The sequence below is a fragment of the Sarcophilus harrisii genome, chromosome X (assembly GCF_902635505.1).
Source record: "Sarcophilus harrisii chromosome X, mSarHar1.11, whole genome shotgun sequence".
NCBI lineage: Eukaryota > Metazoa > Chordata > Mammalia > Dasyuromorphia > Dasyuridae > Sarcophilus > Sarcophilus harrisii.
The window spans coordinates 45251762-45395940 of NC_045432.1; positions in this window are offsets into that span (position 1 = coordinate 45251762).

A 144179-nucleotide genomic window follows, 5' to 3' on the forward strand; every position below is an offset into this window, starting at 1 on the left:
CATTTTTCATGTTTTAATGAAATTCTATTTACTTTGTAAAACATTTCCTAATTACATTTTAATCTGGTTCAGGCTATACAATAGGCCACGTGCTTAACATCTCTGGAATAGATGACCTTGAAGGTATTTTTCAACTCTCAGTCTGTGTTCATCTCATTAAGCAACCAGCCCTTTAGTGCAGAAGAAGAGAAAGGTCTTAGATTAAGTCAGAAAGGACTGTAAAAACCAAGTTGATTTGAAGGAAAGAGAGAGAGAACAAGACAAAGACAACAAGTTATTTAGAGACAACAGAAGGTTTTATATGAGGAAATTCCAACTAGAGGAAAATTCCACTGGGGGAATTTTAGGTCCAAAACAAATTGTCAAACCCTGAATTTTTTGGCAGAACTTTCCAGTTCTCTTAATTTCGGTAAATTTTATCTCGCGCTTGGCACGATGTCTGCTGCTACCCAGTTAGTCGACTGTTATCGTTGTTGTGGGTGATGTCAGCCCATCGCCACCATAGCAGCTGTTCAGCTGCCTGGGTATGCTGTAGTTTTATTGGAAACAGATCCCATAATACAAGGCAAGGAATCAAACATAAATTTTGTTCTATCCAGCTGCTGTTGGTAAAAGACTAACATTCCCCAGAGTGCTGGTAACAGCCAACACAGACAGCAGTAGTGTGCATCCCAACTGAAAATACAAGGACCAAATTGGAGAAGGCAAACGATGATCCAAACAACTTGATATGCTCATATTCGTTATGAAAATGGCATGATGTTTCAGCAGGTGTGGGCATTGTCATTTTCTCAGGAGGGGGTTTCTGAACCCCAGCTGGTAATTGGAAACACCAAAAACATGGAAGGCCAATCCTGCTGGAATGCTTTGGATTTTTTGAAGCCCAGGCTGACTGCAACAGAAGATTTGCATGAAAAAATAATCAGAGATAAGGTTGAAGAAGTAGGTTGGGGTCATAGTGTAGATGACCTTAAGGGACAGGCTTGAACTTTATCCTGTAGGGACTGAGAAGTCATTAAAGGTTTCACATACATGCAAAATAGTATTTTAGGAGTTTCATTTATTCATTCAACACATGTTTCTTGAATGTTTCAGGGCACTGTGGTAGACTAGGACTCTATTCTCATTGGAGCTTGTAGCCATCAGCATCACCAACAAAAAAATTTTTTTGAGTAGCTATTCTGTGTTGGGAACCTGGGCAGAAATGTATGACATGCTCTCTACCTGAAGGAGCTCACTGTCTGGTTGGAGACACAGGATATTTAAATGAAATGATACAAAGCAGCTCATGTTGAGTGTCAGATGAGTGGTGGACACAGTCAAGTGGTCCAAGAGATCAGAGGGGAGCAAAATCCTTGAGGGGTGGGCAGTGGCATGGGGGAAGGCTCATTCCACTTTTGGAAAATTGTAATTGTATAGATTGTTAGCAAACCTTTCCTTATATTGAGCCTAAATTTGCTTCTTCCCAAATTCTACCAATACTCCTCATCCCCGTCAAGTATAACAAATATTTATTAATACATCTTTTGTACAGGGTATCATGCTAGCCATTGGGACTACAAAACCAATCTCTGCCCTTAAAGAATTTATATTGTTCTGAGAGTGGGGGTCTGTGTTGAAGGGGAGAGACTATAACATGTTTTTAGATAAATATATACATGATCATTTGAATCAGGGAGAAGAGAAAATAATTGGGAGGTCAAAAACAATTTCCAGTAGTAACCGGCACCTGTCCTGGACTTTAAAGGAATCTAGGAATTCAAGGAGGCAGAAGTAAGCAGGGAGTGCATTTTAAATCTGGGGGAAACCCGACTATGGGCAGTAATGAGCAGGTCAGTTTTGATGGAAAAGAGCAGATGAAGAAGAATAATGTCAAGTAAGTCTAGAAAGGTAGACTGGAATAGAGGACTTTAATGTTAAGCTGAGGAGTTTGTATTTTCCCCTAGAGGCACCAGGGAGCTTCTGATAGTTTTTGAGCAGGGGTGTGACATAGTCAGACTTCAGCTTTATGACTGATTCTTTTGGTGAGGTAGATGGATTAGACAAAGGCAAAACTTGTAGTTTGATCCTCTGGTGCCAAGCAGAATGAATCTAATCCTTCCTCCATTTGAAAATTTTCAACACAGCCAAGAATTATATAGCAGAATAGTTTAAGATAAATTCGAAGAAATGGGTTGGGGTCCCAAAGTGGAGGGTCAGAGAAAAGTCTGTCTATTCTCCTATAACCCGAGAGGAGTCCCTGAAGATTTCTGAGCAAGTTGCTGATGTGAGCAAAGTGGTGCTTTAGAAATATTAATCTGGCAACACTGTCAGATAGATTGGAGAGGGGAGAGACTGAAGGAATATAAATTCTTACTTTATATTGGTTTTGTTCACAGGGATTCTTTGAGAATTTCATAAGCTGTTTACCTAAACAGTGCAAGTGGAATTATAACCATTTATAGATAACGTTTATTTGATATATAAATAATGTGGGGTGTTTAGGATGAATTCATCTGACTCTAAAAACTGTCATTTTTCCCCTTTTTTTCCTGGATAAATCATTTGGTACCAGCTAATTAGGTTTCAGGAAATGAGTAGAAGCAAGAAATGATGAAGGAGAAAATACTTGGTGTCAAAGAAGCTTCCTCAGGCAAACCACCCTGAAGTTTCTTAGAGTGCACAATGACAAACCAATCCATTCGAAAGTGACTAATTAAGTCACCTTGCATGAAGGAATTGATTTTTGGATTCGATTTGGACAGAATCGACTGAACAATTCAGCCAGAGGGTCAAATGGGCCGTGGGTGGAGATGCAGGCTAAGCTTCCTGGCTTGCAGGTCTCACACGTGCTCATTGATAAGTCTGGCTCAGCCTTTTCCCAGGTGGCCATCCTGAGTGGGTTTAGGGTCATCTTACAGATCTTTCTCAAATAGTTTAAGCAGGCAGGAGGCTGATGTCTAACCCTTGAAAATGTTCAACAGTTATGTGTAGGGGCCTTAAGGAGGAGGAGGAAGAGGAGGAGGATTGTGGAAAACTAGTCTTTGAACATTCTGTGTACAGTTCAAGGTACGGTGTTTCATGTTTACATTCTTTGATTTTCGGAGAGAATATTTATTGTATAAATAGCCCATCTTTTCTCACCCGGTATATCTCTTGGAGCACAGTCTTTATCTTATTTCATTTCTGTGTACTCTCGTTTACTTTTGCTGTTGCCTGTGTATAGTATCTGGATTATTTTCACTGAATCATAAGATCACAGAGCTAAAATGGACCTCAGAGCTTATCTGCTTCAACTCCTATCCTAGGCATAAGTGTTGTTTACCAGCATCTAACCTCTGACTGAAGACCTTTCCAGACAGGGAGCTCACTACTCTTTTCTCCACCCTGTCAAAACAGTCAATGCAATTTTTGGATAGCTCTATTTGCTAGGAAGTTTTTATTTATATTGAGTTGAAATCTGACTCTTGGTAACTTTTATCCACTGCTTCTCTGAAGCCAAACAAAACAAATCTAATCCCTTTTCCATATGACAACCTTTAACATTCTTGAAGACAGTTTTCTGGTTCCCATTAAATCTTCTCTTCTTTGTGATAAACATTTTTTGTTTTTTCAGCACTACTTTGTATTTTAAGCCCTCTCACCAATCTGGTTTTCTTCCTCTGGTTCTGCTAGGGCTTGTCACTATCTCTTCTAATATGTGGTATCTAGAACCAAACCCAAAGCAGCAGAGATTCTCTGTCCAATGTAGAATACAGTGGAACTTTTCTCTCCATTTTTATGCATGTTCTACTTCTGCCAAGGGAATAGATTATGTGTAATGTGACCAAGTGGATAGAATGCCAGCTTTGTGAGCCAGTCAGTAGGCCTCAGTCTCTGACATGTCCTGGTTCCATGACTTGAGCATGTCATGGGCTCTTGATATGCCATACTGTTCTGGGGAGCTGCCCATGTTAATGAAATCGTGTGATCTACATGAAAAAGGAAGGAAGAAAGGAGGGAGAGAAAGAAAAGATAAAAAAGGAAGGAAGAAAGAGGAATGAGAGGAAGAAAGAAAAAGAGGGAAGAAGGAAGGAAGAAAAAAGAAAGGAAGAAGGAAGGGACAGATTAAGAAAGAAAAAAGGAAAAAGAAAGAAGGAAAAGAGAGAGAGAGAAAAATTAATTGGGGGGGAAGAGTTATTTGACTGTCATTTCATACTGATGATTGCAATTAATCTTATAATCAACCAAAAACCTTGATTCTCTTTTACATGCATAACTGCCTAGCCACATATTTCTTATTGTTTTTAAGCAATTAAGTTTCTTTTTTGAAGAAAATAAAATTTTGAGGGCAACTAGATGGCACAGTGGATAGAGCACCAGCCCTGAAGTCAGAAGGACTGGAGTTCAAATCTGGCCTCAGACACTTAATACTTACTAGCTGTGTAACCCTGGGCAAGTCACCTTACCCCAATTGCCTCAGCAAAATACAATACAATAAAATAAAATTTTGAATTCAGCTGGAAGACTTTATATTTATCCCTATTATCATTAAGCATTTATTAAGCATCTACTATGTGCCAGGCACTTTACAAGCACTGAGAGGACAAAGAAAAGGCAAAAGACATTCCCTGCTCTTAAGGAGTTCACAGTCCAATGGACAAGGCAACATGTAAACAGCTATGTGTAAACAAGATGGAAACTGGATTCAACTGAATAAAATCAACAAAAGTGAGACACTGAGTATATCAGAAAGGCATCTTGTGAAAGGTGAGTTTTTAGTTAAGGCTTGAAGGAAGCCAGAAAAAAGAGGGAGAACACACCAGCATGGGGGATATCCAGTAAAGATTCCTGGAGATGGGAGATTGAGTATCTTGTTCAAGGAAGAGCGAGAAGACCAGTGTCATTGAACATGAACATTGACCAAGGAGAGTAAAATGTAAGAACCCTGGAAAGGTAGGCAGGGAACGAGGTTATGAATGGCTTTGAATATGAAACAGAGGATTTTATATTTGATTATGGAGGTTAGAGGGAGCCAATGCAGTTTATTGAGTAAGGGTGGGATTGTGACATGGTCAGACCTGTGTTTTAGGAAGATCAACTTTATAGCTGAGTGGAGGATGGACTGGCGCAAGGAGATGAGACTTTTGTAATCTGACTCTAATATATCCCAACTTCATGTCATTCACAAATTTGATAAGCATGACATCTATATACACTGCCTGGCACATAATAAACTAGGTAGTGTAGTAAAAAAAAAAAAAAAACTGGAGAAAGAATGATGTGACTTCTGGCCTTAGGCAGTAATAGCTTTGTGACCTGTGCAGATCACTTCATCTTTCTTGGACTTATTTTACTCATCTGTAATAATGGCACATACTTTACAAGGTCACAGTAAGGATCAAATGAGAAAATAAATTTAAATTGCTTTGCAAACCTTAAAGTGCTGTATAATTCTTAGCTATTAATAAATGATTTTAACCCATTCTTTCATTTTTACCTTATTTCTAGTCATTGTTAAAATATCAAACAGAATGAGGTCAAAGCCAAAGACTTGGAGATGACCTTACAAGTTGATATTAATCAGTTAATCAACAACTTTTAGATCAGGGTCATCATTCAACTATGAGGCATTGTGAAGTGATTTTAATGCTAATTTTGGAGCCAGGAACCCACACATTCAAATCCTACTTATGGTATTTATCGTCTGGGTTATCATGAGCTAGCCATGTAACTTTTTTTAGGTTTCAATTTTTTTTATGTGCAAAAGGGAGAATAGTAAACCTATAGTGCCTACTTCCTACATCACAGATTGGATATGAGGCACAATTGAAGTAATGTGCATAAAATGCTTTGTATTTTCAATTTAAGTTTAAATTTGAAAGAACTATACAGATGTTAGCTGTTATCACGGGACATCAGAAGGCACATTTGTCAAATGCTTTTCTGAAATTCAAATACCCTATATCCATTACCCTGGCACAACTTATTCTTAAACCCATGCTACTTTCTATTGATTATTTCATCCTAAGTGCTCACAAACCATCCCTTTAATAAGCAGTTCTAATTTTTTTATACGTAACCAATTTGGAACTTACTAGTATATAGTTGAAAGTATTGACCTTTTCCCATTTGCCCTAATTCCTCAAAGGCCACTAGTAAAGACCACAAATCATGTTCTTTGAGTACTTTTAAATACAGTTCATCCAAATCAGTGATGTGTACTCTTTTGACATCACCTCCCTATACATTGCTTTCAATTTTTCTTAATCAATTTTATTAAATCCATCCCTATCTGATGATCAATTAATCTGAGAGAGAAACAAGTAAAAGAAGATTTGGGTATTTCTTCCTTCTCTTCACCATCTGGTATCATTTTATTATTATTAAAATATAATTGTAGAACATTAATGCTACAGTGAACTTTTGAAATCATATTGTCAGTTACTGACAATAAAACAGAAGCTTGGAGAAGGAAATCACTTGCTCAGAGTCACAAAATTAATAGTTAACATCAGAGCTGGCACTATAATCCAGGCTTTCTCATTCCATGTAGTGGATCTTTATTCCTACTACACTTAGCTAACTCATGTAATGGAGTAAAGTACACATCTCTTTCAGTATCTCCATGGAACATGGTGCTTAGCATATAGTAGACACTTACGGAACACTTATTGAATGAATGAATGAATGAATGGACCCTCTTTTAATCAACTTCAAGGAGAATGAGTGGAATCTGAGTGTATAGTGACAAGTTTCATCAATGGTAACAAGACATCCCATAATGAACCATGTTGGTAAGTGAATAGCAACTGATTATGCCCATAGAATAGAGATAATGAAATATTTTAATTAATTGGACACATTCACAATGAAAAACGTATCAAGGAAAGAACCTATTTTAAGTTAGACAAACTGAGAAAATGACCAAAATATGGGTATGAAGAGGAAGCAGGAGGAAAATCAAAAGTCCTGAATGATTTACACAGAATGATAATCGATTCCTAAATAATGTTAAACTAATTTACATAGGATGTATGTTTTAAGGTGAAAAGTTCCTTATGACAAAGTACATAGGAATAGAAGTCATCTATCCCCCAAGAGATACTAACTTGGCTGAGACAATGGACCTCCCACAAAAGGCCAAGGAGTGAGGCCTTTTTCTTAGGGGATCTGTGGCTCTCCTCCTTACTGCATGAACTCTCAGATACCCTGAGCAGGAAAAGCCTTTGAACCTTCCTACATGCAAATAAGATGGCCAGAGCTGACTTAGGTCTTTCTGAGGATGCTAGCAGTTTTGGTAATATAGCTAATTGAAAAAAAAAATCAGACTCCTTCCACCCATATATTTGGGTAGCCAAAATCAGTTATAGAAGGTCCATAGGTGTTGCACAATCTTTTCAGAGCACCTCTCTTGAACATTATCATGATTCTTCTGGAGTCAGGCTTCCTTGTCTTCTCCACTTGGAGTGCATCTGCCAATGAAGCTCATGGGGTCTGCTCATGGTCAGATCTTCATTATATTGTTATCTCCCTTTCCTTTGGAAGTGACACTATAAACCTAATTCACTTCAATTAAAATGCAAAAACATTTATTAATCGTTCACTAAGTGACAGGCCATGGAATACAAAGACAAAACTTAAGCCATTTTTACTTTCCAAGAGTTTATGTTCTTACTGAGAAAGCAATAATTCTATGTCTTATCTAAATTTTAGTCTCTTACAGAATCTAACACAATGCTCTGGCTACAGTAGGTGCTTTATAAAAGTGTGTTGAATTGAATCCAGATATTATTAAGTAATCCAAAACATTTTTCTTTCTTAGGACTGTTTTGGCCATTTGAAGATAAGAGATTCTAAATGGATAGGTTCGTATTATAATTGCCTAAAAATCAATGTGTATCATCCAAACTCAGTGTTAATCAGAATGAGGGAAGAACTATAATAGTAAAGAAAAGAGTTTTCGTGCATGTTTTCTCTACTTTGCTGATTCATTGGATTTTAAATCTGTAACCTAATTGATTTGAATGTTCTCTTCTCTGGGCAGATTGCAGCCCCTCTTTGCCTTCACATCCTGTATTATTATTCTCTATGATCTCCTATAAATTCTCTAAATAGGGTAGATCTAACACACCAAAGTTGTTCTTCTAGGATTTTTATGTGTTGTATAAATATAAATACACATATCTATTTCATTCTAGCTCTCCACTATCTCTATTTCTGTTTTTTCTCTATTTCTCACTCTCTCCTGCATCTGTCTTCACTTCTCTCTATATACATAAAAAATTTTAGTTGAAAATGAAGGCTTTAAGTTCATGTTGTACAATGAAAATAATAATGTCCCATAGCTTTCGGGAAACTCTGGAAGCTTTAGATAAGTCACTTCTCTGCCTCTCTGTGGTATCACAAGTTATATTTATACTCCTAATCTGGTGCCTACCTTTCCCAAGGTCATGAAAAACACTTGGAAAACACTAAAACACAATATGAATATTAGTTATTATTATTTGCTTTTCTGACTCCTCATCCTCTATGATCTGACTAAACCTTTTAGTTTCTTCTGCATTTTTACTTTTGCTTTTCCCTGTGCCTCATATTCATATGGTATTGCATACAGGGTTAGACTCCATACCTCTGTGGATCTGGTAAACTTCAAACCAATAGCAATAGCAGTTACCTCATTTTCTACTCATCTCCCTTTCCTAACTGAGTAACTCCTTGCTTCCTTGACCACTGCCTCCTGACTTCTGCTGAATTTATGATGACTTCCCCACTGTAGGACATCTAACTTTGCTCCTTTCCTTAGATTATTTGGCAAGAGTCATTTACTTGTTCACATTGGCAGCAAATCATCTTGGCATCCAGCTATTCTTTTTCTTGCTTTATTTGTTTTCTTAACCAAACCCATCCATTTAATCTCTCTTGAATCAAGGAATAAACGGCATTTCTGCATTTCTACCCTACACTCTTGTTATAACAGAGCTAAGAATGTAAAGATCTGAGGAAAGGCACTGATGTTTTGTTTTTGTCGACAAGGAAATTAAATTGTGAGTTAGTTCCCAAGCAATGGAAATTGTCCAAAGGATGCTTATAAATGAAGTACTTTATGTTAAGAATAAATAATAATAATAATAATGCCATATGCAATGATTTATGAGTATTGTGTGCTTTCCCATTCATCATCTTATTTCATTCTCACTATAAACTTCTGTCAGGCAATGAAGGTATAAGTATCTACATTTTGCATATGATGAAGCTGGGGCTCAGAGAGGACTTATATACAAAACATGTGGCTGGTAAATAGTACTGTCACAACTGTTTATAAAATGGACATGCTATAAAGTATCAGATATTGAGCTGCTTTTCCCAATTTGTCTGAAGTTCAATTTAATTCAGTTCAAAGTTGGAAGGGATGTCAAAGGTTATATATTCCACCCCATATTCTATGACCTTTGCCATGTAAATGTCGATTGGTCTGGTTCGTTGCTGTAGAAGCCAGACTTCCCAGTAGGGAAAACAAGATCCCCCTTCTCATACTTATAGGCTTATTATCCACAATGCGGTTATTCCAGGGACAATTCTACCTTTGGCTCTAGTCTAGAATTTTCTCCAAAATGGAAAAGTAATTTTAAAAATTACCTAATGTATAAAAATGAATTAGGTATAGAACAGGTAGTTTATTTCTGCACAGAAAAGGGAATGCTAAACAAAAAAGAATCATAAATTTTTTTTTTCCAGAACGATTAGAATAGAATTCAGTAATTTAACTTATAGCTTCTGATAGCTGGTTAGGAGTTTGAGAGACTTCATCTTCTGAAAATAAAGCAATTTTTGTCACAAGATTACTACTTAGGCAATTTCACATTGAACCTCTACACTGAGCACTGTCCATTCAAACAGTAAAGCTTAAACTTCTTCCCAGAAGCTTCCCTTTTTGATATCACCCTGTTTCTGCTTCGGTGGTAACCAAAGTGGAAGCTTAAAAAGGCCAGCTACTAAAAGTAAGGGGGCCCTCTGGTGATGGTTTGTATGGCTAAATCCCAGTTGCATTAATCGACAAAGGGAATTGCCTTGACTTTCCCCACACTTTACTGCAGTCACATCCTTTTGTTTCTAGAACAAAGACAAGAAGGGGGTGCCAAGTTGGAAGCCCTCCATTTTTACTAGGCTTGGAACTTTGTGTTATCAGTTCTTTTGGTTCAACTCCAATTGAAAGATTCTCAGAGATAAGTCAGACATGGTCAGAAGTTGATAACCTAGAATGATCAAGGAATAGCTGCACATACTCTGTGGGAGAAGGGGAGAAGGGAGTCATCACATGTATATTTACTCATTTGATCCTTACAACAACACATAGAGTAGGTGCCATTATTATCTCGATTTTAGAAATGAGGAGAAATGAAACTAAGAAAAGTCAAGTGACCGACCCAGAATCACACAGATGGTAAATATCTGACTTACAAACTCCAGCTACTCTCTATGTTAGACCACATTTTTCTCCCTTGTTAGGTTTGTAGATCTGGGAAATTTTACAGATAGAACTTACCTAGATTTTAACATGGCATATTATAATATATTTTATGCTATCCTTATAGAAAAAATGTGGAGATGTGGACTGAATGATCGATAATACATTTAGGTAGATTCAGGTCTTGTTGAATAACTTGAGGGCAAAGTTGAGGCTCTGGAGGAAAATCACAGAGAGATAGATTTATGCTGGTATGAAAAATATTGCTAGCAACGAAAGAAATCAAAATTTCAAATTGGCTGCCTGAGGAAGTAGTAGGCTCCCCCTACTGGGAAGATTTCAAAAAAATACTTCATTGCCAGTTGTCAGGTGTGTGGATCTTTATTCAGGTACAGATTAGAATAAATGACCTCTGAGGTCCTTTCATAATTTGAGATTCTACAATCACCAATAAATAATCATTCATCCTTCCCATAAAACTGATGCAGTTTTCACCCCTCAAGGATGTCATACTAGGAGATTTCCAAGGTCTCTATTAACTTGAATATTGGCTAATTCCATGTATAACACCCTCCTCATTCTCACTGGGCCAAATCATATTGTTACTGGAAAGTTGGGTCCCCAGAAAGATGTTGGCCACCATTTTCATGGTTTAAGGGGTAAACCTATTGCTGGCTATGTTCTGCAACACTAACTCATAAGCCCCTATCAGTGTGATTCCCTTCAACAATTAACCTATAAACTGAGCTATTTAGCAAAGCCTTTTCCTCAAAATAGTATAGCAAGAGAATTTGTCACAAAGCATTTCCTCCTATATGAGGATAATACCTTCCCACAAACACACCAAGAGTTCAGGAGGAGAAAAAAGTGAGAACAAACTTAAAGTAAAACGGTGGTAGGGAACATATGTAGGTCACACTAACAATTCTGGAACTAGAGAATCTCAATGTTCTTATGAAGTTTGTGGAATGTGATATCAATTATTAATGAGCTGCTGTGAAGTTTTGTTTGAATAGCTCTTCAAATAACATGGTGTCTCCATGCAACTGGTGACTCTACTGGGCTTGTTTCTGCTAGGCTTGATAAGCCAGTCTTCTGCTGCTCTATGTTGAACAGTTCACTTGGTGGTTATGCTAACTCACCAGGTCTGGCTGGAATGGGCCAAGCAGGTCATTTTTCTATTGGGCAGTTGCTGTCAGGATGGGCTGGGCAGGTTTCTTACTCACTGGGCTCTTCTCTGAGCATATACTGGGTTCTCTTTAATGAATGTCACCATATTTTTTGAACCTCATTTCTTTAGAGCCCTTTTAACTAGAATAAAGACCCTTACCCTAACATTAACAGAAAATTCTTCCCGAACTCTCTCAGAGCCACAGCTCTGTCCAAAAGATAGGAGAAATCTTATCTCTACTTTGATAATATTTCACTTTAAGTTGTCTTAGGGTGATTTATTTTCCCCCAATCATTGTAACCCCCCATATTATTTTGGGAAATTTTTGTAGATGAGAGGGTAAAGACAAAGATACTAATGCAATCTTTGTCCTGGAAGCAAATTCACAGAATTCCTGGAATCTTCTCATAAAATTGAGCTATTCACACCTACTTTTTTCTAGAATGGGAAATGTCTATTTTGCATATGAAGGCTTTACATGTCAGAGCCTCCATTTTTGGGCCTCTTCCCTTTCTCTGTAGACTTTTAGCTTGTGCTGAAGTCTCATGGTGCTGTTCTCCTCCCATTTATAAGAGATCACCAAGGAGATTCCTCTATTCCGCTTCCTCTTTTGCCTCCATTGCATGGGTTTTCTCCTCCATATATCTCATTGTTCTGCTACATCCATGCAATAGGTCCTTGGTTGTATATTGCTTCTCCTATTTATAGTAGGTATTGCCCCAGTTAGTATTATTTCCAACTCTGTTCTCCCCATGTGCCTAAGCTTTTAGAATTGTCATAGATCCTTTATCACTTTATTCATCCCTTTTGAAACAAGCATTTATTAAGTAACTACAACATGCCAGGCACTGTGCTAAGTGTTTTATACAAATCTCATTTTTATTCCTCATAACAATCCTGGAAAGTAAGTGTTATTTTTATCACCATTTTGCTGATGAAGCAACTGAGGTAGGCAAAGGTTAAATAATTTGTCCAAAGTTACACAAAATAAATGTTTGACACTGAATTTGGACTCAGATCTTTCTGACTCTAGATGCAGTGCTCTATCTACTATATCACCTAGCTGCCTCTAGTCATTTTCATTCATAGCAGTTATGACCCTTTGGCATTCCTCTTTCATCTCATTTCTAAATTAAATATTTTGGCTTCTCAAAAGTAACGCATTTCTTAGCATCTTAGCCAATAAGAAAAGTCAGCCTAATAATTGGCATTGGCCTTGAATGAATGAGAGGATCAAAGATTTATTACCTGAAAATACCCTTTCACATCATCAGGTTCAACCTTCTGCCTTTAAACTTCAGAAATCTGAAGTGACAGAGAGAGGATTCTGATGTATGTTTTCTCACACTAAATTAAATGCTTTTTGTATTACATCATATTGAGACTACATCATTTATACTTTTCTGAATTCCCCTCCCCAAAAAAGAAGTTTTCTGTTTTCTTTTTTCTTTGATTTTCCTCTCTTCCTCTTTCTCCTTTTCTCTTCCCTCCTTGCTTCCCTCCTTCCTTCTTTCCTTCCTTTCCTCCCTCCCTTCTTCCTTCCTTCCTCCTCACTCCCTCTTTCTTCCCCATTCTTTCCCTGTATTCCATTATTACCTTAGTAATTTTTCTCCCTTTTCATTATTTATGCCCTAAATCACATCTAGTTTTATGCTACCATTTTAAAGAGAAAATGATCTTTGAGCCTGATTTCCTGCCCTTATCTTCCACTGATCATTATTCACATAAATTCCATACTGATGTTATAGTCATAGGATGCTAAAGCAGAATAATTCATTAGGTTATCCAGTTCTCTAGCAAGGACCCCAAGTTCACAAAAAACTGATTTCCCATTTCTTGCCAGGACGATTTTATAATGTTTTTCCCCTCTCCTGTGTTTCCAGGGCAACAGACTCAGTGTTGTTACAGAGGTGACTTTGCAAAAAAGATGTCCTTGGCTCCTTACTCTTCATATTTTAAAGAGTATGTTTTGTGCATTAGAAATCAGTCTTTAACATTGAAATACATGCACAGTAGCTGTTGGCTTTAGCATAGGGCTAGACTCAGCATGCAGAAGCAGGAGAAATGAAGGTGGGAGTATGTGAAGGTTACTTCATAGATTTAGCTTACCATAAGTTTATCGCTATGTATTCTATCATACTACCCAACTCATTGTTTTAAACATTTCCTAATTTTAGCCATGAGTATCAAGGTCCTATGACCTCAGATACAGGCTCACATGAGAGACTCTAGATGGTTGCTCACAAACTAGAGCATAAGCCAGGAGAACAGTGACCTCACATCTCTTTAGATCAATCCAAGAATCAAAAATTTACAGGCTCCACAAACTAGCTCTGAAAACAGCAATTCCAAAAACCTGAAGCATGGAACAGTGCCCCTTCTATCCCAGGAATAAAGTCCAATTTTAACATAAAGGTAAAAGTCAAGAAACAGGCTGAAAAATGAGCAAACAACAAAAAGAACCTGACCATAGAAAGTTATTCTGACAGGGAAGATCAAGACACAAACTTTGAAGAAGACAGTGAAGTCAAAATAGTGTGTACATGCAGAGTTTTAAATAAGAATTTCTGTTGGTCAAAGGTCCCCAAATAATTCCTGAAAAAAGCTCCAGAGGGATTTTAAAAATCAAAAAGGTAGAGGAAAAATTGGAAAAAAATGAGAGTGATGTAAGAAAATTATTAAAAGAAAATCAACAGCTTGATAAAGAGGAGCACAAAAAATACCAAAGAAAATAATACTTTAAAAAAGAGAATTAGCCAAATGGCAAAGAAAGAAAGAAAGAAAGAAAGAATAAGCACAAAATTCACTGAAAAGAAAACCTTAAATTGGTCCAATCGTAAAAAAAGATACAAAAAAATCAGTGAAGAAGAATACTCCTTAAAAAAGTAGGATTGGCCAAATAATAAAAGTGGTACAAAAGTTCATTGAAGAAAATCATTCCTTAAAAATTATAATTGGGCAAATTGAAGCTAATGACTCAGTGACATTAAAAAATAATCAAAGAAAATCCAATGAATGTAAAGTAGAAGAAAAGGTGAAATATCGAATAGGAAAAACAACTGACTTGGAAAATAGATTAAGTAGGGATAATTTAAGACTTACTGGATTACCTGAAAGCCATGATTTTATTTTTTTTTTAATTTTTTTTAGCCCAATTACTCTTGCATTTATTTATTTATTTTTTAAATTATAGCTTTTTATTTACAAGTTATATGCATAGGTAATTTTTCAGCATTGGCAATTGCCAAACCTTTTGTTCCAATTTTTCCCCTCCTTTCTCCCATCCCCTTTCCCAGATGGCAGATTGACCAATATGTGTTAAATATGTTAAAGTATAAATTAAATACAATATAAGTATACATGTCCAAACCGTTATTTTGCTGTACAAAAAGAATTGGACTTTGAAATAGTGTACAATTAGCCTGTGAAGGAAATAAAAAATGCTGGTGGACAAAAATATAGGGATTGGGAATTCATCTCCCAGAGTTCTTTCGCTAGGTGTAGCTGGTTCAATTCATTACTACTCGACTGGAACTGATTTGGTTCATCTCATTGCTGGAGATGGCTATGTCCATCAGAATTGACCATCATATTGTATTGTTGTTGAAGTATATGATGATCTCCTGATCCTGCTCATTTCACTCAGCATCAGTTCATGTAAGTCTCTCCAGGCCTTTCTGATCCTGCTGGTCATTTCTTACAGAAAAATAATATTCCATAACATTCATATACCACAATTTATTCAGCCATTCTCCAATTGATGGGAATCCACTCAGTTTCCAATTTCTAGCTACTACAAACAGGGCTGCCACAAACATTTTGGCACATATAGGTCCCTTTCCCTTCTTTAGTATCTCTTTGGGGTATAAGCCCAGTAGAAACACTGCTGGATCAAAGGGTATGCACGGTTTGATAACTTTTTGAGCATAGTTCCAGATTGCTCTCCAAAATGGCTGAATGTATTCACAATTCCAACAACAATGTATCAGTGTCCCAGTTTTCCCACATCCCCTCCAACATTCATTATTATCTTTCCCTGTCATTCTAGCCAATCTGACAAGTGTGTAGTGGTATCTCAGAGTTGTCTTAATTTGCATTTCTCTGATTAATAATGACTCAGAACATCTTTTTATATAGCTGGAAATCGTTTCAATTTCTTTGTCTGAGAATTGTCTGTTCATATCCTTTGACCATTTATCAATAGGAGAATGGAAAGCCATGACTTTAAAAAGAGCCTAGAAAGAGCCTTCTTTCAAGAAATTATTAAGATAACTATCCTGATATCATAGAATCTGAGGGTAAAATAGAATATTTTCAGCCTATTTCTTGACTTTTAACTATGTTAAAGTTGGGTTTTGCTCCTGGATTAAAAGGGGCACACTGTTCCATGCTTCAGGTTTTTGGAATTGCTATTTTCAGAGCTAGTTTGTGGGGCCTATAGTAGAAATAGAAATAGAAAGAAATCCCAAAATGAAAACTCCCAGGAATATTATAGCCAAATTCCAGAACTCCTAGGTCAAGGAGAAAATATTACAAGCAGCCAGAAAGAAGCAATTACAAATATCATGGAACCACAGTCAGAATTACATTAGACTAAGTATCTTTTTCTACATTAAAGGACTGAGTGTTTAGAATGTGATATTCCAGAAGGCAAAGGGGCTAGGATTGCAATTAAGAATCACCTACCCAGCAAAAATTAGTATGATCCTTCAGGGGAAAAATGAATTTTTAATGAGATAGAGGATTTTCAAGCATTCCTGATGAAAACACCAAAGCTGAATAGAAAATTTGATTTTTAAATGTAAGACTTTAAAAGTATATAAAAATAAACAGGAAAGAAAAATCATGATGAGTTCAATAAGGTTAAATTGTTTCCATTCCTATACGGGAAGATGATACTTGCAACTCCTAAGAACTTTTATCATTATTATGGCACTTAGAAAGAGTGTACAAAGAGTGCATGAATATAAGTTGACTATGATGGGATGGTATCTTAAAAAATAAAATTAAGCAGTGAGAAAGAAAAATACTCTGGGAGAAGAGGAAAGGGAGTAGTAAAATGGGATAAATTATCTCACATAAAAGAAGCATGGAAGGAAGAACTTTTATAGTGGCAGTAAATGTGGAGATTTACCAAGTAATGCTGAGAAGGAAGGTAGTCCAGCAATACCAGATTTCAAATTGCATCACAAAGTATTAATCATCAAAATAATCTACTGATTAAGAAATAGAATGGTAGATCAATGGAATAGATTAGGTACACATTATATAGTAGTAAATGACCATAGGAATGTAGTATTTGATAAAACCCCCTAAATCTAAATTTTGGGGACAAGAAACTTACTATTTGACAAAAATTGCTGGTAAAACTGCAAACCAGTTTAAGAGAAACTTGATGTAGACCAACAAACATTTAACACCAAAATAAGGTCAAAATGGATACATTTGAATTTAGACAAAGAAAGTGATATCAGAAGCAAATTAAGAAAACATGGAACATTTTTGGATTTCTGGATAAGTGAAGAATTTATTACCAAATAAGAGACAGAAAACATTATGTGATATAAAAAAAATCATTTTGATTACATTTTCATGTAAACGATTTTGCACAAACACATCCCTTGCAGCCAAAATCAGAAGAAAAGCAGAAAATTATGGGAAAGGGTAGAATTTCTGATAAGGGCCTTGTTTCTCAAATATATAGATAACTGAGTCAAAATTATAAAAAATAATAGAATTATTCATTATTTGATAAATGGTCAAAGGATATGAACAGGGAATTTTCAGGAGGAAAAAAATCAAAACTATCTATAATTATATGAAAAATGCTTTTAATCCCTATTGATTAGAGAAATGCCAATTGAAATAAAGAAAAGCAACGCTGAGGTACCACCACACATCTATCACATTGGCTAATATGACAGAAAAGGAAAATGACAAAAGTTGGAGGGGATATGGAAATATTGGAAACTAATACATTGTTGATGGAGTTATGAATTCACCCAACCATTCTGGAGAACAATTTGGAACTATGCCCCAAGAGTTTTAAACTGTGCATGGTCTTTGACCCACTACTAGGTATGTATTCCCCAAAAAGGAAAAAAAAATTATGGCTCTTATTATGGTGTCAAAGAATTGAAAATCGAGGGGATACCCATTAATTAGGAAATGCCTGAATAAGTTGCAATACATGATTGTAATAGAATATTATTGTGCTATAAGATATGGAAAGGGAGGGATGGTTTCAGAAAAAGCTAAAAGACTTATAAAAATTAATGCTAAGTGAAATGAGCAGAACGCAGAGAACATTGTACACAATAACAGCAATATTTTACAATGATCACCTGTGAATGACTTAGATATGCTTAGCAATACAATGATCCTAGACAGTGCCATATGATGCCAATGCTCTCTACTTCTGGAGAAAGAATTAATGGAGTCTGAATGCAGATCAAAGTATACTTTTTTGCTTGTCCTTTTTTGTGGAGCTGTCTTTTTTTTTCAGCATGGCTATTATGGAAATGTTTTGCCTGACTGCACCTATATAATCTACAGCAATTTGCTTTCCTTCTTAAGAAGGGAATGGGGGGGGAGGGGTTGCAATTCATTTTTTTAATGTTAAAAATTATTTTTTCATGTAACTGGGAAAATTTAGTTTAAACAAGAAAGCCATGAACATGGAACTCAGACCTGATCAGATCTTCCCAGTCCAGAAATGCTTTGTTTCTTGACCCAGGTATTGAGTCCATATCTGTAACCAGGAAAGCTAAGCTTGGAAAAGATTAACAAACAAGTTGACTGATGGGTGATGGATTTTGCAGCTATAGCAGCTCTCCAAAACATTGGTGAAGGGAATACCTCCATGGCCCAAATCTCCAACCTTTGATATGTTGAAGTAAACAAACCTTTATGCTAGCCCACACTGAGTAGGGAACATAGGGTCTTGGACTGAACTGCAAGATCATGTAGTCTGTGTCTCTTATTTTTATAGAGACTACTTAGACCCAGAAAAATAAATAACTTTCCAAACGTCACTCAAGCATAAAGTCACAGACTCAGTATATGAATCCATGCCTTTCAGTTCCAAATTTAGAGCTGTTTCCATAATGTCATAGAAGTTCCTATTTTCATACATATTCTTTAAAAATGAGATGTAACTTAAATGTTAGAAAAGGGATTTCTATGTTATTACACTAACTTTCAGAGTATTGTTGCTCTGGTTTTATTTTGGAACTGCTACAATAAGAGCTGGAGGCAGCTTGTCCATCTTCATAAATGTGGGTCATTGGGAGCTACAGGGGGGATATCCAAGAGCAGCAGGTCTGTGTATTTTACAAGCTCCCCAGAGGCTGGTGGGAGAGAGATTGCTCTTGCCTTTAGTTTTATGAAGCAAAAGAAATGTGATGTACCTTACAGAAAAGTATCTAAAATGTTATATAAGAAAATGGCAAATAAGATATTGTGTCTCATCTTTTCCAAATACCCGACTATGTACCTATTACGGACTGCTTATTTGCTGTATAAGACGAAAACTGGGGAAGCAATTCAGGATGATCAAATGTTCTCTTGTCTATAAAGTGGCATCCTCCAAATGATTTGTGGGGGGGTTTGCACGTAATATAAGTTTATTTTTCTATTTAACAAATCAGTGTACTGCTCAGCATTGTGTCTAGTTTGTAATTCAGTGAAGGTTGCTTGAAAGATTTCTCTATTTGAATAATTTTGTGTCTGGGGATTTTTTTATTTGAAATAGGGAAGGATGAATATTTTGAAAAAAATGGAGATTCCCCAAATACAAATATAATTTTTGTACTATATTGCTTATATGCTTGAGTGGTGATTTTAAAAGCTACGCATTGAAAGTTCTTTCTTGGAGAAACCTATTTGGGGTTCTCCATGAAAAGTCAGGATTTCAAATTTGTAAGTCAGAGAAACCTTCACTCCAATTCCTAGAATTCCAGTAGAATAATGCTAAAAGCTTAAAATTATATATCTGTATATGGCTACAAATTAATTTTATATGCATCAGATTTGAATTTCATGATAGCCATATAAGGCATTGTATACAAACATTATTCTCCATCTCCATTTTATGGAGGAGGAAAGTGAAGTTCATAAACGTTCAGTGACTCGTATAAGATCACGGACCTTGTGATGGGAGAATGAGGTAACTGAAAATTGAGGGGGGCGCAGCGACTTGCTCCAGATCACGTCTAATAAGTGTTAGAGGCAGTTTGACAAAATTAAATCAATGTAAAAAAAATTCAGGTGATAGCCACACATTCTCCCAGTATTATCCCCTCCAAACCACACTAAACCAAAGGCATGAATTGAATAGTCCTTTTTTGAAGAGAAGAGATGAAAGAGGCGAAAGCACTTTAGTTTGACTAAATAATTACTAAGAAGGGGCAATGTAAACTTTCTCTAGGTTTTTGGAAGTTCTAATAAGAAAAGGAAATTACAGAGGCTGATTTGAAAGGTATAATTAAAAATAATAGAATTAAATTGAGAAGAGGAAATCGTACCTAGAATAGAAAGTACCCTCCCTCCCAGTTTTCTGTGGATGAAATTTATTAGACTGTGATGTGATCTTCTAAGAGAAAGGTGGAATTCCCCACCACTTGGAACCCGTATTGTCATTGCTTGTCCCTCATTCTCGAAGAGGACCATGTCATCAGGGAGGCGATGCCATGGCATGCAAGTGAGTTGGATTGGAATGAGGGAGGGTGGGGCAGGGTCCAGTGACCATATATAGATCAGGATAACTAGAGATGACTCTGGATGCAGAGAGACCTTGACCTTTTTAAGCTAAGGTCTTTAAGGCTAGATAGTGATTGAGGCAAAGAATCTCCTCTTTCACCTAGTCCAAAAAGTCTAAATAAATAAGTAAATGAGTGAATGAATGTGGGAGGGGAAGACCCTCAGGGTTTCTGGCCAAAGCAGAAATGACTGCTATTGACATTCAATAAGAATCATTTAGGACCCAAAAAATGATCAAATGGAGCTTGTCCTGGAACCTACTGGTAGCAAATGAGAATCAGATCAGTCTTGGTTTAAGACCTGATCCTTAAGAAACAAATCTATCCAGTAAACCACAAGATGTCATGATACAGACAGAAGGCACCAGTAACTATATTCAAGGAAAAATCTTGCCACAATTCCCCAAGGATGTAGAGAAAGAATCAGTAGTGTTTTCTTTTCTGATTTTTAGGATTCTATCATTTTTGCAGTCACATATGTGCACAGTAGAGACTAATGACTTTTTTCTTGTTTCTCATATCTCACCCTGTGACACAAGTGTGGTCCATTCTCTGTTTACAAACAGCAGATAAGATTCAGAGAAAACAGAAGTGGGAATTAAGTCACAGAAGTCAAATGGTTTTGTTCCCCACAAAATCTTTTCAGTTTTTGGATCTAATTTTGCTTATTTTATGAGCTATGGGATTGATTTCCAAAAAGATTAAATTACACTTTATCAAAGAGCATCTTAGATGGAACTTTGTATTTTGTTTTGGCTCTAGTCCTCCATCCTCTTCCTCCCCCCACAAGTGTCATCTAAGGAAAGAATTGATGTCTTGACAACTGTTTTAAAAATTCTCCACCAGTATTCACATCATCTCTTATCCAGTTGTATATTTTATACATTGTGTAGTAAAAAGAACCTTGGATTTGTAGTCAGAGACTGGCATTCCAGTAGCTAAATGACTTATAAATTTATTTGTTGACTTGAATGTACTTTATGTATATGGATATGTTTATTCATTCTATAATATAGTGGCCAGCATATAGCAACTGCTTGCCACAGAAATATAGAATACATTATGAATCTGATTATATAAAAAATATTTATAAAGTAAATCTGATTATAAAGTAAATGTTTTTTCATAATTATAAAGTTTTGTTGACAGAACCCATGCCTGGATAATTTTTTACAACATTATCCCTTGCACTCACTTCTGTTCCGACTTTTCCCTTCCCTCCCTCCACCCCCTCCCCCAGATAGCAAGCAGTCCTATACATGCTAAATATGTCACAATATATCCTAGGCACAATATATGTGTGCAGAACTGAACAGTTTTCTTGTTGCAAAAGGAGAATTGGATTCAGAAGATAAAAATAACCTGGGAAGAAAAACAAAACTGCAAACAGTTTATATGCATTTCCCCATGTTCTTTTTTTGGGTGCAGCTGCTTCTGTCCATCATTGATCAATTGAAATGGAGTTAGATCTCTTTGTTGAAGAAATCCACTTCTATCAGAATACATCCTCATACAGTATTGCTGTTGAAGTATATAATGATCTCCTGGTTCCACTCATTTCCCTCAGCATCAGTTCATGTAAGTCTCTCCAAACTTCTGTATTCATCCTCTTTTTCTTACAGAACAATAATATTCCATAAAACACTAACAATTTACCCAACCATTTCAAGGATGAGCATCTATTCATTTTTCAGTTTCTAGCCACTACAAAAGGGCTGCCAAAAACATTTTAAAAAGATCCCTTCCTTCTTTAGTATTTTTTGGGATATAAGCCCGTAGTAGCAAGCTGGATCAAAGGGAGACAGTTTGATAACTTTTGAGCATGTTAAATTCTCCAGAATGGCTGATGAACAATTCCACCAAAATGTATCAGTGCCCTTTTTCCCCACCCTCCAACATTCAAATTATCTTTCCCGTCATTCTATCAAATCACGGTGTTAGTGGTATCTCAGAGTTGTCTCAATGTGCATTTCTCTGATTAATAATGACTTGGAGCACTTTTCATATGGCTAGAAATAGAATTTTCGTCTGAGTTGCCGTTCTATCCTTGGACCATCTATCAAAGGAGAATGGCTTGATTTCTTATAAATTAGAGTCAATTTTCATATATTTTAGAAATGAAGCTTTTATCAGAACCAAATGTAAAAATGTTTTCCCAGTTTATTGCTTCCCTTCTAATCTTGTCTGCATTAGTTTTGTTTGCACAAAAACTTTTCAATTTGATACAATCAAAATTTTCTATTTTGTAATCAATCTATTTTTGTAATCAAACTCTAGTTCTTCTTTGGTCATAAATACCTTCCTCTTCCACAGATCAAGGTAAACATCCATTTTCCCAATTTATTTATAATCTCATTCTTTATGCCTAGGTTATGAACCCATTTTGACCTTATCTTGGTATACAGTGTTAAGTGTGGGTCAATGCCTTTCTGAAATCATCCTGTTGGTCATTTCTTACAGAACAATACAATTCCATAATATTCATATACCACAATTTATTCAACCATTCTCCAACTGATGGGCATCCATTCAGTTTTCAGTTTCTAGCCACTACAAAGAGGGCTGCCACAAAATTCTTTCACATGGTCCTTTCCCTTCTTTATGATCTCTTTGGGAATTAATCCCAATATAAACTTTGGATCAAAGGATACACAGTTTGATAACTTTTTTGACATATTTCCAAACAGTTTCAGAATGGTTGGATTGTTCAAATCCACCAACAATGCATCAATTCCCAGTTTTCCGCATCCTCCAACAATCATCATGAGTTTTTTCATTTAGCCAATCTGACAGGTGTGTAGTGTTCTTAGAGGCAAATTTTTTTTGATTAATAAAACTTGGAGCATTTTTCTTGACTAAAATAGTTTCAATTTTTCTTCATCTGAGAAGTCTTTTATATCCTTTCCATTTTTCAATTGGAGAATGGCTTTTTTTAAATTAGGTTAATTTTCTATATATTTGGAAATGAGGCTTTTAGAACCTTTGACTTAAAAAATATTTTCCCAGTTTATTGCTTCCTTCTAATCTTGATTATTAGTTTTTTTTGTCAAAATTTTCAGTTTGGTACAGCAAATTTTCTATTTTCTGATCAGTAAATCTAGTTCTTTTTGTCATAAACCCTCCCTTTCCAAGGTCTAGAGGTAAATTTCCTGTTTCCTCTAATTTATTAATAATTTTATTTTTATGCCCTGGGTAGAACCCATTTTTTATTTGGGTTGTTGGGGTGGATCAATGCCTTTTTGCCCAATGTTTCCAATTATCAGCAATTTTTGTCAAAATAGTTTTATCCAAAAGTGGGGTTTTGGGTTTGTCAAGATAGGGCTGAGTTGTTGATTTTTTGTCCCTTAAAAACCTTTTCACTGATCAACTAATTTTCCTTAGCCAATATCAAATGGTTTTTGGTAATGCTTTTAATAAATTTTAGATCTGGTCATTTTCTACCCCATTTGATTTTTTTTAATTCCCTTTGAAATTTTGACCTTTTTTTTTTATATGAATTTTTGTTATTTTCCTAGGTCATTAAAATAGTTTTTGGGGAGCCCTGAGGAAAAAATAGATTAGTTTAGGTGATATTTATTTTATTATATTTGTGCCCTATCCAAGAGCATTTAATATTTTTCAATTGGTTAATCAGACAAATTTGTGTAAAAGTTCGTAATTTGCTCATAAAGTTTCTATTTTTCCCTTGCATATAATTCTATATTTTTTATATTATCAGTATTTTTTTTTTTTTTTTATTTAATTTAAAATATACATGGGTAATTTACAGATTAACAATTCCAAACCTCTTGTTCCAATTTTCCCCTTCCCCCCACCCCTAAATGGGGATGACCAGTAGATGTTAAATATATTAAAATAATTAGATACACAAAAGTATACGCACAACATTATTTTGTTGTACAAAAGAATCAGACTTGAATTATTGGACAATTAGTTTGGAAGGAAATCAAAGATGGGTGCATAAATATAGGGACTGGGAATTCAATGTAATTTTTATATCTCCCAGAGTTCTTTTTCTGGGTTAGCTAGTTCGTTCATTCTCCATTAGAAATGATTTGGTTGATCTTGTTGCTGAGGATGGCCTGATCCATCAGGACTGGTTCATCTAGTATTGTTGTTGAAGTATAATGATCTCCTGGTCCGCTCATTTACCAGCACGTTCGGTAAGTCTCTCCAGGCCTTTCTGAAATCATCCCCTTGGCTTTCTTAAGAACAGTAATATTCCATAATTTTCATATACCCAATTTATTCAGCATTCTCCAACTGATGGACATCCATTCAGTTTGTTTCAACTACAAAAAGGGCTGCCAAACATTCGTGCAAAACAGGTCCTTTCCTTCTTTATAATTCTTTGGGATATAATCCCAGAGTAACACTGCTGGATCAAAGGGATGCAATTTGATAACTTTTTGGTAGATCCAAACACTTCTCCAAAATGGTTGGATTCGTTCACAACCCACCAACAATGAAAATTGTCCCAGTTTTCCCTCCCTCCAACAATCATATTTTTTTCCTGTCATTTTAAATCTGACGGGTGTGTGGTATCTTAGAGTTTCTTAATTTGCATTTTTCTGATTAATAATGACTTGGAGCATCTTTTCATATGACTAGAAATGTTTCAATTTCTTCATCGAGAATTGTCGTTCATATCCTTGACCATTTTTCAATTGGGAATGGCTTGATTTTTATAAATTAGAGTTAATTTCAATATTTTGGAAATGAGGCCTTTATCAGAACCTTTGACTTAAAAATTTTCCCAGTTTATTGCTTCCTTCTAATCTTGTCTGATTAGTTTTGTTTGTACAAAAAACTTTCAGTTTGGTATAATGAAATTTTCTATTTTGTGAGAATGATTCTAGTTCTGCTTTGGTCATAAAAACCTTCCCTTCCCGGTTGAGAGGTAAACATCCTTATGTTCCCTAATTTATTAATAATTTATTTTTATGCCTAGGTCATGAACCCATTTTGACCTTATCTTGGTGAGGGTTGTATGGATCAATGCCTAGTTTCTGCCATTTGTTTCCAATTTTCCCCAAAATTTTTATAAAAGTAAGTTCTTATCCCAAAAGCTGGGATCTTTGGGTTTTCAAAAAGGTTGCTATATTTGTTATGTTTTATCCCTTAACCCTAATTATTCCACTGATCAATAATCATTCCTGAAACAAATAGTTTTGAATGCTGCTCTATAATTAAATTTTGATCTGGTACAGCTAAGCCACCTATTTGATTTTTTTCATTAATTCCCTTGAAATTTTGACCTTTTGTTTTCCAATGAACTTTGTTGTTATTTTTCTAGGTCATTAAAATAGTTTTTGGGACTCATGGTATAGTTAAATAAATAGATTGTTTAGGTATTGCTTTTATTTATTTGTCGCCCTATCCAAGAGCATTTAATATTTTTCAATTGTTGTGACTTAATTTGATGAAAAGGGTCGTAATTTTTAAAAGTTTGATTTTCCCTTGGCAGATAGATTTAAATATTTTATATTATCAGTAGTTATTAAATGGAATTTTCTTGTAACTCTGATGTTGGATTTTTGTGATATATAAGAATCTGATGACTTATTGGGTTTATTTTTATAACCACAATTTTGCTAAAGTTTTGGATTATTTTTAATTTTTAGCAGAATTGGGGTTTCTAAGTATACCATATGTATGGAAAGTATAATTGTTTTCCTTTGTTTCTTATTCCTTTAATTCTTTTCGTTTTCCAAGTAGTTTGTTCCTATTAAATAGTAATGGGAGTGGGCAACCTTGTTTCCCAGATCTTATTGGGAATGGTTGCAGTTTGTCCCCATTACATATGATGCTTACTGATGGTTTTAAATAGATGCTGCTGATTATTTTAAGGAAAAGTCCATTTATGTGGAAAGTGTTTTGTAGTTTTGCTCATAAAGTTTCTGATTTTCCCGTGGCAGATAGATTCTTAAATATTTTATACAATCAGTAGTTAGTTTAAAAGGAATTTTTCTTTGTAACTCTAGCTGTTGGATTTTGTTAGTGATATATAAGAATGCTGATGACTTATGTGGGTTTATTTTGTATCCTGCAACTTTGCTAAAGGTATGGATTATTTCTAATAACTCTTTAGTAGAATTCTGTTTCTAAATACATCATATCATCAGCAAAGAGTGATAATTTGGTTTCCTCATTGCCTACTCTAATTCCTTTAATCTCTTTCTCAACTCTTACTGCCAGAGCTAGCATTTCTAATACAATATTGTATAGTAACAGTGATAGTGGGCTACCTTGTTTCACTCCTGATCTTATTGGGAATGGTTGCAGTTTGTCCCCATTACATATGATGCTAAGTAAACACATTATGAGTCTGATGCATGTAATATAATGTAATAAAAAGTAATTTAATTACCAGGAAGTTATCAAAATATTTTAAAAACCTGATTGTCTTAAATCCTACAAGCAGACGTTCTTAACTTGAAGTTTATAAAAATGTTAAAGCTTTTTAATTTTCAAAATATATTCATAGATAGTTTTCAACATTCACCCTTTCAAAATCTTGTGTTCCAAATTTTTCTTTCCTCCCTTTCCCCTATCCTTTCCTTAGACAGCAAGTAATCCAGTATATGTTAAATGTGTGCAATTCTTCTATGCATATTTCTATAATTATCATGATGCACAAAAAAATTCAGATCAAAAAGAAAAAAAAATGAGAAAGAAAACAAAAAGCAATCTGGGCACTCAGTTCCAGGACTGTCTGTAATGAGGACAGAAGGTTAGACTCCATCTAATCCAGACTGATGTTTCCTGGATACTGGAGGCTCATGGTATTGTTTGTCTTCTGCTTGTATTGGTATGGGTTCTCCAAGTACCACAACTGAGCTAGACATTTTGGTCAGTACTGTATAACCAAGCTATCTGTCACAATGAGGAGGAGTGATCTGGGCTTGACAAAGCCTGGTTTTATGCTTACACCAGCCAATCAGCTTATGAGATATATAACAATAGCCAATCAATACTGAGGATGTTTGTGTCAGTGTGCAAATTTGCCGACATTAACACTATGGACTTTTCCATTTACATCCTCTAATCATAATCTACATACAATGAAAATCCAAATAACATTTGTGTTCTGTAATTGACTGACAGAACCCTGTTTATATTTATATATATATATATATATATATATATATATATGTATATATATATATATACATATATATATATATTTAAAATAAACAACTTATAGCAACCATATCTGGGTTATACATCTGTCTTGGAAACAATATACACATCAGGCTTCTCTGACCAATATGTGGTATTTACAAATTTAAAAAAAAAATTGTTTGTTCTCTTTAAAGTACTTAAGTGTCCCTGTCTACTTTGGATTCAAAATGGAGGCATTTATGACAAGGGGCCTCCTATGACAGAGCAAGTCAATTCCATTCTCTAGCCTGTATTTTCCCTATCTGTAAAATGACAGTGTTGTACTAAATGACTGGAGGGATACTTTCCAACTCTAAATCTTATGATCCTACATCTGTAACATGGCTATTGATCTGGTATCATCCCTGGCTTAGATAATTGCAGTGGACTCCTAACTTGTCTCCCTGGCTCTTATCTCACTCTATTCCTTTCTTTGAAGAACTGTCTGATATTCTGTATTATCACAGGTCTAACCATGTCACTCTCTTGCTGTAGAAATTCTAGTGGCTCCATATTGCCCCTAGGATAAAATAGAAACTCTTCTGTTTGGCATTTAAAGTCCTTCATAGTCTATTTTCAGCCTATCTTTCTTTTTTATCACTTTTTTTAAAAATCACTTCTCATCTATACAATTACTATTGTTTTCTGACTACTCTCCCTTTCTGAAGTCTCTGCTCACTCCAATCCATCCTGTATACAGCTGCCAAAAGAAAGATTTTCCTAAAGTGTAAGTCTGACCATGTTAGTCCCCTGCTCGACAAACTCTCATATTACCTTGTCACATTTAGGATCAAATATATCCTTTATCATTTAAAGTCCTTCACAACTTTAACCTACTTTTCTAGACTTATCATTCATTACTCTTTGGTTCCATGAAACTGTTCTTCTTAATGTTCCTGCATTTTTCATTTTCATGACTTTCTACTGGTTATTTCCCATGCCTGGAATGTTCTCACTCCTCCCTTTTGCCTCTTGGAATCCAAAATTTCATTCAAAGCTCAGCTAAAGTGCTAAAGTGTTCCTCCCTCCATGAAGGTTTTCCTCATTTTCCCCAAAAGCTAGTGCCTCCATCTCCAAAATTATCTTTTATTTTTCATATATTCGATCCGTAGTCTGGAAAAAGGGGTGAGGATGGGGCAAACATGGGTTGCAGGCAGCATGCAGTCTACAATATTGCCCAGTGTAACCTCAATCTGATTAACATGTAACTGGGAAATATTTAGTAAAATAAATAAAAAACAGTAAATATTATATATATATATATATATATATATATATATATATATATATAATATCACATTTTAAAACTAAATCAATATGTAGCCTACAGGGATACTTACGTAGATTTTAATGACCCATGCTCCTCTTTGAGTTTGTTATCATTGGTGTGGATTATACAGAACCAGTTTCAAAGTGGGAAAGAGCTGGATTCAAGTTCTGCCTTTGACATCCAGATCTGTGTGTCTATGGCAAATCACTTACCTTCTCAAAACTCTCTATAAGCTTTCTTCATCTACAAGTTTCAGAGATAGTACCTATTGAGTAAGTTTCACAAAACAAGAATGAAATCACAGATCTCCTCCCTCTCTGCCTTAGGTATATGTTCTCTCAGAGAGAGACAACAGCCAAATCAGTTCCTTGAGGGAATTTTTGTCTGCATCCTTATCACCTTAGTGCAGTGCTCTGCACATAGATGGGCCTTAGTAAATATGGATTGTTTGATTGATGGTCTTTTACTCCATAGAATATTATTTTGAAAACAATTTTAGAATGATTTGTATAACCCTTCAGTGAGTAAATCAAGTGCTACTTTTTGGAAAAACTCATTAGTTTTCTTAGGCCTGCTGTACAAAATTCAGGCTAGCCACCAAATCTCTCCTTCAATTAAATAGTTGACCATGTTAAAAACTAGCTCAAATACATGATTGCCAGGGATGTTTTCCTTGACATTTAGTTCACTAGCAACAAACATCATTGAGAAAGAAATCAATTGGAAATCAAAGAGAAGAGCAGTTTAAATGGTTGGTTTAATTTGTTAATTGGGAAACTAAGACCTCTGTCCTGCAATGTCACACAAGAAAAAAAAAAAGACAAGTTATTTTAAAAATAGAAATTTAAGGGGAACTCCCCTGAGTCTTAGAAGAATTTGAAGAAGAAATTTGATTTCTCGTCCCCTTTGAGAAATACAGGTTTCACTTAGAGATTGAAACATGATAAGGTTATTTTTCTATATTCCAAGTGATAAAATACAGTCAAAGTTAAAGGATATGTGTCTGTGAGCATATGTGTAGGACACTTTCAGTATTTTCTTTTTGATACAATAGTTAGGACAGCTGATTAAATTCAGCAAATATTAATTAGGTATCTGTGGCATGTAGAATACTGGAAGATATTTATTCTGAACGTCAGTTTTTTCATCTATAAAGTGTGGCTACTTATAGTCTCTACTACACATGGTTCCTATGAGGATCACATGATATAGTCTGACATATAACCCAAAGTAGGTCAAAGATAGAAAATCAGGTTTCATATTCAATTAAGTACCCATGGCAGCATTATTGATTGTGTAATGGTTAAACAAATTGTTGTGCATGAATATGATGGAATACAATTGTACCATAGAAATGAAAAAAAAATTGAAATCCAAAAAATCTGCTAAGAGTTGTATGATCCGATGTAGAGTGAAGCAAACACAAGAAGGTAATATATACAGTGACCACTATGATGCTAAAATGACCAAAAGGGAGCTGAATGGTATAATCATAGTGTCAGATCTAGGCCATGGGTAAAAAATGAAATAATGTATCCCAACCTCTTTTTTTGGAGAGGCTAACCAATAAAGAGGTAGAATGTTGAATATGCTGTTAGATGTGGTCACTGTGTATGTCAGTTTTGCTTAACCAATTGTATTCATAACAAGGAAAGGCTCACAGGTAAGTGAGGAGAGAGCAGTGGAGTTTATTTAGAAATGACTGTGACGTAAAAACAAAAGATATGAATGAAATGTCATTTTAACAACCTTTAAAGTGCTATATAAATGTCACTGGTGATGACGGTAATGATGAAGAGCCTGGGTTAAAGATAGTTCCTTTCTCAAACTCAGTGGTTTCAGTAATGATGTTTTAATAATGAAATTAAACATCCATCTCTCACAGATTGTCTACAAAGATAAAAATATTACTTCTGAGTGCATATGTATTAAATATGTGTGCATGTGTGGAAGGTAAGGATGGATATTTGACAATGTCATCGTCCTCTTTCACTTAATCTCACTGACAAAGAATGATGCAGAGCCACCTTAAAATACATGGAAGAGTTAAAAATATGATTCATCTCAAAGACTAACATTTAAGAAAAACTCTGACTTATAGCAAATACAATGCCCCTGTGCCATCAAAGAAGGGGCATAAAAGTGTAAAGACTGGACACATTGACCTTTCTTGCAAGAAACTTTAATTGCCTGTATTTTTCTTGCACTGGAGTCATGTGATGACTTTAAAGCCTTCACATGTCAGCATACCTACAGGAAGAGGATATTGTTTTTAGTCATCTTATTTCTCATAAATGTGCAGCAATTACCAGGAAAGTGAATCAATTCATCACACTGCTACACTGAATTAATTAAAGGCTATAGAAAGAGTACAGATCCATTACATTATTGAAATAAAATCTAATTTTATCAGTGAGATCCCAATTGCATTCCTTTTGGGGGATGCCTAAGTAATATCTAGTGAATAGAGCAATTATCATTGATGGTAACTGCAAAAACTCTTCCAGTCTCCACTAAGGAGTATGAATGAATCCGTATATACAGCCTGGAGCATATTTCCTACTAAGGATGATTATAACTCTATTAATCACTCATTGTGGAAGTAAGGCCTGTGAGAGTAGACTGAATGGAATTAGGCTTATTTATTGTCTTGGAGAAAGGAGGCTCTTGAATGGAGAATGCTAGAGCCAAATAAGAGCTCCCACATCTATGAAAGGATAATTCTACAAGGACTTTAAAAGTCCTTCTTACAGTGGCTCTAATTTTTCTTTCTAGGTCTGTTATTCTCCGAGCCTGTTTTCTTACTGATTCCCATCTATGATATTGTATTTCCTATCCCTGTACTTTTACATTAGCTATCCTGCATTTCTAGATATTTTCATTAGAATCTTTGGCTCCCTCTGAAATTCAACTCAAGTGCCATTTTCTAAATAATCTATCCTGATCCAGCTACTTATGCCATCTCCCACCAGAAATTGTTTTGCATATATTTTATATTTAATGTTTTTGGTACTTGTTTCCAAACCAATAGAGTAGTAGCTCCATTTCATTTTTGTCTTTGTACCTCCAGCATCTAGCACAGTTGTCGGCACCTAGTGGATGCTTAGTTAATAATGGTTGGATGAATGAACAAGCATTTGTTGTAGGAACCTTTTGTTTAAGGCACTGTTCTGTGATGTGATAAAATACAAAAACATGATCATCTCAGCCTTTGAGAGCTTATATGCTATTGGAATATACATCATAGTGATGTATGCATGCCTTATTTGAATCTTACAACACTTCTGTGAGGTAGGTAATATTGCTATTATAATGATGAGCATCATCACTCCTATTTTACATATTAGGGAACTGAGGTTCAAAGAAGGTAAATTATTTGTTCACAGTTATGCAGCTAGTTAATATCAGAAGTGACTTTTGAAACCAGATATTTCATGATTCAAGTCTGATTCCCTATTTAGTATGGCATGCTGTCTTGATAAAGTGTACTTCAATTCAATTGTATTTCCCAAATACCCATATAACCCTAGGAGTTGCTATGTTAGTTTGATGAGGTATATTTAAAAGGTCTAGCTCTTAGTAATGCTGCCTCTAAAAGTATGCATCTGAAATACATGAATGGCTCAAGATTATACTCTAAATGGGTGAAAACTCGCTAGCAGTCGTAGAGATGGGGATCCTACCCTTATGCTAAAAATGTCTACTCATTCCTCTGGGGTTCTTAGAATTGTTCCATGGTCCCATGCTGAGAATAAAGGGACAAAAGGATATGCAAAGGACAGAGGCAATTACAGATGCTTATGAGAAATAATGCTTATGAGATAAATCAAGTGTTTGTTGTTCATCCTTCATTCTTGAAGAGGTCCATTGACATCAGGGTGATGTCTTGACTTACAAGTGAATTACATTTAAGTGAGGCAGGATTATGTGAAGTCATGAGCCTCATTGTCTCTTCCAGAGTCATCAGATTCCAATGGCAAGACATACATCAGGACAACTGGGGATGGCCCCAGATGCAGTGGGAGACCTTGGCCTTTTTAAGCTAAGCTCTTTCCTAGGTCTCAATTTGTCTGAGGCAACACCTATTCAGTGGTTAAAGGTTAGATAAGAACTGAGGTAAAAGATTGCCTAGTCTATTTTCACAAAAAATCATTTTGGGAGGCGAAGACCTTCAGAATTTCGGGCCATAACAGAAACAATTGCTATTTCATTCACTCTGAGCCATTAAAATACCAAAATTAAGCAAATGACGCTTTTTTTGGTTTAATGTAGTTTTCATTTGTGATTTCTTGAAATAAAGCTGTAAATAAGATGTAGTCTTTATTTGAAAGAAACAGTTATTCAACTTTAGTTGAATAAAAAACCCCAACTTGATCAGAAATGGATGTCACTCATATCCATTTGAAATGAATCAGGGAGAGTGAATAAGGACCACCAATTTGTCTTCTGGGTCTGTTCTTCCTTCCTCCTTTTTAGGGCTCCGGCCACTCCCACAGTAAATACAAATACATATTCTCTGTTTCTCTCTGTCTCTCTCTGTCTTTCTCTCTCTCTGTGTCTTTCTCTCTCTCTCTGTCTCTCTCTCTCTCTCTCACACACACACACATACACACACACACACACAGAAAGAACATGATACTTTGTCCCTTTAGCTTTCACTTTCTCACTTTCACTTTTTGGAAGAGGCTGGGTTTGAGGAGGGGAACTCTACTGATCTGATCTCTCAACTGCTTTTCCTACTTTGTAGTCATGGTCCTACTCCTTGTGTGCATGTGGTGAAACCTGGCTATTCCAGTTTCCTCATATATTCATTCTGTTCTTCCATACATAGAGGATATGGAGCACACTGATTCTGAATGTAGGAACTGGGTCCAAAGTCTGCCTTGATTGTCTAGTACCTGTGATCTTGGGCAGGTCACTTAACATATTTGGGCCTTAGTTTATTAAATTATAAAATAAGTGGTATTGGTTAGTCTCTAAGGCTCTGTCAGCTCTAGATCTATGAGTCTAATATGAAAGAGTAGATGACTTAGTGATGCTTTTGAGAGTTCCAGAAAGAAAGCTTTTAGAGAGTCAGATTAGGTGGAATTTGAACTGGGCCCTGAAGGCAGGCTAAGTTTGAATAACAGAAGAAAAGGAGAAAGAGAGAATTCCAAGCCAAGAGAAAAAATTATTTGACCTAAATTATGAATGTACATGAAGAATGGAGAGTTTATGTTGAATTGTAATGGGATTTAAGGTTGGGAGACATGGTGAGGCTCAATTCCAAAGGACCTCAAAGTTCAGAGAAATGAGTTTAGAACTTTAAAATGAGAAATTCCTTTCAATGAATTTAAGATAATTGCAAATCCAGAGCATTAATGATAAAGCATATTACTCACATCCTTAGAGGGGGAAGTATTAGGCTCAAGATGAAGCATGACACATACATTTTTGGTTATGTCTATTGTGGGAATTTGGTTTGACTATGTGTGTAATTTTATTTTATTTTTTTTATCAAGGTTTTTGCTTTGTTTCTGTCTGGTAAATGGAGGAAGTAAAGTAGGGACAGAGTTTCCAAAAAAAGTAAAGAAGGAAGAAAGAATGAAAGAAAGGAAGAATCATAGACAAGCAGAACAGCTTTGAAAGTTACATGCTGGGATGATTTCAGAGAGACCTGGAAAAACTTACACGAACTGATGCTAAGTGAACTGAGCAGAACCAGGAGATTATTATAGATGGCAACAACAAAATTATATGATGATCAATTCTGATGGATGTGGCTCTCGTTAACAATGAAATGATTCAAGCCATTCCAATGTTCTTGTGATGAAGAGAGCCATTGACACCCAAAGAGAGGACTGTGGGAACTGAGTGTGGATCACAAAATAATAATTTCATTCTTTTTGTTTTTGTTTCCTTGCATTTTGTTTTCTTTCTCATTTTTTTCCTTTTTGATCTGATTTTTCTTGTGCAGCATATTTTTGAAAGTTAAACAGGTTTAATGTATATTGGATTACTTGCTATCTAGGGGAGGGATGAGGGGAAGGGAGGGAAAATTTAGAATACAAGATTATGTAAGGGCGAATGATGAAAATTATCCATGTATATATTTTGAAAAACAAAAGCTTTATTTAAAAGAAAGAAAGTTACATGCTAAATTTATTATATATTTAAATAATATAAACACCTGTACATAAAAGAAACTTATGGCTTCATGTACATTCTTTATTTTTTCTATTCTACTGTGTTTATGAAAATGATTGTTTCAATTGGTATGTGTAATTTCAGAATTAAAAAGTGAAAACAAAATAAAATAAGTGGATTAGACTACAAAAGCAAACAAACTCCAAACAACAAATATAAGATTGAAAAGATCTGAAAAAGCTGAGGAAAAAAATGATGAAATATCTTTTCTTAGAAATTATAAAAAATAGAATAGAGGACCAATTATTTCAGGTATTTTAAATTGTTAAGACAAAATGGTAGCAGAAATCACCTGAACTTAAATGTCTTTAATTTAGTGTATCATTTTCCACTGAACTTGTCACCCCCTCTAAGTATGCTTATTATCAACGGTAAGATCACTATTTTATTGGTCCCTCTCCATTTGTTCAACCTGGGGGACAGCTTGGATTTTGCTCTCTTTTCTCTCATATGTGGTATAATGGAAAAAACTCTGAATTTGAGGTCTAAGGACCTGGCTTCAATTACTAACTATACAACATAGGATAAGTCATTTTGCTTCTCTGGTATTCAATTTCTTCCTCTCCAGAGAGAGTTGGACTAGGTGGCCTTTATACCCCTTCCAATTCCAGAGCTATGATCCTATCAGATGCAAGTGATCCTTTTATCACACCCTTTTCATTCCCAACCCATAGCCACTAACCCTATTACAGATCTAGCTACCTCTGGCTAAAATCATTGTAAGTGACAACAAACTGTTCTCTTAGCTTCTAGTATCTCCATCCTCCTGGCTATTTTATAGACAGCAGCAAGAATTAACTTCCCTAAATAGCATTCAATCATGTTGCTCTAAAGTTCAGCTTCCAATTTCCTTCCATAGCAAATCTAAATTTCAAATCATTTTCTTTCAAGCTTTCTTCCCACTCCCCACTTACTCTTCCTCTGCTAATTGCCCTTAGTTCCTGTTACTCCTCCAAGAAGTCTTGAAAACAAAGTTCTTTCATTATATCTCAACAAACAGCTCAATGGGGATTCTTCTTCATTTTTAATTGGCCCCTTCCCTCCCTGTATGGTCCCCATCATTGTGGAGGTTTATTCTGGCATTAGAAGCAGTGTTATGATCAGTTCTCAGCTTTCTCCCCTTTCCCCACTCTCTTCTTTTCTGCTACTAAAACCTGTGGAGTGGAACCTTTTGACAAGAAATCCTAAAAGCAGATTAATCTCATGCTGTGTACTTTGACATCATCTCAGATCCCTAGTGATTCATAACAGAAGCCAATCAAGCTCAACTGTATTTCTCTTAGCCTCATTTTAAAGCATAGGAACGGTGAAGTCTATGTGAAAATATTTTACCTGGCTTTCCTTGCTATCAGATAAATTTAATTTCAAACTGCACCCATAAAATGATTATGGGTTTCATTCATTCATTATTTAACATTTTCTACAAACATTTACCTTGTGTTCTGTGGAAGACGCTGTGCTTGATGATGGGGAATAGAGAGATTTTTTTAAAAAAATGATACTGTCTTTGTTCTCATCACATATACAGTTCCGAATGGGAAAATAGTTATTCTCACATAGCAACAACTAAAGTATAACTTAGCATATAAGCTCTTCTAATAAGACAAATATAAATCAGAACAAGTTTGAGATTGTATCTTGCATTCAGCTAATTGGCAACAATGACAAAAAAGAAACAGTCAATTTTGAAGAGACTCTGCATTGTTGATGGACCTATGAATAGGTAAAATCATTCTGAAAAAAATTAAATTGGAATTATGCAAAGAAAATGACTAGAAATAACTACTGTGTTTGATCCAGAGATCATATTTCTAGTCATATACTCCAAGGAGGTAAGTGACAAAATGAGAGACTCCACATGTATTTAAATATATAGGGCATTTCTTTTTTTGTGGTAGTAAAGAACTAGAAACAAAGTGAGTGCCCATAAATTAGAGAATGATTATGGCACAAGAATGTCATGTAATTATTATGCTGTAATTGTAAAGATGTTGAATAAAGAAAAGCATGGAAATACCTAACATGAACTGATGCAGAGCAAAGTAAGCAGAACCAGGTAAACAATAAACATAATGATTAAAATATGTAAATGGAAAGAACAGTCACAAAAGAATCACAGTTGCATTCTGTGAAATGATAATGACTAAATTTGACTGTAATGAATAGATATAAAGAAACGCTTTTTGCTTTTTTGTGAAGGTGAAGGATTATGGGTATGGAATATTACATATAATGTTAAAATTTAAAATTACATATATATTTTTTATTCTTTTATGTTTATGGAACTTTTTTCTTTTTCTTATTCTTTACTATAAGGGATATCTCTCTGGTAGGGCAAGGAAGAGGGATACGATAGACAATTAAGTGCTATTATAGCAAACTATATCAGTGAAATTTATTTTTACAAAAGAATATCATTAAGTGCATCAGATGGGTCAAAGATTATTTAAGATTATTAAGGGTAGCATGACTGATTCAAAGACGGAGTAATTATTCCTAAGTGGGAATAGTCAGGGAAGCTCCAAGAAGAGTTAGAAATGGAGCTGAGACTTAAAGGAATAAAACTGTTCCACCTGTTGGATATGTGGGAGTTGTCCTTTCCTTAGCTTTTGCAATACACAGAGGCAAAAGGGTCTGGCATGAGATTGGGGACCAGAGGACTTGAATTTGGCTTGAGCATGGATGGATATGAAGAGTGGTACTATAAAATAAAATGTGAAAAATAGATTAACACTAGACTGTGGAAAGCAAGGTTAAAGTTTTTATTTTATTTTGTAGGCAATGAGGTGCAATTGGAAGACTTGAGGAAAGAAAGAACCTAATCAACCCTGTGTTTTAATATTATTTTGGCAACTGTGTGAAGGAGAGCCTGGAACAAGGAGATTGGAAGCAGGGAGAGCACTTGGAGACTACTGTATTCTAGGTAAGAGTTGCGAAGGGCCTGCACGAGGGTAGTAGCAGTATGGGTGGAAAGGAGGAGGTACATGGAAAGAATATTATAGAAGCAGACACTATAAATTACAGGGAATAAGGGAGAGGGAAAAGTCAAAGGTCATGCCAAACTTTCAAGTCTAGCTGACTGGAAGGACAATGATATCAGAGTGAACATGATACATACAGACCTGAGGAAATTGTAATAGCTACTGGTTTGAAGATGGCTTGGAAAGGGAAGGAGAAGTCTCAGAATATGCATTTATATGGATCTTACTATGTGCCAGAAAATGTGCTAAATATTTTTTAAAGCAATATTATCAATTTGATGCTAACAATAACCCTAGGAGGTAAGTGTTGTTATAAATCCTATTTTACAGTTGAGAAAACTGAGGCAGGCAGGGTTAAGTGAATTGCCCAGGGTCTCATGGCTTGGAAATATCTGAGACTGGGTTTGAACTGAGGTCTCCTTGACTCCAGACCCAGTATCCTATGCACTGTTGACCTTAGCTGCCTTGGGGATTTGAGGCTTCAACTGGGAAGACCTAGTTGGACTAGGTTAGAATTAAATATATATTTGAGAGAGAGCTCTGACTTCATAGCTGTTTTTGTGTAAATAACTATACCATCTGGCCCTAAGAGAAATATTTAAGCCTCTGCTTTAGCAGATTGTCACAGCCAATCTCGGAGTTTTTTTCCCCCCTCACTGCCGCCAGCACAAAGTGCATGTGTCAGGATAACTTACCTCACATCAGCCCCAGTTTTCAAACACAACCTTAGCAGAGAAGTCCCAAGACATATATCAAACACTACTAGGAATGAAAAGCATCTTCTGGTAGCACATAAAGCAAAAGACATTGCTTCCTAACATTTAAGCAGTGGCTAATTTAGCTAGAATGTTCAGAATTAAGTGATGTACACCCACAACAGAATTAAGTGATGTACTTTGCCAGTGGATATTGGGAGAGGTGACATGACCTTTCTCCTTCTGCTGGTAGAACATGTATAATGGCTGAGTCCATTTGGGTAAATACTTTATTGATGGAGAGAAGAGGAATATGTGAGCTGTGGCTAATCCTCAAGTTTGAAGTGTGCAGTTGAACCTAGTTGGCATCAGTCTCACAAATGTAGGCAGTTAAAGGGACCTCGAAATACTTTAATGCTTGGTAATGAATAACAGAGATGAAGAGGGGTACCATCTTTGATACAGAAGGGACTGAGTTGAGAAGTGGGCTGGAAGAACCACAAGCTGGGCTTCTCCAAGGCAAAACGGTAGGTGGCCTCATTCTTAGGCTAGGTTGAAATCTTAGAAATGGATTAATTAGTTCAGGAAACCATATTCGCTTTAATGTTGGGGTTTGGGATCACTAAGGATAGCCTTTTCATATTCTGTAATTCAAGAGTTTTAAATTTTAGAGCTGCTTATATTTTAGTTTTCCTTTCCTCCTTTAGTTGCTATAAAAAATCTCATTAAAAATAGCCCCTGAGTTAAGAGGAGGAACCACAGTTCTACTGATTCTTCGACTTGGAAGGGGCTAGAACCAGAGCTTTGAAGTCAACTAATTAAACTCTATCATTTTATCCATGGGGAAAATGAGGCTCAGGGAGATTAACTGAATTACCAAAGGTTAAATGGAAATTCCACAGCTGGGACTCAGATATGTTCCCTTATCTCCTCTACAAGACAGCAGGAACTTGTGGGTCACTAGAAAGATCTATATTCAGGGCCTGGCTTTGATTTCTACTGAGCAAATCACCTAATCTTTGTTAGGGCCCCAGGTAGCACTCTTAGACTGAAAGTCAGACCAGGTACTAATCTGCGTCGGTATAGAGATTTTCTCATAGAAGTAAGAAGTCACAGATGAAATTATAGGCTAGACTAAAGTAGATAGATTTAGAGATAGATGGGTAGATAGATAGGTAGAAAGAAAGATAAATAGATGGTTGGATAGACAGACAGATGGATGGATGGATGGATGGATGGATGGATGTATAGATGGATGGAGTCTGTATACAAACACATTTGCTGGAAATTAGCTTCTTGTAGTTTTTGCTCATAGCCCTTCTGGAGAAATGCAGTGATATACTTCTGCAGGCCTTAAACTCTAGATTTGCTATTCTCACTTTGTCAGCACATCATTAGCACCCTGGCAACCATGCCCAACTTCCTTTCCCTTCTTATACTAATTTCTTCATCTGTTCTATCATTGTGTTTTACTTATCTTGCTTTTACCAGCTATCTTCTCCTCATTCTGTTCATTTTAACTTTCTTCTCTTACCCGTCTTCAATTGATTTCATTAGTTCCCATGGATTCAATGATAATTTCAATGTTTTGTGATTTCCAAATCTCTATATCAACTCTCTTTCTTTGTCTCATAGTTATCTCAGACTTTATAGCATTGAAATCACAAGCCCCATCTCTCTCTCCCAAACCTTTACACTTGTTCTTTAGGAAATAGCTTCTGTTTTCTTGAATCAAGTTTGATATTTTCTCTGTGGTTTTCAAACTCTTCCTCAGATCCTCTTTCCTGAGTCCAACTCCTTTGCTTTGATTTTGATCATAGACACCTTACTATATATCTTGGAGTTTACAGGCTACATTTATTTTTTAAGGACCATCCCTTAAACCCACATAATTCTGTCTCCCCTAGATCGGTTAACAATAGGTCCCACGCTAAGCCCAAGATGTCCTTGTTTGGGTCCTGATTGCTCAAAGTACATATAAATAGCAAATGTTTCTGTTTTGTCCAGAAACCCTTGGACATTACTTCAGTCAAATTGAGACCTTGGGAAAGACCTTGGCTTAAAAAGTCCAAGATCTCTCAGTATATCCAGGGTCATCTCCAGTCATCCTGATCTATATCTCGTTACTGGTCCTAGATGCCACTGGAGACAAAAGTGAGGCAGGCAACCTTGCCCAGCCTCCCTCACTTCAATCCAGTTCATTTGCAAGTCACAACATCACCCCCCTGATATCATGATTCTCTTCTAGAATGAAGGACAAACAACAATCCTTTGCTTTGAATACACTTGTCCTTTAGGTCTGAGTCTCTTACTTCAGCTCTACTCCTTCAAGCCAACAATCTAACAAGCTTTTATTAGGTGCATACTTTCAACAAAGCACTGTCCTAGATTCTGAGAATACAAATATAAATCCAAAAACAATCCATCCCTTCAAAGAGCCTGCATCTTACTGGGGGTGGGGAGAGTTATAACATCAACACAGATAAAAGAAACCAACACAATTTGAGTGGTGAAAGAGATGGCATGTCCAGAAATAGAGTTGGGAGAGCATATGAAAGACAAGTTCCTCAGTGGAATTTACAATTACCCAGAAGAAAGGGAACATCCCATGAGGTTGGGGCATGTGACTTTAGCTGGCAGGCTAAACCCTGAAAGGGACTTAGCATCCTAAAAGAATGTTATTTCTAAGGAGGAGAAGTGGGATTGGGAAGCAAAGTGGAGTTAGGGGAGATACCATGTGGCATGGGGGAGGGATCAGGAGAAAGACTTTATGGTATATTAAGGAGAAAGACAGAGTGCCATGACTGGCTGATCCAAAGGAAGGTAGCAGTAAAGCCATGGGCCATTTTTTTTTTTACTGAGGCAATTGGGATTAAGTGACTTGCCTGACTTGGGGGCTGGTGTTCTATCCACTGTGCCACCTGGTTGCCACATAAATTGTTTTATAGGGAAATTTTAGCCTCAGGGTCTTGATATAACTTGGAATTCTGACTGGATTACCTTTAGAGGGTGGGATCAAGGAACTAAAGTGATCTCCATCATCAAAGCCTTCTTCCTGCTTGCCTAAGGGATTAATTTTTATAAATTCCTCTGCTAATCACACCTAACTTTAAAGATCTCCTCACTGTCTCTGAATTCTCCCCACACATCTCTGAGTACCTTTCACCTTAAGCCTAGAATATATATATATATATATGGGGGGGGGTATATATATACACACATTTACATATATATCACACAAATGTGTACATATATGTGTGTGTATATTATATAAGTATATATGTAATATATGGAATTATGGGTAGTTATTTTTGTTTTTGTTTAACATTTGTAAATCACTACCTTACTGATAGATCATCAGCCTTTTTTCAAACTGGAAACCAAAGATTGACCCCCTGAAGACCACTTAGCTGATTGGTTTAGGAGGTGTTCTTCCTGGCTATACAAATAAACTGTATATGAGACTGACCATCTGGTGCCAATTTGTGCATCAAAGCTGTAAAACAAAACTACATTCAAAGATAAGATTTTTCAAATCAGAACAGTAATTAGACTATTGGTGTACTTTACTCAGGTTTTCTTATTTATTTGAATTTTATTTTACTAATTTCTTTGTGATTTTATTTTTTTTCTTTATTGAATCAAATATAATCACCATCAACATTTAACAGGGTTTTACATATTTACATACATAATCATCTTACCATTGATGTGCATCTAGGATTCAAGGTCTATTTCTGTCCGTTACTACCTGTGGGTTCTTGTGCAAATTTGTCCCTTGCATTTGTGAGTCTCAATTGCTTTGTCTGTAAAAGGAAACATTTCAATTAAATAGTGTCTATTATTATTTATTTTTTTTTACTGAGGCAAGTGGGCTTAAGTGACTTGCCCAGGATCACACAACTAGGAAGTGTTAAGTGTCTGAGACCAGATTTGAAATCAGGTCCTCCTGACTTCAGGGCTAATTCTGTATCCACTGCACCACCTAGCTGCCCTGTCTATTATTCTTTTTTTTTAAATAACTTTTTATTGACAGAACATGTGCCTGTGTAATTTTTTATAACATTATCCCTTGCACTCACTTATGTTCCGACTTTTCCCTTCCCTCCCTCCATCCCCTCCCCTAGACAGCAGTCAGTCTTATACATGTTAATATGTTATAGTATATCCTAGATACAATATATGTGTGCAGAACCAAACAGTTCTCTTGTTGCATAGGGAGAATTGGATTCAGAAGGTAAAAAATAACCTGGGAAGAAAAACAAAAATGCAAACAGTTTATACACATTTCCCAGTGTTCTTTCTGTGGGTGTAGCTGCTTCTGTCCATCATTGAGCAATTGGAACTGAGTTAGATCTTCTCTTTGTTGAAGAAATCCACTTCCATAAGAATACATCCTTATACAGTATTGCTGTTGAAGTATATAATGATCTCCTAGTTCTGCTCATTTCACTCAGCATCAGTTCATGTAAGTCTCTCCAAGCCTCTCTGTATTCATCCTGCTGGTCATTTCTTATAGAACAATAATATTCCATAACATTCATATACCACAATTTACCCAACCATTCTCCAATTGATGGGAATTCATTCATTTTCCAGTTTCTAGCCACTACAAAAAGGGCTGCCACAAACATTTTGGCACATACAGGCTCCTTTCCCTTCTTTAGTATTTCTTTGGGATATAAGCCCAGTAGTAGCACAGCTGGATCAAAGGGTATGCACGGTTTGATAACTTTTTGAGCATAGTTCCAAATTGCTCTCCAGAATGGTTGATGTATTCACAATTCCACCAACAGTGTTTCAGTGTCCCTGTTTTCCCACATCCCCTCCAACATTCACCATTATCTTTCCCTGTCTATATCAGAGTTGTCTCAATTTGCATTTCTCTGATTAATAATGACTTGGAGCATCTTTTCATGTGGCTAGAAATAGTTTCAATTTCTTCGTCTTAGAATTGTCCGTTCATACCCTTTGACCATTTATCAATTGGAGAATAGCTTGATTTCTTATAAATTAGAGTCAATTCTCTATATATTTTAGAAATGAGGCCTTTATCAGAACCTTCAACTGTGAAAATGTTTTCCCAGTTTCTTGCTTCCCTTCTAATCTTGTTTGCATTAGTTTTGTTTCTACAAAGGCTTTTTAATTTGATGTAATCACAGTTTTCTATTTTGTGCTCAATAATGGTCTTAGTTCTTCTTTGGTCACAAATTCCTTCCTCCTCCACAAGTCTGAGAGGTAAACTATCCTATGGTCCTCTTATTTATAATCTCATTCTTTATGCCTAAATCATAGACCCATTTTGATCTTATCTTGGTATATGGTGTTAAGTGTGGGTCCATGCCTAATTTCTGCCATACTAATTTCCAGTTTTCCCAGCAGTTTTTGTCAAATAATGAATTCTTATCCCAAAAGTTAGGATCTTTGGGTTTGTCAAACACTAGATAGCTATAGTTGACTATTCTGTCTTGTGAACCTAAACTGTTCCACTGATTAAGTAATCTATTTCTTAGCCAATACCGAATGGTTTTGGTGACTGCTGCTTTATAATATAGTTTTAGATCAGATACAGCTAGGCCACGTTCATTTGATTTTTTTTCATTAGTTTCCTTGAAATTCTCGACCTTTTGTTCTTCTTTGTTTTTCCAAATGAATTTTGTTGTTATTTTTTCTAGGTCATTAAAATAGTTTCTTGGGAGTCTGATTGGTATGGCACTAAATAAAAAAGATTAGTTTAGGGAGTATTGTCATCTTTATTATATTTGCTTGGTCTATTCAAGAGGACTTACTATTTTTCCACTTATTTAAATTTGACTTTATTTGTGTGGAAAGTGTTTTGTAATTTTGCTCATATAATTCCTGACTTTCCTTTGGTAGATAGATTCCAAAATATTTTATGCTGTGAACAGTTATTTTGAATGGAATTTCTCTGTGGTATCTCTTGCTGTTGGATTTTGTTGGTGATGTATAAAAATGCTGAGGATTTATGGGGATTTATTTTGTATCCTGAAAATTTGCTAAAGTTATGAATTATTTCTAATAGCTTTTTAGTAGAATCTCTGGGTTTCTCTAAGTATACCTTCATCTCATCTGCAAAGAGCGATAGTTTTGTTTCTTTGTTGCCTACTCTAATTCCCTTAATCTCTTTCTCAACTCTTATTGTCAAAGCTAACATTTCTAATACAATATTGAATAGTAACGGTGATAGTGGGCAACCTTGTTTCACTCCTGATTTTATTGGGAATGGTTCCAGTTTTTCCCCATTACATATGATGCTTACTGATGGTTTTAAATATATGCTCCTGAATATTTTAAGGAAAAATCTATTTATTCCTACTCTCAAGTGTTTTTATTAGGAATGGATGTTGGATTTTATCAAATGCTTTTTCTGCATCTATTGAGATGATCCTATGGTTTTTATTACTTTGGTTATTGATATAGTCAATTATACTAATAGTTTTCCTAATACTGAACCAGCCCTGCATTCCTGGTATAAATCCTTCTTGGTCATGGTGTATTATCCTGGGGATGATTTTCTGTAATCTTTTTGCTAATATTTTATTTAAAATTTTAGTATCAATATTTATTAGGGAGATTGGTCTATAATTTTCTTTCTGTTTTCAACCTACTTGGTTTAGGTATCAGTACCATATCTGTGTCATAAAAGGAATTTGGTAGGACTCCTTCAATCCTTATTTTTTCAAATAGTTTATATAGCATTGGAGTTAATTGTTCTTTAAATGTTTGGTAGAATTCACATGTAAATCCATCTGGTCCTGGGGATTTTTTCTTAGGGAATTGGTTAATAGCTTGTTCTATTTCTTTTTCTAAAATGGAACTGTTTAAGGTGTTTAAACTCTTCCTCTGTTAATCTGGGCAAGCTATATTTTTGAAGGTATTCTTCAATTTCATTTAAGTTATCGAATTTATTGGCATAAAGTTGGGCAAAGCAACTCCTAATTATTGCTCTAATTTCCTCTTCATTAGTGGTGAGCTCTCCCTTTTCATTTTTAAGACTAACAATTTGATTTTCTTCTTTCCTTTTTTTAATCAGATTTACTAAGGGTTTGTTTATTATGTTCGTTTTTTTCATAGAATCAACTCTTAGTTTTATTAATTAATTCAATATTTTTTTACTTTCAGTTTTATTGATCTCTCCTTTTATTTTTAGAATTTCAAGTTTAGTGTTTGCTGGGGGTTTTTAATTTGTTCCTTTTCCAGCATTTTTAGTTGCAAGCCCAATTCATTAACCTTCTTTTTCTCTATTTTATGCAAGTAGGCCTCTAGAGGTATGAAATTTCCCCTTATTACCACTTTAGCTGCATCCCACACATTTTAGTATGATATCTTATTATTGTCATTTTCTTGGGTGAAGTTATTATGTCTATGATTTGCTGTTTCACCCAATCATTCTTTAGTATGCCATTATTTAGTTTCCAATTATTTTTTGGTGTATTTTCCCCTTGCTTTTTATTGAATGTAATTTTCATTGCATTGTGATCTGAAAGGAATGCATTTACTATTTCTGCCTTACTGCATTTGAGTTTGAGGTTTTTCTGTCCTAATATATGGTCAATTTTTGTACAGGTTCCATGAACTGCTGAGAAGAAAGTGTACTCCTTTCTGTCTCCATTTAGTTTTCTCCAAAGATCTATCATATCTAACTTTTCTAGTATTCCATTTACCTCTTTGACTTCTTTCTTATTTATTTTGTGGTTTGATTTATCTAATTCTGAGAGAGCAAGGTTGAGATCTCCCAATATTATATTTTGCTGTCTATTTCTTCTTGCAGCTCTCTTAAATTCTCTTTTAAGAATTTAAATGCTACACCACTTGATGCATATGTGTTTAATATTAATATTGCTTCATCGTCTATGCTACCCTTTACCAAGATATAATGACCTTCCTTATCTCTTTTAATTAGATCAATTTTTGCTTTTGCTTGATCTGAGATGAGGATGGCTATTCCTGTATTTTTTTTAACTTCACCTGAAGCTTAATAGATTCTGCTCCAACCTTTTACCTTTATTCTGCATGTATCTCCCTGCTTCAGGTATGTTTCCTGTAAACAACATATTGTAGGATTCTGGCTTTTAATCCAGTCTGCTAACTGCTTCCTCTTTATGGGGGAGTTTACCCCATTCACATTTATGGTTAAAATGACCAATTCTGTATTACTTGCCATTTTGTTAACCCCTAACTTATACTCTTCTCCTTTCCTTCTGCCTTATCCCCCTCCCCAGTATTAAACTTGTGAACACCACTTGCTTCTCACAGCCCTCCCCTTTTAGTATCCCTTCCTCCACTTTAGAGTTCCTCCCCCTATCTTACCCCTTTTCCTCACAATTTCTGTATTGCCTTTTGCTTAGCTTATGCCTTCCCTTTTCACTTTTCCCCTCCCACTTTTCAATGAGGTGGGAGAAGTTTCACCATAAATTGAGTATGTCTATCATTTTTTTCTTTAAGCCAGTTCTGATGGCAGTAAGATACACATTATGTTCATCCCCCTCCATTCTTTCTCTCAGATATAATAGATTTCCTTTGCCTCTTCATGAGATGTAGTATCTCCTACTTTACCCTTTTCCTAGTTGGCTGGGTAAGTTATTTTTGGTTGCATACCAAGTTCCTTAGACTTTTGGAATATCATATTCCAGGCCCTTTGATCCTTTAATGTGGACGCTGCTAGATCCTGGGTAATCCTTATTGTGGTTCCTCTATATTTGAATTGATTTTTTTCTAGCAGCTTGCAGTATTTTTTCCTTAGTCTGATAGTTCTGGAATTTGGCCACTATATTTCTTGATGTTTGATTTTAGGGTCCCTTTCAGTAGGTGAACAATGAATTCTTTCCATTTTTATTTTACCCTCTGTTTCTATAATTTCTGGGCTGTTCTCTTTGATAATTTCCTAGAAAATGGTGTCCAGGCTCTTTTTTTCATCATATTTTTCAGGGAGTCCAATAATTCTCAGATTGTTTCTCCTCGATCTATTTTCCAGGTCTGTTGTTTTCCCAAGAATGTATTTGACATTTATTTCCATTGTTTCATTTTTTTTGGTTTTGCTTGACTGATTCTTGGTGTCTCTTCAAATCATTCGATTCCATTTGTTCGATTCTGATTTTCAATGAAGTATTTTCTTCACTCACTTTTAAAATATCTTTTTCTAATTGTCCAATTGAGTTTTTAAGTGAGTTGTTTTGTTCTATGGTATTTTTTTCCATTTCGCCAATTTTATTTTTTAGATAACTATTTTCTATTTCCAACTCTAATTCTGTTTTTCAAGGATTTGATTTCTTTATCCACTCTCTCTTTAAATGAGTGGGATGACTTATCTAGGCTCTCTTGTCACGCTTCCCTTTCCTTTTCCCATTTTTCTTCTAGCTTTCTTGTGAGAGCCTTTTTAATTTCTTCTATGAGAGTCTTATGTGTTGAGGACCAGATCATATCCCCTTTTGGGGATTCATCTGGAGACAATCTGTTTTTAGTCTCCTCAGGGTTTAAAGTTTGCTCTCTATCCATATAGAAGCTATCAATAGTTAGAGTGCGCTTTAATTTTTTTGCTTGTTTTGTCAAAGAAGAGTTAAAGAAAACAAACTAACAAGAAAAACAAATGGCCTGCTTTTGCGGGGCAGGGGTGGTGGTGGATGGTATTACCGAGCTTCCTCTACAGATTGCAGGGGGCAACAGCAAGGCACTAACAATGGCTGTGCTGTGTCTGTGCTCTAAGACTCTGAGAGTGTGCTGAGAAACTGTGGGTGGGTGTGGCCAGGTCCCAACAGACCCTAGCTTTTTGGGGTAATAGTCTTCACCCCCTGTGTTTTTAGCTTTCCTGCTTGTCTACTGACTTGCTGCCAGGGCAAAGTAGCCAACACCGTGTTAAAGCTCTCTCCACAGAAATGGTTGAAATCACATCCTACCCTGCCTCCGGTCTGCTCAGCTGTGAGCTGCCTGCCTAATTCTGTCTGCTGTGCTGCTGCTGCCTGCCTTCAGTCTGCACCCAATCTAGCTGTCCCCACCCCCCAGAAAAAGCAGACCTTTTCTGGCTAATTTCGAGAATATCTTCTCTTGGTAATTATTTGTGGTTTTTTTCAGTCAAGCACTAATTCCAAGGCTTGCCATGAAATAAATTATTCTGAGAGAAAACACGGAGCTTAAGTAGATGTGTGCGTCCTCTCTGCCATCTTGGCCAGAAGTCCCTGTGTATTACTCTTTATAGTCCTTTTCATCTCCAATATTTTTTAATTCTATCTTTCTTTTTCTTTTTCTATTATTTCAACTCCTGAATGGTCTCATTGTCATTAAGGTACAGAAAAACAGAGTAGGGGTGCTTCTCTATCTGGTTTCCTTGACTCTTTGAGGGGCTTCTTGTAAGACAGAAGGCATCCAAGGGGGAAATGAAATGTTGTATGTCCAAAGTGATGGGTCAGAGGAAGGTGAAATTTTTCTCACAAAATTTTGTATATAACCAGTAGACTTGAAACCATAAAAGTATTCAAACTCTTTTGGAGAAGACTATCTTCTGTCATTCACACATTCATGTTTTACCATTCAATGAAAAAGCTTCATTTAAAATAATTTTGTGAGCTGGGTGTTTGGGCAAAGTGTGTTGTGACAGTGAACATGGACTTCTGCCATTTTTCTAGTGTCGATGTCAGATGTGGAGAAAAGTTGTTTTTCCCTCCTGTTATCAAGAGAAAATTATTTTAAAAAGGATAATGGTAGGAAATCCTTCAGAGCTACTGCTGTGTCTCAAGTTTCTGATGCTGAGAGACTTGAATTAATACAGTTAGACTCAGAATATGAACAGCTTTATTGAGTGTATCCCATTGAGCTAAACATCTAGGTTGGACTAATAAAACTGCCCAAATCTTGACTCAGGAAATATGATAATATGTGTGTGTGTGTGTGTGTGTGTGTGTGTGTGTGTGTGTGTGTTGGGGTGGGGGTGGGAACCATGTGCAAAATCTGGCAGATTCCTAGCCTTCATTTAGTTAAATGTGACAACTCCGAATATTTAGCATACCCACAGATTAGCTTTTTCTGTATGAAAAGCAAGGGGAAAAGGTTCTCTGAGCAGAGACAGTTGCAAAAAAAGAGGGTTATATTCACAGACTCATAGAATAGAGCTGAATAGGATCTTAGAGATCATCTTATTTAACCTCTACACTTTTACAGAAAATGACACTGAGACCTCAAGAAAAAAAAGTAACTAGTGTAAGGTCATAAAGGTACTACATAACAAAATTAACTGCTAGGATTCGAACTAGGATACTGATTCCTGAACCAGGGTTTTCTTTTTATTTATTTAGCATTTGATTTTCCCCAGTTACTTATAAATACAATTTTTAACATCATTTTTATAACTTTGAGTTTCAGATTCTTTCCTTTCCTCCTTCCCACCCCAACCCCCATTGTGAATACAAGCAATTCAATATAGGTGGATACATGTATAGTCAGGCAAAACATTTCCATAATAGTCATGTTATATAGACCAAAAATAAAAATGAACCCTCGGTAAAAATAAAGTAAAAAACAAAATAGACTCCAATCTACAACCAGACACGATGAGTTCTTTCTCTGGGGATGGATAGCATTTTTTCATAAGTCTTTCAGAGTTGTCTTGGATCGGTGTTGAAAAGTTATTCACAGTTGATCATTTTCCAAAACTGTTGTTACTTTGTATATAGTACATTTCACTTTGTATCAACTCATGGAAATCTTTCCAGGTTTTTCTGAGGGCATCCTGCTTATGATTTCTTATAGTACAATAATATTTCATTATAATCACATACTACAGTTTATTCAATCTATTTTCAATTGAAAAGAGCTGACATCAATATTTTTGTGTATATCAGGTCCTTTTTTTTAAATCTCTTTAGGGATATAGACCTTCCAGTGGTATTGCTAGGTAAAGGGTATGCATGGTTTTATAGCCCTTTGGGCATAGTTCCAAACTGCATTGTGGAATGCATAAATCAATTAACTCCACCAACAGTGCATTAATGTCTGATGTTTTTCCATATCCCTCATACCATTTGTCATTTTCCATTTCTGTCCTATTAGTCAATCTAATAGGTATGTAGTAATACTTCAGAATTGTTTTAATTTGCATTTATGCAATCAATAGTGAGTTAAACCATTTTTCATATAGATATAAATATCTTTGATTACTTTAGCTGAAAAACTGTTCATGTATTTTGATAATTTATCAATTATGGAATGGCTCTTTTTTTGGTAAATTTGACTCAGTCCTCTAAATATTTAAGAAGTGATGCCTTTATCAGAGAACTAGCTTCAAATTTTTTTCCCCAATTATTCTTGCTAACCGTATTTCCCCCATTTATTCTATTCTCTCTCTCCTTTTGCCCTGTCCCTCCTTAAAAGTGTTTTGCTTCTGACCACCCCCTCTCCCAATTTGCCCTCCCTACTATCACCATCTTATCCCTTGTCCTTTATCCCTTTCCCTTTCTTCTATTCTGTAGGGTAAGATAGATTTCTTTTTTTTATTATAGCTTTTTATTGACAGAACGTATGCATGGGTAATTTTTCTTTTTTTTTTATTTTTTATTTAATAGCCTTTATTTACAGGATATATGCATGGATAACTTTACAGCATTAACAATTGCCAAACCTCTTGTTCCAATTTTTCACCTCATACCCCCCCACCCCCTCCCCAGATGGCAGGATGACCAGTAGATGTTAAATATATTAAAATATAAATTAGATACACAATAAGTATACATGACCAAAACGTTATTTTGCTGTACAAAAAGAATCAGACTCTGAAATATTGTACAATTAGCTTGTGAAGGAAATCAAAAATGCAGGTGTGCATAAATATAGGGATTGGGAATTCAATGTAATGGTTTTTAGTCATCTCCCAGAGTTCTTTTTCTGGGTATAGCTAGTTCAGTTCATTACTGCTCCATTAGAAATGATTTGGTTGATCTCGTTGCTGAGGATGGCCTGGTCCATCAGAACTGGTCATCATATAGTATTGTTGTTGAAGTATATAATGATCTCCTGGTCCTGCTCATTTCACTCAGCATCAGTTCGTGTAAGTCTCTCCAGGCCTTTCTGAAATCATCCTGTTGGTCATTTCTTACAGAACAGTAATATTCCATAATTTTCATATACCACAATTTATTCAGCCATTCTCCAACTGATGGACATCCATTCAGTTTCCAGTTTCTAGCCACTACAAAAAGGGCTGCCACAAACATTCGTGCACATACAGGTCCCTTTCCCTTCTTTATAATCTCTTTGGGATATAATCCCAGTAGTAACACTGCTGGATCAAAGGGTATGCACAGTTTGATAACTTTTTGAGCATAGTTCCAAACTACTCTCCAAAATGGTTGGATTCGTTCACAACTCCACCAACAATGAATCAATGTCCCAGTTTTCCCACATCCCCTCCAACAATCATCATTATTTTTTCCTGTCATCTTAGCCAATCTGACAGGTGTGTAGTGGTATCTTAGAGTTGTCTTAATTTGCATTTCTCTGATTAATAATGACTTGGAGCATCTTTTCATATGACTAGAAATAGTTTCAATTTCTTCATCTGAGAATTGTCTGTTCATATCCTTTGACCATTTTTCAATTGGAGAATGGCTTGATTTTTTATAAATTAGAGTTAATTCTCTATATATTTTGGAAATGAGGCCTTTATCAGAACCTTTGACTGTAAAAATATTTTCCCAGTTTATTGCTTCCCTTCTAATCTTGTCTGCATTAGTTTTGTTTGTACAAAAACTTTTCAGTTTGGTATAATCGAAATTTTCTATTTTGTGATCAGTAATGATCTCTAGTTCTGCTTTGGTCATAAAGACCTTCCCCTTCCACAGGTCTGAGAGGTAAACTATCCTATGTTCCTCTAATTTATTAATAATTTCATTCTTTATGCCTAGGTCATGAACCCATTTTGACCTTATCTTGGTGTACGGCGTTAAGTATGGATCAATGCCTAGTTTCTGCCATATTAGTTTCCAATTTTCCCAGCAATTTTTATCAAACAGTAAGTTCTTATCCCAAAAGCTGGGATCTTTGGGTTTGTCAAAGACTAGGTTGCTATATTTGTTGACTGTTTTATCCCTTGAACCTAATCTATTCCACTGATCAACTAATCTATTCCTTAGCCAATACCAAATAGTTTTGGTAACTGCTGCTCTATAATATAATTTTAGATCTGGTACAGCTAAGCCACCATCATTTGATTTTTTTTTCATTAATTCCCTTGAAATTCTTGACCTTTTGTTTTTCCATATGAACTTTGTTGTTATTTTTTCTAGGTCATTAAAATAGTTTTTTGGGAGTCTGATTGGTATAGCGCTAAATAAATAGATTAGTTTAGGTAATATTGTCATCTTTATTATATTTGCTCGCCCTATCCAAGAGCATTTAATATTTTTCCAATTGGTTAGATCAGACTTAATTTGTGTGAAAAGTGGTCTGTAATTTTGCTCATAAAGTTTCTGATTTTCCCTTGGCAGATAGATTCCTAAATATTTTATATTATCAGTAGTTACTTTAAATGGAATTTCTCTTTGTAACTCTGACTGTTGGATTTTGTTAGTGATATATAAGAATGCTGATGACTTATGTGGGTTTATTTTATAACCAGCAACTTTGCTAAAGTTGTGGATTATTTCTAATAACTTTTTAGCAGAATCTCTGGGGTTCTCTAAGTATACCATCATGTCATCGGCAAAGAGTGATAATTTGGCTTCCTCATTGCCTATCCTTATTCCTTTAATCTCTTTCTCAGCTCTTATTGCTATAGCTAGCGTTTCTAATACAATATTAAATAGTAACGGTGATAGTGGGCAACCTTGTTTCACTCCAGATCTTATTGGGAATGGTTGCAGTTTGTCTCCATTACATATGATGCTTACTGATGGTTTTAAATAGATGCTGCTGATTATTTTAAGGAAAAGTCCATTTATTCCTATACTCTCAAGTGTTTTTAATAGGAATGGATGTTGGATTTTATCAAATGCTTTTTCTGCATCTATTGAGATGATCATATGGTTTTTGTTAATTTGGTTATTAACATGGCCAATTATATTGATAGTTTTCCTAATATTGAACCAGCCCTGCATTCCTGGTATAAATCCTACTTGATCATAGTGTATTATCTTGGAGATGATTTTCTGTAGTCTTTTTGCTAATATCTTATTTAAGATTTTAGCATCAATATTCATTAGGGAGATTGGTCTATAATTTTCTTTCTCTGTTTTCAGCCTACCTGGTTTAGGTATCAGTACCATGTCTGTGTCATAGAAGGAATTTGGTAGGACTCCTTCATTCCCTATTTTATCAAATAATTTATATAGCATTGGGGCCAATTGTTCTTTAAATGTTTGGTAAAATTCACATGTAAATCCATCTGGTCCTGGGGATTTTTTCTTAGGGAGTTGTTTAATTGCCTGTTCTATTTCTTTTTCTGAAATGGGACTATTCAAGCAATTTACTTCCTCCTCTGTTAGTCTGGGAAGTCTATATTTTTGGAGGTAGTCATCCATTTCACTTAGGTTATCAAATTTATTGGCATAAAGTTGAGCAAAATAACTCCTTATTATTTCTCTAATTTCCTCTTCATTGGTGGAAAGTTCTCCCTTTTCATTTTTAAGACTACTAATTTCATTTTCCTCCCTCCTTTTTCTAATCAGATTTACCAAAGGCTTATCTATTTTATTGGCTTTTTCATAGAACCAACTCTTAGTTTTATTAATTAGTTCAATAGTTTTTTTACTTTCAATATTTTTAATTTCTCCTTTTAATTTTAGAATTTCCAATTTAGTATTTGATTGGGGGTTTTTAATTTGGTCTTTTTTTAGTTTTTTTAGTTGCAAGCCCAATTCATTAATCTTTTCTTTCTCTGTTTTATTCAAGTAAGCCTCTAAGGATATAAAATTCCCTCTTATTACCGCTTTGGCTGCATCCCACAAATTTTGGTATGATGTCTCATCATTGTCATTATCTTGAGTGAAATTATTAATTGTATCTATAATTTGCTGCTTCACCCAATCATTCTTTAAGATGAGATTGTTTAGTTTCCAATTACTTTTTGGTCTATTTCCCCCTAACTTTTTGTTGAATGTAGTTTTTATTGCATCATGATCTGAAAAGAAAGCATTTACTATTTTTGCTTTTTTGCATTTAATTTTGAGGTCTTTATGTCCTAATATATGGTCAATTTTTGAATAGGTTCCATGAACTGCTGAGAAGAAAGTATATTCCTTTCTATCTCCATTCAATTTTCTCCAAAGATCCAACTTAGCTAAGTTTTCTAATATTCTATTTACCTCTTTAATTTCTTTCTTATTTGTTTTGTGGTTTGATTTGTCTAATTCTGAGAGTGCAAGGTTGAGATCTCCTACTATTACAGTTTTGTTGTCTATTTCTTCTTGCAACTCTCTTAACTTCTCCTTTAGGAAGTTGGATGCCATACCACTTGGTGCATATATGGTTTAATATTGATATTGCTTCGTTGTTTATGCTACCCTTTAGCAGGATGTAGTTTCCTTCCTTATCTCTTTTAATTAGATCAATTTTTACTTTTGCTTGATCTGAGATAAGGATGGCTACTGCATGGGTAATTTTTCAACACTGTCCCTTGCAATCATTTCTGTTCTATCATGTTCTATTCTTCAGTCTCATACATACATGTTAAACATGTTAAAGTGTATCTTAAATACAATATATGTGTACGTATTTCTACAGTTCTCGTGTTGTACAAAAAAAAACTGGATCCAGAAAGGTAAAAATAACCTGAGGAGAAAAACAAAAATGCAATTAGTCCACATTCATTTCCCAGTGTTCTTTCTCTGGGTGTAGCTGGTTCTGTTCATCATTGATCAATTGGAACCGAATTGGATCTTCTCATTGCCAAAGATATCCACTTCCATCAGAATTTAATAAGATAGATTTCTATATTCAACTGAGTGGTTATTCCCTCAGAGCCAGTTCTAATAAGAATAAGGTTCACTCACTCTCCCTTGTTTCCCTTCTATTCCCCTCTGCTATAAAAGCTTTTTCTTGCTTCTTTCATGTGAGATAATTTGCCCCATTCTACCTCTCCCTTTTCCTTTCTCCCAATACATTCCTCTCTTACCCCTTAATTTTATTTTTAATATTATCTCTTCATATTCAATTTGCATCTGCATCCTCTGTCTATATATACTACTCCAAACTGCCCTCAAAATGAGAAAGTTCTTATGAGTCATAAGTATCATCTTCCCATTTAGGAACGTAAACAGTTTACCTCACTAAGTTCTTTATGATTTCCCTTTCTTCTTTACCTTTTTTGCTTTTCTAAAGTCTTGTACTTAACAGTGTCCATTTTCCCCTCTGAAGGATTATGCTCAGTTTTACAGGGTAGGTGATTCTTGGTTTTAATCCTAGCTCCTTTGCCCTCTACAGTATCATATTCCAAGCCCTCTGATCCGCTAATGTAGAGAACCTGCTAAATCTTGTGTTATACTGACTGTAGCTCCATAATACTTGGATGTTTCTATTTGGCTGCTTGCAATAATTTTCTCTTTAACCTAGGAGCTCTGTAATTTGACTATAATATTCCTGGGAGTTTTCATTTCAAAATTTCTTTCAGGAGGTGATCACTGGATTCTTTAAATTTCCATTTTACCCTCTGATTTTAGAATATCAGGACAGTTTTCCTTGAAAATGTCTTAAAAGATGATGTCTAGGATTTTTTTTTATCCTGGCTTTCAAGTAATCCAATAATTTTTAAATTATCTATCCTGGATCTATTTTCCAGGTCAGTTGTTTTTCCAATGAGATATTTTACATTATTGTCTCTTATTTTTCATTCTTTTGTCTTTGATTGTTTCTTAATTTCTCATAAAGTCATTAGCTTCCATTTGCTTAATTCTAATTTTTAAAGATTTATTTTCTTCAATGAGCTTTCTACCTCTTTCCCCATTTGTCCAATTCTACTTTTATTCATTTATTTATTTATTTTATTTTTGCTGGGGCAGTTGGGGTTAAGAACTCAGGTCCTCCTGACTTTAGTGCTGGTGCTCTATCCAATGCACCACCTAATTTAGTAGCTGATTTTCCTAGCCTATTACTTGATTTTTAATTCTTTTTTAAAGTAAGACTGCTTCTGGGGGAGAAGGTGTACTGTCACAAGCTTCAGGGATTTTGTGTAGCTGTTTTCAGAAATACTTTAGTTTTTCCAAGAAGGTATGATGTGAGGGGAAGTGTGTTTACTCCTCTCCTGGACTGTGCTGTGTTCTGTAAGCAACAACAAGAACTCTTTTCTGCCATGAAACTGTGAGGGAGGGTCCTTGCTTTACTGTGTCTGCAAGTTCTGATGTGCTAGTGCTGCTTCTCACCCTGGAACTGACACTCAGAACTGGAACCTGGAAAAATTAAGAGTCCTTCCTCAATTCTAGCAAAGAAATCCCTGTTATATCTTTCTGAGTAGTTTTCCAACCAACTACCATCTGTGAGCTAAGAGCTCTGGAAGCTGATACTGTTGCTGCTGATTCAGTTGCTCCAATGCCTGCTCCTGGTTTGCTGGGGTCAAGGCTATGCTGGTAGGACCTGTGTTGGACTGTACTCCACTCTCAGCCTGGTACAACTGAAGTTTTTTTTTGCTGGCTTTCCATGTTTTCCTGAGTTTGAAAATTGTTTCATGCCATCTTTTTAGGATGCTGAAACTGTAAAATCTGTTATTGTTTAAAAGTGTTTGGAGGGGTTTGGGGAAATTTTGAATAAGTCCCCACCTTTATTTCACCATCTTGGCTCTGCCTTCTCCAGGGCTTTCTCATTCATATCATCCTACCTCGATTCCTACTTTCCTAGATGTTTAATAAATGTATGTTGAACTTGATGAACAAATGAATAAAAAGATGAATGAATCAGTAGCACGTGCATACATGCATGTGTGTGCGTGTATACAGTTTTACTTCCCACTTCCTAATTAGTCTTAAAAGTTGATATTTTTAATAAAAATGTTAAATTGCCTGAAGGGATGAGGAAAATGCTATCAAATCCCTTTCTTTTGAACTATGCTCAATTCATTTAAACATGGCCCATGTATAAGGCATTGTTCTAGTCAATGGGGATACAAGGACAGAAATGGAACCCAGTCCTTGCCTTCATGAAACTTGAATCTCAATTCCTGATGGATGAAATTAGAAAGAAGGTGGATAACGCTAGGGCACTGGTATGCTTCTGGAATGGGGAAACATATGAATGCAACACAATATACCCGCACATTATCCATCATTAGGCAGAATAGCTGATGATAAGAAAGGAGAGTAATTAAAGATCTTCCAGGTTCTGTGGAGGAAAAAGGGTGATGAGTCCGGGCCTGGGCTCCAACCTTGGTGTGGAGAGAGCATAGCCCTTGGGGAGAGTTCATAAATGAGTAGCAAGTAGTATAGTCTTTGGTATAAGGAAATCCTGTGAAGTTATTAGGAACAGTGAGTGGGGTGGGGAGAGACTGAATGTATGGTACAGTAGCTCTGTGGTGTCTTGGCCTTGGATCTCAGCTCTTGGCTATTGTAGGATAGTGAGGTGTGTGTCTTTGGGGGGTAGAGATTTCCCATTCGGTGCTACTTTAAATCATGCCTCTGGAGCCCCCTTATGAATGTACACCAGAGTCAGAGCAAGTCATATTGAGGTTAGTAGGCCAAGCTTGCATCCTGTTCCCAATCTGGGAGTGTGGGGGATTGGGCAGCCTGACTGTGGAGGAGAGAGAAGAAGATTCTCATGCATCCATTGCAGCAAAGTGACAGACAGGAAAAATGTCTCTTAAAATGCACTACTCCCCATGTGAGTGTGGCAACATTATGTCAAATATGTTATTTTACCAAATGAAGGGAAAAAAAAACAAAATGCTGCTGACATGGCACAGTTTGGGCACCACTGTGAGGGTTCTGCTATGCTAGCAATTTTCCGGCTTTTTGATTTTCCAATATTGAAAAGGTGAGTCTGTAGTCTGGATTTTTCAGGATCTGATGGGGTTGAAATAGCTCTTGGAACTAAAAGTGATAGGGCCCCCTCAAGCTGCTATAGGCATGAGACTGAGTAATCCCAAATTCATATTTTGATTTGCTCTCAGTTTGTGACTATATCCTTGTCCTTTGAGTTCTATGGGCCAGTTGTAACTTTGCCACATGGGTTATCTATGTGATAGCAAAAAGATTGCTTGGAAAAAAATATAAAATATAGTCCAACTTAGAGAACATGAACATCTCCTTATTGGAATAAAATGAACTATTAAAAACAAGAAAGCACTAATCCAGTCTATTTGGTTAATATCTTTCTAACATGACTTTATAGATATTTAATCTGAAAATATGCAAAGCATAGCAAATAAGAGTACATTTGCCCAGAGTCTCAACACAAGGACACCAAAATGGCTAGTTATGGTATTGCAGCTGTCTGTTTTTTTCCTATAGATTTTCCATGTGATTAATTAAAGATTACAGTATTAATAAAAGATTAAAGATACAGTAAATCGGGGCAGCTAGGTGGTACAATGGATAGCACACCAGCCTTGGAGTCAGGAGGACCTGAGTTCAAATCCGGCCTCGGACACTTAACATTCCCTAGCTGTGTGATCTTGGGCAATTCACTCAACCCCAACTACCTCAACAAAAATAAACAAACAGACAAATAAATAAATATTTTAACTCAGCTTCTTAAAAAGTCAATATTGTACAGTGGATTGAAACCAGGAAAACCTGCATTCATAGTCTGCTTTTGACATATACTAATTGTGTCATCCTGGACAACTCACCTAGCATCTCCTTGCTCTTAGGAACTCTTTAACACCAAAAGTTGCAGAGAAGGTGTCATGTTACATTGGTAGAAGGAGTTTCTTTCTTTCTTTCTTTCTTTTTTTAGGAATTCCTTCTAACAATGAAAGTCCTGGTAAATTTTTAACAACTGTTTATCCAGGGGAAAATGTATACCCAGTATACTCTTGACTTTAATCTGCATATAAAAATATTTTCCTCTTCCACTTTCTTAAGTCTAGGTCATAAACAAAGCAATAAATCAAGCCCTAATTTGTAGTATTTGCCAGTTTCCAAGTTATAAATGCTCATGATAAAAATTTAACAATTGGCTCTGAGACTGTACTATGAATATTGAATGTACATTACAACATAGTATTTCCACCTTTTTGTTGTTGTTACTTGATTTTTTTTCCTTGTGATTTTTCCCTTTTAATCTGATTTTTTTTTTGCACAGCATAACAAATATGTTTAGAAGAATTGCACATGTTTAACTTATATTGGATTGCTTGCTGTCTTGGAGGGGGGAGAGGAAGAAAAATTGGAACACTGTTTTGTAAAGGTGAATGTTGGAAATTTTCTTTGAATGTATTTGGAAACAGAATGCTATTAGAAATTTTAAAAATTCTCTCTGGAAAACCAATGTGACCAGGCTCTGGTATATCCATGTTCTAGCTCTTATCAGTTATTTTTTTTAATTAAAGCTTTTTATTTTTCAAAACATATGCATGGACAGTTCTTCAACATTAGACTTTGCAAAACCCTGTGTTCCAATTTCCCTCCCTTCCCCCATGCCATGCCATGTTAAATCCAATATATGTATACATATTTATTCAATTATCGTGCCACACAAGAAAAAAAGAGAAGCAAAATAAAATGCAAGCAAACAACAACAGAAAGAGTGACCATATTATGTTGTGAATCATACTCTGTTCCCACAGTCCTCTCTATGGGTGTAGATGGTTCTCTTCATCACTGAACAAATGGAAGTGGTTTGAATCATCTTATTATTGAAGAAAGCCATGTCCATCAGAACTGATCATCGTCTAATCTTGTTGATGCCGTGTGTAATGATCTCCTGGTTCTGCTCATTTCACTCAACATCAGTTCCTGTAAGTCTCTCCAGGTCTCTCTGAAGTCATCCTGTTGGTCGTTGCTTACAGAACAATAATATTCTATAACATTCATATGCCATAACTTAGTCAGCCATTCTCCAACTGATGGGAATCCTTTCAGTTTCCAGTTTCTTGCCACTACAAAAAGGGCTGCCATGAACATTTTTGCACATGTGGGTCCCTTTCCCTCCTTTAAGATCTCTTTGGGATATAATCCCAGTAGAGACACTGCTAGATCAAAGAGTATGCGCAGTTTGATAACTTTTTGAGCATAGTTCCAAATTGCTCTCCAGAATGACTGGATGTATTCACAATTCCACCAACAATGTTTCAGTGTCCCAGTTTTCCCACATTCCCTTAAACATTCATCATTACCTTTTCCTATCATCTTAGCCTGTCTCCTCTCAGTTATTTTTAAAAACTCACAAGCCAAACTTTTAAAAAAACGTCTTTTAGAATCTTGGCAGTGATTGATATTAAGCCTATACATTTCAGAATCTACCTTCTTCCCCTTTTAGAAAATTGAGTCAATGCTTTTCCATTTCCTGTCTTGGAAAAATAAAATTTGAACTTGAAAGGTACCCTTAGGGATCATTTAGTCCAACTCTCCATTGACAGTTGAAAACACTGAAACCTAAAGTAAGTAAATTACTGTCATATAAGTTGTAAGTATCAGATCTGGAATTAGCATCCATGTCCTTTAACTCTAAATCAGCTGCTTTTCCCACTGATATTCTGCCTCTCCATTCTCATTCTATATAGTTTTTCAGAGATCATTGACAGCATTTCTGCAGTGGTATTCCAAGTTCATGAAGGACACCTAGGAAATCTGGTATTATCTTCTTGTTTTATATCAAATTTTAATTTGCTTTTGAGCATTTGTGTCCCATTCTTTCCAAATTGAAAAGCATTCTCCCAAATTCAGAGAATCCCAGGATCCCAGAGTTTGAAGGAATCTCAGAGGCTAATATATAACTCAATTATGTAGTATAATATAATAATAGTATAATATATAACTCTCCTTATGTAGTAGTAGTTGATATATATATATATATATATATATATATAATTGAGATGTGTAAAATGTTTTACATGCACTATCTCATTTGATTTTTTTATCTTTAATAGTATTTTATTTTTCCAGACATGTGTAAAGATAGTTTTCAAAATTAATTTTCATAAAACTTTGTGTTCTAAATTTTTCTCCCTCCCTCTCTCACCCTCCTTTCCCAAGATAGCAAGCAATCTGATAAAGGATAAATATGTACCATACTTATAAACCTATTTCCTTATTTATCATACTTTGCCAGAAAATCAGACCAAGAGGGAAAAAAAAATCCACAAGAAAGAAAAAAACAAACAAAAAAGTGAAAATACTATACTTCAATCCACATTTGATCTCCATAGTTCTCTCTCATATCATTTAATTTTCACACCAACCCTGTAAAACAGATAAAATCCTTACCCTTGTTTTATCGATGAAGGAACTGAATATCAAACTTGACTTATTCAGCATCATACAACTAATATGTATCTGAATTGGAATTCAGACTCAGGTCTTTTTGAATACCAAGTCTAATATCATCCTCTATGCAACAGTGACCATTTGAAATCCTGGCTACAGATCCTAATCTCTGCTCAATGAGCTCCATAAGAGTGAACTCACTGTTTTTTCAATGCATCTCATTACAGAACTGGATAGCTCTAATTTTTTTTTTTCAGAATTAGAGTGATAGTTTTATTTTAATCTTTGTTTTTATATTACTGTTTTATTTTTTCTAGTTATACATATACATTATTTTTTAAATACACATTTCTTTATGAATCATGTTGGAAAAGAAAAATCACAACAAAAGGGAAATCCCATGAGAGAAAAAAACAAGAAAAAGAAAAAAAAGTGAACATAGCATGTGTTGATTTACATTCAGTCTCTACATTTTTGCACATGTAGGCCCCTTTCCCTCCTTTAAGAACTCTTGGGGGTATAAACCCAATGGATGCATTTTCTATCCAAAGTTTGTTGGGATTGCCTTAGATCATTGAACCACTGAGTAGAACCAAGTGTTCATAGTTGATCAATGCATAATCTTGCTGTTACTGGGTACAATGTATTACTGATTCTGCTTATTTTGCTCAGCATCAGTTCATGTAAATCTTTTCAGGCCTTTCTAAAATCATTTTGTTCATCATATTTATAGAATGATAATATTCTGTTACTATCACATACCATAATTTATTCACCCATTCCCTAATTGATGGGCACCTACTCATTTTCCAATTATTTTCTACCACAAAAAGAACTGATAGCTCTAATTGTTAGGAAGTTTTACATTGCAACAAGTGAATATTTCTCTCTTTATGTGTCTCTCATTCATTGCTCTGATATTTACTCTTTGAGATCACATAGTAGTAGAGGCAGAGTCAATATGGCAAAGTAAAGGGAGCATTTAAGTGAAATTCTCCCAGCATTCCCCTCCAAACAACTTTAAAATAATGTATCAAGTCAAATTCTGGACTGACATAGATAATAGAAGGTTCCAAACTTTTGATGCATTTTTTCCAGCCTAGGACTACTTGGGAGGTCAGAAAGAGAGGTATTCTACACTGGGATAGGGGCTAAGTGGGAACACAGCATCACCGGCTGTGGGCCTTAGAGGTGGAGGACACAGATGCATCAGCTGTAGCTCTCACTACCCAGAGTTGGAAAGGAGAACTGGCAACTGGTCAGAAAGAAATTACAGAGGATCTCTATGTAAGCACTGGGCATGGGACCATGTGCTATTTGACAACTCCATTGCTCAGTTCCTGGCTGCAGTTCCAAAGCAAAAAGGAGAGTTAGCAGTTAGGATTGCAAGGGAGAAGAGTTCTATGCCGGGTAAAGGATTAAAATGAAGACCAGGAGAATAGTGACTACATCTCTCTGGATTCTATCAACCTCAAAAGCAATGAAAACAACCCTTCAGAGCTACTTATAAAAGAAAACAGCAAGGCAAAAAAGCCAGAAACTTGGGAGAGTGACCTCCTCTTCCCTCTCCTCCACCAGAGGTGAGCAGAGGCCTACACTAGCATAAAACCCCAAATTGAGAAGTAGGCTGAAAAAATGAACAAATTGCAATAACAACAAAAAGAATCTGACCATCAAAAATTATTTTGGTGACAGAGAAGCTCAAGAAACAAATTTAGAAGACAATGACTTGAAAACATCAATAAGCAATGCCTTAAAGAAAAAAAAATGCAGATTGAAAACAAGCATAACAAGAGAAAGTTTGTTTGCTTATTTGTTTTTAAAGAGAAAAAATGTATTTAAAAAATCAATAAGAGTGGTTAAGGAAAAATTGGGAAAGGAGACGAGAGCAAAGAAAGAGCATGATGAAAAGTGAATTAACAGCTTGGTAAAAGAAGCACAAAAATACTGAAGCAGAATTGGTCAATTAGAAAAAGAAATACAAAAGCTTGTAGAAGAAAATAATTCCTTAAAAATTAGAATTGGTCAGATGGAAGATAAGGATTCCAAGAGACATAAAAAACCAAAGTCAAAAGAATGTAAAATGGACACTAAGTAGTAGTCTAATCCCCCTTCCACAAGAGAGTTCTTCAAATATTAGAAGACAACAGTTACTATATCCCTAATTCTCTGGTATCCTGGAAAAATATCCCTAGTATCTTGAACTGATTCTTACATGATATGGTCTCTAGTGCCCTCATCATCTCAGTATCCCTCTTGAGGATACTCTCCAATTAGTCAATGTCCTTTCTAAAATGTGGCAGCTAGAACTAAATGCATTACCCCAGATGTCATCTCTTCATAACAGAGAACAGCAGGACTGTCACATCTGTATTCTTTTGTATGCTCTTCTCTTAATGCGGCCCAATACTAAATTAATTATTTTAGCTGCCCTGACACATTTTTGTCTTGAAAACCTAATAAAAAACAGAAAAGAAATGGTTATCTGGCCATGACTCTTTTATTGATCAAGTTGATTCTTGAATCCTAGGTACATGAATTTCTAGAATGTGCTCTATCTTCAGATTTGGCCCTGAAAACAGCAAATAGGAATGGATTAATTAGTTTTTTCCTGCTGTTCCCACTGCTTCATCCACACCAAGATTATTCTTTCCCTCTTCTTTTTGCTCAGTTTAAAAAGCCTTTTTATTCAATGTAAGTTTATTCTAAGCTTTGGACTTCCTGAAATTATTCTCATAGTCTTGGTCTATGGTTGTTGTTTTTTTTTTTCATCTTTGTTTACATTCCCATGCATCCATCTTTTGCATAAACCCTTTGTAAATCTGAGAATTCCCTGTGAAGTCACATGTGCCTCTATAGGCCATTTTTCTCACATGCAAAAATCATTAGATTTTTGAATTTTGTCCTTTAGATTATCTCATCTTTCCTGTAGTCTTACTTGTCCCTCAAGGATGAGGGAAATGCTCCTTCCTGGTTCTACAAGAGATGCTTTTCTTCTTCTGAAGCTTTCTAGCCCTCTGTTTCAACTTCTTTGATGTATTATTATGTTCTATTTTGAATTCTATTTTGTTGTGTCTATCCTTAGTTCTCGTATTTAAACAAAATTAAGTAAAAGTTAAAAACAAAAATAATCCTCAACAAAACAAACCTCAATCATTTTGTTTTTTATATTAAAGCTTTTTATTTTCAAAACATAAGCCTAGATAATTTTCAACATTAACCCTTGCAAAACCTTGGTTCCAAATTTTTCTTTCCCTCCCTTTTCCTCTACCCCTTCTTTAAATGGCAAGTAATCCAATATATATTGAACATGTGCAGTTCTTCTATACATATTTCCAGAATTATCATGTTGCACAAGAAAAATCAGTTCAAAAAAGGAAAACATGAAAAAGAAAATAAAATGCAAACACGCTACAACAAAAAAGTGAAAATACTCTTTTGTAATCCACACTCAGTCCCCACAGTGCTCTGTCTGGGTGTATATGGCTCCCTTCATCCCATGACCATTGAAACTGGCTTGAATCACCTCGCTGTTGTGAAGAGCCATGTCCATCAGAACTGATCATTGTATAATCTTCCTGTTGCTGTGTACAATGTTCTCCTGGTTCTTCTCACTTCACTTAGTGTCAGTTCATGTAAATCTCTCCAGGCCTCTTGAAATCATTCTGCTGGTCATTTCTTATAGAACAATAATATTCCATACCATTCATATACCATAACTTATTCACTCATTCTCCAATTGATGGGCATCTACTCAGCTTCCAGTTCCTTGCCACTACAAAAAGGGTTACTACAAACATTTTCGCACATGTGGGTCTTTTTCCCTTTTTATGATCTCTTTGGGATACTAGCCCAGTAAAAACACTGTTACATCAAAGTGTATGCACAATTTGATAGCTCTTTGGTTATAGTTTCAAATTGCATTCCAAAATGGTTGGATCAGGTGACAACTCCACCAGCAATGTATTAGTGTCCCAGTTCTCCCACATCTTCTCCAAAATTCATCATTATCTTTTCCTGTCATATTAGCCAATCTAACAGGTATGTAGTAACTAGTTGTTTTAATTTGCATTTCTCTGATCAATAGTAATTTAGAGCATTTTTTCATATAACTAGAAATGCTTTTAATTTCTTCATCTGAAAATTCACTGTTCATATCCTTTGACCATTTAGCGATTGGAGAATCACTTGTATTCTTATAAATTTGAGTCAATTCTCTCCATATTTTAGAAATGAGGCCTTCATCAGAACCCTTGAATCTAAAAAAAATTTGTCTCAGTTTATTGCTTCCCTTTGAATCTTATCTGCATTAGTTTTGTTTTCACAAAAACTTTATAATTTAATTTAATCAAAACTATCCATTTTGCATTCCATAATGTATTCTAGTTCTTCTTTGGCTAAAAAGTCCTTCCTTCTCCACAGATCTAAGAGGTAGTCTTCTTGTTCTTCTAATTGTTTAGAGCTTCACTATGTCTAAATCATGAACCCATTTCAACCTTATATTGGTGTAGAGTGTTAGATATGGGTCATTTCCTAGTTTCTGCCATACTAATTTTCAATTTTCCCAACAATTTTGTCAAATAGTGAGTTTTTATCCCAGAAGCTGGAGTCTTTGGGTTTATCAAATGTTAGAATATTATAGTCATTTGTTATTGTGTTTTGTGAACCTAACCTATCACTTTGATCAACTCCTCCATTTTTTAGCCAGCACAAAATGGTTTTGATGACCATTGTTTTACAATAGAGTTTTAGGTCTGATATAGCTAACCCACCTTCATTTGCATTTTTTTCATTAATTCCCTTGAAATTCTTGACCTTTTATTCTTCCAGATGAACTTTGTTATTTTTTTTTTAGCTCTGTAAAGTAGTTTCCCCGGAGTTTGATTAGTATTAGTTTGGCCTACCCATAAGTACTTGATATTCTTCCATTTGATTAGACCTGACTAAGTGTGGCAAGTGTTTTGAAATTGTGTTCTTATAGTTCTTGACTTTGTCTTCACAGATAGACTCCCAAATATTTTATATTAGCTAAAGGTATTTTAAATGGGATTTCTCTTTGTATTTCTTGCTGCTGGACTCTAGGGGGAACATAAAGAAATTCTGATGATTTCTGTGGATTTGTTTTGTATTCTACAACTTTGTGAATTGTTTCTAGTAAGATTTTAGTTGATTCTCTAGGATTCTTTAAGTATATCATCATATCATCTGCAAAGAGTAACAATTTGATTTCCTCATTACCTACTCTAAGTTCTTTAATCTCTTTATCTTCTCTTATTGCCAAAGCTAATATTTCTAATACAATATTGAATAGTAATGGTGATAGTGGACAACCCCTCTTTCATCCTTGATCTTATTGGGAATAGTTCTAGTTTATCCCCATTACATATGATTCTTGCTGATAATTTTAAATAGATGCTACCTATTTCTAAGAAAAATTCCATTTATTCTTATACTTTCCAGTGTTTTTTAATAGGAATGGATGTTGGGTTTTGTCAAATGCTTTTTCTACATCTATTGAGATAATCATATGATTTCTGTTAGTTTGGTCATTTATGTAGTGAATTACACCATAGTTTTCCTAATATTGAACCAGCTCTACATTCTTGGTATGAATCCTTCTTGGTCATGGTATGTTATCCTGGTGATAACTTGCTGTAATATCTTTGCTAACATTTTATTTAACATTTTTGCATCAATATATGAACCTACCTGGTTTAGGTATCAGCACCATATCTGTGTGCTGATGTGCCTGTGTGCCATGAAAGGAATTTGGTAGAATCTTTTTTAATCTATTTTTCCAAATAGTTTTCATAGTATTGGAATTAATTGTTTTTTAAATGTTTTGTAAAATTCACATATAAATCCATCTGGCCCTGGAGATTTTTTCTTAGGGAGTTGATTGTTCACTTTCTTTTTTTTTCTAAAATGGGACTATTTAAGTAATTTATTTCCTCCTCTGTTACTCTGGGCAATGTATATTTTTGTATTCATCCATTTCACTTAGATTATCAGATTTACTGGAATAGAAAAATAACTCCTAATTATTGCTCTAATTTCCTCTAATTTGGTGGAAAATTCACCTTTTTCATTTTTGATAGTAACAATATGATTTTCCTCTTTCCTTTTCCTAATCAAATTAACTAGAGAGTTATGTATTTTGTTGGTTTTTTCTCATAAAACCAACTTAGTTTTGTTTATTAGTTCAATAATTATCTTTCAGTTTTATTAATCTTATATTTTATTTTCAGAATTTCAAATTTCTTATTTAATTGGGGGTGTTAAATTTGTTCTTTTTCTAGTTTATTTAGTTGCTTTCCCAATTCATTGATCTTCTCTTTCCCTATTCCATGCAAGTAACCATCTAGAAATATAAAATTTCCCTTAAGTTTATACCATAAATTTTGGTATGTTGTCTCATTATTGTCATTCTTTTGGATGAAATTATCACTTGTGTCTATGATTTGTTGTTCTATCCACTCATTCTTTAGGATTAGATTGTTTATTTTCCAATTAATATTTGCTCTATTTTCCCTGACCCGTTATTTCTTTTATTAAAGCTTTTTATTTTTCAAAACATCTGTGTGGACAATTCTTCAACATTAGCCCTTACAAAACCTTGTGTTCCAGTTTTCCCTTCCTTCCTCCACACCTTCCCCTAGATGTCAAATAGTCCAATATGTGTTAAACATGTTAGAAATATATGTTAAATCTAATGCATGCATACATGTTTATACAATTATTGTGCTGCACAAGAAAAATCAAATCAAACTAATGAAAACAAAAAAGAAGCAAAATAAAATTCAAGCAAGCAACAACAAAAAGAGTGAAAATGCTATGTTGTGAGCTACATTCAGTTCCCACAGTCCTCTCTCCAGATGTAGATGGCTTTCTTCATCACTGAACAATTGGAACAGGTTTGAATCATCTCACTGTTCAAGAGAGCCATGTCCACCAGAATTGATCATCGTGTAGTCTTCTTGTTGCTGTGTATAATGATCTTGTTGTTGCCATGTATAATGACATGGTTTTACTCATTTCACTTAGCATCAGTTCATGTAAGTCTCTCCAGGCCTCTCTGAAATCATCCTACTAGGTCACTGCTTACAGAACAATAATATTCCATAACATTCATATATCACAACTTATTCAGCCATTCTCCAACGGATGGGAATCCTTTCAGTTCCCAGTTTCTTGCCACTACAAAGAGGGCTGCCACAAACATTTTTTGGTACAGCTAAGCCACCTTCATTTGATTTTTTTCCCATTAATTCCCTTGAAATTCCTGACCTTTTGTTTTTTCAAATGAATTTTGTTGTTATTTTTTCTAGGTCAGCAAAATAGTTTCTTGGGGGTTTGATTGGTATAACACTAAATAAATACAATAGTTTAGGGAATATTGTCATCTTTATTATATTTGCACAACCTATCCAAGAGCATTTGATAATTTTTCAGTTGTTTAGATCTGGCTTTATTTGTGTGGAAAGTGTTTTGTAGTTTTGCTCGTATAGTTCCTGACTTTTCCTTGGCAGATAGATTCCCAAATATTTTATACTGTCAACACATATTTTAAATGGAATTTCTCTTTGTATCCCTTGCTGTTGGACTTTATCGGTAATATATAAAAATGCTGATGATTTATGTGAATTTATTTCATATCCTGCAATTTTGCTAAAGTTGTGGATTATTTCTAATAGTTTTTCAGTTGATTCTCTAGGATCCTCTAAGTATACCATCGTGTCATTTGCAGAGAGTGATAATTTGATTTCCTCATTACCTACTCTAATTCCTTTGATTGCTTTTTTTCCTCTCATTGCCAAAGCTAACATTTGTAATACAATATTGAATAGTAACAATGATAGTAGGCAACTGTGTTTCACCCCTGATCTTATTGGGAATGGTTCCAGTTTATTTCCATTACATATATGATGCTTGCTGGTAGTTTTAAATAGATGTTATTGACTGTTTTAAGGAAAAGTCCATTTATTCTTATACTCTCTAGTGTTTTTAATAAGAATGGATGTTGGATTGTATCAAATGTTTTTGCTGCATCTATTGAGATGACCATATGGTTTTTGTTAATTTGCTTATTGATATAGTCAGTTATGCTAATAGTTTTCCTAATATTGAACCAGCCCTGCTTTCCTGGTATAAATCCTGCTTCATCGTGGTATATTATCCTGGAGATGACTTTCTGTAATCTCTTTGCTAATATTTTATTTAAGATTTTTGCATCAATATTCACTGGGGAGATTGGTCTATAATTTTCTTTCTCTATTTTCATCCTACCTAGTTTAGATATCAGTACCATGTCTGTGTCATAAAAGGAATTTGGTAGGAGTCCTTCATTCCCTAATTCTTTCAAATAGTTTATATAGTATTGGAGTTAATTGTTCTTCAAATGTTTGGTAGAATTCACATGTAAATCCATTTGGCCCTCAAGATGTTTTCTTAACGTGTTGATTAATAGCTTGTTCTATTTCTTTTTCTAAAATGGTACTATTTAAATAACTTATTTCCTCCTCTGTTAATCTAGGCAATCTTTATTTTTGTAGATATTCCTCCATTTTAGTTAGGCTATCACATTTATTGGCATAAAGTTGGGCAAAATAACTCCTAATAATTACTCTAATTTCCTCTTCATTAGTAGAGAGTTCTCCTTTTTCATTTTTAAGACTAACAATTTGATTTTCCTCTTTCCTTTTTCTAATCTAATTTACTAAAGGTTTATCTATTTTGTTGTTTTTTTCATAAAACCAACTTTTAGTTTTATTTATTAATTCAATAGAATTTTTGCTTTCAATTTTATTAATTTTTCCTTTTAATTTTAGAATTTCAAGTTTAGTATATGATTGGTGGTTTTTAATTTGCTCTTTTTCTAGCTTTTAAAGTTGCAAACCCAATTCATTTATCTTCTCTTTATTTTATTCAAGTAAGCCTCTAAAGATATAAAATTTCTCCTTATTATTGCTTTGGCTGTATCCCACAAATTTGGTATGTTGTCTCATTATTGTCATTCTCTTGGATGAAATTATCACGTCTATGATTTGTTGTTTCACCCACTCATTCTTTAGGATTAGATTGTTTAGTTTCCAATTAATTTTTTGCTTTATTTTCCCTTGACCTTTTATTACAGGAATCTATAAAAAAGATTTGCATTATGATCTGAAAAAGATGTATGTAGTATTTTTGGCTTTCTGCATTTGATTTTGAGATTTTTATGTTCTAATACATGGTCAGTTTTTTTCTAGGTTCCATTTACCACTGAAAAAAAGCGTACTTCATTCTGTTTCCATTCCATTTTCTCCAGAGGTCTATCATAGCTAACTTTTCTAAAATTCTGTTTACCTACTTAACATCTTTCTTATTTATTTTGTGGTTTGGTTTATCTAGTTATGGTAGAGCAAGGTTGAGGTCCCCCACTAGTTTAGTTTTACTGTCTACTTCTTCTTTCAGCTCTCTTAATTTCTCCTCTAGGAACCTGAATGCTATACCACTTGGTACATATATCATTAATATTGATATTATTTTTGGTATCCTTTAGCAAGATGTGGTTTACTTCCTTATCTCTTTAATTAGATCTATTTTTACTTTTGCTTTACCTGAGATTAGGATCAGTACCCCCTTTTTTTTCTTCAGCTGAAGCTTCTGCTTCAGCCTTTTACCTTTACTTTGTATGTATCACTCTGCTTTAAAAATGTTACTTGTAATGAACATATCACAGAATTCTGGCTTTTAATCCTGTCTCCTATCCACTTCTGTTTTATTGGAGAGTTCATTCCATTCACATTCACAGATAAAATGACCAACTCCATGTTTCTCACCATCTTATTTTCCCCATCATATTTTTCTCTTTCCCCCTTTGCCTCCTAAGGTTTTGCTTCTGACCATCACCTTTCTCAATTTGCCTTCCCCTTTTGCAGCCCCTTGCCCTTTCTTATCCCTTTCCCCTTCTCTTTTTGTTTTCCCTTCTAATGCCTCACCCTTTCCTTTCCCTTTTCTCCTCCTACTTCTCTATAGGATGAAAAATATATCTATATTAAACAAAATGTCTCATATTTTCTCTTTGAGCCAAATCCAATGAGATTGACATTCACACAGTGCTCATCCCCCTCCCTTTGTTCCCTCAAATGTAATAGGTCTTTTTTGCCTCTTCATGTGATGTTTTTTTACTCCTTTTTACCTCCACTTCTTTCTTATTCCAGTACAATTCATTTTCCACTGTAACTTTTTTTCATATCATCACAATAAAGGCAAATTATACTTATGCCCTCTAAGTATACCCCTAACAAATATACAGTTCTCAAAAGTTAAAATATCATCTTCCTGTATAATCATGTAAACATTTTAACCTTTAAAAAACTTAATTTTTTTTTCCTTCCCTTTTTATCTCTTTCTGCTTTTCTTGAGTTCTGTATTTGAAGATCAAACTTTCTGTTCAGCTCTGGTCTTTTAATCAAAAATAAATGAAAATCCCCTATTTCACTGAATGTCTATCTTTTCTCCTGAAAAATAATGTTAATTTTGCTGGATAGCTGATTCTAGGTTACAGTCCAAGTTCCTTTGCCTTTCAGAATTTCATGTTTCAGACCCTTCAATCCTTTATTATTATTATTGTTATAGCTTTTTATTTACAAGATATATGCATGGGTAATTTTTCAGCATTGACCTTTGCAAAACCTTCTATTCCAACTTTTCCCCTCCTTCCCCCCACCCCCTCCCCCAGATGGCTGGTAGATCAATACATGTTAAATATATTAAAGTATATGTTAAATACAATATATGTATACATACCCATACAGTTATTTTGCTGCCCAAGAAGAATTGGACTTAGAAATAATGTAAAATTAACCTGTGAAGGAAATAAAAAATGCAAGCAGACAAACACAGAGGTATTGGAAATTTTATGTGGTGGTTCACACTCATTTCCCAGAGTTCTTTTGCTGGGTGTAGCTGGTTCTATTCATTATTGAACAAATGGAACTGATTTGGTTCATCTCATTGCTGAGGATGGCCATGGCCATCAGAATTGATCATCATATAGTATTGTTGTTGAAGTATATAATGATCTCCTGGTCCTGCTCATTTCACTCAGCATCAGTTCATGTAAGTCTCTCCAGGCCTTTCTAAAATCATCCTACTGGTCATTTCTTACCGAATAATAATATTCCAAAATATTCATATACCACATTTTTTTCAGCCATTGTCCAATTGGTGGGAATCCACTCAGAATTTCCATCTTGAATAAGTTATTAGCAAAAAAATTACAGAAAATCATCCCCAGGATAATAGACCATGATCAAGTAGGACTTATACCAGGAATGCAGGACTGGTTCAATATTAGGAAAACTATTAGCATAATTGACTATATCAGTAACCAAATTAACAAAAACCATATGAGCATCTCAATAGATGCAGAAAAAGCATCTTTTTCTGCCAGTTTCTAGCCAGTACAAAGAGGGCTACCACAAACATTTTTGCACATATAGGTCCCTTTCCCTTCTTTAAGATCTCTTGGGGATATAAGCCCAGTAGTAACACTGCTGGATCAAAGGGTATGCACAGTCTGATAACTTTTTGAGCATAGTTCCAAATTGCTTTCCAGAATGGCTGGATGTATTCACAGTTTCACCAACAATGTATTAGTGTCCCTGTTTTCCCACATCCCCTCCAACATTCCATATTATCTTTTCCTATCATCCTAGCCAATCTGAGAGGTATTTAGTGGTATCTCAGAATTGTCTTAATTTGCATTTCTCTGATTAATAATGACTTGGAGCATTTTTTCATATGGCTAGAAATAGTTTCTATTTCTTCATCCAAAAATTGTCTGTTCATATCCTTTGACCATTTATCAATTGGAGAATGGCTTGATTTCTTATAAATTAGAGTCAATTCTCTATATATTTTAGAAATGAGGCCTTTATCAGAACCTTTGAATGTAAAAATGTTTTCCCAGTTTATTGTCTCCCTTCTAATCTTGTCTGCATTAGTTTGGTTTGTACAAAAGCTTTTCAATTTGATATAATCAAAATTTTCTGTTTTGTGATCAATAATGATCTCTAGTTATTCTTTGGTCACAAATTCCTTCCTCCTCCACAGGTTTGAGAGGTAAACTATCCTGTGTTCTTCTAACTTATTTATAATCTCATTCTTTATGCCTAGATCATGAACTCATTTTGACCTTATCTTGGTGTATGGTGTTAAGTTGGGTCAGTGCCTAGTTTCTGCCTTACTAGTTTCCAATTTGCCCAGCAGTTTTTGTCAAACAATGATTTCTTATCCCAAAAGCTGGGGTCTTTGTGTTTGTCAAACACTACATTATTAAAGTTATTGACTATTTTGTCCTGTGAACCTAACCTATTCCACTGATCAACTAGTCTACTTCTTAGCCAATACCAGATGGTTTTGGTGACCGCTGCTTTGTAATATAGTTTTAGATCTGGTACAGCTAGACAACCTTCATTTGATTTTTTTTTCATTAGTTCCCTTGAAAGTCTTGACCTTTTGTTTTTCCCGATGGACTTTGTTGTCATTTTTTCTAGGTCATTAAGATAGTTTTTTGGGAGTCTGATTGGTATAGTGCTAAATAAATAGATTAGGTAATATTGTCATCTTTATTATACTTGCTCACCCTATCCAAGAGCATTTAATATTTTTCCAATTGGTTAGATTTGACTTTATTTGTGTGGAAAGTGTTTTGTAGTTTTGCTCATATAGTTCTTGACTTTTCCTTGGCAGATAGATTCCCAAATATTTTATACTATCAGCAGTTACTTTAAATGGAATTTCTCTTTGTAACTCTAACTGTTGGATTTTGTTTGTGATATGTAAGAATGCTGAGGATTTATGTGGGTTTATTTTGTATGCTGTAACTTTGCTAAAAGTGTGGATTATTTCTAATTGCTTTTTAGTAGAATCTCTGGGGTTCTCCAAGTATGCCATTGTGTCATCTGCAAAGAGTGATAATTTGGTTTCCTCATTACCTATTCTAATTGCTTTAATCTCTTTCTCAACTCTTATTGCCAAAGGTAGCATTTCTAATAAAATATTGAATAGTAATGGTGATAGTGGGCAACCTTATTTCTAATGATAAAACCAGAGCTAAACAAAAAATTTGACTTCCGACTATAGGACTCAAGAGAAGCAGAAAAAAGTAAAAAGAACTCTTGAAAACTGTATTTCTATTATGGATGTACATAAAGAGTGCATGTATAATTTGATTTTACTGATACAATATAAAAAAGACAAGTAGAAGTGGAAAGGGGGATAGTATTAGATAAAGGGAAAAAAGGAGATAAAAAGAGGGAAACTACATCCCACAAAGAGGCAAAGGAAACCTATCATTCCTGAGGGAATTTAGGGAGGGGTAGGAACATTGTGTGAATCTTATTCTCATCAGATTTGGCTCAAAGAGAAAATGATTGACATATTTGGTTTACAGAGAAACTTCTCTCACCTCATTAAAAAGTGGGAAAGGAAAAAGAAAAAGGAATAGAGTAATAAGGGAAAGGTATAAGAAAGGGGAAGACATTCAAAGGGGGTGGGAGGGATTCTAAAGGGGAGAGCTGCGTGAGGCAAGTGGTGCCGATAAGTTTAATACTGGGGAAGGGGGTAAGAAAAAGAAAAGAATAATCCAGGGATAATAAAATGGCAGGAAATACAGAATTAGTAATTTTAACTGTAAATGTGAATGGGATGAACTCTTCCATTAATCAGAGGCAGATAGCAGACTGGATCAAAAGTCAGAAGCCTACAATATGTTGTTTACAGGAAACATATTTAAAGCAGGGAGATACATACAGAGTAAAGGTAAAAGGCTGGAGCAGAATCTATTATGCTTCAGGTGAAGTCAAAAACGCAGGGGTAGCCATCATGATCTCAGCTCAAGCAAAAGCAAAAATTGATCTAATTAAAAGAGATAAGGAAGGAAACCATATCTTGCTAAAGGGTAGCATAGACAATGAAGCAATATCAATTCTAAACATATATGTACCAAGTGGTATAGCATGTAACTTCCTAAAGGAGAAGTTAAGAGAGTTGCAAGAAGAAACAGAGAGCAAAACTATAATAGTGGGAGAGCTCAACCTTGCACTCTCAGAATTAGATAAATCAAAACACAAAATAAATAAGAAAGAAGTTAAAGAAGTAAATAGAATATTAGAAAAATTAAGTATGATAGATCTTTGGAGAAAACTGAATGGAGACAGAAAGGAGTCCACTTTCTTCTCAGCACTTCATGGAACCTGTACAAAAATTGACCATATATTAGGATATAAAGATCTCAAAATTAAATGCAGAAAGGAAGAAAATACTAAATGCATTCTTTTCATATCATGATGCAATAAAAACTACGTTCTACAAAAAGCTAGGGGTAAATAGACCAAAAAGCACTTGGAAACTAAATAATCTCATCTTAAAGAATGATTGGGTGAAACAGCAAACCACAGACACAATTAATTTTACCCAACAGAATGATAACAATGAGGCAACATACCAAAATTTGTGGGATGCAGCCAAAGTGATAATAAGGGGAAATTTTATATCTTTAGAGATTTACTTGAATAAAATAGAGAGAGAAAGAAGATCAATGAATTGGGCTTGCAACTTAAAAAGCTAGAAAAAGACCAAATTAAAAAACTCCAATCAAATACTAAACTTGAAATTCTAAAATTAAAAGGAGAAATTGATAAAATTGTTGAATTAATAAATAAAACTAAGAGTTGGTTTTATGAAAAAAAACCCAATAAAATAGATAAACTTTTGGTGAATCTGATTAGAAAAAGGAAAGAAGAAAATCAAATTATTAGTCTTAAAAATGAAAAGGGAGAATGTTTCACCAATGAAGAGGAAATTAGAACAATAATTAGGAGTTACTTTGCCCAACTTTATGCCAATAAATTTGATAACCTACGGGAAATGGATGACTACCTTCAAAAATATAGGCTTCCCAGATTAACAGAGGAGGAAGTAAATTGCTTAAATAGTCCCATTTCAGAAAATGAAATAGAACAAGCTATTAATCAAATCCCTAAGAAAAAATCCCCAGGACCAGATGGATTTACATGTGAATTCTACCAAACATTTAAACAACAATTAGCTATATTAACAACAATTAACAACAATTAAACAACAAATGCTATATAAACTATTTGAAAAAATGGGGATTGAAGGAGTCCTACCAAATTCCTTTTATGACACAGACAAGGTACTGATACCTAAACTGGGTAGGTTGAAAACAGAGAAAGAAAATTATAGACCAATCTTCCCAGTGAATATTGATGCTAGAATCTTGAATAAGTTATTACCAAAAAAATTACAAAAAATCATCCTCAAGATAATACACCACGATCAAGTCGGATTTATACCAGGAATGCAGGACAGGTTCAATATTAGAAAAACTATTAGCATAATTAACTATATCAGTAACCAAATTGACAAAAACCATATGATCATCTCAATAGATGCAGAAAAAGCATTTGACAAAATCTAACATCCATTCCTATTAAAAACACTTGAGAGTATAGGAATCAATGGACTTTTCCTCAAAATAATCAGCAGCATCTATTTAAAACCATCAGTAAGCATCATATGTAATGGAGACAAACTGCAACCATTCCCAATAAGATCTGGAGTGAAACAAGGGCCCACTATCACCGTTACTATTTAATATTGTATTAGAAACGCTAGCTTTGGCAATAAGAGCTGAGAAAGAGATTAAAGGAATAAGAATAGGCAATGAGGAAACCAAATTATCACTCTTTGACGACAACATGATGGTATATTTAGAGAACCCCAGAGATTCTACTAAAAAGTTATTAGAAATAATCCACAACTTTAGCAAAGTTGCTGGTTATAAAATAAACCCACATAAGTCATCAGCATTCTTATATTTCACTAACAAAATCCAACAGTCAGAGTTACAAAGAGAAATTCCATTTAAAGTAACTACTGATAATTTAAAATATTTAGGAATCTATCTGCCAAGGGAAAATCAGAAACTTTATGAGCAAAATTACAAACCACTTTTCACACAAATTAAGTCTGATCTAACCAATTGGAAAAATATTAAATGCTCTTGGATAGGGCGAGCAAATATAATAAAGATGACAATATTACCTAAACTAATCTATTTATTTAGCGCTATACCAATCAGACTCCCAAAAAACTATTTTAATGACCTAGAAAAAATAACAACAAAATTCATATGGAAAAACAAAAGGTCAAGAATTTCAAGGGAATTAATGAAAAAAAAATCAAATGATGGTGGCTTAGCTGTACCAGATCTAAAATTATATTATAGAGCAGCAGTTACCAAAACTATTTGGTATTGGCTAAGGAATAGATTAGTTGATCAGTGGAATAGATTAGGTTCAAGGGATAAAACAGTCAACAAATATAGCAACCTAGTCTTTGACAAACCCAAAGATCCCAGCTTTTGGGATAAGAACTTACTGTTTGATAAAAATTGCTGGGAAAATTGGAAACTAATATGGCAGAAACTAGGCATTGATCCATACTTAACGCCGTACACCAAGATAAGGTCAAAATGGGTTCATGACCTAGGCATAAAGAATGAAATTATTAATAAATTAGAGGAACACAGGATAGTTTACCTCTCAGACCTGTGGAAGGGGAAGGTCTTTATGACCAAAGCAGAACTAGAGATCATTACTGATCACAAAATAGAAAATTTCGATTATACCAAACTGAAAAGTTTTTGTACAAACAAAACTAATGCAGACAAGATTAGAAGGGAAGCAATAAACTGGGAAAATATTTTTACAGTCAAAGGTTCTGATAAAGGCCTCATTTCCAAAATAAATAGAGAATTAACTCCAATTTATAAAAAATCAAGCCATTCTCCAATTGCAAAATGGTCAAAGGATATGAACAGATAATTCTTAGATGAAGAAATTGAAACTATTTCTAGTCATATGAAAAGATGCTCCAAGTCATTATTAATCAGAGAAATGCAAATTAAGACAACTCTAAGATACCACTACACACCTGTCAGATTGGCTAAGATGACAGGAAAAAATAATGATGATTGTTGGAGGGGATGCGGGAAAACTGGGACATTGATGCATTGTTGGTGGAGTTGTGAACGAATCCAACCATTTTGGAGAGTAGTTTGGAATTATGCTCAAAAAGTTATCAAACTGTGCATACCCTTTATTCCAGCAGTGTTACTACTGGGATTATATCCCAAAGAGATTATAAAGAAGGGAAAGGGACCTGTATGTGCACGAATGTTTGTGGCAGCCCTTTTTGTAGTGGCTAGAAACTGGAAACTGAATGGATGTCCATCAGTTGGAGAATGGCTGAATAAATTGTGGTATATGAAAATTATGGAATATTACTGTTCTGTAAGAAATGACCAACAGGATGATTTCAGAAAGGCCTGGAGAGACTTACACGAACTGATGCTGAGTGAAATGAGCAGGACCAGGAGATCATTATATACTTCAACAACAATACTAGATGATGACCAGTTCTGATGGATCAGGCCATCCTCAGCAACGAGATCAACCAAATCATTTCTAATGGAGCAGTAATGAACTGAACTAGCTATGCCCAGAAAAAGAACTCTGGGTGATGACTAAAAACCATTACATTGAATTCCCAGTCCCTATATTTATGCCCACCTGCATTTTTGATTTCCTTCACAAGCTAATTGTACAATATTTCAGAGTCTGATTCTTTTTATAAAGCAAAATAATGTTTTGGTCATGTATACTTATTGTGTATCTAATTTATATTTTAATGTATTTAACATCTACTGGTCATCCTGCCATCTGGGGGAGGGGGTGGGGGGTAAGAGATGAAAAATTGGAACAAGAGGTTTGGCAATTGTTAACACTGTAAAGTTACCCATGCATATAACCTGTAAATAAAAGGCTATTAAATAAAAAAAAAGATAAAATCCATCATCCATTCCTAATAAAAACACTTGAGAGTATAGGAATAAATTGACTTTTCCTTAAAATAATCAGTAGCATATATTTAAAACCATCAGTAAGCATCATATGTAATGGGGATAAACTGGAACCATTCCCAATAAGATCAGGAGTGAAACAAGGTTGCCCACTATCACCATTACCTTCAGTCCTTTAATGTGAAAGCTGGTAGATCCTGGGTAATCCTGATTGTAGATACTAGATATTTGAATTTTTCTGGCTTTTTGCAGTATTTTCTCCTTGATCTGATAATTCTGAAATTTAGCTACAATATTCCTTGGAATTTTGGGGTCTCTTTCAAGAGGTCATTGGTGGATTCTTTCAATGGCTATTTGGTTCTAGGACATCAAGGCAGATTTTCTTCAGTTTCTTGAAATAAGTTGTCTAGGTTCTTTTTTTCATCATGGTTTTGAGGAAGTCCAATAATTTTTAGATTGTCTCTCCTGAATTTATTTTCCAAGTCAATTGTTTTCCTATGAGACATTTTACATTTTCTATTTTTTTTTTCATTTTTGATTCCTGTCTCATTGAGTCTTTTGCTTCTATTTGTTCAATTCTCAGTTTTAGTGAATTATTTTCTTCATTGAGCTTTTCTCATCTCCTTTTGCATTTGGCCAATTGAACTTTTAAATGAGTTGTTTTGTTCAGTGGATTTTTTCCATTTCAGAAATTCTCTTTTGCTAGGATTTGATTTTGTTTTCCATTTCCCCCAAACTATTCTTTAAGGAGTGATTTTCTTCAGATAATTTCCATGCTTCCTTTTCTAGATCTCTCTTTTCCTTTTCCCATTTCCTTTTAACTCTCTTTTAAGATCTTTTTTGAATTCTTCCAAGAGAGCCTTATGAGATGGAGACCAATTTATACCACTCTTTGAGCCCTCATCTGGAGATGTTGCCTTTACTGTCTTCAGGGTTTTCGGTCCATTTTTTTCTGTCTCCATAAAAGCTATCTGTGATCAAAACTCTTTTTACTTTTTTTTGCTACATTTTTAAAGGTTGAGGTCTGCTCTTAGGACAAAAGGGAGATTGTCCCAAGCTTCTTCTCCAGGCAACAACAGCATCATTCTGCCCTGATGCTGGTACTGCTGGGTTCCTTTTAATGCAAGGTGGACATTGACAAGTCCAGCTTGTTATGTTGTAGTTCAGGGGCTCATTATTTGTCTTTTATGCTTGTATTGCAGGTCTCACAGCTAGTCTGCTAATGCAGTGGTTTGTATCCAGGAGAGAGTAGCTAATGCTGCTGTATTTTGGCTAAGAGTGTAGCTTTGGATTCCCCCTGCATGTGGACGCCACATTGCCTTGACTCCTTGGCCTGCACCTGTGCGTGGCTGCCTCCTCCTCCCCACCCAATTGAAAGAGAACTTTTTTGAAGTTTTTCAAAAATATCTTCTGCTGGAATTTTGCTACACTCTAAATATTTGTGGTTTCTGTCACTCTGAAACCTGTTTTGGAGGCTCTATCTGGTGTTCATCTGAGGAAAGCCAGGAAGAAGTCAGACAAAGACCTGTCTACTCTTCCCCATCTTGACTCTGCTCCTCACTTTGGTCTTTCTTTAAGGAATTCCTATAAAGGAAATTATTCTGTTCTAGGCATTTATGAAAGTGTTCATAAGTTAAAACTTTTGAAAGTAACCCAGAGATCTTGTAATTCAATTCCCTCATTTAATAGTTGAGGGAACTGACATATACAGAAGTGACATACCCAAGACCAGGTAATGGCAGGATTTGAGCCCTGATCTGGTGTCTCCAGAAATAGTGCTGATTTCAGTATATCACACTGCCCTCTATTAAGTGGCATGGTAAGAAAAATCAACTCACTTTTGACAGTATACACTGTTAATACTTTGTCATACAGTGGGAGAAAACAAGGATTTAGCAAATACAAGAATTTCTGAGAACCCATCATCTAGATTCATTTGTTTTTAGAGTAAACATAATAATCATAGTTCAAGGATCCAGTGATAAGCAAAACCCCAAACTTGGTAATTTTGTGTTCTGGGATAGCTCCAACTTTGAATGTTAAAAATAGTTTGTCACTAATTTTGATATTAACGAGGTAACATCAACATTAATTTCGCCTCTGCAATTAGATTAATTAAGCCAACTCAGCTTCCCACCTGCATTTCTTGTGGTGCAAGGAGCCTAGGATCCAAAGGCCCTAATCAGGTGGTGAAGAAAGACATAGATAGATGGTCTTTGGCAAGATTTCCTGGATTCATTCTAGGAATTGGTGGGGAAAAAAGAAAACAAATTTCATCTGAAATTGTAGGAGGCAAGCTAAAATCATTTAAAGAAGATAAAAACCATAATATTTTATCCCCTCCCATCACCAAAAACTAAGCATTCCAAGACCAAAACACCAAAATATTTTCCTCCAGATAAGTTCTATTTGCAATAACAAAAGGAAATAATTGCAAGTCATTATTGATATTATGTTACCAGTAATTATTGTGTTCATTCATGCAACTTCCCCTGAAGACCTCAGCATTCTCAACCAATTTGAAATTGGCGAAGTTGAATTCAGCTGGGAAATGCTTTACAAGTCTTGGCTGAAATTATGGCCAGAGAGGTTTATCAATTAAAGTTGGATTTGTTCAATTGACAGATGCATTTATAAGGCCAAGAAGACAGATTTTAGCTGAGCATAAGGAAGCACTTCCTAATGAAGTCCCTGTTTTGGGAATTTCAGATTCCCAGAATGCATAGCAGTGGATTTTTGGGGAAAATCTTTGGAGGTTGGGTATGTCATTCTCATGAAATGTGATGGGGTTGGGTTACCTCCTGAAGTTGTCTTCTTTTACAAATTAGGAAACTGAGGCAGGTAAGTGGCACTATAGTGGATAGAGCAACACCTCTCAAGTCAGTAGGACCTGAGATTAAATTTGGCTTCAGATACTTGACATTTAGTAGCTGTGTGACCCTAGCTAAATCACTTAACACCAATTGCCTCACAAAATAAAAAATAAAGAAATTAGGAACCTGAAACCTCAACAGGAAGATCATTATAAGTATATTTTCTATTTATTGGTTTGGTTTTAACTGCAAAGTAGTATAATCAATCCTTAACGATGTCTATAAATTTTCCCAGAGGCTTCAGGAAAGTAATATCCAAGGGCCATAATATTCTCCCCTTTCCTTCTCACATCACCTTTTATCCCCCATTGAACAGTTTGGAAGTGCTGAGGATTTGAGACTGTTGGAGTTGTGTCTATGCTTGACAATGCCACTACAACACAGTGTCTCTCCATGCTCGATCAATACTTGCTGAAAACTTGTTGAACTAGCATTCCCTGCTTCTAGTTCATGTAGTATTTTATGTCAAGCGTGAACCCAGCTCTATCAAATTTTACTCTCTGACATCCTGGCATTGTTTCTTTGTAATCTTTTGCAAGTTACTATCTCTAAGTATCCCAGACGATTATCTAAAGTGTAAATTGTAGAAAAGGTAGAGGAAATACTCAATGATGTGTTTCCTGTATCAGTTCACTAGGATTTTGGAAGAGAAAGAAAACATAGGATGCAGTTTGAATGGAAGACAACCTTTCATTTTGAGAGGAGGACATATGGGTTTCACTAGTACTTCCAACAAATATGTTTCTCAAGATGGAAGTCAATTTGTCACTCAAACTTCAGAATGTCCCTCTTCCACTTTCTTTCTCCTTCCCAGAAATCTCTGAGAATTAAATTCTGCATATAAACACATACCCAGCCTCCAAAGTTTCCCTCAAAACATTTATTAATGTACATTCTGGGAAACTGAACTTCCCCAAATAAGGGATACACCAACCGTTACATCTCCCAAAATATAGAAAAGGGCCTTTTCATGAATGAGAGAATTTCATTTTCCTGGAGGCTTTCAAGTAGGTACTAGATGACTTTTGGTTAGGTACATTGGAGAGGGCTCTACTAGGTAGCTTCTAAAGCCTCTTTCATCTCTAGGATTCAGTGATTTTTTTTCTGTGACAGTCATATTGTAGAACTTATCACCTTATGCCCGAATTATTGTAATTCTCTTTAACAATCCTATGGAGAGGCTTACCCTCCCTAATTCATCCTGTATTTTACCACCATACAAATCTGAGATCATACCTCTACCCAAATTATTGTAAATCTCTTTAACAATACTATCGAGAGGCTCACCCACTCTAATTCATCCTGTACTTTACAACACTGTACAAATCTGAGATCACACCTCTGCCCTCTTCACTCCTCTTTCAAAACCCCCCAAGAGCTCTCCATTGCCAGAATCAAGTCTCAGTATTTCTCAGACACATGATAGACGTTTTCGCCTTCACACTTTTGTTTATATAATTGACCCTTACCTAGAGTAACTGTCTTCAAGCCAAAGAACTATTATACAAAAAAGAGATTGGATTTGTTCTTCCTCAGAAGGTAGAACTAGAAACAATAGGTATAGGTACAGAGGCCAATTTAAGCTTTATGTAAGGAATAACATCTTAACAATGAAAGCTATCCAAAAGTGGCATGGATTATTCAGATAGGTAGTAGATTTCTCTTCACTAAGCATCTTTTTAAAAATCACATTTTATTTTTATATGAACACTTATTTATTTTCTTTCCCTTCTCCAACCCATCATTTGGGAAAAAAAGAAAAAGAAATATTATATATAACAAACATTTATAGTTAAAACTAATTTCAGCATGACCATGCCCCCAGAATGTATGTCTTATTCTGTACCATGAATCAACCACCTCTCAGGAGACAAGTAACATATATCATCATCAATCTTCTGGAATTCTGATTGGTTTTATAAGTAGAGTTCTTAAGTCTTTCTTTTTAAAATATTATTTATTTATTTTTGAGATTAAAAGGGATTTGAGTTTTAAATTCTCTTCTTCCCTTACCGACAGAAAATGTAAGCAGTGAAATCATGGAAAATACCTTTCCATATTAGCCGTATTAAACTAAAATGCATGAAAAATAAAGTTAAAAAGATATACTTTAATTTACACTCAGATTTCATCTTTCTGTGAAGGTGAAAAACATTTTTCATCTTAGATTCTTTGTTGAAGATCCTCTAGTCTGATTTTTGACAAGTAGTAACTGAGGCCCCTTCTCAGTAACTTCAAGTGTCTTAGCTAAAATGACAGAAGTCAGAAGTGGCAAAGCAGAATTTGAACACAGGTCCTCTGACTTTGATCTTGGTCATCAGGTATTTTTACTTTTAACTATCTGAAGGTAGATATACCTGGTAATAGCTCTAAACCCTTCAAGAAGAAAAGGCCCCTTCTTGGCCAAGAAGGGATATTAACTCTGAAGAAGGTAGACTGGTAGGTGGAGTTTGCCAACTGTGTCAAGTGACCTGAAAGCTTTTTCTGGACCACTTTTATTTTAAGTAGCTGGTCAGCTCTGTGTTTTTACTTGGGTTCACCGGGCCTCTCACTGGACATTTTAAAGCAGAGGTTGGACATCTCTCATCAGGAATGTTTAGAGGGAGTCCTTGATCAAGCCCTGGGTGGCTCCTGAGGTCCCTGATCTTCTGGGCTTTAGAAGCACACAAAACAAACATAATTCTATATGCAAAGAGGAGACAATTTTCATTCTCACCCTATTGTATGGTATTCTCAGTTCTCTAAAAGCAAAGTTCTCTCAGTAGCAGAAACAGGGGCCAGGGATGCAGCAGCTGCTGTCTGGGCCATTTCCTTTCCCAAATGAACCTGAGAATGCTAGCGCTATAGGTGAAGAAGCCAGATTTGAAAGGGGAAGGAACTCGCCTAACATTTTATAGACAGTCAAGGAAGTCTCCTAACTCCTAAAACAGGGCTTGTTTCTCACAAGATATTAAGTTTCAGACCTAAAACCAACACACACTTTCTCTGTTTCTCTCTCTCTCTCCTTCTATTAGGATGTCTGTTTTTTCCCCCCTCTCTGTCTTTGCTTCTGTCTGTTTCTTTCTTTCTCTGTGTCTTTATCTCTGTTTCTCTCTGTAGTCTCTCTCTCTACCCCCTTTGTCTTTATGTGTCTTGCTCTCTTTCTCTCTGTCTTTATCTGTCTCTCTTTCTCTGTTTCTGTGTTAGTGTCTCCTCTTCCTTCTCCCCTCCCCCTCTTTCTTTTCCTATTCTCATCTTACCCTTCTCCCCTCTCCCTTCATACTTCTCCCTTAAGTTTTAGAAGCTCTAAACTTCAGGTAACTGAAGTAAAACTTTCTAGAATCTTGAAGATTAATAAAAGTTTTCAAAGAACTAAGGCTGAGATGCTTGTATCATCTTAACTCTCTGCTATTCCATACCACTACAATAAGAGTGGAATGCAGGGCAGCTAATTCAAGTAAACACCATAATAATTTGTATCTGTAGGCAGATCTGTGATTTTGTTGCTAGCAGGAATACATAAAAAGGCAGTGTCATAGAACAAAGGAACTAGCCAACTCCTTTCAGATTTACCGTAAATTGATTTGCATAGAAACCAAGGGAATGATGGAGACTGCAAAGAACTTTATCACCCCGGTTCCATACTGCTGCTTTGTAGTTTTGCTAAGTGGAGGCCCTAGGATGTTTTGAAAGACCTAATGACTAGGGGTATTATAGAAGTTGAAAGAAATTTTCTAACCTCAAGTCTGATAAAGAAAATAGAATCAGGGAATCTGAGTCCAGAAAGAAGAAAAATTAGTTTAAAAGATAGATTTTAAAGTGTTTTCAGGGCCAGCTGAGGTTTACATAACAAAAGAGCGTAGTCTTGAGGTTAGAAACTAAAGGGTTAAATTGCTCAGTAGTCATAATGCAGCAGAACATAGCACAGATCAGCAGCAACAAAGATGGCTAGCTGGGAGTAACTCAGTCAAGATGTCCAGCAGAAAATGAAATGGTAGAAAAAACAAAGAAGCCTAGAAGTCCAAGTCAAAGGAGAAAGCAGCCTTCCTGATACCATTACTAGAGGACATAGGTAGCACTACAGCAAAATATGCCCTTTCATATGTGTTTCCTAACTACATGTCTCCGGTATTACCTTTTGATAGGGTATAGCTTCTAGGGGAAATAGAGTAGTAATCCTAAGGTCTCCTGACTTTAGAGCGCTGTTGTTTTAGTAGTTGGTCTGTCAAGGATTCTAAAGTCTTCTGGCCTTAGAGATATAATAGTATAGTTCTATATTTCTTTCCCTAGATTATAGGGAAATATAGCAGTAATCCTAAAGTCCCCTGATCTCAAAGTGCTATTGTTCTGACAATGTGTCTGTCAATGATTCTAAAGTCTTCTGGCCTTTGAATAGTCCTACAGTCATTGCCGACTGGCTCATAAATAATCTGCTGGTCAGTGATAACCAAGTTCCTGAGACAATGGTGAATAGAACACTCATCAAACCTAACTGTAAGCAATAAAATGGGCAAATAAGTAACATGAAGCTCTGGTCTCTCTAACTTTGTCCTATAAATTTAACTTCTTTCTCTTGATTCTTTGCTAAATCCACTTTGAAAGTGCTTGTTCCTTGGGTTGTGATCAAAAGAAAGATTTCTGAAAGTCCACTTGCCTCTTTTGTGTAGACATGACTTAACTTTTTTGCCTTTATAATAATGAAGCACAATAACACTCATGAACTATGATATTCCAGGCCAAAATATTTGAAGGGGGGTGGTGAAGAACAAGGCTTTGGTTCCTAACACAAAGGCTAAGTTTTTTATGCTTTTTGACAGCCTTAGACCAAAGGCATGTTGAAGGGGCCTCTGAATATTGTGATATTAGACTTCGGTGCACACAAACCAGAGCCCCAAGTAGGATAATGTTACTAGAGCTGAGTCTCAAAGCCCCTAAGTGCAGAGGCTACAGACAGTGTTTGCAATGTGTCCTTCAGCAGGACAGATACAACTGAACCTAGAAGCTAGATCTCTCTTTTTTCTCTCTCTCTTTCCTTCTGGACCCTACCAATTGATGGCCTTTATACATATGTATGTATGTGTATATGTAAATATGTATGTATCATTCATGCATAAAAAGATGACTAAAGTCCCAACCTGACTATGGAAAGGTTTGAACTGCCATCTCTGATATCAGTGGTATGTTATTATGAGGTATTTAGAATATATCGTTAGGAATGACCATAGCTATAGGCTGAGAGTTCTAAGTAGAAACTTTATCCTCAGGAAAATTTTTTATTTTAGAACTAAGAGACCCTCCCTTGTGGACTTAGGCCCCTTTTACAATCATTTACACCCATTTGCCCACCTCAAATCTCTCCCCACTCTAATCCATTCTCCAATAAACCATTAAAGTAATTTTCCTAAAGTGCAGGTCTGATCATGTCACTCACTTCCCCTACTCTATAAGCACTAATGGCTTCCCTCTTGCTTCCAAGAGCAAATACAAAATGCTCCCCAACTCAAACTCTTCTGTCTAAAGACACTTGGCCTCTAGGCTATTCCACAAATAAGCCACTTCATCTGTCTGCCCTGGGTAGTTTATTTAACTGTCCCCCTTGCCTAGAACACTCATACTTTTCTTCTCTGATTCCTCACCTTCCTGGCTTCCTTTAAATCATGATTAAAATCCTACTTTCTGCAGGATGCCTTCTCTAACCCTTCTTGACTCCAGTGCCTTTTTTTCTATTAATTATTTCCTAATTATCTTGTACATAGGTTGTTCTGTATATGTTTGTACTGTGATTGAAGTGCCTTAGAAAGATTTCGAAGATCCCCTAGCAGAAGAAGATACCAGACAATGAGGTCCTTTTTTTTCAAACTAAACTGCCAACTATCAGATTCTACTTCAGAGAAGGCAACTCTGATGGGCTGAGCAAATGCTAAACATATGCTTGCCTAAAAGACTATTTTCTGCGGAATACACATAGAACAAGCACTCATGTGATGGGCAGGAAAAGCAATACAAAGATACTCTGAAGGTCTCTCTTAAGAACGTTGTAATTTATTGTGTAACATAAGAGACCCTGCCCCATGACCACCCAGCATGGTGGACCCTCATCAGAGAAGGTGCTGTGCTCTATGAGAAAATTAGAATTGAAGTGTGACATGTAAAGATTTAGAGAATCCACCCCATATATTCCTGTGGCCTGTTTGTGCTCAATCTGTGGTAGAACATTCACAGCTCATATTGGTCTGATCAGACACAGTCAGATACTCTGTACTTTTTCACTAATACAGGGATGTCATTTTGGTCCTCTTTGAGAATGAAAAACAATAACCAACCAACCCTATTGGAAGCTCTTTGAGGCAAAAACTGTCCTTTTCCTCTGTTAGCATTCCCACTTCTTAGCGCAATGCTCAGCTTATAATGGGTACTTAGACATTGATTGATTGAACTCTCCTCCTGCCTGTCTACCTTCAGTGGATCATCAGCCCACCCCTATGGCCTAGGCATGCTTCTGGATCCCCAGTGCAAAATCTAGCCTAGCTACTTACATTTTGAATGGTGCTTGTGTAACCTTCAATTTGGTCTCAAGGCTCAGTATAGTGTGATAGAAGAAACACAAAATTTGTGTGTCAGAAAATGTGGTTTTAAATGTGTTCTCTCTTACCTTTATGATAGAGAACAACCAGTAACTCTCTCTGGGGTTGTTGATTTTATTTTTCTTGCAATATTTTTCTTGGCTGTAAAGTGAGAATATTAGATTAAGCTACTTTTAAGTTTCCTTCAGGTTCTAACACTTAGGACTTTTGATTCAAAATAACTTATCACCTCCACAGCACTCTCAAGGCTCCCACAATTTCCTTTTAATTCATTCTGTCCCATGGGTAAATGATTTCCTAATACTTAGGCATCCTTTGAGTAAAGAATTTGCCTTTTCCTCTAGACTGATTATTTTGCTATTGTTGCTGATTCATATTTTTGGAGTGATGGATTGTTTCATTGCTGTTTGATATTGTAGCTTTTACAAAGGCAAAATTGCTACATAGAAAAAGTTGGCCCTAGAGTTTATTGGATTATCAGGGGGGAGGAGTCAAATTAAGGTTCTGGTTACTTGAATTTGGATCCTAGTTTACCACTTATTATCTGATGTAATCATAAGGTAATCTCTTAATCTCTCTGAGCTTCAGTCCCCTTATCTATAAAATGAGGGATTTAAATGGACTTAATTAGGGAATTAATAAATTCCTGACAGGTATACTATTCTATGGATTGTAGCCCTCAATTTCTCTCTTAAGTCTAAAACATGAAATAAATCATCATGCTATCATGTCACTTCATGGTCTGACTAATTAAGTCACTTATTCCTCCCCTCTTTCTATTTCTCCTTAAAACTAGGCTACCAAATGAAAAATAAAACAAAACACACATATTCCTTTTCTATTAATTAATCTGGTCTCAAATTTGCATCTTACAAAATTCATCATAGTAGGCCTTTGACTAGTTGAAAAGTGTGGGTGCTTTTTTTTTTCAATATGCTTACATTGTTTTAGGGACTTCAACATCTAAACAGCAGAAAATATTCAAGATTATGTGAGAAGAAAAAGTCCAAGCATAAGCTTCATTAAAAAAAAACTGTCTAGAGATGGGCATTGAGCTGAGTTTTGAAAAAAAAAAAAAGAGGTAAAGACTATAAGAGGATGAGATCAGAAAGGAGAGAATTCTGGACATCTTGGACAATCTTACAAAGGTTTGAAAGCAGGAAATGGAATGTCAAGTTTGAGGAACCATAAGTAGGCCAGTTTGGCTTCAATGTAGAATGAGTGAAGATAATATAGGTTAGATCTAGCCTATAAAGGTTTTGAAATGCCTAGCTAAAGAACTTATATTTTATATTAGAGAAAATGGCAAACCACTGAAAAATTTTAAATAAGGATGAATATGGTCAGACTTATGTGAACCAAATGAAAATTCTACTTGGAAATATCAGATGAACAGATATTATACCTGGAATAGCGATTTGGTCAGCTATATAAAGGACTTATTGGAGACAGCATAAAAGAAACAGACATCTTCCTGTAAAAATTGAGCCCTCCTCCCTACTCTCCAAAAAGAATTGCCCTATACACCAAAAGAAAAGGGACTGGAAAAAACCAATATATATTCATGCAACACATCCTACTAAACTTCTCAGGGAAAGGTCATATGTTAGACAATGTGAATAATACAAAATAAGACACAGTGCCTGTTTCCAAGGAACTGACAAATCTAATAGAATGGGTGTGATATATATACAAAGAACTGTGATCCACTAATGCTTTAGGATTAGAGCATGTAGTTTCCAATTAACTTTGAATCTTTGTTTCAAAAATTCTTTATGTAATATATATTTCATTGCATAATGACCTGAAACATTAATTTAATGATTAGACATTAGAGGGATTAAATTGAAATCCCTCACTAATATAGTTTTACTGTCTACTTAATTCTGTAATTTACTTGACTTTTCTTTCAAAATTTTGGATGCTATGCTCTTTGGTTGTATATAAATTTTAATACATTATTTATGATCCTTTTTAGCAAAATGTAATTTCACTGATTATCTCTTTTTATTAGATTCATTACTGCTTTTGCTTTGTCTGAGATCATGATTGCTATTCTGGTCTTTTTTTACTTTAGTGAAGCATAATAGATTCTTCTCCAACCTCTTATGTTAATTCTGTGTGTCTCTTTTTGTTTCAAGTGTCTCTATATATTCCATATTGTTTTTAATCCATTCTGCTATCCCCTTCTGTTCTATAGGTAAATTCTTCTTATTCACATTCATAGTTATAATTGCTAACCATAAATTTTCTTCCAACTATTCTCTTCTATTTATTCTCTTTTTTATTCTGTCCCCTCCTCAAGTCTGTTTTGCATTTGACCATTGCTTCCATTAATCCATCTTCCCGCTTGACACCATCTTTTTTTTCTTAGCCTCTTCTCCTCGTACTTCCCTCTTGGGAAAGATGGATTTCTATACCTAACTGTGTGTCTTTTTGTATCCTTCCACCCTTGAACAAGTTCTGATGATGGATGGTGAGGTTCAAGCGTGACCCACTTTCCCTGCCTCCATTTTCTCTTCCATTGTAACAAGTCTTCCTTGCCTGCCTCTTTTGTGTGAGATATTTTTTTCAAGGCAATTGGGGTTAAGTGACTTACCCAGAGTTAAACAGATTGTAAGTATTAAGTGTCTGAAGCAGGATTTGAACTCAGGCTCTCCTGACACCAGGGCTGGTGTTCTATCTACTGTACCATCTAGCTGCCCCTGTGAGATAATTTATTTTTACATTTTCTTCTCCCATCCCTCCTTTCTAATTGCATCTCTTTCTCACCATTCCATTATTGTCTTGAAATTATTTCAATATAATATCCATGCCCTTTGTCTAAGTAGACTCCTTTCAGCTTTACTAATGATGATAATGTTTTTAGGGATTGATTGTTGTCCTTCATTCTCAAAGAGGACCAAAATGACATCACTATGCCAGAGTCCAGTTACAGTATGTCCAACTGTGGCTCATCTGACCAAGATGAGCTTGGAATGCTCTGTCACAGGTCGGACACAAATTGTCCTTATGAATATCTGGGGTAGATTCTCTAACTTAGCACATCTCACATTTCTTCTTAACTAATTCAATTTTGTTTTGTTCATAGAGCACAGTATTTTCTCTGAGGAGGGCATGCCATGCTGAGGGGTCCTGTGCCAGTGTGTTCCATGTCCTACGATCAATTCTAAAGTTGTTGAGAGATCTTGACAGTATCCTTGCATCACTTTTTCTGACCACCTTGTGAACACTTACCTTGTGTGAGTTCTCCATAAAATCATCTTATTTTGTTTGCGCCTGTATATTTGGCATTTGAACAATGTGGCCAGCCCAATGAAGTACTTTCTGCAGTAGAGTTGGAATGTTTGGAAGTTTAGTTTGAGAAAGACCTCAGTGTCTGATATCTTATCCTGCCTGAGGATCTTCAAAATCTTGCTAAGACAATTCAAATGGAAGTGATTCAGTTTTCTCTCATTTTATAGGCATACAACAATGAGGTCAGCACAACTGCACTGTAGTCCTTCAGTTTGATAGTCAGTCTAATATCTCTCCTCTGCCACACTTTGCTTTGGAGCCTTCAAAACAAGAAGCTAGTTCTGTCATGCATGTGTCAATTTCATTATCAGTGTGGACATTCGTGGAAAGTATACTGCTAAGGTCAGTAAACTTATCCACAGCATTCAAAACTCCATTTGCTGAAACTGATGCTTCCACATATCATATTCCCACACAGGAATGTAAACAATTTAACCTTTTTAAGTCCTTTATCATTTTTTTTTACTCATATTTAACTTTTAAAGTTTTTTCTTGAGAAGTGTATTAAAATGCTCTATTGCCTATTCACTTCTGGTCTTTTCATCAGGAATATTTGGGAGTTCTCTATTTTATTAAAATATGCATTTTCCCCTCGTAGGATTATACTTGATTTTACTGGATAGGCTATTCTTGGATTTAATCTTAACTCTTTTGCCTTCTGGAACATTGTATTCCTAACTCTTTCTTTCTTTATATTGGTAACTGCTAAATCTTGTATAATGCTAACTAAGATCCTGTGTTTTTTGAATTATTTCTTTCTGGCAGCTTTCATTATTTTCTTCTTGTTCTAGAAGCTCTGGAATCAGCCATAATGTTCTTGAAGTTTTTCCTTTGGGATTTCTTTCAGGAGGTGACTGATTTATTCTTTACTTTTTCTTTTTTTTTAACTTTTTCTTTGGTTCTCAATTATCTAGGCAGTTTTTCTTTATAATTTCTTGAAATATGTCTAAGTCTAGTTTTGTTTGCACAAATTCTTTGTTTTTTAAAATTTATTTATTTTTAATACACATTGTTTTATAAATCTTATTGGGAGAGAAAAATTAGAGCAAAAAGAAAAAAACCATGGGGTAGAAAAAAAAAAGGAAAAAAAGAAATAAATATAGCATGTGTTGATTTACAGTCAATCTCCATAGTTCTTTTTCTGGATGCAGATGGCATTTCCTGTCCAAAGTCTATTAGGATTGCTTTGGATCATTGAACCTGTTATCGTGTACATTGCATTCCTGGTTCTGCTTGTTTTGCTCAGCATCAGTTCATGTAAATCTGCACTGGTTTCACTGGAGCCGCCTACACTGGGATTGCACACCAGACTCCTATTCTTGACACAAGATCCTCTCCACTGAACTTCTGAGTCCTCCCAGGCTGAGAGGTCCAGAAGTCTCCAGCACAACTGGTGATTCAGAGGTCCCCTCTCACTGATGCTGGGATCCAGGCCAGGGCTGGGGCTGGGACTAGGACTAGGTCCAGGACTGCATTGGCCCAGCCTGTGCTGGGATTGTGTGCTGGGCTCCCATCCTGTGTCACAGACATTTCCTGCTGACCCTCCAGGTTCTTTTTAGCTGAAAAATGTTCTGCTCCATCTTTTTAAGTGTTCTGATGCTCTAAAAATTTGTTTAGAGTCATTATTTAAAGGAATTTGGAGAGGTTGGGAGTGAGTTCCTGACTTCTCTCTGCCATCTTGACTCTACCTTGAGATTTCTTAATATTTCTTTTTTTATTCCTTAAGCTTTGTATTTTCAAAACATATACGTGGATAATTTTTCAACATTGACCTTTGCATAGTCTTATGTTTCAGATTTTCCTCTCCTTCCCCCCACCCCCTTCCCATATGGCAAACAATCCAATATGTGTTATATATGTTAAAATGTATGTTAAATCCAATATGTGTAAACATATTTGTACAGTTCTCTTGCTGCACAAGAAAAATCAGATCAAAAAGAAAGAGAATGAGTAATAAACAAAATGCAAATGAACAACTACAAAAAGAGTGAGAATGTTATGATCCTCATTCAGTTCCCACAGTCCTCTGTCTGGGTTTAGATGACTCTCTTTGTCTCAAAATCATTGGAACTATCTTCAATCATCTTATTGTTGGAAAGAGTCACGTTCATCAGAATTGATCACTATATAATATTGATGTTGCTGTGTACAATGATCTGGTTCTCCTCATTTCATGCAGCATCAGTTCATGTAAGTCTCTACAGGCCTCTCTAAAATCAACCTCTTGATCATTTCTTATAGAACAATAATATTCCTTAATATTCATATACCATAACTTATTCGGCCATTCTCCAATTGATGGGCATCCACAGTTTCCAGTTTCTGGCTACTAAAAAGAGGCTACCACAAACATTCTTCCACATACAGGTCCCTTTCCCTCCTTTAAGATCTCTTTGGGATATAAGCCCAGTAGTAACACTATTGGGTTAAAGGGTTTGTATAGTTTGATAACTTTTTGAACATAGTTGCAAATTGCTTTCCAGAATTGCTGGATCAGTTCACAGCTCCACCAATAATATATTGGTGTCCCAGTTTTCCCATATCCCTTCCAACATTTGTCATCTTTTCCTGTCATCTAAGCCAATCTTAGAGGTGTGTAGTGGTTTGATATATCTTTTTATCCTAGTGTTTAGTCCCATTATCATTCCTGCATTTTGGGCTGCTCCTTTTCCCTGCTTCTGATGCGCACTATAGATGTTATTACTTCTACCACACTGTACTCCTCACTGGCCCTCCCCCCAGTACCTGCTGATCTCTCTTTCTGTTTCCTTAAGCTGCTCTGTGTTGGAAAATTTTTTCACTGTGGCTTTTTTTTTCTTGACCTTCCCACTCAGGACTCAGCTTGGCACATTTAAAAAAGTTGTAGAGACAAGCAAAATTTCTGGCTTCACTTTGCCCTCCGTCACCACAAAGAATTTTAATATAAGTAAAGGAAAAAAGTATGAGTAAAGTACTATGAAAAGTCAAAAGGAGTTTAGTGATACAATAGATACTTTTTAGTAAATACCCCTCTGAAATATTTTATAAATCACATTCATTGAAACACAATTTGTTGCTTGTAAACAGAAAAAAGGAATTTGTCTTTAAACATTGAGTGTATTGTACTAACATTAATCATTGTATTTTACACTTGCCAATGAACATCCAGACAAACCCTAAATCACATTCTCCCCTTACTGTTATGCAAATCTGCCTAATATCATGATCAGTGCTTAGGGTATATCATATTCACTTTTATGATGCAGTGAAAAAAGGAGATGAGTTTTATACTTGCTAGAATATAGTCTCTAAACTCCAACTCGATTGACACAATAGTGGTAAGAATAGAGATATGAAGGGTGAAGACAATGACCATGCCTCCACTTTTGTACTTATTCTTTTACTTGTTTCCACTCTCTGTACAGAATTTGTGAGTTATTTTCTAGGGTTCTGAGACTCCAATTTGGATGTGGTATGCCCAGTGTCCCTATAAAAGGTTCATTGGAAGTTACAAGGAATTTTTCATTTCAATTTCACAGACTTCCAAATATTATCAAATATAGGCAGTTAAAAGAATAATTTTAATCTTAGCTTGGAGAACTCTAGATGGCTCTTGTTTGCTTTTAGCTAGGTGAGGTCACTTAGCCTCATTCATGGACTAAAGAAATGTTAGTCTTCCAGTTTGTCAGAGCACCTAGAGTTTAAATTCAGATATTAGGTATGTGACCATGGACAAACTTCTTAACTTCTACTTACCTCAGTTTCTTCAGCTATTAAATGGGAGTGGTGAGAACATCTCCATCCTAGGGTTGTTGTGAGTATTAAATGAGATAATATTTGTAAAGCACTTAGCACAATGCTTAGCACATAATATATATGTAATAAATGCTTAATTCTATTCTTTTCCTTCATACTATTAATTCTGTTTTTATTTGACTTCTTCATATTCATCATTCTGTAGCTCAGTAATATTTTATATTCATGTATCATATTTTAATCAATTCCACAATCCAATATTTCTGGGAATATATTGAACATTCTACCTTTTTAAAGGGTGAATTGATGCAAAGTGGAGTAAATAAAGCCAAGAAAATTCATTCTCTGTCTCTGTCTCTCTGTCTCTCTCTCTTTCTCTCTCTCTCTCTCTGTCCCCCTCTTCTCTCTCCATTTCATGGCTACTAAACCCTTTACTAAGGAGTTTGATAGAGATTTCCCCCACCATATTCAACAGTTCCTCTCATACTAAATATTAATTTCGTATGTGCAAAAGATTTTTAGTTGTATATAATCAAATTGATTTATTTTCTCATTTGCAACTACTTCTATCTGATGTTCAATTAAGACTATGATTCCTATCTATAGCTGTGTGTTATCTATTTTTCTTCAAATTGTTTAATGATAAATTCTCTAGTGTTAACATCAAACATTCATTTTAATTTTACTGTAGAATATAGTATAAGATATTGGTTGGAGCCTAATTTCTATCAGATTGTTTTCCAATTCTTACAGCATTTTTGTCAAATAGTAAAGTTTTTTGCATCTAATTTATATTTTGTGTTTAATAAAACACCAGGTTATTTAGTTCTACTCGTTCTGATTCTCTTTTTTTCAGTCTCCTCCATGGATTTAGTAGTTTGTCTTTTAATTATCAACTCATTTTGATGATTGCTATATGATTATCTAGAACTTTATTCTTTATGTCTCTTTTGTTTGTTCTCCCTGAATTGATTAATATTTGTACTGTTGTAAAGTAAAAAAAGCAAAGACTGTCTGTAAGGGAGATTCTTTTTTCTACTTTTGAATATTTATTTTCTGTTTCTCTGTTGCCTAATACATAGTCAAATTTTATTAAATTTCCTTGTGTTGCTGATAAATATGTATGCCTTTAAGCAGTCCCTTTTAGAAAACACCACATTAGCTCTGATTTCTCCAACAATTTGTTCAATTATATATTTTCCTTTTTGTTTATTTTTCTGTTATATGTCCCAAACTGAAAGAAAAGTAACTGAAAGTTAAATCTCCTGCCAATATTGTTTTACCATCTATGTCTTCTTGCAATTTAATTAATTTTTCCTTTATGAGTTTAGATGCTAAGATATTTAGAACATTAAAGTTTTCTATTGATATTGGCTTGTCTATATAGATCCTTTCACAATAGTGAAATTCCCTTCTTTATCTCTATATTGTGTTTTTTTTCTTTTTGCTTTGTCTATGGCATGATCACAACTATTGTTTTTTTTTTTAATTTATCTGATGCCTTGTAAATTTTGTTCTAGTATTTTATTTTTATTTTGTTCATGTATTTGCTTTTTAAGGTAAGTTTCTTGTAAGCAACAGATTTTAGAATTTTGTTTTCTTATCTAGTTTTTCATTCTTTCATTTTATTGAATTGTTTAATTTAGTCACATTTAAAGTTATGAGGGGTAGGTTTATATTTTTCTTCATTTGTGTCTAATATTGTTTTTTTCTGAAAATGATTTTTTTGGTTCCCTTTCCTCTGTAAAGCCAGTACTTTGTCTCTTCAACTATTTTACATTAGTTTACTGTAAGGTAACTTGCTTCCTGCAGACTTTCTTCTCTTCACCCTCAAGTACCACCTCCTTTCAGTTTGTCACCCTCTTTCCCTAATAGTGGAGTTTTACTTAGGTTATTATTGCTTTTCCTTTCTTCCTTTTACGTATTTGGCTAATTCTTCGATTCCTTTTGATTGTCTGGAATAAGCAGTCAAATAAAACCTCCCTTCCTCACCTCCCATTCAACTCCAACTTTATTGTTACTGTTGTTTTGTTTTCTATGATTTTCCCCTAAAAAAGCATTTTCCCCCTCATTCTTTTCTTTAATTTTCTTCTTTCTGCCTTAGTTTCCTAGGAATACTAGGAAACTGTGAAGATAAAATGAGATAATATTTGTAAAGCCTTTGCAAATTTTGAAGTGCTTTTAAAATGCTATTATTATTATTATTATTATTTTCACTTTTGTTTTTATGGCTTTCTCTTCCATGATTAAGACTTCTAAAGTGGGCCTATTTTGAATTACCTTTTCTGAACAATTTTTTCGTTATTGCTTTGAATGATCATGCCCCTTCAACTCTTTTCAATTATATGTCATTCTTGGCAGAATCAATTCCTTCAAGAGACAGAGACAAGAGAAATATTGCCCAGTGGTAGAGATTTTTCTCTGTCCTTGATCATGTGGTCCAATTCTGTTGCCGCTATTTTCCCCATTATAATTTTCCATTTTTCATAAAATCTCCTCCGCATTTATATCATTCTACACTTTGAGATGTTGTTTGTCCCAGGAATTCTGACTCCTTCTCCTGATACAAGATGCTATTTATTGAGGTTCTTTCTGACCACCAAATCTCTGCAGATTATATCAACTGTAACATTCCCATCTCCTTTTGTAGTATCAATTTCTTCAGGAGGCACATTTCTTCAACAAGTCTCTAGGGCCAAGCTTGATCATCATAATTACAATTTGTATGTGGGGAGGGGGAGACAAAGAGGGAGAGAGACAGCGGGGGGGAGGGAAGGGAAGAGAGACCCACAGAGAGAGACAGAGACAGAGATAGAAACAGAGACTGAGAGAGAATGAGAGAGACAGAGAGACACACACAGAGAAAGGGGGAGAGACAGACAGAGAGACAGAGACAGACACAGAGACTTTCATCATAAATCTAAATAATTTCCTAGAAGGGCCAGACCACTTCATATCTCTATTAACAGTGTATCAGGTGTGCCTGTCTTTCTTTATTTCCTAGATGTTTATTTCCATCTTTTATCACTTTCTACAATATTCTGGGTATGAAGTGAAACATCAGAACTGTTTTGATCTGCATTTCTCTTGTGATTAGTCATTTGGAACATATACTCATTTGGTGGTAAATAATTAGCAATTGGTTCTTTTGAGAATTGTTGACCATTTTTCTAATGGGAAATGACACTTGGTCTCATCTGCTTGAGAATTTTTTAAGGCACCATGAATATTAGACCCTTATCAGAGATATTTGATATAAAATTTCCCTCTCCCACTGTGGATAACTTTTTTGGGGAGGGATTTATTTATAATGACAACCACAAATCATTTCTTAAGAGTGATTGACTCATTGACAATTCAATTCAACAAGAATTATTTATAATAGCTTTTTTATTTTTCAAAATACATACAAAGATAGCTTTCAACATTCACCATTGCAAAACCTTGTGTTCCAAATTTTTCTCCCTTCCTCCCCACCTTCCCTCTCACCTATACAGCAAATAATCCAATATATGTTAGACATATGCAATTTTTCTAAACATATTGCCACATCTATCATACTACTCACACAAAAATCAGATCAAAAGGGAAAAATGAGAAAGAAAAAAAAAACATGTAAGCTAACAACAACAAAAAGGTGAAAATAATGTGCTGTGATCCACACTCAGTCCCCACAGTCCCCTCTATGGATATAGATGTCTCTCTCCAGCACAAATCAGTTGGAATTGGCCTGAATCACCTAATTGTTGAAAAGAACCAAGTCCATCATGGTTGATCGTCACATAATGTTGTTGTTGCTGTATACAATGATCTCCTGGTTCTTCTCACTTCATTCAGCATTGATTCATGTAAGTCTCTTCAGGCCTCTTTGAAATCATCCTGCTGATCATTTCTTATGGAACAATACTATTCAATTATATTCATATACCATAACTTATTCCAAATTGTTCCTATTCTATGTACCAAGGACTGGAAACATAAAGGAAAAAAAAATGAAACTCTCTATGTCTTTAAAATACTTCCATTCCTCTGGGGGAAATAACATGGATACAGAGAAGTGAATACAAAGGTTTTGTCATTTTTTTGTGTGTGCCCTAGATATGTGAAAATATGGGGCACTCTTAGTATGCAAACCCCTTTCACCAATGCAGATGAGTTGCCCATTTCTAAACGTAGTTTTAGAAAATTGCTTAGAGTGCTAAGGAGTTCAGCGACTTGTTCATGTGTTCTGGGTTGGTGGGGATAATTTTTAGAGACTCAGTAGGTACTTAATCTTGCCTGTGCCCAATCACAATAAGAGAAATGGAATTTAAAACAACTTCAAAGATTCAGTTCACACCAGAAGGCTGGAAAAGATGCCCGAAATATGAGAATAATCAATGTTACAGATGCTGTGGAAAGATAGACATATTATAAAAGAATTCCTTAAAACAGTTTGGAATTATCCCAAGAAAGTGAATAAAATGCTCACACTTTTTGCATCAGAGATTCCATTGCCAGGCATACACTTCATGGAGGAAAAATACAGAAAAGTTTTCATATACACTAAAATATTCTCAACAGCATAAAGTGTGTGTGTGTGTGTGTGTGTGTGTGTGTGTGTGCATATGAGGTAACAAGAAACTGGAAACATAGTAGATGTCCATCATCTGGAAGAATGGGTGAACAAATGCTGGGACATTAATGCAATGTAGCATAACCCTATTATAAGAAACAATGAATCTGATTAATTCAGAGAAGCATGGGAAGACTTATCCAGGATGATACATTGGCTTAAGCAGAACCAAGAAAATAATATGTATGGTGGCTACAATAATATCAATAGAAAGAAGGGATAGGAAACTGGACATTGTATAACCATGATGAACATGTCTGGCTTCAGAAGAGAAGAGAATATGTACTTCTCTTGTTAATTTTTCTGAGAAGAGAGGACTATGGGTAAAGAATACTACATTTAGTATGAGACTCAGGGGAGGTATTGGGTGATTTTGTTGAACTTTTTTTCACTTACTTTTATTTTTTGTTGTATGTGGATGTCTCACTAGGTCAGGAAGGTGAGAAGACTATTTGGAAATAAAGGTGATTTTAAAAAAGTTTAAAATTTTTGAAAAGGAATAAGATTAAAATGGTAAATGGGACTTAGATTAGAGTAGACTTTACATTTTAGACCAAGAAGTATTTATTTTGTTCTTTTATAAAGAGACTATTTTTCTTGAGGGTTTTGTTTTCAAGGAGAAATGCAATAATCCTATCTGCTATCCAGTCAAAGCAATTGGGCTATAAAAATTCAGGATGAAAACCAAATAAAGTTCATATATTTTCAAATTCTTTAATCACCCAAAATGACCTGGTTTTAGTAGAACTTGAGGTTGGAATTTTATCAAACTTGATACCACATCCTCAAACGACTGATTATTTATGAAATCAACTAGTAAATATTATTTACTTATTTTGCTGGCATATGTGTTTCCTGTATGTAATCATTCTATTTACATCTGACCTTAAAGTATTCCTTCTTGGGCCATCTTTATCAAAATCCTGTGCTCATCTTTTCCATTACTCACTTGCTCTGCTCCTTGACCCTCCTGATATCACCATGGCCATCTCCAAGACCCTGGCTCTGTATGACAGATTCTCAGAGTCATTCTTCAAGGCCTACTATAGAAGGCTACATTTAACCTGATGTATTTTATAAGTTTTTATCTGATGATGGAGCCTAATAACTGACTTTGATGGCTCTGAAATGTATCAGAAGATCAAGATGCTTCATTTAGTGTTCAGAAGAAACAGAATGATACCACATTGGATGTATTTGTGGCATCACTGGACCCTTACTCTGGATTCCTCAGACCCAGAGTTAAGTATATGAAAGTACTTTTGCTTAGGAAATGTTGGCATACCTCCCTGTCTTGATGTTATCTAAATTACATAATGAAATATACAAAGTATGTATGGAACACTGCATGAGAGATATAACACTGTATATGGACAGATTTGTGAAACATGCATGATGTACCTTCTGTTTTTGTATGTGTAAAAGGCAAAACATGGATAATGCTGTGTTTGGCACTCACCTATTTCAGTCAGATGTGTTTTACATAAAGACATGAATGTTTATAGAACAGTTCTTTTTTTTTCATAATTCAATTTTTTTTTAATAAAAATGACCATTTAACAGAAAAGAGCTAAATGGAGAATTGTGAAACAGAACACTAGCAACTTCTCTACAGGTAGATACTCATCAGCTGATTAGCCCATTTGTACACAGTTCTTCAATATCCATCAATTTACCTTTCTATGCTGTTATTCATGATAATTTTTTTTCTTTTATCACAATATGTGATAAATATATCACAACATATGACAAAAGGCTATAGAACAGTTCTTCCATTTTACTCTTTATCTTAACAAGTGGGTTTGAGAAATACTCTGAGATAGCCTTTGTGGAAATCATGTAATGAAAAATAGATCAAAATGCATTTTGCATTTTTTTGTCTTTCCTCTAGTAATGTCTGTTTTTTAAACTTTGAAATGGGTTTTCAGTAATATTAGTGAATTTGATATGGTTAATTCAAAAAGCAATAATTAAAACATTCATTAAGTTTATAGTGTGCTAGGTGGTAGTAAAACAAATACATCACAGTCCTTACCTTCCTACATTCTTCCTACATAGAAGAACCTATATCCTATCAGGAGAAATAATGAGTCCATAGATAAGTATATACAGACAATATAATCTGAGGAGAATGTGGTAGTAATAACTGTGAAAGAATTAGAAAAGACCTAGAGGGGCAGCTAGGTGGTACAGTGGCTAGAACCAGTACTGGCTCTGGAGTCAGCAGCACCTGAGTTCAAGTCTGGTCTCGGATACTTGAAACTTGCTAACTGTATAACCCTGGACAAGTCACTTGACAAAAAATAAAATGAAATGAAATGAAAAACAAAGCAAAGAAAAGACCTAAGAGAAAAGAAGATCTGGAAAAGTGAACTAGGGAGTTCAAGAGGCATAGATGAGATGGAAGACTATATTACTATGAGTGAAAGCCCAGAAGCAGAAGACCGAATATTATATGTACATATTCCAGGTTCATGGAGCTAATTCTGAAGGTTCAGATTCTTCTGTACAGTCTCCACCATTTAGCAGCTGATGGTCTCTAAATGAATAGTTATTGATGTTAAGTGTCATCTCTGTGCCAATAAGATGTAAAAGCAAAACCCATGTTTATGTCAGTGGATTTGAATTATAACCAACTCAATCTTGAATGAAAAGCAAGAAAAGGGAGTGTAAAAGCTTCTAAGATTCCTTTGGTATTGCCAGATGGAAGCCATCATCTTTTACACTCATAGAGTTCCTTTTTCAACATAGTTTTCTTCATGCTCATGTAACCATTGTCTGTGTGAAGGGCACAGGATGAATCTTTGGTAGTAAGAAAGTATGAAGCAATTTACCCATTTATTCAACTCTCTTTTTTTCCTTTTTATATTTCCTGTGGAGTCTTCCTACCAATTAATTCATACTCTAGTCTTGGGGTCCTCAAACTTTTTAAATAGGGGGCCAGTTCACTGTCCCTCAGACTGTTGGAGGGCCGGACTATAGTAAAAACAAAAATTTTGTTTTGTGAGCTTTTAAATAAACTTCATAGCCCTGGGTGAGGGGGATAAACGTCCTCAGCTGCCGCATCTGGCCTGCGGGCCGTAGTTTGAGGACCCCTAGTCACTGCAAACATTCTTGCCACACTGTCTTTAAGGGAATCCAAAAGGAAAACGCACATATACACCCCCAAAAAACAAAAACAAAAACAAAACAAACAAAAAAACCCAGAGAACTCACTATCATTCCAGTAGATTCCCCAAGGAGGCATAACTTGCTGGATTCTGTTACTAAGCCAAAATTAGTAGTGAGCTGAGGTAGCTAAGTGGTGCTACAGGGGATAGAGCTCCAATCCTGGAGTCAGGAAGACCTGGGTTCAAATCTGGCTTCAGATACTTACCAGCGTCATATAGTAAGTAAGTGTCTGAGACTGCATTAGATCTCAGATTGTTGTGACGTCAGGGCTGGAACTCTGTCAACTGAGCGACTTAGCACCTTCAGAGAAATCAAGATAAGGTACTGCTTAAGAGGGGGAAAAGACCAATCAGGATAGTAGGGAAAAGCTAACAGGCTACTTGGGCTGGAATTTATGAGGGGGGAATAATGTTAAATCAGTTTAGCTTCACAACTGGTTCCAACCCTATTTTGTAGTCTTGATTTGCATTGTTACTCTTCACATTCCATAATTCAGATAAACCTTAGTAAATGCATGGAAAAACAATTATTGAGCCAACCACTGTACAAAATACTGGGGATACAGCTATGAAAGCAAATACCATCCTTATCATTTATGAGCTTATATTCTACTAGGGGAGACAGTTCATGGTAGCATAGATGACAAGGGAAGAGTATTTTGGTTTTGTAAAAGTGAAAAATCTGCTTGGTACAGAGATGGACAGAAATATTCAGGTCTTGATCATGCTTATTCATGCAATATCCAAAGTCATCACTATAAAATCAGATAATCAGCTGAACCTTTTCTTAAAGATACTCTCGATCAACAGTTTAAAAAATATTAATACTTAAGATGATCAGGTTTGTGAGGCTTCATGGTGAAGCAGATAGAGGGCCAACCATAAAGTTGGGAAGATGTTCATTCAGGTCTTTCCTCTGACTCACAAGTTACTTCTTCTCTGAGGGCTCTTCCAGTTCTCCAAGACTATAATTTTATAGCTGTGTTGCCCTCTGAATCACTAGAGGGTAGTTCCAAATTGAGAGTTACCCATAGTAATGAAATCTTGGAACTAGACCACAGACCCCCAACACCAAGCTGGTCAGTGGCACCATTTCAGTTACATTTCATTATTTTTTGCTGAAGCAATTGAGGTTAAGTGACTTGTCCAGGGACACACAGCTAGAAAGCATTAAGTGTCTGAGACAAGATTTGAACTCAGGACCCCCTGATTTCAGGGCTGGTGCTCTATCCACTGCACCACCTAGCTACCCCTATATTTTGTTATTGAGCTTTCAATCCTATGATACTGCTAGGTATCCAGTATTGCTACAAGGATCACACAATGGACATGCCAGATTTGCTTTGTCCAGTGAACCCATTCACTAGTGATGGGTTATTATGAAGAACTGATTTTTGCTACTTAAAAGATAGCCTTGACTAACAGTCCTTTGTTCTCAAAGAGAGCATCAGAAGAGTAATGTCTTGATGTGAGGCAGAAGTGTGCAAAATCATCAACCTCACTATCTCCTCTAGAGAGTTCTCCTGTACTCTAGAATCATGAAAGTCCAGTGGCAAGATAAAAGTAAAAAATGATCAGGTGATAGCTCCCTGATGCAGTGCTTGACCCTGGCCTTTTTAAAGTAAAGTTTTTCCCAGACTTCAGTTTGTCTGAGGTAATGTCCATTCAAGGGACAAGGACTAGGTAAGAATTGAGACAAAAGAACAGAACCAAGAGAATATTTTACATGGTGACAAGATTGCACAATGATCAACTGTGATGGATTTGACTCTTTTTAATAATGAGGTGATTCAAGGTAATTCCAATAGACTTGAGGTGGAAAATGCTATTCACAATCCAGAGAGAGAATTATGGAGAATGAATGTGGATTAAAACATAGTATTTTTACCTTTTTGTTGTTGTTGTTTGCTTGTTTTTGTTTTCTTTCTCATGTTATTTTTTTTCCTTTTAATCTGAATTTTTTCACATAGCATGACAAATATAGAAATATGTTTAGCAGAATTGTACATTTAACCTATATTGAATTGGTTGCTATCTTGAGAAGTGCAGAGGGGGAAGGAGAGGGAGAAAAATTTGAAACACAAGATTTTGCAAAGGTAAATATTGAAAAGTATCTTTGCATATATTTGGAAAAATAAAATACTAATTAAAAACAAAGAAACAAAAAAGAATTGAGGCAAAAGGTGACCTAATTTAGCATTGCAAAAGTATTAGTTTGGTTAACTCTATCCTTGAGGAACACAGTGGTGAAATGACAATAGAATCTTTTTATCATGTGTGTATAGATTCAGCCTTAGTATCCTCAGAAGCTAATTATGGAATAACTTTAGTTCCAAGGGACTCCCCTGGAGTAATTATAATGTTCTTTCTCTCTTCAGAGAAATTTGTTTTTAGCAAACATTAGTATACATAGAAACCAGTGACTTACTAGACAATTTGAAAGTAATATCACTATAGCTAGTGAGCAACATGCACTAACAATCTTTTCCCTCTACAGACATAGGTCTACTTATTCTACCATATAATTATTCATATACCTAAAAATGCACATAATATTTTATTCCATTTTTCCCTCATTAGGGAATCATTGAAACAGAGAAACATAAAGTTAGATTGACATTAATAGTGCCCACAGAACAGGTTTTGGTGAAGAATTAGCATGTCTTACTTTCACATAAACAGTCAGATTTTGTGAAAGATTGATACCCATGATAACTAAAATTGCCTGTATATTTGTTTAAAAAAACATACCAAAGAGATAGGGTGCTGAGTTCTCATGCGTCCTCTTCAATAACCTTTCATTTTACTCTTCTGTGACCAGATGATAACAGCTGAGATGGTCATTCAGTATCCAAACCTCTTAGCTCTTTAATCCATGCTGTGCACCCAATATGTATATACAAAAGAGTTTAAGCAAGGTCCAGCTAATTTAATCACTTCAAATATTTTAATGACTATTGGCAATCATGGCATAATCAACATGGTGGCCACAGTCAATATTAATTCAGAAGATAACTGGAAATTGGATCAGCCATGTATGGGCTGCCTTGACAGGATACACTAGGTAGGGAAATCAGTCAAATATAGTTTGAATGAGAAGCAAAGCATCTGCCCCCAAATCTAGTGTATAAAATATCAAAAGTTTGGAATATTGGAAACTTTTAAAAAGTAAAGGTTTTTGTTGTTCTTGCTATTGGTTTTTTGTCTTTTTTTGTGTATATACAGTAGCACTCTATAGAAAAGGCCCTGTCTTTACAGTGTCTTAATTAAGCATTTTGACTCTTTTTTTAAAGCCAACATCAAATGCTAACTTTTTATCACAAGATGTTATAGTTAGATAAGGCCTCAGAGGCTATTCAAATGAAGATACCTGGAAAAGAATCCTCTCGACAATATACTTGACATATTGCCATGCAGCCTTTACCTAAAGACCTCCAGGGAGGAAGAGCCTCACATTTTCTCACCCCAAGTGGCCAGTGCAGTCTAGGACAGCTCTAAAATTGAGGAAGTTTTTGCTAATTTTACAAGTTCACTTTATTTCCAAATTCTATATACTGATATCAAGAAGAAAGAAAAATCGAATCCCTCTTCCATAAGATATCTGAAAGGAATCATCAATCCTTCCTTCCTCCTTCATCCCCTTCCCCATAACTTATGTTCTCTAGGTTAAATAAGTTGAGTTCCCTTTGTAGATCATTTTGCAGCATGATCTTTAGAAACGCTACTATTTTGACTTCCTTCTTCTAGATTGTGTGTGTGTGTGTGTGTGTGTGTGTGAGTGTGTGTGTGTATGTGTGTGTGTGTGTGTGTGTGTGTGTGTGTGATGGACTCCTTTGGCAGTTTGATCTTGTCTATGGACCCCTTCTCAAAAAATGTTTTTAAATGAATAAAGTACATAGGATCACAAAGATAATGAATTACATTGAAATATGAAAACATTTTTTAAAAATGTTGATTGACCCCAGGTTAAGAATCCGTGTAAGAATGTCTCCAGTTTATCAACATCTTTTGTCTCTTCTCATGTATCATTTCCCACCATATTCAGACTTAATTCAGTCAACAACAAAGAAAATGTTTTGTTCTCAGTCATCTGAGTCTTTTGTTCCCAAAGACTGAATGTTTTGATCCACATTCAGTCTTTATTGTTCTTTTTCTGGATATGGATGGCACATTCTATCCCAAGTCTCTTGGAATTGTCTTGAATCATATCATTGTAAAACCTATTTTAGCCTATTCTAGTTCATTTTATGTGGTGAACACACACTTCTACACAAACACTATCCCTCCATGGTATCAATTGACTGATAGACCAATCAAGAAAACCTAAGTTTAAATGTAATCTCTGTCCCTTAACCTCCTTAGATGACAGGTTCTCTGTAGTCTTATTTATTGGCTTCTGGAGCAAAACTTTGCAGTTAGTCCCCAGTAAAGAGAAACAGCTGTGTGTTTTTATGCACAGGGGGCCCTGAATGACAGATGACTAATGCATTCCATAGCTTTTCCAAATGGAAAACCTCCTTTCATAATAGGTATAAAGTTGTTAATAGTATCCTTAATATTAACCCTACATTCATCAGCCTTTAGCATTCTTAAAAGACAGTCAAAATAAAATCAATGGGAACTCAGAAATGATTTTGATTGCAAATACATTTAGTATAGTTGTAAGAACTCTGGCATGGTAATGTGAAGCTTGGAATTCAGGTTTCATTTCTGCCTATAATTCACTGTATGACCTTCACCAAAACCCTAACCTCTCTGACCCTTAGTTGTTGTTGTTGTTTTATTCTGTCGATGTCCTACAAAATGAGAGATTTAGACCAGAATATCTCTAAGGTCCTATAGGACCCTAATGTTCTCATATTGATTTTATCCTAATTCCACCAATAAAGGACCTGTCAGGAGTTGTTAAAGGAGCACATAGCTGAGCTACAAATGAATCTAATACCACATAAGCCAACATTTACCTGGATAGAGCAAGCAATCCTCACAGTAGCAGGTTATCCATATCACTGTCTTCATCAAAATTATGAACTTGACTCTCAAATATTATGGTAAGACTAACTATGCTATGGGAGGAATACATAAAAACAAAATAGAATATTTCCATTGTCTTAAAGGAGACATTTTGAAGTCATGGTAAGGACTGTGCCTTTAATTGTTCATGATAAGAAGGTTCTGCTCCTCCTTAGAAGCACTTAAAAGTGACTCTATTAGAAAAGGTAAAGGGATTTGAATCAGTATCATGAATTTGATAGGTATATCTTTTATCCTTCCCTTATTAAAGTGAAAAATGCACAAAATATTTAAACATTTTCCTAAAACCTTTTTAAATTATTAATATTTTTTATTTTTCAAAATACCTGCAAAGATAGTTTTCACTTTTCACCTTTGCAAAATCTTGTGCCCCAAATTTTTCTCTCTTTCTCCCCTCTTTCACCTTCTCAAGATAGCAAGCAATTCAATGTAGATTAAACATATACAATTTTAAAACATATTTCCATTTTTATCATGTCTCACAAGAAAAATCCGATCAAAAGGAAAAAAAAAAAACATGAGAAAGAAAAAAAAAACAGTCCATCGAACAACAACAAAAAGTGAAAATACTATGCTTTGATTCACATTCAGTCTTTATTGTTCTTTTTCTGAATATAGATAGTGCATTCTATCCCAAGTCTCTTGGAATTGTCTTGAATCATCTCACTGTAAAACCTATTTTTAGCCTGTTCTAATTCATTTTAAGTGGTGAACACAGACTTCTACACAAACACTATTCCTTCAGATTTATTCCTTCATGCTGTCAATTGACTGATAGACCAATCAAAAAAACCTAAGTTTAAATCCTATCTCTCTGTCCCTTAACCTCCTTAGATCACAGGTTCCTTATTTGTAAAACTGTGAAGCTGTGGGAGGATTACACTCAAAAACCAACAAGGTATAGTGTATTAAACAGTGGGTTTAGTCTAAAGAAAACTTGGACTTATATCTATTCAGACATATACTAACTGTGTGACCCTGGATAAAGTCACTTAACCTTGTTGAGCCTCAGTTTTTTTCACCTGTAAAATGAGCATAATAGATTGTTCTTAACTTAAAGGATTGTTGTAAGGATCAAATGAGATCATGACTGTGATATTCTTTGTCAGTCTTGAAGTGCAATAAAAATATGAGTTATTATTATTATTATTAGCTCCAAATCTATAATCCTGGGACATTTTTGGAAGTGACATAAAATGAAAGAATGTTTGAGTGGAAGAGACCTCATTGGTCAACTAGTATAACCCATTGTTGTTGCTGTTGTTCATATAATCCTTTTTTGTTGTTGTTCAGTTGTTTTCAGTTGTGTTTGATTTTCCATGACCCTCTTTGGGGTTTCATTGGCAGAGAGACTGGATTGGTTTGTCATTTCCTTTTCCAGCTCAATTTACAGATAGGGAACTGAGGCAAGTAGGGTTAAGGTACTGGCTCTGAGTCACGTAAGCATCTGAGACCACCTGTGTGTTTAATGGGACTTAGGAATTCTCAGCAGGGGGTACCCACTTCTTCAGCTCTCACTGTTAGGAAGCTTTTCCTGCATTATCTCAATTTGCTTCTTTGCCACTTCTACTTTTGCTTCTATCTTTTCCCTCTGAGTCCAGCAGAACAAGTCTCTTCTACATGACAACCTTCATATAATTGAGCATACCTCCTACTGTCTACCTCCCCAATCACCATACTCTGGTTATTTTCTTATTCTAGTTAAATGTTCCTAGTTTTCTCAATCCTTTTATCTTCATAAGGCATGAACTCAAGGCCCTTCACTATCCTGTTTGTCTTTCTCTTGTGCTCTTTAGCTTATCAGTATTTTTTTTTTGAAAACATAGCATATAGAACTAAATGCAGTACTCCATATATGGACTGCCCAGGAAAGAATGCAGAGGGATTATTACTTCCTTATATCTGGCACATAAGCTCCCTTAAGACTATATTAGTTTCTTTGGGTCAGTGTATCATATTGCTGTCTCATACTGAGTAGTCCACTGAAACCTCCAGATCTTTTTTATATGAGCTGCCTTCTAGGCAGGATTCTGTCTCATAATTGTGAGGCTGAATTTTGAATCCTAAGGATAAGAACTTATTTTTCCCTGTAGTAAAGCTCATTATATTATATTCTGTCCAATATTCCATCTATTTTGGATTCTTATCCTCTATCACTGTATTTATTAGCCCCTCCCCTGGCTTTGTGTGATGTGCACTTTTGATGAGTAAGTCATCTATACCTTTATCCATTTTAGTGATACAAATGTTAACTAGGGCAAGGCCAAACATAAGTCGCTGAGGTATTCCACTGGACACTTCCTGCCAAATCAATATTAGAGAATGAATAACTACTCTCAATCTAGCCATTTAACCCTTTCAGAAAACCATCTGATTGTACTATTATCTACCCCAGATCTCCAAGGTTCCATAGAAATGGCATGCTACTTTATCAATTTTCTAAAATTAAGAAAACTATATCTCATATATAAGTAGTAGGGTAAGATTCTCATCCTTTGGGTCCAATGTGAACTTGTAGATTTAGACATAGGCATCCTGGCTTCTCCATACTGACATATTATTTTTTTCTTTTTTTTATTATAACGTTTTATTTCCAAGATATAAGCATGGGTAATTTTTCAGCATTGACAATTGCAAATCGTTTTGTTCCAACTTTACCTCTCCTTCCCCCCACCCCTTTCCCCCAGATGGCAGGTTGTCCAATACATGTTAAATATGTTAAAGTAGAAGTTAAATACAATATATGTATACATGTCCAAACAGTTATTTTGCTGTACAAAAAGAATCGGACTTTGAAATAGTGTAAAATTAGCCTGTGAAGGGAATAAAAAATGCAGATGGACAAAAATAGAGGGATTGGGAATTCCATGTAGTGGTTCACAGTCATCTGACATATTATCTTAAAGTACTCAGAATGTGACTGGAACTCTCTGATAGATGTAGTTTAAATGAACAACGTTTTGGCCCAATAGAATAATGTGGACTAAATAGTCCAATATACAGGACAATTTTTAGACTTACTTCCTACAATAAAATAAGACTAAAGGGACAAAATGAAGGGTAATCTTAGCTTCAAGGACTCACTCTAACTTCAGAAGTCCTTGCAGAATGAAAATCATTACCCTGAGGTATATTTTCTGAAATTAGCTAAATTAGTCTTGACCCATAATAGGAATTCATTTAAAAACACCTTTCTTTCACTAGGAGAAGGATTACTCTGAGCTATTGTATGGATTTTCAATTTTCTCCAATAAATGGTGTATGATGCTTTTCAAGAGGCACTTTGGTTGAGGTTTAAGAATGAGATTAGTTATATTAGTTAAAGTAGGACAAAGTAATTCCAAAGCATATTTTAAATTCTGCATGCAGAGTGGCAGACAACAAGGCTAGATGATAAATAGACTGACAGGAGTTGCTTTTGTCCATCTATTAAGCCATCAAGCCTAAATTATAATATGTTGCCATTTACATGATCATTCTGGAAAACATGGTTCATCTTTTCCAAAATAATTCCAACTCAAAAGGATGTTGTATTTATGGTCTCCCTATTTACTGTTTTCAACACCAAACTTTGAGGTCAACATCCATTATTTTTTGGTTGTCATTTGCTGTGTCAAGATTTCAGTAGATTTAAAGGGCCCTAGAGGATGAATATAAACTAGTTTGACATTGAAAAGGAAAAAATATCCCCAAACTACAATATGTAGTGTAGAAATGAAGATCTCTATTAAATAAGAGCTAGAGAGATAAAAGGATCATCTTCTAAAGCATTCATTCCAGCTTGGACAAATAGACAAATGATAAGTTCTAGCAGCCATGCATATGCACAAAAGACCAATGATTTATTAGCCTGCCTATTCAGCCCCAGTATAGCTCTTCAGTACCTGTGAAGTGGAGAGCCCATGCTTTCCCTTTAGAAGCTATGTCTTAGTGAAACTTACATATCTTGATGAAATTAACTAGTCATTTACCCTCAAAAGGCCTCAGTTCAGTCTGTTTTGTGCCCATGGTTCACCAAAAATTTGGTTGTGATTTACTCCAGTATACTTGATGCCAAATAAATGGTTAACCTGAACAACTAATATGTCCCCTGACCCAGAGCTAGCAAACTCCTGATTTCTGCCCCTAATCTGTGTGAATTCAAATTGTTGCATGATGAGATTAAGAACCATTTCCAGGTGGAGCCAAGATGGCAGAGAAGGCACACATGACTTTCTAAGCTCTTCTCTTACCCTCTTTATCAATATTATATCGAGCCTCAAAAATAGATTTGACTGCTACAATTCATAAAGATAAGAAGCATAACAACTCACCAGCCAAAGAAAATCTGCAGTTTCGCCAAAAAAGGTTTGTCCCGGAGCCAGTGGGGAGATCAGTGCAAGCTGGGAGAGAGGGAAGGCAACGAGTAGAACCTCAAACTGGAAGTGAGAGCACAGATCGCAGCACAAGCTCGCAGCCCCAACCCGTAGTACGGGGCTTTTCCTTGGGTCAGGTGCGAACCTGCACAGTAGGAGGGCACAGTCCAGGTTAACCTCTAATCTGTGCATGGGAGACGTGGCTTGGGGCCATAGAGCTTAGGCAAGGGCCGGTTTATGTTGGGCAGAGACTTCCAGGCAGAATTCCGATAGAGCCAGTCTATCTGCAGTCAGCTGCTAATACCCACAGCCCCACAAGGGGCTCTGGCCTAGGGCAGTGACACTTTCACCGCTTAGTCTCTAGCCTTAGGGCAGTCACTAACCCACACAGCCCAACTGGGCACTTTCTTAGCTTGGCCAGTGCTGAATCCACCTCTGGTTGGGGGAAGGGAAAACTCTCACTTGGAGCACTCCCATACCTCGGAGCCGGAAGCTGGTTTACATCTCTCCTGTTCTGCAGAGGAAATTGGTAACCCCCTTGCCTAGAAGGCATACCCTAAAGGTTTTAAAAAATGAAAAAAAGAAAAGAACGTTGCAGCTTCTATGCAGAAAAAGACGGTCAGCAAACCTGAAGAGACAATAGCAAACAGGCACCAGACAATCCCCAAAAGGAATGTCCCTGTCCACTTTACGGATGCTCATAGAAGAGACCATTAAAAGTCTCAAAAGATTAGAAGATAAATGGAGAAAGGAAAGAAACTTTAAAAGAAAAACTTCCTGAAATATGGTTGGAAAGATAAAAAATTCAGGAAGTGCAGGGAAACAAATTTTGAATTGGAAAAAGTAAAAAAATTCAGGAAAGTAAGATTTTGGATTGGAAAAAAAAAGGAATTCATAGAAATGGATTTGTGTTGGAAAAGACAAAGAACCCAAGAAAGAGGATCTTGAACTGGAAAAAGAAAATTCACTAAAAATAGTGAAATGGAAAAAAAATTCCATAAACAAAACAATTCATTTAAAAAACTAATTGGACATAACAGAAAAGAAGTAAAAACTAATGAAGAAAATAATTCATTAAAAATCAGAACTGAACAAATGAAATTAATGATTCCTTGAGACAGCAAGAATCAGTCAACAAAACAAAAAAAAACTGGAAAAAAACATAAATTATCTACTTGCAAAAATGACCGACTTGGAAAATAGATCTAGGAGAGATAATCTGAGGATTATTTGACTTTCCGAAAATTATAATGAAAAAAAGAGCCTAATATTTTTTACAGGAAATCATCAAAGAAACTTCAGAGGTAATAGAACCAGAAGGTAAAATAGGCATTGAAAGAATTCATCGAACCCTTTAAAAAAGACCCAAAATAAAAACCCCAAGGATTATTGTGGCCAAATTTCAGAACTATCAGATTAAGGAAAAAATTTAAACGAGAAAAAACAATTTAAATACGATGCCCAATAAGGATCCCCAAGATCTGGCTGCCTCCAATTTAAAGGATCGGGGCCTGGAATCTGATATTCCAAAAGGCAAAAGAACTTGGGATGCACCAAATAAACACCAGCTAAGCTGGCATTTTCTTCCAGGAAAGAAGATGGACATTTAATTAAAAAATTAATTTTTGTTTTCTAAGGAAAAAAACAGAACTAAACAAAATTTGATCTCCAACCATAGGACTCAAGAGATGCGAAAAGGTAAAAAGAACCTTGAAATTGTATTTTGTTGTGCATATAAAAAAGAAACATGTATAATTTGATTTTACTGATATAACATAAAAAGGGAAGTAGATATGGAAAAGGGATGATGGCAGAATAATGGGAAGGGGAAAAAAAGGGAAACCCATCCCACAAGAGGAAAGGAAAACAATCATATTGGGGGAATTTAGAGGGGGGAGGAACTTGTGTGAATATTACCTCATCAGGTTATAAAGAGAAAATAATTGACATATTTGTTTTAGAAAAAATTCTCTCTTGCCTCATTAAGAAGGGGGAGAGGAGAAGGGAAAAGAAAAACAGTAATAAGGGAAAAAAGGGGAAAAGATTCAAAGTGGGGAGGGATTCTAAAGAGGGTGAGCATCGTGATACAAGTGGGGCAAATAAGTTTAAAAAGGGGAAAGAGGGTTGGGGGGGCAAGAAAAAGTAAAGCATTTTCTGGGGATATTAGGATGGCAGGAAATAGATTTAACCCAACTAAATGTGAATGGGAATCCCCAAAAGAGGAGGCAGATAGCAGACTGGATCAAAATCAGAACCCCAAATATTTTACAAAAACACATTTAAAGAGGGAATACATATAGAGTAAGGTAAAAGGCGGGCAAACTATTATCTTCAGGTGAGGGTTCCATCCTTATCCAGATGCAAAAGCAATAATTGATCTAATTAAAAGAGATGGAAGGAAACTACATCTTGCTAAAGGGTAGCATGACAATGAAGCAATATCAATACTAAACATATATACCAAGTGGTATGTTTCCAACTTCTAAAGGAGAAGTTAAGAGGTTGGAAGAATAGCAAAAAAGAGTGAGATCCCAACCTTGCACCTAGAATTAGACAAACAAACCACAAAACAAATGAAAGGAATTAAAGGGTAAAAAGAATATTAGAAAATTAGGTATTTAGATTCTGGAGAAAAATAATGGAATGAAAGGAATTTCCTTTTTTAGCAGTTCATGGAACCATTCAAAATTGACCATATATTAGGACAAAAGACCCAAAATTTGCAAGAAGGCAGAAATAAAAGCTTTTTTTCAGACCAAGATCAATAAAAACTACATTCAGCAAAAAGTTAGGGAAAATAGACCAAAAAGTAATTGGAAACTAAACAGTCTCATCTTAAAGAATGATTTATTTCTGTATAGGACTCTTATCTTGGGGAGAGGGTGGGGGAGGGAGGGGGAAAATGGAACAGAAGTGTCAAGGGATAATGTTGAAAAATTACCCTGGCATGGGTTCTTCAATAAAAATTATTAATTAAAAATAAAAAGAAAAAAAGAATGATTGGGGTGAAAAAAATTATAGATACAATTAATAATTTCACCAAGATAATACAAATGAAACTCATGCCAAAATTTTTGGGATGCAGCCAAAGGGGAAAAAAAATTTTATTCCTAGAGGGCTTCTTAATAAAACAGAAAAGAAAAGAAATGAATTGGGCTTGCAATAAAAAACTAAAAAAGACCAAATTAAAACCCCCAATCAAATATAAATTAAATTTTAAAATTAAAGGAGAAATTAAAAATATTGAAAGGAAAAATCTTTGAACTAATTAATAAAACTAAGAGTTGGTTCTATGAAAAAAACCAAAAAATAGATTTTGTAAATCTGATTAGAAAAATGAGGGAGGAAAATAAATTATGTCTTAAAATGAAAAGGAGAACTTTCCACCAATAAGAGGAAATTAAATAATAAGGAGTTATTTTGCCCAACTTTTTACCAATAAATTTGATAACCTAAATGAAATAACTACCCAAAAAAATTCCCAGACTAACAGGGGGAAGTAAATTGTGAATAGTCCCATTTCAGAAAAAAGAAATAGAACAATATGAATCAACTCCCTAGAAAAAACCACAGGACCAGATGGTTTACATGTGAATTCTACCAAACATTTAAAAACAATTTAATGCTTAATAAATTATTTGATAAAATAGGGAATGGGGTACTACCAAATTCCTTTTTAGACACAGACATGGTACTATACCTCAGGTAATTGAAAAAAAAAAATTAGAAATTCTTAATGAATATTGATACTAAAATCTAAATAAGATATTAGCAAAGATTACGAAAATCATCCCCAGGATAATATACTTGATCATGGGTTTATACCCGGGAATGCAGGGTTTTTAATTTAGGAAAAACAATATAATTGGAATTAAAACCAAATTAAAAAACCATTGATCATCTTAATAGGGCAGAAAAGCCTTTGATAAAATCCCAAATTTCTATTAAAACAGGGTATAGGAATAAATGGACTTTTCCAAAATAATCAGCATCTATTTAAAACCATCAGTAAGCATCATATAATGGGGAAAAACTGCAACCATTCCCAGTAAGATCTGGATGAAAATGGATGCCCCTGTCCCAATTATTATTCAAATTGTATTTAAATCTAGCTTTAACAAGAGTTGAAAAGCAAAGGAATTCAAAATAGGCAAGAGGAAACCAAATTATCCTCTTTATGATATGATTGTATATTAGAAAAATTCACTAAAAGTTATTAGAAATAATCCCACAACTTTACCAAAGTTCAGGATAAAAATAAACCCACATAAGTCATCACATTCTTATATATCACTAAAAAATCCAACAGTCAGAGTTACAAAGAAACCCATTTAACTCTACTGATAGTTTAAAATACTTGAATATACCTCCAAGGGGAAAATCAGAAACTTTATGAGCAAAATTAAAAACACTTTTCACAAAATTAAGTCGTTAACCAATTGGAAAATAAAATGCCTTGGGTGGGCGACCAAAAAATAAAGAGACAATATTCCTAAACAAATTTTTTTTTGTGCTATACCAATCAGACTCCCAAAAAAAAAGACCTAGAAAAATAACAACAAAGTTCAATGGAAAAACAAAAGGTCAAAATTTCAAAATTAATGAAAAAAAAATAAATGAAGGTGGCACTGTACTGCTCCAAAATTATATTATGAGCGATTCAAAACCATTTCTTATTGGCTAAGGAATAATTAATTGATCATAGAATAGGTTAGGTTAAGGGATAAAAATAGTCAAAACTATACAACCTGTTTTGAAAACCCAAAGACCCCAGCTTTTGGGATAAGAACACTGGCAAAATTGCTGGGAAAATTGGGGAAAACTAAATGGCAGAAACTAGGCATTGATCCAAATTAACACCATAACGAAGATAAGGTCAAATGGGTTCAGACCTAGGCATAAAAATGAGATTATAAATAAATTAGAGAACACAGGATGTTTACCTCTGACCTGTGGAAAGGGAGGAGTTTATGACAAAAAGAAAAGGTCATTCATCACAAAATAGAAAAATTTCACCAAACTGAAAAGTTTTTATACAAAAAAACTAATGAACAAGATTAGAAGGGAAGGAATAATCTGGGAAAACTTTTTACAAAGGTTCTGATAAAGGCCTCTTTCCAAAAAATAGAGTCTCTAATTTATAAAAATCAAGCCATTTCAAATTGGAAAATGGTCTAAGGATATGAACAGACAATTCTCAGATGAAGTTGAAACTATTTCTACCATATAAAACGTCCCAAGTCATTATTAATCAAAAATGCAAATTAAAAACTCTGGGATACCCACACCTGTCAGATGGCGAATGACAGGAAAGACGATTTTAAGGTTGGAAGGATTGGAAAACAGGGACATAATACATTGTTGGTGGAACTGTAAATACATCCAAATTCTGGAAGCAATTTGGAACTATGTAAAGGGTTATAAACTGTTTTCCCTTTATCCGAGTGTTACTGGGCTTATATCCCAAAGGAATCATAAAGAAGGAAAAGGGAATGTGCACAATGTTTTTGGTCTTTGTAGTGGTAGAAACTGAAAACTGAATGGTGCCCATCAGTTGGGAATGGCTAATAAATTGTTTATGAAATTATGGAATCTTATTGTTTGGTAAGAAATGACCAACAGGATGTTTAAAAGGCCGGAGACTTATAGAACTGATGCTGAGTGAAATGAGCAGGGCCGAGATCATTATATACTTAAGAAAATACTTATGATGACCAATTCTGATGGACTTGGCCATCCTCGCAGTGAGATCAACAAATCATTTCCAGTGGAGCAGTAAGAACTGAACAGATATTATGAAAGAACTCTGGGAGATGACTAAAAACCATTACATTGTTTCCAATCCCTATATTTTTGCCCACTTTGAACCTACAGGCTAATTAAAATATTTCAGGTCCGATTATTTTGCGCAAAATAACGGTTTGGTCATGTATACTTTATGTATCTAATTTATATTTTCATATATTTAACATCTACTGGTCATCCTGCTATCTGGGGGAGGGTGTGGGGGGAAAGAGGTGAAAAAATGGAACAAGAGGTTTGGAAATTGTCAGTGCTGTAAAGTTACCCATGCATATAACCTGTAAATAAAAAAAAACCACATTTCCTCATCACCTCTCTAAACTCCTTTGTTCTCTGTGACCTTCCATTTTCAATACTTTGGGTATTTCTGGACCAAAAAGTATGTACAAAGTGGTGTCAAGATTACAATAAATTACCATACACCAAGATAAGGTCAAAATGGGTTCATGACCTAGGCATAAAGAATGAAATTATTAATAAATTAGAGGAACACAGGATAGTTTACCTCTCAGACCTGTGGAAGGGGAAGGACTTTAGACCAAAGAAGAACTAGAATCATTACTGATCACAAAATAGAAAATTTGATTATACCAAACTGAAAAGTTTTATACAAACAAACTAATCAGAAAATTGAAGGGAAGAAAACGGGGAAAATATTTTTAAATCAAATTTCTGATAAAGGCCTAATTTAAAATATAAGAGAATTCTCTAATTTATAAAAAATCAAGCCATTCTCCAGTTGAAAATGGTCAAAGGATATGAACAGACAACCAGATGAAGAAATTGAAACTATTTCTAGTCATATGAAAAGATGCTCAAGTCATTATTAATCAGAAATGCAAATTAAGACAACTCTAAGATACCTCTACACCCCTTCAGATTGGCTAAGAGACGGGAAAAAAGATGATTGTTGGAGGGATGGGGAAAAAAGGGGACATTGTGTTGTTGGTGGAGTTGTGAAGAATCCCCATTCTGGATATAGTTTGGAACTATGCTCAAAAAGTTATCAAACGTATACCCTTTGATCCACAGTGTTACTACTGGGCTTATATCCCAAAGAGATTATAAAGAGGGAAAGGACCATGTACGAATGTTTGTGCAGCCCTTTTGTAGTGGTAGAAACTGAAACTGGTAGATGATCAGTTGGAGAATGGCTGAATAAATTTGGTATATGAATATTATGGAATATTATTGTTTGGTAAGAAATGACCAACAGGATATTTCAGAAGGCCTAGAGACAAAGAAGTGCGGGAAAGGCAGGTGGGAGATCATTATATACTTCAACAATAATATATGTGACCAGTTCGATGGACAGGATCCTCAGCAACAGATCCAAATTTTCTAATGGGCGTAATGAACTAACCAGCTACCCCAGAAAAAAACTTGGGAATGCTCCCATTAATTGAATTCCCAATCCCTATATTTATCACACCTGATTTTTGATTTCCTTCACAACTAATTACTATTTTAAATCTGATTCTTTTTGTACGCAAAATTACGTTTTGGTCATTATACTTATTTTGTATCTAATTTATATTTTAATTTTTTATCTACTTGTCATCCCCATCTGGGGGGGTGGGGGGTAGGTTAAAAATTGGAACAAGAGGTTTGGCAATTTTAATGCTGTAAAGTTACCCATTATATACCTGTAAATAAAAGGTATTAAATAAATAAAAAATTAAAAAAAAAAAAAAAACAATACTATATGTGACCAGTTCGTGGAAGCCATCCTCAAAGGAATCAACTAAATATTTCCAATGGAGAGTAATGAACTAACAGCCGAGAGAAAGAACTCTGGGTGATGACTAAAAACCATTACATTGAATTCCCAGTCCCTATATTTTTGCCCACCTGCATTTTTTATTTCCTTCACAAGCTAATTGTACAATATTTCAGAGTCTGATTCTTTTTGTACAGCAAAATAACGGTTTGGTCATGTATACTTATTGTGTATCTAATTTATATTTTAATATATTTAACATCTACTGGTCATCCTGCCATCTGGGGGAGGGTGAGGGGGGAAAGAGGGGAAAAATTGGAACAAGAGGTTTGGCAATTGTTAATGCTGTAAAGTTACCCATGCATATAACCTGTAAATAAAAGGCTATTAAATTAAAAAAAAAAGATTACAATAAATTTAAAAGAGTCTGGAGGAAGAAAATAAACTAGTTTGTCACTGAAGAGGAAACAAGTCCCCAAGCTACAAAGTGTACTGAAGAAATTAAGTTAGGCTTCAGCAATATATGAATTGAGAATTGGCAGAAGAGAAGACTGATTTTTGAAGAGGCAGAGGAAGTAAGGACCAAATTGCTAGTATTTGATAAATTATGGAGAAAGCAAGGGAGTTCCAGAGAAACTTTTACTTCTGCTTCACTGGGGTAGCCAGGTGGTACAGTGAATAGAATGCTGGGTCTGGAGTCAAGAAAGCTCACAGAGATAATGTTTGGGACCTCATTATCACCCCAAAGTGTACTACCTTTATGATCTTGAACTCTGAAATTCCCCTCTTTGGTCATATTCTCCTACCCTTACATTTCACTCACTTCCTCTTTTCTCCAAGGTCTATTATTCCTCCTAATCATGACCTCAATTTCTTTCATCTAAGCTTTATCTCCCATTCAGTTACTTCTGCTTTGGTCTGACTTTCTTCCCCTCACAATGTTGATCTTATGACAATCCAATTCAATTTTACTTTTTTTCTCCACTCCTGATACCTTTACCTCGCTCTTATTTATTGCACTCCCCTTCCAGTCTTCAACCTATGTTGAACTATCTATCTTCTTTCACTATACTCTGGAATTGTTCAGCATTTCTGAAGGCATTAGGAAATCATGCCTATTATTCTCGTTGCTAATATTTTATTTAAGATTTTTGCATTAATATTCATTAGGGAAATTGGTCTATAATTTTCTTTTTCTGTTTTCATCCTTCCTGCTTTAGGTATCAGCACCATATCTGTAGCATCAAAGAAATTTGATAGCACTCCATCTTTCCCTAGTTTTCCAAATAGTTTGCTTAGTATTGGAATTAATTGTCTTTGAGAAATGTTTGGTAGAATTCACATGTAAATTCATCTGGTTCTAGAGATTTTTTTTTCTTAGGGAGTAGATTAATAACTAATTCATTTTCTTTTTCTAAAATGGAAATATTTAAGTAATTTGTTTATTTCTCTGTTAATCTGGGCAATGTATATTTTATATATTTGTATTATATATTCAATCTATATTATATATTCATTCATTTCACTTAGATTATCAGATTTGCTGACATATAATTGGGCAAAATAACTCCTAATTTTTTAAATTAATTTTGTCTTCATTGGTGGAAAGTTCACCCTTTTCATTTTTGAGAAACAATTTGATTTTCTTCTTTCCTTTTTCTAATCAAGTTAACAAAGGTTTATCTATTTTGTTTGGTTTTTCATAAAACTAACTCTTAGTTTTGCTTATTAGTTCAATAGTTTTCTTATTTTCAATTTTATTTAATCTTCCCTTTTGTTTTCAGAATTTCAAATTTACTATCTAATTGGGGGGTTTAATTTGTTCTTTTTCTAGTTTTTTTTAGTTGTGTGCCCAATTTATTGATCTTCTCTTTCTATGTTTTATGCAAGTAAGAATTTAGAGATCCAAAACTTTCCCTAAAAACTGCTTTTGCTGCATCCCATAAATTTTGGTATATTGTCTCATTATTGTCATTCACTTGGATGGAATTATTATGTCTATGATTTATTTTTTCACCCACTCATTCTTTAGGATTAGAGTATTTAGTTTCCAATTAATATTTGGTCTAATTTTCCCTGGCCCTTTATCACATATAATTTTTATTGCATCATGATCTAAAAAAAGAGGGACTCGCTATTTCTACCTTTGTGAATTTGATTTTGATGTTTTGTGCCCTATTATATGGTCAGTTTTTGTGCAGGTTTTATGTTACGCAGAGAAAAAAAAATATTCCTTTCTGTCTCCATTTAATTTTCTACAAAAGTCGTTCATACCTAACTTTTCTGAAATTCTGTTTACCTCCTTAACTTCTTTCTCTTTATCTAAATAAAGAAATAAAACTTTCTATTTATATAGTTCTGTATAAAGCAAGGTTGAGATCCCCCACTAGTATAGTTTTGCTGTCTAATTCTTCTTGCAACTCTCTTAACTTCTTCTCTAGGAATTTGGATGCTATACCACTTGGTGCATATATGTTTAGTATTGATATTACTTCATTTTCTGTGGTATCCTTTAGCAAAATGCAGTTTCCTTCCTTATTTCTATTAATTAGATCTATTTTTGCTTTTGCTTGATCTGAGCTCCGGATCATTATCCTTGTTTTTCTTACTTCAACTGAAGAATAATAGATTCTGCTCCAGCCTTTTATCTTTATTCCATATGTATTACTCTGATTTAAATGTGCTTCTTGTAAATAACATATTGTCAGCTCTGGTTTTTAATCCAGTCTGCTGTCCACTTCAGTTTTATGGGTTAATACATCTCATTTACATTCTCAATCAAAATTACTAACTCTGTAATTCTTGCCATCTTATTTTCCCCAAATTGCACTTTTTTCTTTCCTTTCCCCTTTTCTCTCCTCTCCAGATTTTTGCCTCTGACCACTACCTCCCTCAAACAGCCCTCCTCTTTACAGTCCCTCCCCCTTTCTTATCAGTTTCCCCTTCTACTTCTGTTCTTTCTTCTATTAGCTTTCTCTTTTCCTTTCCCCTTTCTTCTCTTACTTCCCTATAGGGTGAGACAAGTTTCTCTGTGAAGCCAAATATATCTGATCTTCTCTGTCTGAGCCAAATCCTGTGAGAGTAAGTTTTGTACAATCTTCTTCCCCCTCCCTTCTTTCCCTCTGTTGTAATAAGTCTTTTTTGCCTCTTTATGAGATGTAATTTATCCCATTTTGCTTCCGTTTTCCCCTTCTTCCAGTACAATTTCCTTTCTACCTCTTTTCTTTTTTTTATAACATCACAATAAAATCAAATTATACCTATACCTTCTAAGTATACTCCTAATAGAGATATAGTTTTCAAGAATTAAATGTATCATCTTCCCATATAAGGATGTAAACTTTTTACCTTTTAAAAGAAACTAATTTTTTTTCCTTTCCTTTTTAACTTTTTATGCTTCTCTCAAGTTCTATATTTCAAGATCACATTTTCTCTTCAAGTGTGAAGGTTTTCTGGAGGCAGCCTTATTGAAATAAATAATTACTCCAAAATCGCAGCCAGCTGGTAAAAATGCAAACGTTTATTTCTCCTTCCAAAATAGCCCAGTTAGTTGAGGCCTAACTCTCTCCTTGAGCTCTTGCAGCTTTGTCCTTGGCTTCTGCCTCTGCTTTTATCAGCCTCCAGCTCAACTCCGACTCGTGGCTTCTCAATCTCCAACTGAGGCAAGTAGTCTCCTATATCTCCCAGAGTGCTCTATTTATGCTACTTCTCCGAGAGTGGGATTGTGGGATATCTCCCAGCATGCTCTCTGGCCCTAAGGAAGGTGTGAATTCAGATATCTCTTTCTAGACCCTGAATCTCCCAAACTGTGAACTCCATTGAGTACTTAGATACTTATGAGCTCTCTAGAGGTGTGAACACAAGCATTGTTCAATCAGTTCCACTTAGTACCTTGTTTCAAGTTCTGGCCCAAAATATCTTCTTCTAAGATGAAATCAACTCCAATGTCTTAACACTCTGTAAAGATTCCAACATTCAGGTCTGATCTTTTCATCAGATATATATGAAAATCACATATTTCATTGAATGCCCATTTTTTCCTTTGAAAGATAGTGCTTAATTTTGCTGGATAGTTGATTCTTGGCTGCAACCCAAATTCTTTGCTCTTTGAAATATCATATTCCAGGCCCTTCGATCCTTTAAAGTGGAAGGTGCTAGGTCCTGGATAATCCTCATTGTGGTTCCTTGATATTTGAACTGTTTCTTTTTGGCTGCTTGCAATATTTTCTCCTTGATATGATAATTTTGAAATTTAGCTATGATATTCCTTGGAGTTTTCATTTTGGGGTCTCTGTCAGGAGACTGATTGGTGAATTCTTTCAATGGCTAGTTTATCCTCTAGTTCTAGGACCCTGTGGCAGTTTTCCTTGGTGATTAAAATGTTGTCTGGGCTCTTTTTTTCATCATGTTTTTCATAGAGCCCAATAACTGTTAGATTGTCTCTCCTGGATCTATTTTCCAGGTCAATTATTTTTCCAATGAAATATTTTATTTTTTTTGTTCTATTTATTTCTTTGCTTTTATTTGACTGATTCTCGGTGTCTCATTGAGTCATTCACTTCCATTTGTTCAATTCTAATTTTTAGTGAATTATTTTCTTCAGTTAGCTTTTTAAATCTCTTTTTGCATTTGGCTAATTGAACTTTTAAATGAATTGTTTTGTTCACTGGATTTTTTTCCATTTCACAAATTCTGGTTTTCAATGAGTTGGTTTCTTTCTCCATTTTGTCAAATCTATTTTGTAAGGAATTATATGCTTTTTTCCATTTCACTAAATCTGCTCTTTAAGTTTTCTTCAGTTAATTTCTGTGCTTTCTTTCCCAAACTCTTCTGCAAAGTTCTCATCTTCCCCTGTTTTTCTTCTAACTCTCTTTTAAGTTCCTTTTTGAATTCTTCCAAGAGAGCCTTGTGAGATGCAGACCAACTTGTATCACCCTTTAGGGCATCATCTGGAAATGGTTTGTCTCTAATGTCCTCATGGTTTGAAGTCTATTCTCAGTCTCTGTAAAAGCTATTTATGATCAGAAATAAATAACTCTTTTATTTGCTTTGTTGAAACTTTTTCTCTCTTTTTTTGCTTTGTTGCTTATTTTTAAAGGTTAAGGTCTGCTCTTAAGACAAAGAGGAGATTGTCACAAGCTTTCTCTACAAGTGACAGTGGCTTCACATTGTCCTTGGGTCAGTGCTGCTTCCTTCCTTCCTGTGCTAGGTTTCAGATATTCACTATTTGCCTTTTGTATTTCTGTTGAATGTCTCATAGCTAATCTGCTGATCCACTGGCTTGTAACCAAGACAGAGTAGCCAATGCTTCTGTGTTTGGACTAAGAGGCTCCCAGTAGATTTCCCGGTGCAGGGCCCTGGCTCCTTGCACTGAGCCTTCTTCCCTTGGCTACCTCGTCCCCTGCCCAATTGAAACAGACCTTTCCTGACATTCTTCCACAATATCTTGTGCTGGATATTTGTTACACTCCAAATATTTGTGAGTTTTGTCAGTCTAAAACCAATTCAGAAGCTTGATCTGGTGGTGTTCTGAGGGAAACCAGGAAGAAATTAGACAAAAACTCATCTACTCTTCCTCATCTTGGCTTGCTCTCACTACAAATTCTTGTTATGTAATTTTAACTGATCCCTTACTGCTACGAGACAATCCTTTTATTATCCTCTTTGAGCTGCTATTATACCAAGCTGGACTTCTCCAAACTTTCCCAGTCATCAATTCCATAACACTTTCTTTACCTCTTATTTATGGAAAAATTGCTATCTGCCATGAGCTCCTTCATATTCATCACCCCACAGCTCACAGCACTGTTAGACCTACATATATCAGTCAGTCCCAAAACATATACTATCTCTACTTCCCTGTGAGACTCAGCTTGGGAATCATCTTCTATCTGAACTTTTTGCAGATCATCCCAGGTTCTAGTGCCTCTTTCTCCACAAACTATCTTGTATTCATTTTGCACAATCTTATATCTGTATAGATTGTTTCCCCTGATGAAATGTAGGTTACCTGAGATAGTAGCTGTTTCACTTTTATCTTTGTATTGCTATTGCCTTGCATAGTTACTGCAACATAGTTGGCAATTAATAAAAAAAAATAATAGTTAACATTATTAACTTAACAATGTGCTATAAGGCTTTACAATTATTATCTCATTTGATCCTCACAACAATCCTGAGAAGTAGGTGCTATTATGATCTTCACTTTACAAAGCAGAAAATTGAACAGAGGTGAAGTGACTTAATGGAAGTCAAATTGTAAGTGTCAGTTTTGAACTTAGGTCTTCCCGACTCCACAGGGTATCTACCATAGTACCTAATTGCCGCTAATAAATGCTTATCAGATAGAATATAATCCAATTAAGTGAAGACATGTAATAGTAAAAATAATAACAATAGCTAACATTTTTATAACACCTCAAGGTTTGCGAAGCTCTTTCATTTGAACCTCATGCTGTTCTCAAGAGCTAGATACAGTCATCATTCCTGTTTTTCAAATGAGGAATGAGAGAAGTTAAGTGACTTAACTCAAGCTCTCCTTCTCTCCCTCTTTTCCTCCCTCTGTCCCCCTTTGCCTCCCCCCTCTCTCTTTATGTCTGTAAAAGAGACTTTTCTGGGCTTTATTTATTACCTAGCCTTAGTCAGGGATTGGACATTTCCTAAGTCAAACTGTGACATGTTAAAAAAAACCTTAGCTTAAAAAGGTTAAGTAAGGTCTTTCACTTTATCTAGAGCCATCTTCAGCCATCTGATTTATATTTCTCCATTGGGCCCAGATGCTTCTGGAGGAGAAAGTGAGACTGGTTATTTTGCATAGAGCTTCCTCAGTTAAATCTAATTCACTTGCATGTCATGGCATTATCTCCCTGGTGTCATGGTTCTCTTCAAGAGAGAAGAACAAACGATAATAGCATCTTCTTTCCTTAATCTTCCTTTTTTCCCAAACTTGCCTCTATCCATTGATAGAAACCATCCTTCTATTTAGCCACCTTGGAGTCTTATCTCTACTTCATGCCCCACATTCAGTCAATTGCTAAGTCCTGTCAATTTGATAATCATCTCTCAAATCTGTGTCCTGTCATCCACCTTTTTATTCATAAGGCCCCTATCCTAGGTCAGGCCCTAGTCACTTCTTCCCTGGAGTATTGTAATTTCACTCATTATAGGTGTGACCATAGTTTTCCTTTTTGCCCTACTGGTATGGAATTATTCAGGGACTATACTGATTAGGAGAAGAATAACAAAACAGGGGAGAAGGGAAGGGGATATAGAATCAAGATAAATCTTAGATAAATGTCTCTATAAGGCAGAAAGGTAAGGTAGGTGGGTTCTGATATTTGTTGTCCTTGTCTTCTCCAACTTTCTTACGTTGTTGTTGGTCCTAATATACATTTAATTTTTTGAATAAAGTTCCAAAATATTAATAAACTTTCTTCCTACCTTTGCATTCTCTAAGTCTATTTATTTTTAATTTGTGGAATAAAGCAAGCTTTTCTATAGTGTATTTTAATAAAAAAAAGATTACACATGAAACTGCAAATCTATTATAACTTGTTATTCATTTTAAATATGTAATAAATTATTGTGTAAAAAAGGTAAGTGTCTCTAAAAATAACGTAAAGTGAAATGAATGGTATATTTAGAGTCAGAAGATACTCAGGCTCAACTCTCACCTCTGACAGTAACTGTATCACTATGGATAAGTCATTTAACATTAACCATGAATCCTCAGGTTTCTTATCTAAAGAATGGAGATAATAGAACCTATAGTACTTTTCTTTTAGGGCTGTGGTACTTCTCACATTAAATTAATAAATTTCTTGGTAAACCTTAAAGCACTATGTCAGTGTTTGTGATTGGTAGTTGGTGGTGGCTATTGCTAAAAGAGAAGGAACAACCTCTGAGACAGGTGATGTATGCAAGATGTGTTCTGGAATCAAGGGGTAGAGGAAGGTTTGTATAAGGGAGTAGTGGAAGAAAGTGAAGCTGGAGAAGTAGAGGCTGAGGGCTAGGATGAACTGTGGAACTTCCTCAAGCAATTGGATTTTTATCTTTATGCACTGAATAGCCCCAGAAGATTTTGTATCAAGGGAGTGACCTGTGTAAGATGATGAGTAGAAAGAAGATGCCCCATTTTAGAGGAGAGAAAAAGTTCAGCTTATGCTTGAGTTAGGAGAATAGGCAAGTATGAGAAGAAAGGAATGGTCACTAGTAATAGATGCTATTGAGAAGCAAATTGGGGGACAAACATTGAGAAAAGGTCATTGGCTCTGACTATGAAGAAGTAATGGATGTTTCATACAACAGTTGGGAATGAAGCCAGAACAAAAGGAGGCGAGGAGTAAGTGAGTAGTGGAGTAGAGGCCACTAGCTAGGCAACCCTTTCTAGAAATTTGGCAGTGAAGGGAGATAGAGAGGACACAAGTTTGAGGTGGTACTAAGGTTCAAAGGAAAGTTTTCTTTAGTATAGGAAATGTTCAATTTGAATGTAAGTAGAAGCTATCAGAACTTCTCTGGAGAGATTGAAAATGCAAGAGAAAGAGAAATTCATCTTTATCTATATACACATATAAACACACACACAGTATATGCTGAAATTCTTCAGAGAAAATGTTCTGAATAATCCAAGTGTAGTTGTAGAAAGAAATGCTCAAAGAATTACTCCTGAAAGCCTTAAAAGTCTTAAAAAAGAAACTGTGGTTAGCACTCCATTCATTTCTCTCTAGTTCCAGGAGAACATTATTAACAGAGCTTATTGTAATGATTGAAAATAATATAGACCATTTCTGAGACCCTCTCACTCACAGGACAGCTGAACTGCTGTGATACCTAACCTTCTAAAACTAGATTGGGATACTAGAAAAGAGGAGACAATCTGCATGAAAGTAGTTTTTAAGTATTGATCTAAACCAGTTAACTCATAATTTCTATGCTAATGAATTTTAGCATAATTTCCTAAACTTAAATAATATGTGTCAGATTTCCTTATTTTTGCATTCTCCTGAAAATGCACTCTTTCTCCTTGTACTCAAGTCATGATGGGAAATATGCCTTGAGCACTCAGAAATACATCAAAACTGAATTTGCTTGACAGCTGAATCATAAAATAATGGGAAATTTGATGTTTCACAAAATGATCTGGTTGGAGGACACTGCTGATCTCTGCAAACCTGACCCATGTGACTTTTTTGTGTTAGTTATGCAAAAGATATGTTCATAATTATACCTTTTGTGTATTGGTTGTCTTATGGCAGACAAGGAGAGGATATCTGGGAAAAGTCCAATATTTTGGGAGGGTAGATGTCAAAGTGCAGGAAAGATAGATAAGAGATAGATAAGATAAGAGCCCATGGACTCAGATGGTTGGGGAGCAGTCAGTTCAAGAAGGAGTGGATATGTTTGGATTTAGGTTCACTACCTTCATTGTGTCATGGACTCCCAACACTGACAGTCTAATGAAGCCTATGGCTCCCTTCTCAGCTTTATGATTGTTGCCTACCTTAATGTCTTAAGGAAATGAGAAAATTCAGTTAGAAAATAAAAATGCACTTTCCCCTCCACATTGTAACAACCTATGGCCAAAGGTTGGTTGACCTGACCAACCTCAATTCTTTCCAATTTGGACAGAGAAGAAACCATTATAAGCTTAGCTCTGGGACTGGAGGGCCCAAGTTTTACCACATTCCAACTATGTTCAAAGGAGTTTTTAGATTATTTAGGAAAGAGAAGTTTAGGATGGGACATTGGCAGCAGTGCAGATGTATTAATAGGCACTGTTGACCACATTAGCAGTTTCCACCACATCTGCAGTTTTTGTTTTCCAGGACCTGAGAAATGAAGCTAGTGTTCTTAATAGTAGTGCTAAGAAAAAAAAAACAACTGGAAGGAGCAGGCTATCAGGCTATCCATACCCCACTCCTGCCTTGCTTCTGTTTAATTGTGTGTGCGTGTGTGTGTGTGTGTTATTCTGTAAAAGAGCACATTTATTTAATTTAATATTATTTCCAATAATACTTATAAGTTTATAATTTATATATTTATAATATATAATAATATTTAAATGCCTGTGGTTGATCTCATCCTTATGTTGCCTGGTGTTCCTTTGTTTGTGGAATGGGAGCCACACTGAAGAAAGAGGCCTTTCCCAGTTGCAGGGCTAGGAGTTCCATCCACCAGCCCATTGCTGGAGAGTTATGTACCCTCCACCTGGAGGACACAAGCATGAGCTATCTCATAACTACCTATCCAAGTACAGAAATGCTATGAATACAAATCATATCTTATAAATCTGCATTATCGAGTTGAGCCTAAGTGAAATTACCCCATCCAAATGCATAGACCTCAAGTTAAGGACCTCTGCTTTAAATCTTGGTAATCTGAAGTCACAAAGAGAAATAATTAAGAGAAGGACAATGAGGAGGAGTTGTTGAAAGAGACTGACAGTGGATGTGCACAGAACACATCAACCAAATCTAATTTTAAAAAGGTATGTACAGTTAAATGGAAGCACCGTCGTTTAATCAAAAAATGAATACAAAACCATAGCCTGTAAGGATGATATCACAAGTTCCAGGGGTCAGAATGGGTTGGTGCTGGAGAGAAAACTAGAAATGACAAATTGAAGGATTTTTTGAAAGTGAAATGAGGGAAAGAGGAAGATCACTAAAAGAATAAGTACGCTGCTCAGGACAGCTTGGATGATAAACAAAAGCTAGATGGTACAATGAATAGAACACTGGATTTAGGAAGACCTGAATTTGAATACTGTCTTAAGACAGTTACTTAACTGTGTGACCCTTGGCAAGTTATTTAACCTGTCTCCACTTGCCATACTTCATCTATAAAATGGAGATAATAATATTACCTGTCTCACAGGCTTATTGTGAGGATTACATGATCTAACACATACAAAGTATGTTGTAAACCTTGAAATGCTACATAATTCTTATTATTAGTTTAATAGATGACATGTAAACTCTATGTAAATTCCTCCAGGACAGGAATTTTTGGGGGGTTGCCTTTGTGCTTGACACAGGGCAAAGAGCTTATTGAATCAAATTTAATATTCACAACAAGTCTGAAAGGTAGACAGGAACAAGTATCATGCTTTTGATGAGGAAAACAGCCTAGAGGAGTTCCAGTGACTAACTCAATGTCATTTGAGCACATGTAAAAAAGTAATGAATTCAAATCAAGCTTCCTGAACCTAATCTGTCTTTCATTTCACCAAGCCACCTTCAAACCCAAACTGGTTTTATTTTTCCTATTGTATGAGAATCAAACGAGAGAAAATGTGAATGAGTTGTAATCTATACTAGTGGGAGAGGTGGCCACATTAATGATGTGGCAAATCCAGGAAACTTGGAGATGCTTTGAAAAGGCTTGGTTGAGCACAGTGCTGCACAACAGAGTCCATAGGAAGATGAGAGCAAAGGTCTTTACAGATGGAAGCTCTGATTTCAGAATTCTAGGATGAGTTTGGAGCTTGTGTATTAATGTGTTTCATCATAGTAAATTAAAAATGGATATGAAGAAAAGGCCAATCTTCAATATATTTCTTTTTATCCCCTTCAAATGAATTCATGACTTTGAAGTTCATAAACAAAATGACAGTTTTATGGTTCTAAAGAACAAATGCTTATATTTAACCAGAAAACAGTTGTGTGTCAAGAGTAGGAGGGGTGCCAGCTTTGGCTTCTAAAAACTGTTCTGCAAATGTGCCTCAATAATGAAAACCTAGTCTTCTTTAGAAGAAGATTCTTGAGTTTCCCAAACTCTGACCTCCCACACTGGCTGGGTTCCCATGAATACTCATTGTGAGTATGATTTTCAGAGTATGTCAGGTACGTGATGGTTGATGACCACCAACTGATTTCTTTTTTTATCTTTTTTATTGATAATCTTTATTTTATGTCATGTTTACTTCAAAAGATGCCTCTCCCTCTCCTGTATCTAAAGATCTACCTTTGTAAAAAAAAAAAAAAAAAGCACAAAATTTTTAAAAGAAAAAAAGCAATTCAAGAAGCAACCAAATCTAATAGTATATGTAATCATCCACACCCATATTCTGCCATTTTGGGGAGATACAAACTTGGTCATTATAATTATACATAATTCAATGATTTTCTTCTTTTAGCTTGTAAAGTCATGGTCATGTATGCCTATATATGCATATATTCATTCAGTCAGTCATTCACTGAATCAGTAAATACTTAGCAAATGCTAATTCTATGTCAGGTACTAAGCTAAGTGTTAGAGAAGCAAAGACTATATTGTTTGCCTGGTTTGGGTTACTTCATGCTATACTAGCAGTTCACGTAAAGGCTTTCTGCCTTTCTGAATTCTTCATGTTCCTCATTTTTTATCCCCAGCTATTTGCATTCCACTAATATCCCACAGTTTGGTTATCTATTGGCCAAATAATAGGCATCTACATTTTCCTACAGTTTTGTTACCAGAACAATTGGAGTTATAAATATTTTGGTGTTGGTGAGACCTTCGTGTCTTTGAATTTCTTAGGGGTATATATCTAGCAATGAAGTATGGATCTGTATGAATCTGTGCTCTGTATCAAAGGCTACAAATATTTTAGTTGCTTTTTATTTTGATTCCGCTTATTTCCAGAAAGGCTGTACCATTTCATTTCTTCAGCAACTGTGTTCTATAGTTCCATGGCTCCTCCACCATTGACTTTTTTCCATTTTTTGATATCTCTGTCTATTCACACTAGACTTTTTCTGCCATGGCCTCTACTGGGAGCCTTTTCTTCTCCCCCTCTTTTCAGTTTTCTTCTGTATGTTTTCTTCCTCCATTACAATGTAAATTCCTTCAGGATAGAGACTGTTGCTTGTATTCCTATCACTTAGCACACATTAAGTTATTAATAAATGATTGTTGTTGGTTGATTACCTGACATTTGTGTGAAACAAGATGACTTATTGTGCCAGGAACAACAAGAAGAGAGTGAAAATACTTTCTAATTTCTCAGTCTACTCTCTTCTTTCTGTTCAATTCTTAGTGCCATTGGTATATCTGCAGTGGATGTCACAGATTTATATGTATAGGTATGTACAGTGCCCTGGGATTTTACTCAATATATTGAACAGACTTCCAGTCGAGGGAGGGAAGGGGAGTGGAAATCCCCTGGGATCTCTTGAAAGAACTAGGGATGTTTAGTCTAGAGAAGATATAGTAGACAGCTAGGATGGTTGTTTTCAAGTATTTGAAGGGCCATTGAGTGGAAGAAGGATTTGACTTGTTCTGATAGCTTCTAAGGCTAGAGTAGCAAACTTTATAAGTGAAAGCTGCAGAGAGGCACGTTCTGGCTTGATGAGAGGAAAAAGCTAGTAACACTTAAAGCTATATAAAAGTGTAATGGACTGTCTCTGGAGGTAGTGTATTCTTTCTCAATGGATGTCTACAGTAAAAACTGTGACAAGAAAAATAATAACTAGCATATTAAAGCATAGAGCTTTAAGATTTATAAATATTACGTTATTTATTCTTACAACTACCTTAGGAGATAAATCCTATGAGTATCACCATTTTATAGCCAGAAAAACTGAGGTGCAGAAAGTGATTAAGTGGTTTGTCCAGAGTAAGTGCCTGAGGCCAGATGTAAATGCAGATCTTTCCCACTCTGGGCTTGGCTCTGTATCCACTGCCCCACCCTGTTAGCATTCTTCAAGGAAAATGTGGATGAAGGCTTGTCATGGTGGTTGTAGAGAGAATTCTTGTTCAGATAGATGGATAAATAAAGTATTAATTAAGTGCTTACTATATGTCCTGTGCTCCATGCTGAAGATACAAATCCAAACATACAACACAGTTTTTGCCCTGGAGAAACTTACATTCTAATAGGGAAAGATGAAATAGTTAAGGGAATAAAAGAAGAAGAACAGAGTAGGGCATAGTCCAGAAGGTAAAAATATGATTGAGATGGTCTGAAGTCCCTGCATTTATTTGATCACATAATCCTATAATTTTACTACAAATCTCTTGTTGAATCTTCAGCCTATGACTTTTAATCTTGGTACATTGGATTGCTCAGTTGAGCTAAAATGATGAATAGATCGGTTTTTATCTCATGATATGTGATTATAAACTTGGCTCTGGTGCTGTGGTCCAGCTCTGCCAGAATAGCCTCTTCTCCCAAATCAAAGATTTTGTCAGATAATAGAGAGGATCTTGGTATAAACAACTGATTTCAGCAAATATTTATTAAGCTCTGTGTTTGGTATGGGTAATAGAAATTTGTAAAATCATTGCCACCAGAGTTCTTAGAATCTATCTAGAAGAGGGGTGAGACTTTTTAGTCTGCATTGCAAATTAGAAAATGATTAATTACATAGGAGACATTGCTGGGCATTACAGATTCAAGAAGGAAGAGATCAGTCTGACCAGAGCTGGAGTGACAGATGCGGAGTATCAGAAGTAATGTCATGGAGGAAGTGATCTTTCAGCTGGGCCTTGGAAGAGGAGAGGAATTCAATATGCAGAAATGAAGGTAGAGAGTATGTTGCAGACATGGGCATGTTTATGTACAAAAGCATTTGCAAGCTCCCCTAGGAGAATATTTGGGTATCATTCTCCTTGCAAGAAGCAGAATATTCTCTTTACAGATTATTTTATTCCTAGGATAAAAGTAGAAAAATGGACATTGCAGGTGGGATGGCCCATAAAATCATTTGACATGTAACCTCTTTGTTAGTAGGTAAATCACTCTCCAGCATATAACCATGTCAAGAATATTTAATTCATATTATGTTAAGTGCTTTCATAGGTACCTGCTGAGAGCCATAAGCATCTTGGTGTAACTGAGAATTTGCCTCAGGATGCCAGTGTCCCCGGGGTTTACTTTCTCTCTGTGGCAATCATTACTCCTGAGCCTTGCCTCAAAGTTCTTTCTCTCCCCACAGTACTTCCTTAAAGGTCCTTTCCTGACAGTGTCCCTCTCATAGGGTGATCTCCTCTCGATCCCCAAGAAATGTTAGATTAGGCTCTCTGGGGAAAGGACTTTGCCCAATCTTACTACATCTTCAGCCTGATTGTCCTCTATATGGTCAGCACCTCCCTTCCCAGCCTCTTTCCCCACCTTCCCAATTAAACTTACGTCAGGTATAAACATTTCTTAGTTCTATATTCACCTAACCTGTGAATTTCAAAATGTTATTCCTCCATCTCTCAGTTGCCCCTCCCACCTACAGCCTCAAGTGCCAGTTGTCTGGACAAAAGACAGAAAGACTGGTGATTTATGCCCCAATGTAGAACCCAGGGAAATGGTGGTAGGTGGTATAATGTGAATATGGTTGCCATAATTATGCTAATATCAAATGATCTAATCAGTCAAAAAATTTTGTGCTCCAGTGATTTTCCACCTAAAATGCCTTAAGAAATATGAACAAATTCTGTCTTGTCCGGGGCTGCACAAAAGAAATTAATCAGCTATATACTAGCTGCAAGAATGACCTTGCCTTATTGCAAGCATTCTTCCCTTCATTGCTTTAAAATGTCAGAACTCATATCTTTATAGATTTATTTTAGTCACATCATTAGTTGAAATGATGTGATTGTTCATTGTGAAACCTCGGTAAATTGTGTGTGCGTGTGTGTGTCTCTGTGTGTGTGTGTGCGTGTGTGTGTTTAAATCAAATATTAGCCAAGGGGATTGTGGGCAGCAAGTTACCTGCTTCAGCCAATGCCTCTCTTGATGACTGTTTCATTGATATAAACTCTGTATATGGTAATTTATTTTTTCTACAGCCCTTTGGTGCAGGAGAAAAAAAATCCAAGGACCTGAGTTTGAATTCCAGCTTGGTCCCTAACTAGCTCTGTGCCACTGGGTTCTCTAGATCTAAGTTTTCTTTTCTATAAAAGGAAAAAAATAGGACTGGATGGCCTTTATGGACATCTCTAACTTGATATATTTTAATCTGAAAGTAAATATGTTAAAACTGAAATCAGGAGATGCTGGGTTTGAGTCCCTGCTTTGACAGCTGGCTGTGTGATGACAGACAAATCATCTGATCTCTTTGGGCTTCAGATTTCTCATGTGCAAAATGGGGAAATGTTCCTTGCGTCCCTGTCGCATAGGATGGTTGTGGAGGAAATGTTTATAGCAATCTAGAAATGTGGCTCTTATGAAATATAGCACTGGAGAAAGTGGAACAATTATTAAAGGATCTCAGTATTTGATTTTATCATGTTATTCTAAGTGTCCGTTGATCTACTTCCATCAGATATTTATTAAGGCCTTGTTGTATGTATGTTGCTAAGAGCTACCAACTTTAGATAAACCAGTATCCCTGCCATCATGGTCACATGGACAAGTTAAGAGATGTAAGTGTATTGGCCAGAGCCCACACATCTTGAAGCTCATGCTACATCTGTACATGAAGGGACCAGGGGTGTGGCTGAGCAGTTGACAGAGACAATGACCTTACCCCTGAGGCTTAACATGCCCCTACCTTTTCTCATCCATAACTGTCACATACATTACTTGTTAGCACTTTTGTTCTGAGTTTTTCAGAAAGCAGCCTTGCTGGGTGGGATTTCTCTGAGAGGTGGAGTCTGGTTCTAGATAAAGTGCTGAACATGGAGCCCAGAGACCTAGGTTTGACAGCTGCTATTTTGTGAGCTTATGAGCAAGTTCTTTTACCTTTCAAGGACTGCTCATTTGCAAAATGGAAATAATAATACCCTACTTACCTCAGGACAGTTGTCAGGAAAGCACTTTCCAAGACTTAGTGCATTATTATGCATTAGTATATATATGACAGCAAATATGCAAAACAAATGCTGATAATTTTTAATAGAACTTTGTGATATCATTGGCAAAAGGCATGCCTACTAATGCACGTTGACCTCTCCTCTGCAATTTACAGTCTTGGAGACTTGCCTTGGGGTACTGAGACGTTAATTGAGTTGTAGAGGGTCACACAGTCAATGTGTCAAAGATGGCGCTTGAAACCAGGTCTTTCTTATTCCAATGCTAGGCCTCTATCCTTCATGTTGTGCTGCCTCTCATGAAAATTAGGAGAAAATAATTAGTGGATTAGGATGAGCTATGTCTCAGTTTAATGGAACATAATCAATCTAGTGGTCAGTACATTCCTAGGCCTGAGTGCCCTGGAAATATTGAAAAGGTCAGTGTGGCTGATCTGCCATGCATAATACTGAGTCTCTGAGCTTTAGATGGAGAGCTATTTTCTGCAGGCTGAGATGAAGGGTGTGGTCAGCACCCCAATGGCCACTTTCCAAATACTATCTCATTGGAGTCCAATCTGGAGACCTAATAGCTTCCAGAGATGCCCTGTCCTCCCAGAACTCTGCAGATGTTTTTTTTGTAAGCACACCGTAGCCTAGCGTTCCAGCTCAGCTTCCAACCCTTCCCTCGTCCTGCTATCATGAACCCTGAACAAAAATGGCATGTCAATATTCAGGATCTTTTCTTTAAGTTTAACTGGTTAATGAAGTGTTTGTGTCTAGATTGGGAACTCCTCAAGGGTAGAAACTATATTTTCCTCTTTTTGTATTCCCAATCCCAATGCCTAACCAATGCCTGGAATATAGTAGACACTTAAGGAAAGATCTTGTTTGGCCTTCATGATTTAGACTGTTCTCATCTTTACAATCTTCTTATACTTTCCTGTATGCATTCTACAATCTATTAATACTGGTGTTCTTCTTTGTTTGTCACAATATGCACTCCATTTTTTGTTGATATACATCTTGGATGCTCTCTTTCCTCACCTCCACTTCCTGGCTTCTCTGGCTTACTTTAAGATTCAAATCAAAAATCTTGCTTTCTTTATCCTGTTCCCCTATATCTTCCTCAACTAATGCTTTCCCTTTGATATTACATTTCATCTATTCTCTCTCTGTCTTTTATGTACATACTTATTTGCCTGTTGTCTTTATCAGAAGATGAAGAAGCTTTGAGAGCAGAAATGGGTGTTTGTCTTTCCTTGGGTCACCAGTGCTTGGCAAATCACCCAGTACATAGAAAATATTTAAATACTTGTTGTTTGGCTGGCCTTAATCCATGAAATGTCACAATATAGGAAGAATCATAAGAATCACAATCACCCAAAAGCAATGGAAAAACAAAGACTATCATATTACCAGTGATGGCACACATGTGAAATGGAGTTTGAGCGACATCATCCCTGACATAGATGATGAAGAAAGGAGGTGGGATAGTTATTGATAAGTGAGAGACAGAAGTGATAGCTTGGGCATAACTTTGGTATTCACAAAATATTTTTTAAAATGCCCTATAACAGATGAAAGATATTGCTGGTGCTTTATGGCAAGACAATCATGTAGTATGAGAAGGCATTGATGGGCTGAAGTACCTATGGAGAGGATACTCCCACTAATGAGTTCAGTGAAGTATTGTTGTATATCTATTTGGGAGGAGAGGAAAGTCATCCCTCCTTCCCTCCCTCCCTCCCTTCCTTCTTCCTTTCCTCCCCTCCTTCTTTACTCTCTCCTTCCTTCCTTCCTTTCTTCCTTCCTTCCTTCCTTCCTTCCTTCCTTCCTTCCTTCCTTCCTTTCTTCCTTCCTTCCTTCCTTCTTCCTAACTTCCTAACTTCCCTCCTTTCTTCCTTCTCTGCATGCCACAATTTATTCTTAGCAGAACATAAGAACTATTACATCAGGTGAGCCACATTTCCCAGTCAGGGGACTTGCTTATCTCAATGGTATTTCCTCAATGTTTAGGGAGGTCTTCCAAAGCAATTATTGTTTTCTTTAATGACACACCAGACTTATCATCCACACATTTACCTAAACCTTGTGGATCCCCAATTACAGATGTGAACATAGGACCACTTATAGACACGAACAAATTCTTTAACCTTACTTTTCATTGTGCTAAGGGGCGCTTGCTCTTAATCACTGCATTCTAGCTTTAAAAGAAGTCTACTAGAAGAGTCACTTTATGCAAATAATTGGTTTTGTTGAGATCAAGGTTTATCTTTTAAATACTTCCCTTTACAGTGGAGGGAAAAGACAGAGTGATGTAACTACAGTTTTCTACTGTAGACCAGGGCTCTAGTCTCAATTTTGTCTAAATTTACTAGAATTAATTTATTTGATCATCTGTAAAATGGGCTTAATCTTTGTTTTTACCTGTCTCACATGTAAAGGTGTTGTATATAGTAGATGTTTTCTGAGGTTTCTTCCAGCACTGAAATCCTAGAATTTGGTGAACCCAAAAAAATGCAATATCACCCTTACAGCTCTGTATTTCTTAGAGCCAGTGATGAGAACTAGCATACAACTATGTCTAAAATGGGTCTGCTTTAGGGCTCCCCCTTCACTCATTCTTTATGCTACCCATTCCATCTGTAGCCTTGGGAAATTATTGGCAGTGCCCCAAATGTGTAGACATTCTCAGACTGAATGCTAGAGTTTCCAAACATTGATCTTTTCTCCCTTAGTCCATATGTATTAGGCAGACTGCAAGTCCAAAGTGTGTGTGTGTTTGATTTTATAAATTAGATCGGTATAGTGTTGAGAAAATGCCTTAGAAAATAATCCAAGGAATACATTCATGTTCTGCCTTGTTTGGAGTAATGAAGAATATGGTCAAAGGACTTGATTTTCTCATTGACCTTTCCCAACTCAAATAAGCAGCATCTAGCTCATACTAGTCTAGTTATTGCCTAGAAATTAGTCTATCACCCGTCTTTTAACAGATTATATAATTCTTATTTATTAGCCTTTGTTTCCCAGGATTCCTTTCGAAGACTTGAGGTGGGCTGTCACAATAGGATGCCTGCAGTTTTTTTTCGCATCGTATTCATTTTTTATTTCATATTTAATCCAAAAAGTATTTCTCATAAGCTCACAACTATTTGTCTTTTGAGGAGGTTCTTGTGAGATGAATGCAAATCTTCCTCTGGTTTTTGTGACATAACATGTATGTCTAAAGCCACAAATTGTAATAGCCTTAGCAGTTTTCATATAGACTAGATTTGAAGTATACCTGCTAGAGATCTCTGGGTCCTCTGGATGTCAGTTGTAAATGAACATGTTGAGAATGAAGGGCATGTTCTTGAGATTTCTATACACCTGGTATAGCTTTTTGTTTGCATTTTTGCTAGCCCAATGTCCTTATTGTTGGTTGATGCAAGTACAGTGGAAGTTGTGATATTCTTTACTTAGGACTGACATTGATACTCATTGAAGAGCACCAATATCATGGTGGCAAATGGCCTGAAAATTGCCCCCTTATCTATGCTTAAATAGCAGAAGAGCATAGGAAAAGGCAGAGGGCTGATAGAAATCCAGAGTAGCAGTTATTGCCTGGAATGAATGAAAAAGAACAATGGAAAGGAAGATAGATCTGAACATGGGGGGAGACATTCCTTTGTATATCATTTCCAAATTGACATCTTGCTTTTGTGGCTTGTGGAGGATTCTCACATGAGACCACTTGCATCTCCTGAGGAATCCAGCCTCTTGAGTTCTGAGACATGAGGGGAATTCATGAATTAGAAGAGGTAACATGAAAAAGATCCCATAAATCTGCTAGAATTTGCAAAACTGACAGCCAGTTATTGATTTGGAATTGATCATTAAAAAAGAAAGGGAAAGTGGTTGCTAACAAAGTAGAGGCTGGTAGAAAGATAGTAATAAAATAGCTAACATTGTAATAGCACTTATAATTTGCAAGACATCATGCTAAACAGAGGACATGGAGGCAAACAGAATTGCTTAGGTTCACATAGCCAATAAGTGTCCGAAGCAGAAATTGAACTCATTTCTCAAGCCCAGTGCTCTATCCACTGCACCACCAGACTGGGGAATCAGAGAAAGAAAAACCATCAAGAAGATGTGGACCAAATATTATGGATTTTAAGTCATAAAACTACTGAGATTCTTCAGATACTGATTTCCTAATTTATTTATTTATTTATTGCCATTAGAGTTTCTAGTAAGGCAGACTGTAGATAAGTGAGATATGTTATGCTGTGATGGAGGGTAATGCTAATATCACTCCATTCCAGATAGTTACTTGAACCAAAGAAAAGCTTGGGGGAAAAGTACAAAAGAAAAAAAATCAATTAAGCAAATTACCTGGTCTTGTATATCCCCAAATCCAGTTACCGTACCTAAATTAAGTTTTGTTTCTTTATTGAATTCAGTCAAACTGTATGATAGAAAGAAGCCAAAAACTTCCTTTCACATATATGATTAGCCTTTAAAATGTAAGCTGCTATGGGAATACATTCCTTGATGGAAAAATATTGTATTTGTAAGAATAACTTAAAATCCCACCAAAACTTGTTTATGCTTCAACCATGAAAGGAGAATCAAATACTTCTTTTTCATTAATGTGTATGTGTGTTGATCATTTTAACACAATCTATAACACATAGTTCTGCAAAAAGAGAAAAGGCAAACTATGAAGAAGTTTGGAGAGGGAAAGAAAAGACACATTATAGATGAGGAGAAAGGAAGCTGGACATACAGATAGGCAGCCAAGGTCCACTGTCAGATTTGTTTTAAACTCTCTGGGATTTTTCATAGGTTTCCTTTTTTTTTTTTCATTGAAATCTTGCTTCACTTACCCGCAGGGTTACCCTTGCAAATCAAATAATTGCTCCGTGTCTCAGTTTCTGGAACTGTAAAATGGAGATTGTATAATATGGGAAGGAAAATAATACTCCCTGATTCTAGAAAGATTGGTTGGGGTCAAGTTTTAAGGGTTTTCAAAAGCTGCACTGAGTTTCTATTTAATCCTAGAATTAATAGTGAGCCATTTTAGTTGTTTGAGTAAGTGAGTGAAGATCAGATTTGCACTTAAAGAAAGTTATTTTGGCAGTAGTATATAATAAGTGGAGAAAGATATGAGACAGGGGGACCAATTGCATGACTATTGAAATATACCAATTCAGAGAGAGAATGGGTTAAATGGTATTCCTAAGCTTTGTCTCCTTGGGACTTTCTCTGTATCTGCACCAGCCAGCAGAGTGGAAATCATCATTCTTGGTCAGAGCTGATAAAGTTTCTCTCAGATTGCCAATCACTTTTTGTTTATAGACTATAGCAGAAAGCAGCTCTATGTATCTCTTTCTAGAACTTAAACCTAAGGAAATGAAAGTCTGATTGGTTTGCTTAAGGGAGTAATATCAATAGATTTTTCCATCTCACCACATGAGATCATGCTTTTGGATGCTGGCAAAAGTGAAGGGATTTGGTAGAATTACCTTTGTACTGACTTAACTCTGAGAACAATGAAGTTGACCATCCTGAAAATGAGACACCTTCAAATTAATTAATATCCAAAAGACTTAATTGCCTGGCCACTTATTCTGCAATACTTGAATTTTATAGAAAATAAGTTTCATTAACTGTTTTCCACTATTCATATTGAAGACTAGAAATAAAAATATTGCATAGCTCATAAAATGATGCTGCTTACTGCAGTTAGGGAAAGTGTGGATGACAGCCAACAGATGGTATGTCAGAGATGAAATGATGAAAAAGTCCCCAATTATATTACTTGCACACAAAATCGCCTTGATACTTAATATTAGAAGTTTTAAGCACAATCATTATTTTCATTTTTAATTATTATCTATAAATTTTGGGGTAAAGTAAAGCCTTGGTCTTTTCCTTGAAATTTTTTAAAGGATTATCCTACCCATAGTAAACTTAAAAGATACAGATATATGATAAGGCCAGTCTTGATCCAAAGACCAACATTCCAGGCCAATTAAGCAATGAGCCAATGATTAGTTTTCCCAGAAAATCCAAAAAATATTTCCAACAATTCCCCAGGTCATCTGGCATGATAATCTAAGATTCATCTTTAGGCATTTTCTCTCCTTCATTCTCTCTATCTCATTCACCAAGTGCTACTGAGTCTCTTCAAATTGTCTCTCATATCACTCTATTCTGAGTTATTTAATGTCACATTAAATTTAGATTGTCACAAAAAGACTGCAAACTGGGCTCATTGATATCACTCTCTGCCCCCAATTCATCCTATGCATTGCAAATAGACACGGTTCGCTATTTAATTTGACTCAATATTTTTTAAGCACATACCACGTGCAAA